At 47.6% G+C, this 143324-nt stretch overlaps 3 protein-coding genes, 2 non-coding genes and 1 pseudogene across 7 annotated transcripts; 4 read left to right on the top strand and 2 right to left on the bottom strand.

Annotated features, from left to right (window-relative positions):
• Positions 1–2041: 2041 nt before the first annotated feature.
• Positions 2042–13748, top strand: ZFYVE21 (zinc finger FYVE-type containing 21). 3 transcript variants are annotated; one of them, XM_036246305.1, is made up of 8 exons: positions 2042–2217; positions 9220–9270; positions 9570–9738; positions 10402–10477; positions 10560–10651; positions 11223–11276; positions 12962–13104; positions 13241–13748. In XM_036246305.1, the coding sequence occupies exons 1-8, from the start codon at positions 2080–2082 to the stop codon at positions 13274–13276; spliced, it is 759 nt and encodes a 252-aa protein (XP_036102198.1). In that variant the 5' UTR covers positions 2042–2079; the 3' UTR covers positions 13277–13748. The 3 variants fall into 3 exon arrangements, with proteins under 3 accessions (XP_036102198.1, XP_036102202.1, XP_036102200.1); XM_036246309.1 differs by lacking the exon at positions 11223–11276; XM_036246307.1 differs by lacking the exons at positions 12962–13104; positions 13241–13748 and adding an exon at positions 12618–12927.
• A 1060-nt stretch (positions 13749–14808) lies between these two features.
• Positions 14809–112269, bottom strand: PPP1R13B (protein phosphatase 1 regulatory subunit 13B). Its single transcript, XM_036276455.1, has 18 exons — positions 112221–112269; positions 69661–69808; positions 52137–52256; positions 46913–46989; positions 35257–35358; positions 32960–33134; positions 31779–31975; positions 29215–29355; positions 25179–25359; positions 23887–23991; positions 21862–22031; positions 20987–21488; positions 18910–19682; positions 18249–18386; positions 18030–18163; positions 16839–17005; positions 15687–15886; positions 14809–15150 (listed from the first exon to the last, which is right to left on the bottom strand). Exons 1-18 carry the CDS (start codon positions 112227–112229, stop codon positions 15109–15111), a joined length of 3381 nt encoding a protein of 1126 aa, XP_036132348.1. The 5' UTR covers positions 112230–112269; the 3' UTR covers positions 14809–15108.
• Positions 53880–54011, top strand: LOC118622603. Its single transcript, XR_004958093.1, has one exon.
• On the bottom strand, positions 60828–61140 carry LOC118641461 (annotated as a pseudogene).
• LOC118621799 lies at positions 63024–63130 on the top strand. Its single transcript, XR_004957792.1, has one exon. It is a non-coding gene; the product is annotated as a U6 spliceosomal RNA (small nuclear RNA).
• Positions 77001–77225, top strand: LOC118639872 (40S ribosomal protein S3a-like). Its single transcript, XM_036276468.1, has one exon. It carries the CDS (start codon positions 77001–77003, stop codon positions 77223–77225), a length of 225 nt encoding a protein of 74 aa, XP_036132361.1.
• Positions 112270–143324: the final 31055 nt, after the last annotated feature.

Genomic DNA, 143324 nt, shown 5'->3' on the forward strand with positions numbered 1-143324 from the left:
GCGCTTCGACTTTCGCAGCTTCACTCTGTCGTGGTTTTTCAAATACGCTAGCATATTTGACAGAACATTTTTCAAATATACTAGCATATAGTATTTGACAAAAACCGCGATAGAGGGAAGCCGCAAAAGTCTAGTGTGAAGTGGCAGGGACGACTGTAATGTGTTTCCCTGGGGAATCTGGAAAGACTGGGAAAAGTGAGTTTGAGATCTTACAGGATGCTGGGAGGGGGAGGGGTGGAACCTCGGTGACCACCAAGCTGTCTCAGCAGAACAATGAAGAGGTGTCTGGCGGGCGTGGCCCTTCCCTGGCCAGCATGTGGGTGGCCTCCTCCCAGCCCTCCAGGGGCCTGGGCACTAAATGTGACATGACAGGAGCCCAGCCCGCTGGTCGGCACTCACTCAGCCCACTGTCACCCAGCAGCTCTCCCGACAACCTCCCAGAACAGCAGGGCAGTGCGGGCGCCAAGGCCAGCAGCCGCTCGGGCCAAAGCCTGCGTCACTGTCCACCAGCAGGCCCAGTGCTCCCGGCGGAGGGGACAGCTACACAGCTTGGAAGGCTACGTTGACTTGGACATTAGCTTGTTTTTGAAGCTTCGGGAACCAGGCCGCACGCTCGCACAGTCCGGTCAGGGAGTCACGGGTCTGGCGCTGGGGAGGGTCGTCACGTCACACCTTAGTCCGTTCCACAGACTGTTCTAAGCCCTTGACACGAATGAACTCCCTCAAACCTCACAACAGCACTATTACAAACTCCGCTTTGCTGACGAGGGAACGGAAGCACAGAGTGCTTGAGTGACAAGCTGAGGTCACACAGCCAGCAAAGCTGCCCTGGCTCAGGTCCAGACTGCACGTCCTAAGCCCTTGACCAGTGTTAGGCTGACCCTGAGCTTACATGGCACCTGCCTGTTACCATTCCAACAGGAACTGTTCTGTCTCTACACTCTGCAAAACCTAGTTACCCAGAGGCCGACCTGTTCGGGGGTGCCCAGCCTCGTTGGGAGCAGCCCACTCTCAAAGTGGGCACCTTTCCTGCTCCCCCTAGCATAAGGGAGCTAGGGGCTCTCCATCCTTGAGCTGTTGGGAGCTTTCACCAGCGACTGTGGGTGGTCCCCGTTCTCCCACGCTTGGACCCCTGAGCCCTCCTCCCTTCTCAGGACCCTCTTCCTCCCCTGGGAACCCTTTTTCCTTTCGGTCCCTGAGCGATCTTGCCCCACAGCTTTGAGCTCTCCCCATTCCCCAGTGACTCCCTTGCCCCCGGTGCCCAGCGTGCGCCCTCCGGATGGACCAGGAGGACCCACCTTTCCACCACACGCCTGTTCTTCCCACGGTGCACTCCAACTCCGTGGCTGTCCACCACCACCCTTGGGTCCCCTGACCCCGCCCTGTCTCCACCTCTAAAGCACCTCGATTTCACACGGTCCGGGTTCACCTCTAACCCCAGGGTCCCGGGGCTGCTGCCATAACACAAACTGGGGCTGCGGCTGGGCTGCCTCCCCCAAACCCTGCGGGGAGACAGCCCCACGCATCAGCCTTTCCCCTCAGCTCATGAACCCGGCTGCACCGGCCCCAGGTCCATTCTCACCGCCAGGACCCCGCTAAGCCCTGTGCCCCAGCCGCCCTCTGCCCTCGCCCAGCCTCCTAGGCCCCGCGCCCCGACCCGAGCCCCACCGACAGCGGTTCCCACCTCAAGCACGCTCCACATTCGCGCCGTCCCGCCCCTCGCAACCTCCTCTTCCAATGAGCGCCAGGCGCCCCGCGCCTGATACGCCAATCAGAGAGAACGCCAATTCACGTCACAGACAAACTGACCAATCCAAAGTCTCAAGCTCCTTGAGAGGGGTGGAGCGTACCTGGGCCGGCCCTCAATACCGATTGGTGACTGACCACAGGGTGGCAGGGGAGGTGCCCTAGCGCCGATTGGAGAGAGAAGCGATGGGGCAGGTCCCGGGCACCGATTGGTCCGAGCTTCGAGCCGAGCGTGCCGATTGGGCGCAGGCGCTGTCAGCTGCATGGGCAGGGCGGGGCTTTTGGAGGGGCTAGGGCCGTGCGAGGGCGGTGGGCGATCGCTGGAGTCGCGTCATGTCCTCCGAGGTGGCCTCCCGCTGCGACGCCAAGAAGTTGGTGCGCTCGCCAAGCGGCCTGCGCATGGTGCCCGAGCACCGCGCCTTCGGCAGCCCGTTCGGCCTGGAGGAGCCGCAGTGGGTCCCGGACAAGGAGGTAGGTCTCGGCCGCCCGCCAGCGCCCCCGTCGGCGCTCCGGACCCACGGCCCCGAAACCCGCGTCCGCGCCCCGGAGACCCCCGCCCGCACCCCGAACCCGCATCGTCACCCCAGAGCCCCACGTCTGCACCCCGGACCCGCGTCCGCACCTTGAACCCGTCCGCTCCCCGGGCCTCCGTCCGCACCCAGGACCCCCGTCCGCACACCCCAAGTGCGCCCCGGACCTGCCTCGCCTCCCGGGCACCCCCTACTCTCTCCGTCCCCTTCCGTCCCCGCGTACTCGCCCCGGGCCCACACCGCCTCCCCGCCTCCCCGACGCCCCTCCCCAGCCCGACCAGCTCCCTGTTCCCCGCTCCCCTCCTCTGGCTCCCGCCCGTCCTCTCACGGCCGCACTCGGGCACCGTGCTCCGCACCCTGGGCAGTCCCCGGCTCCGCTGCCCGCGCTCCACCCTTCCCGGGCCCTTGGGCACTCTGCCTTCTTCCTGGCGCTCTCTCTCGGGGCGCCCGAAGTCCCCCATCCACGCCCCTCCCCGAGCTTCTGTGTCACTTGCACGGACCTCCCGTCCCGAGTGTCCCGGGCTTGGCCCACCTGGAGGTCATCTGTGAAATTCCACGACAACAGTTGAGTTTCTGGGGTGGGGACCATCGAGACCCAGTTGCAGCCCCCAGTCGAGGGGAGCGGAGCCCGATGCTTATTTTTAGTACAACCTTCTCTGCAGGGGGCGCCCCGCTGCGTGGACTGCGTGGGGGGGGGGCGTGGCGGGGCGTTTGCGCGGAGCCTCCTGGTGGAGAGCAGGGGCGCGTCCTGTTTGGGGAGCTGCACCTGCTCCGAGTGACAGGAGCGCCTGAGGCTGCCAGAGGGGAGGGCGCGGCCGGGAGCTGCCCTGGTGGCGGGTGGGCGCCGTACCTGATGGCCCTTTTGTGACACGCCAGGGGTTTGGACTCCGGCCCATCCGCCAGTAATTCTCCGTTACCAAAGCCAGGCGGAAGAGTCGCGTGCATTCCTGTCAATCAGATTTGTCTAAAAAGCATCAAGTGCTGTGACTTTTTTAAAACTAAATGTGTTGGGGTAGCATTGTTTGATAACATTATATCAACTTCAGGGGCAGGACTTTCTAACAGGACATCCACCGAAATCTAGTGTCCCCTTGCTTTACCCTCTTCCCCCTTCGCTCTGGTGACCCCCGGCCGTTGTACCCATGGTTTGCTCCTTTCCGTTTGTCATGGTCATCCACATGACAGTGAGACCATCCAAGTGCTTTGAGGGTGCTTAACTTAGAGCCCCCACGCGGGGACCAACTGCTGTCCCCTCTCCCTGAGAATCTCCCTTACGGTGGCAGGTTTTCTCCAGAGGAATGACATCCCTGTTTTTAAAGCAGTGGGGTAGTGAAGTGGGGGCAGTTGGGGGGCAGGGCTGCAGGAGGAGGACACCTCCCCTTCCCCTCGGAGGCCTGGAGAACTGGCAGTGGGTGGCAGTCACTGTGTTGAGAGAGTTGAGAGAGGCCAGCGCACAGGGAGGGTGGGAGTTGCCCAGGCCACCAGGGCGATGATGGGGAGCATGCCAGGCCACAGGCTCCCCGGTTTCTCGTCGCTCAGTTGCACCCTTTCTTTTCTGCATTTCTGCCCAAGGTGCTGGTCCTGTGGACTCACAGAATGTACCTTCTCTCACACGCTTCCTTGGTCAGTGCTGTTAAAGGGCAGTCAAAGGGGAAAAAGGCAGAGCGGGACTCTCCTTGTGAGTACGTGTCCCAGAGTTCACTGAGCTGTGAGGGAGCAGTGCCATCGTCAAGAAATCAAAATAGCACAAAGTGACGTAAAAGAAGGCCAGTGAGTGGCCTCGCAGATAGAGGCCAGCTGGTCTCTTCCACGGTGTGGCTGGGGCCACAGCCTGGGCCAACGCAGGTGGCCCGCGCCGGGGCTATCCTGGAGGCCTGGCCAGGGGGTGCCAGCTTTTCCCCCTCTTGCCCCCTCAGGAGCCTCTTGAGACGTTTTTGTCTCTGATCCCCATGGAATTTCCACGCGGACATGTGGCCCGTGCGGGCCTGTGTGGCTGTGTGGAGGCTGTGGTCTGGGCAGCCCCCCAGCCCAGGCCCTGCTGACTGCTGTGCTCACCCCCCCCCCCCCCGGGGCTCCCCTCGCTAGAGCCCTTGGTGCCTGTCCCTGCCTTCCTCGCTGGCTGCTGGCTGCGCTGTGGAATTCAGCCGGGGGCAGGAGTGTCTCGGGCCCAGCCCAGGCCCTCTGGAGGACTCTTGCGAAATTCTGATCAAGTTGGGTTGAAATGCTTGAGGCGTGGTGCCTCCCTGACAGGTTTCTTTCCCGTGTTGGAAGGATGGCAGGTGCCCCTCCAGAAAGGAGGGTGTGGCGCACACGCTGGCGCCTGCCTGGTGCCCTGATGCTGGGCAGTGCCCAGCTGCATGCATTCAGCCGTACTCTGCCTGGTCAGCGTTCTGGGGACGCTAGGACCACTGTGTGCAGGGAGATGGCTCCGAGTGGAGACCCATTTGTTTTGTTTTTGTTTTTATCCTCACTCGAGGCCATTTTTGCATTTATCTTCAGACAGAGCGGGAGGGAGAGAGGGGGAAGAGAGAGAGAGACACATCGACTGGTTGCCACCCACACAACCCCAACCGGGGGCTGGGGGCAAACTGCAACCAAGGTACGTGCCCTTAGTGGGAACCGAACCCGGGTCTCTCCGGTCCACGGGCCGACGCTCTAACTGCTGAGCCAAACCTGCCAGGGCGAGACTCACTTACTTGTGAGGAAGGTTTGTTCGTGGTGCCCTGGACCTGGGCGGGGCGGGGGGGGGGGATGGCAAAGGGTTACACAGATTAGTGTCACTTTGGCTCCATCTTCCTTGGTGGTCTGAGGCCAGCCAGGCCACACCCACTGTCCTTACAAGATGCCTGACCCTGGGCCCTCAGGGACATCCCTTATAGTGTTGGAAATTTGGGGGGGGTGGTGCATAAGCCTGTAGCTTTCAGCTTCTGAGGGGTTCCTGCCCCAGAAATAACTGAGGATCGCTTCTCTAGTGTGAACCCGAGGGTTCTGCAGCCTGTGCCCCTAGAAGCTCGTGGGCAGGGAGCTGGGGAAGCCTGAGGATCAGCTCAGGGCTGTGGGACCTGCCATCGAAGCGTCTGATGGCACAGAGCAGCCTCGGCAGCGGGTCCTCTCGGCATGTGCCCTAAGGACTAGTCCCAAGCAGCCAAAGGATTGAGTTTTCTCCTTAAACCCATGCAGTTTTGTACCCCTTTCGTCCTGTCCTCAACACTGGGTATCTCCAGTGAGGACGACAGCGTGGTGCAGAGCTCGGGGCGCGCACCGGTGTGTTAGACGTACCACAGAGGCAGGCGGGGGAGGGCTCATCCCACAGGTCCTGGCAGAGGGCGGGCTTCGCACACTGCCCCAGGAGGGGGTCTCTGAGGTCAGGCAGAAGAGGGCTTTATGGGGGTGGCCAGGCTGGGAGAGAGCAGGCGGAGGTGCAGGGGGAGGGGGACATTCAGGTGCAGTGGTGTGACCCGACAAGACCAGGGTGCGTCGCCCAGGTCAGCCGTGTCAGGCTGAGGAGGTCAGATTCAGGAGCCTGTAGGAAGGAGAGAAGCTTAACTGAAGTGTGATGAGTCGGGGGCGTGGGCACTGATTCCGACTGATGAGTGGGGACACACAGGCCCGCCAGGTGAAGAGTGGAATTTGGGGTCAGCATCCTGGGTGGGGAGCGGCATCTATGAGTCTTCACTGGGTCACATGGGAAGCGGGCTCTTTGCAGAACACTTCCCAGAACACTGAAGGTGAGTTCATCTAGCTGGCACTGCCCAGTCTGGGGAGCGGCCCACGGTGCCCTGCGGCCACGGTGCTCTGCGGCTCTGGGAGAGACCGGCCTGAGGCCACGGCGGGGTTCCTGGTGTCTAGAGGGTCACCAGAGTTGCTAGGATGTGGTCTGTGGTGTCTGCACCTTGTGTTCTCTGAGCTGTGACCACCTGTACGTTGTAGAGACCTGCTGTGTGGTGGACGGGTCTAGGCCCCTCCCGGATTCACCTGGGAGCTGGGTTTCTGACTCTGACTGGGTCCCTCACTGATTAAGTCTTGGACACAGGTTCATTTTTTTATTTGTAGGAGGTGTGTTTTTACTCTTCAAAGAGGATTATCTTTCAACAAAGATACATCAATACATGTATTTTTAAAAACTTAAATGATATATATATATATTTTATTTTTTATCCTCACCTAAGGACACCTTTGTCTTCAGATAACGCGGGAGGGAGAGAGGGAAGAAGAGAGAGAGAGAAACAGCGATGTGAGAGAGACACATCGAGTGGCTGCCACCCACACGACCCCAACCAGGGCTGGGGACAAACTGCAACCGAGGTACGTGCCCTTAGTGGGAACCGAACCCGGACTCTCTGGTCTGCAGGTGACGCTCTAACTGCTGAGCCAAACCAGGGCTATGACACTTATTTTTGAGGACCCTAACAAATGGTCTAGTGAAAGCCTGGGGCCAGGCACCCAGGTGGGAGGGTGTGACTGTCCTCCCGCCTCAAAGGGAAGGTAGGCATGTGTCCTAAACTTTGCTCTTTTTGTAGTAACTTTTTTTGTTTTGTTAAACCTCACCGAGGGTATTTTTCCATTATCTTCAGATAGAGTGGACAGGAGGGAGAGAGAGAGAAAGAATTGATGTGAGAGAGACACATCGATTGGTTGCCTCCTGCAGGACCCCTACTGGGGACGGGGATTGAACCTGCAACTCTTCGACCCTTTGGTTTGCTGCCGATACTCCAACCGCTGAGCCAAACAGGCCAGGGCTTCACATTCCTTTGAACTTTCCAAACTTTGCATTTTTGGACTATGTTACCTTCGAGGGGAGACTCTTTGGGGGCAGGGACTTGACCTTTGGGGGCAGGGACTTGTGAAGAGTTGACCTGGGCACCTGTGGGGGAAGTAGGTCGGCAGAGACCCAGGCCTCTAAACAGCCCAGGGCCCCTTCTATCCTGAAGGCTTTGCCCCAGGTCCGGTACGGGGCCCTTTTTGATTCTCTTCCTGCCCGTGGCTCCATTCACAGACCCTGTCTGGGCCTTGTCCCAAGTCGTCACATGTCTGCTGCTCACTGGGCCAGTGAGGAGCCAGCATCCAGGAGGGTGGTAGGAGGTGGAGCCACAGGGGCTGCCCAGGGGCCACTCCTCCTCACTGGCTTCCTCCCGTGGTACCAGGAGGCTCCTATTGACACTGCTTCCGGGGAATAAGAGGCTTTCAGAGGCCACTGCTAGTCCCACCCTGGCAAGGTGTCCATCTGTCTATGACACGGCCTGAGTCGGCCCAGCTAGGGATCCAGGGGCAGATGGTCTGTATGCACCTGTGCGTCCCTGTGAGCACGCCTCTCCCGCCTCCACCTGCACCTGGCCAAACTCCGCCTTCCTAAGCTTCCTCAAGGCCCTTTGGTGGGCCACCCCGGCAGACCTGGGGCCCCTGTGATTGTGCCTGTGTGGCCATCAGCCCTGCCCTCCGGGGGCAATGAGAGGCTGGCATCACAGACACTTGCTGCACATGGTGGGAGGAGTGGGTCCCAGCCGGTTTCTGGACACGGGTGCATTCTCTCTCCCCAGGTAGCATTTCCCAGAGCCCGGCCACTGTGCCCTGTGCCCTTACCAGGCAGGTGCTAGTTCTGGGGCGGTGGTCTCTCAGATCTTCACCCGCTGCTTTACTTCCTTCTTTAGTTCCCTTTCATGCTACACTGCTCTGCTGAGAATTTCAAAACTGCCTTTCCTCTTACACAGTCAGTGGGGGATCGGCTTGCTTTTTGTTTTTTTTGTTTTTTGTTTTTTGTTTTTATCCTCACCCGAGGACATTTTTCCATTTTTTGTACAGATAGAGTGGGAGGGAGAGAGAGGAAGGGAGAGAGAGAGAGAAACATCGACGTGAAAGGACACATCGAGTGGCTGCCACCCGCACGACCAACCAGGGCCGGGGACAAACTGCAACCGAGGTACGTGCCCTTAGCGGGAACCGAACCCGGGTCTCTCCGGACCGCAGGCCGATGCTCTAACCGCTGAGCCAAACCGGCCAGGGCTTGCTTTTTGTTTTTTATCCTCACCCGAGGACATTTTTTTCCCAGCATTTATCTTCAGATAAAGCAGGAGAGAGGGGGTAAGAGAGAGAAACATCCATGTGAGAGAGACACATCGCCTGGCTGCCACCCACACGACCCAACCGGGGCTGGGGACAAACTGCAATCGAGGTACGTGCCCTTAGCGGGAACCAAACCCAGTCCGCGGGCCGACGCTCTAACTGCTGAGCCAGACCAGCCAGGGCGGTCACTGTGTTTAAAGTCCTGTTTTCTGAAGAACATCACTGGTTGTTTAGAGGAATGAAATCCTTCTATATCACTGGTTTTAAGGGAGCAATTTTAAAATTCTAGATGTGGTCTTCTGTTCAGAGATTGGCTTTAGACTTGCCGGGGCATGTGGGCCTTGCAGTGACTGGAGGCAGTGCCTGGCAGCGGGGTCTGCGGTGACTCGGACCCTGGGAGGATGCGTCCCGGCTGGAGCTGTCACACTTAGTAGGACCGGCCCCTGTGAGCCTGCTGTCATTTAGCCTTGCTGGCTACAGCCCCCTCGGCGCTTCCTCCATGGGTTCTGTGGCTGGAGGGTGTCGGGGTCACGGGAGAGAGTGGCCGGCTCAGAGGCCTGAGCAGACACCCGGAGCCTTTTGGAACTGACAGACCAGCGCCTGTGGCAGGCCTGGGTGCAGCAGCAGCGCAGGGGTCTGCAAGGGCACTGTAGATGGTTCTGGAAGGCCGGGGGTTCGGGGGGCCAGGCCTATATCCACCTCCAGAAAGCACTTAAAAGCAAAGAGGCCCTGGCGGGGGGGCTCAGTTGGTTGGAGTGTGGTCCAGCACATCAAAAGGTTGTGGGTTGGATCCTCAGTCGGGCATGTACGGGAGGCAGCCGATCGGTGTTTCTTACAGGCTGGGTGTCCTCAGAGTTCTGATGGTTGTCCCCTTCTCTCCTAGTGTCCAAGGTGTATGCAGTGTGATGCCAAGTTTGACTTTCTCACCAGAAAGGTGAGCTGAGGCCGTGGGGGGGGGGAGGGCAGGGCCCAGACGGACACCTGCCCTTCCTGGGGCTGCCTAAGAGCACAGGAGCCGGTGACTGAGCCCAGATCCCAGAGCGCTGCTCGCACACCCATGTGACCTGCTGGGCACCACTGGCCACAGCCGGTTCATGCCCTGCGGGGTGTCCTGCTCTGAGCGTGTAATGGGGTGCAGAGCAGAGATGTGGTGTCCGGGCCACTGGCAGGAGGACCTTAGGTCCGTGTGGGGAGGAGCGCATTGTCCCCGCTCACTGTCCCCCTTCTCCCCAGCACCACTGCCGCCGCTGCGGGAAGTGCTTCTGCGACAAGTGCTGCGGCCAGAAGGTGGCGCTGCCGCGCATGTGCTTCGTGGATCCCGTGCGGCAGTGCTCGGCCTGCGCGCTGGTGTCTCGCAAGGAGGCGGAGTTCTTCGACAAGCAGCTCCGGGTGCTGCTGAGCGGTGAGCGGCGGGGCGCGGGGCGCGGGGCGCGGGCTGTGGCCGCCTGTCCGGAGGTCGTCTCACCCTCCATCTCCAGGATTCCTGCGGAAGCAGGTGTGGAGACAGCTCTCTCTTCAGAGGCAGACGTCGCCTACCACGTTGGTCTCACTTTGCTGGGCTTGGGCCCCTAGTTGGGATGCTTTTTGGGTGGGGGCCCTGGGCCTGGCGCAGCGCAGTTCTCACATGGGTGCCGAACTGGCCCCGGGACAGTGGGGCCAGCTGCATGCAAGACTGTCCACCCAGCCATTTCGGGGCGTGGGTGATGCCAGAGGACCAGCCCTCTGCCGACTAAAGGTCCGCCTCCCAGCACCCCTCCTCCCCGCTGTGCCTGCTCTGGCTCCTCTCCTGCAGGCCTGTGGGTCCTGGGGCCTTGATCGAGGGCATTCTCGGCACCCAGGCTGTCCTGGGCTCCTGCAGTGTGCGGGTGGTCAGTGCTCTGGTCTGGGCCTTCTGGAAAGCACGCGGTGAGGGCACTTCGCCAGCAGAGCCTCGGAGGCATCTTCCTGCCCCAGCGAGGGCCCCTGGAGCACAGCTGTGGCTTCTCACTCGTTTTCCTCGCGCCTGGTGGGGAAGGGTGACTGGAAGGAGCTGGCTGTATTCTCATGCTTGTTTTTGTGCCCCAAGGAGCCACCTTCCTTGTAACTTTCGGAAACTCAGAGAAATCGGAAACAATGGTTTGTCGTCTTTCCAACAACCAGAGGTAAGAGGCAGAACCTGCTTGGCACTGACAGCTCTGTCACACGGAGCCCTCAGGTGACGCGTGGGGACACCCTGTTTGACAGATACCTGCTTCTGGATGGGGACAGCCACCACGAGATTGAAGTCGCACACATTTCGACCGTGCAGATTCTCACGGAAGGCTTCCCCGCTGGAGGTAAACGCACTTGCCCTGTTCTGAATGGGGAGCAGGTGCCAGCTGGGGTGACTTTCGGGGGAATGCAGCGGCACTGAGGACGGGTGCTCAGCCTGTTGGTGGGGTCTTGGAGATGCCTGCCCACCCTCTTCTGTGGGCTGGTGTTTGCTCCGTGGCTTTAGGAACTCACCAAGTGAGTGGGGGGTCATAGCAGAGAACATAAGGAGGGCTCGCCTGATCGTGTTGTACCGATGCTCTCCCATAGTGCTTTGTGCACTGCAGCTCCAGCTGAGAGGAGAGGGCCATGTGCCCCTGCATCACCCGGATCCCCAAAGGGGCTGGAATGGGGCGGATTGGGCCCTCCCAGTGCGGTCAGGTGTCTGTACACAGGAAGTTTTTACCTTTCCTTGGCTCCCAGGGCATTTAGCCCAGTTTGGGTCTTTCCTATTAAACTTCTGTGCCTCAGGCTATCTTTCTGCTGGAAAACCAAGTGACTTAATCCTTCCTGTTTTCTGACTAATCCTTCTTGCTTTCTGTTTTCTGACGGGCTCTCAATTGTTCTTCTCTCCTGTCTGCCTACCTTCCTGGTTAGAAAAAGACATTCACACTTACACCAGCCTCCTGGGAAGCCAGCCCACCTGTGAAGGTCAGCCTCACTCTGCCCAGCATGCTGTGGCCCTGCGCCCCATCCTCTGCTCCTGTCTGGGGTCGGGGGTCACGCCAGGGGCCTCTGTGAAATGCTCACTCGCTTCTGTCAGTTTGAAAGAGGGTTGGGTCCAAGAGATGGACATCCAAAGGATGCATGAAAATACTCCGCAGAAGTGGATTTGCTAACCACAGGGGAAGTGCCACCCACTATTTCACAACTTCTTGTTGGGACTGCTGTCCCTGAGCAGGTCGAGTCGGGTGTCCGGGAGCAGGGCATGGGCGGCCCTTCCAGCACCTTCCTGCCCTGTCACACTGGCTCAGTGTGCCTCCCAGGAGCCTCTGCAGCCTTCGGGGCTCTGATTCTGCCCTGGGCACGGCAGAGCCAGGCCAGTGTTTCACCACCTTGGTCTCCTTGGTCCCCCAGTCTGGCAGTTAAATACGCCCTGGGGCAAAGGGCGGGGTCTGGAGAGCCTGAGCCAGGGAGGAGGTCTAGGTCTCTACCCCAGCTGGCCTCCTGAAGCCTCTGGTCTTTGTCCTGGCAGGGCCCCAGGGCACCGCATGCCCCCTTGTGGCAGTTTAGGGAGCACAGTGGGCCCTGCTCTGCCAAGTTTTCCTAGGACTTAAACCCTAACACTGCATCCCCTGGGATGAGTACTGGAACCAGCTCCCTGAGCTGAAGGCCAGCCAGAGGAGTGGCCGCTGGCCTGTCGGGGGCCAGGAAGTAACTGTACTCAGCTTTGCTGGCCACAGGAATTGTTGCAAAGTGTAAAGGCAGCCAGGAGATAGGAATACACACCATGGCCATGTGCCAGTAAAACTCTACTTACAGCAGCAGGTGGTGGGTGAGCTCGGGGGGACGCCTGCAAGGAGCCCAGTCAGACATGAGCCAGACTGACAAGAGCCCAGGAATGAGGCCTCCCAGGCCTGGGGGACAGCACTTCACAGTGGCGATGGCACTCGGTTGGGTAGGCCTCTCTCTGTGGTGCAGAGATGGGCGGATGGAAGGAGCCTTCCCAGGTGGATGACTGCTCCATGGAGCATTCCTCCTGCAGTCACCACGTAACGCTGTCGCGATGTTCGCTGTGGGGCCTGCTCTCCACATGGCTTTCCTGACTGAGGAGCCCTCTGTCCTGAGCGGCTGATTGTCAGAGGAAGTGTTGGAAGTGAGTCACCAGTGGGGCAGCTGATCCTGGCCCAGAGATGGGCAGTGTCCCGGCATGCCCATCTCCCACATGGCACTTGTCTGGGAGCTCGAGTGTCCGGGTTGAGTGCTGGCCCCTTGGGTTGGTGACCAGGGTGGTGGTGCTTCTCTGGTACTGAACCCTGTTTGCATGCTCAGTGCCCTCAGCTGTGACCACCTGGCCAGCCACTGCCTTGTCGGGCTTCCCACGGGCAGGAACCCCCACGACCAGGAGGTTCAGCATTTCTCTCTTGGCTCTCAGTGGTGTGATAGGATTGGTTTCGGGCCTTGGAGGCCTCCAGGACAGGTAACTCCCTTTTCCATCCTGTGAACTTGGGGTCTTCTACCAGAAGGCCCAAGGAGCTCATGTTCACTGAGTGCCTCCCGAGCATAGGTCCTGCCACCAGGCCATCTCCTAGACCAGCATGAGGGGTGGGAGGCACTCTGGACACACCAGGGCTGGTGGCATCTGAGCCTGCTTACCTGTCTCCCTCATCCTCCAGGAGGCAATGCACGGGCGACAGGCATGTCCCTGCAGTACTCAATTCCAGGGTCAGAGGGCATGACCCAGCTGAAGCTGACTGCAGGAGAAGATGCAAATGGCAGCAGGCGGCCGTCCACCGTGTGGCTGGTGGCCATGCACAAGGTACTGGGGCCCAGGGTGGTTGGCACAGGGGCTCTCCTTCCCCAGGGCAAGACCTGCCTCCTGCGCAGCTGGAGGGTGCCTACCCCAGCTCCAACCAGGTGCAGAACCAGCACATTTGTTTCTCGTTACCCTGCAGGCTGCCAAGCTCCTCTGCGAATCTCGGGACCAGTAACTGCACGTGGGCCGGCCTATGTGCTCAGAACAGAGAGCCCGCCGTCTGCGCTCACGCTGACCCCAGTGTGCTAGGAGGGCAGCTGGAGACCTGGGGGGAACAGCGCTCACTTCCCTAGTGCAATACGACACTGCCAGCAGCTTCCCGCTTTAGAGCCTGTTTTCTTGATGATACTTAAGCGGGGTGGGAGAGACCCAGCTACACTACTGCTGAACTGTTTTTAACAATCTATACCATGTTTTTATGAGTCCAGGTTTACTAGAAGGTTCTGGTCCCTCGATACTCATTTTATTAATTCTCTCACAGGGAGGATCGGGGCTGTGGGAACTCGGGCCAGCTTTGCCCTGGAACCTGCCGAGCCCGGTCCAAAGATTCATTTACCACACACTAATAATGAGGGGCTACGCACAAACCTTTCATACTTCACTATGGGGAAGGAGCCAGCTTTGTGTTTCGTACTTTTCACTTACTATTTCACTTTATTAAAGTAATTGTACAACAATTTGTATATAAAGCTTGATTAAACCTATTTTGAAAATATGGTCGGGCCTTGCCTCACTGTGTCCAGATCAATGAGCATTCCTGGGACAGCTCTGTGCTGGCTTCGGAACACATGACGCGCAGCCACAGTGAGAGACAGCGGTTTATTGTGCACATTTACACGGCATCAGTGGTGGCAAGGACGCAGCGTCACTTCCAGCAGGGACTGCCCCACTGGATGTTTGCCTTTTCACCACTGTGTACAGTCAATGCTTAAAGGGACCAACTACAGCAATGGATCTATACACACATTTATACATAAATTATACACAGACTCAGACATGGAAAATAAAGCCTAAGGGCCTGGATTTTAATGAGAGAACATTTCCAGCATCATCCTGGCAGTTTCGAATGTTCTAGTCAAAAAATACTTTTGGTATAAAAGCCTGTGCGTACAGCTGACTTCGGTGAAAGGCCTTCTTTTAGGTCTGGAGCTGGGGCAGAGGTTATTGCATCATGGCTGGCCCAACTGGGGCGGTGGGGCCCCGCCCTCGTGCCCCGTGGCTGTCCCTCCTGAGGTCCATGCCACCTGAAGGACCGACCTCAGGCTCCCTGGCCCGTGGGCTGTGGGGTCTGCCAGCTCCACACAACGTCCATGCTGTGCGGGGATCAGACCCCCACCTGGGTTGTAAGAGGCCGCAGAGAAGGCAGCTGTGAGCAGAGGAGGGGAGTGCTGTGCTGAGGTCCTGACCACGGGCCACCTGGTCTTAAGGGCCCCTGTGCCCGGAGACTTGGAGTCCAGCCCAGCATCACAGGCCAGAACAGGAAGTGGAGCCCCATGTCAGGACCCCCACTGGGCGCGAGTTTTCCTGCAGGGCTCCTTTGGTAGTGAGAGGAAGCAATCTGGGTGCTGAGGGGAGGTGGCGGGTTTCTGAGATATCCAGTAACATGGCAGGACTCTAGTGGGGGACTGCACCTCACAGCAGCTGCAAGTGTTCACCATGGGGTGAGGGTGACATGAAGAGTGAGGGGTGTGGCCTTGGGGCAAGTCAGTGAGATCAGTCTTCATTGGCAACCAACCGAGGGCTAATTCTAGGGCTTCTATTGGCAACAGGGGTGGTTCAGAAAGCTGGGTATTTATTTGGATTTACAGTAATTGGCAAAATTCGGTCCTCTTGGAGGCGACAGTGGAGAATGGCCTCACCTATAACCTGCAGGCTTCACATTGTGGGCGCTGTCTGCTGCAGTGAGCACCATGAAAGACACTTAAGCTTCTGCATCTGTGGGAGCAGCAGGGCGACCTCAGTGGCTCCTTGGCGAGGGCCAGCCCATGCAGTGCTCCAGCAGGCGGCTCAGGCAAGTGTTCGCTGTCGGGGCTTGATCCGCGGATACAGCTGGGGAGCAGTGGAAACAAGTCAGCACAAGGAGAGGACACACGGACAGTCCAGGTGCCAGCTCGCTGCCAGCCTCCCATGAGACCCTCCCTGACGTCCTGAATACCTGCACCCCTCACCCAGCCAGTGACTCTGTTTCTCAGCACTAGGAGCTGCCTACAGCACTTGCCACTCTCTGTACCCCTAGGGCAGGCACCTGGCTGGGCACCATGTTCGTGAAGGTTTGTGGAGTGAAAGCACCCCCCCACCCCCATAAGGAAATTTCTGGCTGCAGAAAGTTCTGATTGGGGTGAGTCTCGGTGTTGGCTGATGTTCCCCACAAGGAAAACACACTGAGCAGCCTGGACCGGGCACACGAGCCTGCCCACAGGGCCGACCCTGCAAACATGCCGGTGGGCAGGGGGTGCTGAAGCATGGGCAAGGGCAGTGCCCTCCTGGGGTCCCCAGCAGGATGTGCCCACGCTGCCTGGTGCACTGTGCTGGCTGTTCGGGTAGTTCCTCAGAGTCAGACCCAGGACAGCAAGCTCAGAACTCACCCCCAGCAGGTTTTTGGGCACGTAGCCCTCCCGGTCCCCGAGGCGAGCCCACCACCACTCGGTCTCGTTTTCATCCTTGCGCCTCAGGATGGTGATGGCGTCTCCTTCGTGGAAGGACAGCTCGTCGCTGTTCTGGGCCTCGTAGCCCCACAGAGCATACACCACCCCCTTGTTCATCACACCCAGCTTCTCCTGAACCCCTGGAATAGGACAGCGAATGGTCAAGTCTCTGCAGAGGTCAGGCTGCCGAGAGCCCTGCTGTGGGAGCCGACCAGACATGCTGCTGCTCTCGGGCGGCCTAGGGATGCGGAGGCTGAGAGAGGTCAGAAGCCAGGCCCAGCAGCTGCCACAGGAGCACTGCCACCGAGGCATGTGTCCAGAGGCAAAGGCAATCTGCTAAAAGGCCTCTTAGGTGAAACCCACAACTCACACCTAGAACTTCCAGAAGTTGGTGACTGAAGAGGTGGGGTGACTGCCTTGGAGGACAGTGAGCTCTCACATGGTGGTGAAAGAGTGAGCTGAAGCCCAGGAGCCGCCTGTGGGGGCACCAACAGAGGCCAGACATGCTGGTGACCTGGTGCCTCCCTATCCCAACGCAGTGGTCATTGTCCCACCACATGGGCCTCTAGGGCTGGCAGCTGCCTCTGTGCAGGGAGGTGCCTATACCAGGTGATCCCTTTTCCCCCAGGGTCTAATGCAGGGCTGGTCCCACAGGTTCTTGTCAGGTGTGGAATGGGTGACCTGCAACTGGTTAACCTCAGACAGAGATGTCCCAGCTCTAGAAAGACTGACCCGGACTGAAGCAGCTTACTTAAGACAGGGCGAGCTCCACTCATCAGTGGTAAGCACCCTGGCCTGTCCCTGGCCCTGCTTCAAGTCCTGGGTGGCGCTGCCTGGTCACCCTGCCCCAGCTCTGCCTAGAGGGACGGCATCCCCACAGACAGAAGGGAACCTGTGTTTTTAGCCATCTGACACAGAATCCTCTGCCAACACGGATTTTTAGACACATCTCAGGAATGAGCTGAAGGGAAAGTGTGCCCTCCCTCTCCTAGACTGACCGGGCTGCCCTGAAGTTAAGCTCGGGTGTCGCCAGCCCAGCAGATCAGTGCATGCCCCGATGGCAGCCCAGGAGAGGACCCCAGCCCCACGTACCGTACAGAAACTGGGAACACTGGATGTAGCCCTCCTCCATCTCTTCACACTTGTCTGCAGCAGTTTCAATATCGCTGATGGTTGAGGCAAAAATGGCAGCGCCGCTCTCCACCAGCTGCTTGCAGAGGTGGACGCTGTTGCAAGAGGCGGCGCAGTGCAGTGGCGTCCTGCAAGGGGCAGGGGGAGGTGCTCGTGGCTCCTGGAGGCAGCGGGGCCCAGGAACACTGAGCCTCAGTGCCCACAGATTTTGTGTTGTCTTTTTAGTGGTGTGATTTCTACTAATGAACTGTTCTGAACCTCGAATAAACTCCTGAAGGGGGGCAGGGCATGGCCTGAGGAACAGCCTCTAAAACAGATGCAGACAGCTGCCTGAAGTTGACAGTAACACCTCCGGGAGGCCGGGGCCTACATAGCAGCACAGGACCCTGCAGTGACACCCAGCCATTGAAAACAGACAAGAGTGAGTCGTGGCTGCAGAACGTTTGGTGGGCCTACCACCTTAACAATCAGGTACATGGCCCTGGACGGTTTGGGTCAGCGGTTAGAGCATCTTCCTGAGGACTGAAGGGTCACAGGTTTGATTCCAGTCAAGGGTGTGTACCTGGGTTGCAGGTTCAATCCCCGGCCCGTGTCAGGAACATGTGGGAGGCAACCAATCAATGTGTCTCATATCGATGTTTCTGTCTCTTTCACTCTCCCTCCCTCAATTCTACTCTCTGTAAAAATCAAGGAAAAAATATCCTCAGGTAAGGATTAACAACAAAAATAAAATCATCCTCTTCCTCCTCCTCATCAGGTGTTATGAGAGAGAACCATAGCCTTGGTCTGTGTGGCTCAGTTGGTTGAGCCTTGTCCCATCCACCGAGAGGTCACTGGTTCAATTCCCGGTCAGGGCACACGCTCAGGTTGCAGGCTCAGTCCCCAGTGAGGGGCATGCAGGAGGTGGCCAATCAATGTTGCTCTCTCATAGATGTTTCTCTTCCTCTCCCTCTCTCTCTAAAAAAAAACAGTAAAAACATTAAAAAAAAAAAAAAAAAGCACAAATCACAGTTGTGCCTTTAGCAGCATCCTCCAGAGAGCACCAGGTGTGCAGAGAAGCACAGGACGGAGGTGGGCACCCGGTCCCCTCTACTCCCACTCCCTTTGTGTCCTAGACCCCTCACGTCCCTCCTGCACCGAGGTGGGGCTCACCAGCCATCACTGTCAGCGGCGTTCACGTTGACACCAAAGTCCAGCAGGAACCTCACAATATGGTGGTGGCCCGCACAGACAGCATTGTGCAAGGGGGTGATCCCTTCGTCATTGGGCTTGCTGGGGTCTTCCACCTGGGACATAGGGTATGTGAGTCTCGCCCCAGATGTGGGGTGGGGGCACAGTGGTCAGAGCTCGGCTCGGCTCAGCTCAGCTCACCTCGTAGATGATCCTCTGCACCAGGTCAAACTCTCCTTCCAGGGAAGCGTCCAGGAGCAGCGCCAGGGGGTTGAAGCGGACACGCAACCCACGGCCTGTGCGCTCTGAGTTAGGCTTCTTCAGGTTGGTTCGTTTGCTCTGCAAAGAGGAAGCAGGCTTTTGATTTAAAGGTGACCCATCACAACCCCAGCCTTGGGGGCAAGGAGGGATGGGACTGACGCCCCCAGTGCCTCTGGAGCAGCCAGGGAGAGGGAGCCAGGTGGGTAACACATCCAGGCTTCTTAACTGCTTCTACCTCTGGAGTGGGCAGCTCCTTCCTACCAGCTGCGAGGGACCCAACCCTGCTCTGTTCCATCAGCACTGACCTCCCACCAGAGGCCTCTGTCTGGAAGGTAACCCTTCCCCTTGCTGCATCCCTCCGGGCTCCAGTGGCAGCTTCCCCGCCTCAGGAAAAACTTCTCAGGCCTCCTGCTGAGCCCTCCAGTAGGAGCCCTGCAGCCCTGCACTGTCCTGCAGAGCCCACCTGTGTGCTGAGCCACTGTCCCCTGGGCCTGACTCTCTAAGGGCAGGGACCAGTGTGCCAAGCCCCACCATCCCAGCACATGGCTAACAGAGGTGGTCCTCCACTGGCACTGGTGGCCCTGCCTAGGGCCACACCCACCGCAGAGGATGCCAGCGGCAGCAGGACCGGGGACAGTGATGGGGAAATGTGCTCTTCCCCTGGAGACGGGGCCTCGGCCCCAGGGCTGGGGACCTGCTCCGTGGACGGGGCTGTGGCCACGTTGTTGTTGTTGTCCTCCGCAGGCTCAGCTGTTTGATGAGTGGTCTGGGGACAGATGAGCCCCTCTGGCTCAGGGGAAGGGAGCTCATTGTCATTGGCGTCCGAGGCGGGGACAGGCTCAGCGGGGAGGGGGACTGTGGGCTGGGCAGGACTGGCCTCCCCCAGGTTCCCGTTGGCGTTGGTGTTCCCATTGTCCACGTCGGCCAGGGTGCCCGTGAGATCCTGCGAGGGGCTGGGCTGATAGAAAGGGGTGCCCTCCATGCCACCAGCCAGGGTGTTGAAACGCTGGTAGAGCAGCTTCTGGATGTTGGGCCCACCGGGGCCCTCGGGCTCAGTGATGGAGCTGCGCTTCTTCAAGGGACGGGGTGCATTGGCCAGCTTCCTGCGCAGGGCCTCCAGGTCGGCGTCGCTCTGGTAGCGCAGTGGGGAATGCACTATGGGTGTGAGTTTGGTGGGGCTGAGCGGCCGAGGCAGGCTCTCCATAGTGCCAGTGGTGCCGTCCCCGGGCGGGGCCGGACTGTCCTGCTCTGGCTCTTTCTCGGCACTTTCCACAGACGGCTGGGGCTGTGAGGTGCTTATGGCCAGCGATCCATGAAGAAACGGCAACGGTGACGGGGATGTCGAACCTGATGGTAAAACAGGCTTCCCGTACACTGTAGGAGACAGAGGACAGGGGAACTTAAGCATCCTGTAGGACCTGGGGCCTCATCACTAAGCATCTCTGGTTACACGACAGACAGGCCTGGCTGGTGAACCCTAATTTTTTTTTAACTTATTTTTTAATCCTCACTCAAGGACATGTTTTTAAATGATGTTAGAGAGTGAGGAAAGGAGAGGGGGAGAGAAAAAAAGCATCGATGTGAGAGAGAAACATTGATCAGCTGCCTCCTGCACACACCCCAACCAGGTATTGAACCTGCAACCTAGGTATGTACCCTGACCAGGAATCAAACCTGTACACAGGACGGACACTCCAACCAACTGAGCCAAACTGGCCAGGGCAGTGAACCTTAATTTAAATCCCAAGCGAGTCCTTTGCTCAAAGAACCTCACCAATCCCTTTTGGAAGGTGGATGATCTAACTGTTCAGTTTTTACTCTGGGGTTCCAGAATTGGGGCTCTTATAATGAAAATCTAAAATGGATATGGACCTGACCTCCTTATTCCAAACAAGCCATCCTTGTTCTCTGGCCAAGGAGAAAGACGTCACCTCTGCACACCTAGGACTAAGTAGAACAGTATGAAGTACAGGCCACACCAGACAGGAAGGTCTGCCTGGTGGCCCAAGAGCTCTTGAGAAGGGTCTGTCTCTCCCAGTCCAAGGTAAGTGCAATGCCCCTGCCTCAGAGGTCCCTGGGCAGGGAGTAGCCAGGCACCCCCAGAATCCCTCAATTCTGAGTCTGGAGCCCATGCCCAAGAATGTCTGAGGAAGCCCCGCCCAACCTTACCATCCAGGTCAGAACTGTCATCCACCTCAGCAGGCGTGGAACTAGGCCCTGCTCTCTGCCCTGCTTCCTTTAATGTCTTGGCCCCTAGGACTAATTTCCCTTCACCCAGATCAGGGCTCTTCTCCACTGTGGGCTCTGGCGGAGGCATCCAGCAGCAGACACCCCCCTTGCACTGCTGCCCCAGGGGTCCAGCTCAGCTACAGTGGAAGGTGGGGATAAGGTCCAGGCAGAGCCTCCTTTGCCAGCTCCCACACAAGTTACCATGAGGCAGAAGAGAAAGAGGAAAGCCCCAATCTTGCCCTTTATGGGCTGGAATTCCTGAGTGAGGCAGGCAAGTGGCAGCTCAGACAGGAAGTCAGCTGTGATCACCACCTGCACTTCATAAGGCCATGAGAGCTGTAAGCACCTAGACAGCATGTGGCCCAAATGTAAGGATATGGGTTGGCATTTTCTTAAATAAAAGTATAACTTCCTGGCCCCAAGAGAAGGTGAGTATAAACCCAATGTACCTGCTTTAACAGACTTATTTAAGGCGCTATGCGCCGCTGGCTGGTAATTCTTAGGTGGTGTGGCTTGCTGGAGGTACATGGAGTATATAGAACTTGAATTCACTGTCTGGGGTCCTTTCCTGGGGGACTGTGGCCTTGACCCTTTATCAGCCAGGAAGGGCCTGATGGCCACAGTCAGTGGGAGTTCGGGTTTGCCATCTCCAGCTGGAAATGCAGGCGGCCCCGTGGGCGGGTATGTGGGACTCGGTGGCACAGAAATCCTCTGCTGGATCTGTTGGGAGGAGCCTGGTTGGTGGGCACTGCCCACGGAGGGCAGTGGGCCGGGTTTCTGCCGACTGGAAAGGCCTGTGCTGGGCCTGGGCAAGCTGCCCTCCTTCCTCCTCTCCAGGGAGTTTGTGGACCCTGGACCCACGGGCGCCGGACTTGGATATGTTCCGTAGCTCGGAGGTAGCTGCTTGCTGACACCAGGGACAGGGGACGGCATTTTACCCATCTCGATGCCCTAAATTTAGATGTTAAGAAAAACAAAATCATCCTTTGAAAAGTTAAGCAGATTTCCATCCACAGTTACATGAGAGTACAAAATAGGACTTGTAATCCTCCCATTCGGCCTGTGGCCAGGCACAAGGCACACTGGGGATCAAACACAGCAGGGCTATCACTTGTCTGCAACAGAACAAGCCTGACTAAAGGCCTTTGTGCTGGTACACTGCTCAGTGCTTAGGGTCCACAGACTCCTTCAGACTGGGTATACTTTGGACACGAATGAGAGTAATTGCCTCCTGGCACCTCCTACCCTTAGATGAAGACTAGGGCTGAACAGTGACGTGGTTAGGAGGGTGTCTGTGTTTCAGGGATCATGCCAAGCGGCCTACCAGTTTCTCCGTGGCTCCCAGAGCTGACAAGGGCACAGGCTGGCTGGAGACAGTCCCTTGCCTGAGAGGCCCCTCCATGCTCGAGTCCTTCCAGTCCACACTGGCCATCTGCACCGGTTTCACTGAAGAGCTCACATTCTGTTTTAACGTTGGCCAGTTTCCATCATTAGCTTGAAAAGAACGTAGACTTTAAGTAAAATTTTTCAGAAAAGAAAAATCACTTTTGGGGACAACACATTTTGATGGAGTGGCCCACCAGGTGCTGGCCACCCCTCCCCACATCAGCTTAAGCACAGCAGGGCCAAGGGTGGCCTCTGCTGGCCCTGCCTCGCCAGCACCCACATGACTCTGTGAAGACTCCAGCGATGACCCAGCCAGCGAGGGGCGGAGGACGGTACAGACACTCTCAACCCTCATTTCAATACAGGTCAAACCCATTGCATCAATAATAATGAACAAAATAAGCACTGGCACTTGCTGTTCCAACACTAGTCACAACTACACACAACAATAAAGACTTTAGACTTCATAACAGGTTTGAGCTGTACTGCTTCTAGTATTAAAAGGAAAATCCAACCTTGAATGTTAGAAACTTCTACTCTCTAAAATGGCCCATGATCCCAGGAGGCCGCCAGGGCCCTCTGATTGGCGTGGCAGGCTACATTCTGCAGCAGTGATCAGAAACCAGTCAAGCCTATGGTTTCAGAAAAACTCCTGAGAAGCTACGTTTTCAGAGTATTTCCAAACTGGAAAAGGGGGGCAAAGCACTGCTGGTGCCCGGCTCACTCACACCGTGGGCCAGGTGCTAGTCCTGACTCAGGCTCGCTTCTCTCTGCTGCAGGCACAGGGGCTGGTCTGAAGTGATCAACATCCCAGCCATCAGCACATGAGTTGAAGAGAAATGCAGGAGACTGTCTGGGCCCTGCCAGGAGCAGTGCACCCTTGTCCCTTGTCCCTTGGGCCAGCATGGCAGGTGGGGTGGCAGGCGGGGCACCTGAGGAGCAGCAGATAATTCACTCTTCCCGCCACAGCAGCATGGAAGCCAAAGCCCAAGACTCATGGACAAGAGACTGGCTCTCACACAGGCTCTGGGCACGACCAGAGAGGCCAGGCATGTGCAGGACGATGAGCAGAGCCTCTGACACCAGGCTGGACCCTACTGGCGGCAGCCACCTACATGTCAGTCCCTGCAGCAGCACTGCGACCACTGCTCTCACCGCCACACTGCTGTTACTGCGCTGCTGAGAACCACCCCAGGCTCCGGGCAGCAGGGCTCCAGACGGTTGTAGCCAAGCTGCAAGGGTCCTGCTGAGGTTGTCCAGGGCCCCAAACGTCACTGTGCTGTGTGTGGCCTGCCAGCCTATTCTAGGTCAGAAGTGCTTTTCTCTCTCGTCTCCTTACATCTGAGACTGGGAGGTATGGGCCAGACACACAGGAAGGCACCGAGGTGAAAACTCATGCCAATGGGGAGAAAGCCCACTGCAGACTCTCCGGCTGCGGGGGTCGGGAGGAGAGACTGCCCATACCCTCCCAGGGTCATAGGGAATGTGGTCATCCAGCAGCTTCTGAAATCCCATGGCAACCAGAGATTTTATGGAAATCAGCCACAGAAGAACTAGGAATTTTCTTTCTTCAGGATGAGGCAGAAGGTATAGAAAGAAGATCATTTATTTTTATTATTAAAGGGACAATTCTCTTCAAGTATGAAGAGAGATTCCTGTACTGAAGATAAAACTAAAAGCCTCACAATGAATTCAGGAAATCATCTTAATTTGTTAAAAAGGAAACAAAAATACTCTTGCTGTGCCAGCCCCCTCAAACCCTCACTGAGGACTACGTGGTGTGTGTGGACCAGCCCACACCCCGCAACTGTCTGCTGAAGGAAGGACAAACTATGTTTATGTGGCATCTCTCAGGTCTAGATATGATCAGCAGACCTTTCTCAGTTTGGAGAAAAGAACGAGTGTGGACTGAGCAGTATTAAAAAGGACCCGAGCTCCCCACCAGGCCTGCCAGCCGACATACGGTTCGTCAGTGGGTCTGCAGAGTGCCGTGCGGAGCCACAGTCAGGCCCAACGTCGAGGTCTGACACTGTCCATGAGCAGGTCACTCTGGGTTTACCATGGCCATCTGTGTGACACGGAACCAGAACAGCCACCACATGGGTTAGAGTCCCCAACAAGATTTCTTTCCCCAGATCCACATCTGGGCTGAGATTCTGCCCCAGTGTGGGGGTGACCAAGTGTATTGCACTGTCACCTTGCAGCACAGTAGAAAGAACAAGGCTAGTGCTGAATTTCCAAAGGACACATTCTTAAGCCCTGCAAGAGTGTCTTCTCCTAGCAACCCTTGAGAGGGGCCCAGCACACACCCGCAGAGAAGAGGGACGTGGGACACATGCCCAGCTCAAGAAGAGTTTACCATGAAGGCAGCAGAGCAGTGCCTGGCTGTGCTAATTATCTGCCATTGGAAACAGACGAATCTGCTCCCACCACAGAGTGGTTCAAACTATAAATAACAGCTTATCAAAGAAGGCTGCAATTAGAGGTTTACACCGACCACAGACACAGCCTGTACTCTTCTGAGACTTGGCCAACATCTGAGGGCTGGTGACACTTCCTCCCACCGGGGTCAGAAGGAGCCCCAAGGCCTGCAGCAGGAGCAGCAGAGGTGTGGCTGCTCAGAGCAGGTGCTGGGCAAGAAAACATGAAGCCAATAAACAAAAGACTGCACAAATCTACCAACAGTCCTGAAAAACACCCCCTACACGACGGCCTGACACAGGCCAGTCCGCAGGACTGTGATCATCAGTGAAAGGACGCTGCAGCGTTTGGACCTGCATTCCAGGACTGTCCACCTCAGTCATAACGCAAACCCTTCTGCAAAGGCGCCCTGGCTCTCTTAGCGCATTGGTTTAAAACCAGCCGCCTTCCTCTGAGGAAGGAAGGCAGAGTCTCCACAGAGAACCCGCCGCCCTTCGCTGGGAAAGAGGGGTGCAGGCAGTCCATCAGGAGAGCTGGGCACCAGCATAGTGCTGGGGCCAAGGCCGGTCACACCACACGCTTTGGTGGACCATGGGCCAAAGTGATGGTCTGTGGACTTTCTGATCGATTAAGGCCACAATGAGTGGGGAAGGAGAAACCACAGTACTCTGTTTATGGGATGGTCACTGTGGTAGTACACAGCTCCCAAAGGTGCCCCAGAAGACATGGTGCCTCAGGGGAGACAGGGTGCACACAGGGGCCCCCTCTGAGGATGCTGCTCCCACAGCTCTCCTTCCGCTCACTCTCCCCCAGGAAGAGGGTCCTGCCACTTACCGGGTTTGGACCTTCCATGGGCAGCCCCTGAAGCAACAGTGAGAGACTGGGGCTTTATGGGGTCCCCTGGGGCTGAGTAGCTGCCAGCGCTGGGCACCTGGATGTAAGGCCCCACTGCAGCAACCCTGCCAGGTGTGCTCAGAGGTGACTGTGGCGATGACGCGCCATTCACACGGTTCAGCTACAAAACGGGAAGAAATGAGAGTTAACTTTCTCTTAAATTTGAACCACTCACCCACTAATTTGTACTGAGGCAGCCCCATCAACCTGGAAGACAGCTGTCTAGGATGGGCGAGACTTTGAGAAGGGTCTTGACCCACAGTCCTATGAGTGATCCTCTCTGGTAACACCTATGATTCAGGAACTACATACACGCCACGTTTGCTGCCCAGGACACCTTCCCCCGTGTAACCCTCTTGCCTGGGGGATGCTCCCCTTCCCCAGAGACCGCAAAGCCTAGGCTCTGAGCCTAGCTGGCTTCAAACCTTTCTCTGCCACATACTTGCTGTGCTGCTTTGGGCAAGTGACTTAACTTCTCTGAACCTCTGTGCCCACGTCCATAAAGTCAGGATAAGGGTTATTGTAAGGCAATTGAGTGAGTGACAGGTCCTGGAACCAGGCAAGGCTCTGACCAGTTCGCTGAAGGCAGCTCTGCTCTTCTCAGCAAGGACGCCAAGCCACAGCCAGCAGCACTAGGCACACCACAATGCCCAACAACAGGAGTCCGTAAGAGAGATATAACTAGAGAATCACTGACTCCTTAGGGCTCCCCGATCGATCCCCATAGGACCCCATGAGAGATCTACAACCCTCCTACAACTGTTTGCAAAATTCTGTATGCATGAGCACATCATTTTGGGGAGAGGGTCCATGACTTTGACAATTGTTGGAAGGTGGGACCTTTGGGTGGAGACACATCTCGGGAGAAGCACCAACTCTTCAAGGAGATCTCTTGAAGAACTGGGTAGAATGCACAAGGTAAAATTTACCTAGCTGTCAGTGATGGTTAATTGTGTGTGTCAACATGGCTAGACATTTGGACAAACACACCTAGATAGGTGTTGCCGTGAGGATACTTTTAGAGGAGATTAACATTTAAATCAATAGACTGTGAGTAAAGCAGATTGCCCTCCATAATGTGGACGGGCCGCATCCAGCCGTATGAAGGCCTTATGAGAGAAGGACTGCGGTCCTCTGAGGAAGAGGGAATTCTGCCTGCAGATGGCTTTCACACTTAAGCTGCAACATCAACAAGTCATTCCCTGGGTCTTCAGGCTGTAGCCTCCACAACTGTGTGATCCAATTCCTTAAAATCAATTCTTTAATCTATGCATATGCGTGTGTTCTGTTTCTCTGGAGGGCCTGACTGAAGAGTATGTTCTGAATACACCAGAACTAAAGATGTCATGTCGTGGAGAGTATACATGCGCCCTCTCATGGTCTCTGTGTTGCTCATTGAGATCAAGAGGAAAACCATTATCTGTGATTACAGTTATTCAGATTAACCAATGACCTTTAAGCTCTCTGGTTAAAAAAAGTATAGATCTGTAAACAAGAGACTTTTCACCTGAGACCACCGATTACAAAAGCCATAGAACTGGCAGATACCTTCTTCCTCTTGTATCCTTCTAACCCATCCCACGTAGGCACAGCCCCGGAAGCCCACACCTCCCCTCCTGAGAGCCACCTTCAGAGCAGCAAGAGCCCACAAGGACACTTGTCAAACTGTGAAAGCACCAATTACTGGTGTGAATAGGAGACTTTGAAAGCCTTGTCCAGCTAGCTCGGCTGCCTGCTCCATTCTCCACTCCCAAGGGCAGGGTGCCAAACAGCTTTGACTCAGGTACCGTCTCCCTCAAACCCCGAGTACCACTAGTGGAGGAAAGGGGAAGTGCCATATCCCCCAAAGACAGTGCACAGCAGCCCCTCATCAACCATGCATAAGCTCTCGCCATGCCTGTGTGCACGGAAGCACGGAGAGCAAGAGCAAGACTGGAGGACACCTGCCCGAAAACAGGGCTGGGCAAAGGGGCCAAAGGCTGGGAATTGGAGTATTATACAGAAATTACAAAAGGAGTGAAGTAATGACCTAGAAAGATACCCATGTTACAGTTTAAATTTTTAAAAATTTTTGAGAGAGAGAGATAGAAACATCGATGTGAGAATCATCCATCAGCTGCCTCCTGCACGCCCCCGACTGGGGGGATCAAGCCTGCAACCTGGGCATGTGCCCTGACTGGGAATCAAACCAGGACCCCTCAGTCCATGGGAGGACACTCAATCCACTGAACCACACCAGCTGGGCTCCATGTTACAGTTTTTTGTTTTTGATTTTTATCCTTACCCAAGGATATTTTTCCATTTTTGGTACAGATAGAGTGGGAGGGAGAGAGAGAAACATTGACGTGAAGGGACACATCGAGTGGCTGCCACCCGCACAACCAACCAGGGCCGGGGACAAACTGCAACCGAAGTACGTGCCCTTAGCGGGAACCGAACTCGGGTCTCTCCGGACCGCAGGCCAACGCTCTAACCGCTGAGCCAAACTGGCCAGGGCTTATGTTACAGTTTTTAAAGAAAGGCTAGGGCTCCAGCCAGTTGGGCTCAGCTGTTAGAGCATCAGCCCGCAGACCAAAGGGCCGCAGGTTTGATTCCAGCCAACGGCATGTACCTCAGTTGCAGTTTGTCCCTGGCCCTGGCTGGGGTCATGTAGGTGGCAACCAATTGATGTGTCTCTCTCACATCGATGTTTCTCTCTCTCTCTTCTTCCTCCCTCTCTCCCTCTCGCTCTATGTAAAGATAAATGTAAAAATAGTCTCAGGTGAGGATAAAAAAGAAAAAAAAAAGAAAGGCTAGGTTCAGAACAGTGTGAATGATATAATTCTAACAATTCCACTTAAATTGAAAATTAGGCCCTGGCCTGTTTGGCTAAGCAATTAGAGCGTCGGCCCTTGGACCAAGGATTACAGGTTCAATTTCCAGTCAAGGGCATGTACCTAGGCTGCAGGTTCGATCCCCCAATTCCTGGCCCATGGTGGGGGTTGTGCAGAAGGCAAACAACAGATGTGTCTCCCTCCCTCCCTTTCACTCTGAGAATCAATGGGAAAAAATCCTCAGGTGAGGATTAACAACAACAAAATTAAGTCCTAGCTGATGTGGTTCAGTTGGATGGAGCATCATCCCCTCACCCAAAGGTCATGGGTTCGATTCCCAACCAGGGCACACACCCAGATTGCGGGTTCAATTACCAGTCAGGATGTATATGTGAGGCAAGCAATTGATGTTTCTCTCTCTCTCTCTTCCTTCCTTTCTCTCTAAAATCCATTTTTAAAAATCCTCAGGTGATTATTAAAAAATAATGATAAGAAAAAATTAAATACCTTCTGTCTGCATTAAGTAAAAGACTGGAACCATTAACAACTACCCTCCCTTGAGAATGAGAACAGGGTGGAAGGGACTTACTTTCACATTTTCCTTTAAATATTTCTGTACTGTTTTAACTTTTTTCAGTGATTACTTACTTTTGAAATTCAATATACCAAATAAAGATTTTTTAAAAGTGCTAACTACTCCTAGAGAACTTTGCTCAAGAGTCTACAAAGCCCTTTCACTTGGGTCCTCTCTAAGAACCTTTATGATGATTCCTGGGACAGGTAAGACACATTAGTTTATTGCAAGGACACAAGGCCACATAAGGTCAAGGAATTTGTCCACGTGGCACCGCTTAAAATTGCAGAGTGGGATCCAGCTCTGTACTTGGACTTCTGAACCAAAGCTCCCCCAGGGAGAAGGGGCGCCCCCACAGCAGATGGAGGGCCCATGGCTTCCACAGGGGTGGTTCTGACCCCATGCACCAGGAAACAGATGCCTCTTTGGGAAAAAGAACTTTATTCTACTGCCACGTTTATGGTCTATGGCCAATTTACGTCTTATCACCCATGCACAGGGGGAAATGCCATCATGGTGAAGATGTGCAATTTTGGGTTGAACCATTTGTAAAAGTTTATCTCACAGAAACACTTTCTCTTTCACTTGCCTGAATTTTCTTCCCATACAGACGTTCACGTAGCTCGCCGATGCGCTTGTCCATCATGGCCACCTCCATGTTGCGCTTATTTAAAAGCTCCTTCTGCTGCTGGAGTTTTGAATTCTGTTCCTGGTTAAGCTGGTTACGAATCTGCAAAATAGAAAACATAACTTCTATGATTTGCATTAATTAAACGGTCAAACTATCATTGCCAGGGAGATTAAAAAAAGAAAAAGAAAAAGTGATTGAGTTCTTATGTGTATTTGCGTATGTGTGTTGTTGCTTGTGCACTAACTATCTATAGGTACAGCACAGGTGAAGCCAGAACAGATTTTTTTATGGAACCAAAAATGAGCAAACCTCTGCAAACACATGTCCTCTTTTTTTTTTTATCCTCACCCGAGGCATTTTTCCATTTTTTTATTCAGATAGAGTGGGAGGGAGGGAGGGAGAGAGAGAGAAAGAGAGAGAGAGAGAGAGAGAAACATCGATATGAAAGGGACACATTGAGTGGCTGCCACCCGCATGATCCAGCCAGGGCTGGGGACAAACTGCAACCAAGGTACGTGCCCTTAGCGGGAACTGAACCCAGGACTCTCCGGTCTATGGGCTGATGCTCTAACCGCTGAGCCTAACCGGCCAGGGTGCAATCAGCACTTTAAAAAAACGACAGAGACTAGAAAATGGCAGTGTACACAGAATGTACATTCTGCCACGTCAACTCTTCAGATGCACTTCTGTATGAGCACACACACAGCACATGTGCACTAGACAGAGAACATGCTTCTTAACCTAGATTGTAGTCAAAGAGTTGAAAATAAATAAATATACTAAATTCGCCCTGGCCACTTTGGCTCAGCAGTTAGAGCATCAGCCTGCAGACCAAGGGGTCTTGGGTTTGATACTCAGTTAAGGGCACAGTACCTGGGTTGCAGGTTGGATCCCAGGTCCTGGTTGGGATCATGCGGGAGGCAACCAATCGATGTGTCTCTGACATCTCTCTCTCTCTCTCTCTCTCTCTCTCTCTCTCTCTCTCTCTTTCTCTGCCCCTTCCAATCTATCTAGAAATCAATGGAAAAATATCCTCGGATGAGGACTAACAACAACAACAACAAATATATGTATATTACACTCATCACACCTCACCAAAAAATTCTTAATAATCCCCCACTTTTAACAACTGCTTAAAATGTTGAAAGTCAAATTCTTGTATTTTATTTCTATGCATTTATGTTAGAGAACTTGACAGCAACAAAAAGTGATTTTACTCTAATTAAATATTTTCATTTCATAAAATTATATAATACTCTTTCTACCAAGTGCTAATAAAATTGTAACCCTTGCCCTGGCTGGTTTGGCTCAGCGGTTAGAGCGCCGGCCTGTGATCCAGAGAGACCTGGGTTCGGTTCCCGCTAAGGGCACGTACCTCGGTTGCAGTTTGTCACCAGCCCTGGTCGGTCGTGCGGGTGGCAGCCACTCGATGTGTTCCTTTCACGTCGATGTTTCTCTCTCTCTCTGTTCCTCTCTCTCCCTCCCACTCTACCTGAACAAAAAATGGAAAAATGTCCTCGGGTGAGGATAAAAAAAAAAATTGTAACCCTTGCTTCTGACTTGAAAAAGCACCTGCTGCATGACAACTTCTGAGAAATGGAAACCTGAGGATTCTTATGGACTGCTGTCTGTGTCCTCCCAAATTTATATGCTGAAGCCCTCATCCTCAATGGTATTTGAAGGTGGGACCTTCAGGAGGTAATTTGGCTTAGATGAGGTCATAAGGATGGGACCTATGATGGTGTGTCCTTATAAGAAGAGGAAGAAAGACCACAGCAAGAAGGTGGCCTTCTACAAGTCAGGAAGCAGACCCCCACCGTGAACGGAATCTGCCAGCAACCTGATCTTGGACTTCAGCCTCCAGAACTGTGAGACATAAGTGTCTGTAGTTAAGCTCCCTAAGCCTATAGTATTTTGTTATAGCAGCTCGTGCTGACTGAGACAAGGATTTAACAGGCATCTAGCTATCTCATCAGAACAGTTTACACAGATACCTTAAAGATTATCTAAAGCTTAATTCATTTCTAGTTCATTATACTGCCAATTAAATTCTGTATTGAATCTCTGTATTGAAATGCTGCGTGGAAGAAGCCAGACACAAAACTACACATTGTGTGAACCTGTACATATGAAATGTCTGGAACAGGCAAATCTACAGAGACAAAAAGAAGACTCTTAATTGCTTATGGTGGGGGATGGGGTTTCTGAGGGGATGGCCAAGAGGTGTGGGGTTTCTTCTGTGGGTGGTGAAGATGTTCTGTAACTGACTGTGGTGGTAGATGCAGAACTCTGCGAGGATACTAAAATTCACCAAACTGTACTTTACATGGGTCAACTGTATGTGATGTGAATTATAGCTCAAAGCTATTTTAAAAATTCCTTTGTACTGAATACAGTTTGGGCCACTATTAAATTGCAATCCGTCGTCTTTTCTCCAGCACCGGAGGTCTCCAGCCCACACGCAGAAGGAAGCCCGGAGACTGAGACGTCTCACTGCGCCCACTCTCAGGGCCCACCATTACCTGCAGCTCTTGGTACAGCCTTTTCAACTCCACAGCTGCCGGGCCCGTCAGCTTGCCATTGTACGGCTGCAGCCCGTTCAGCTTTCCCTTCTTCAGATCTTCCAGCTGCTGGCTGAGCTGATCAACTCTCAGAATTGCAGTCTGCACTTCCTGTTTCTTTTCCTGGAACATGGCACTGAATCTCTCTATCTCAGCAGCTGTAATTTCCCATCAAGAAAATAAACATCACTTAGTTGGTATCTTTTTTTTCACAGTGTTTTGCTATTTTTGTTTGGTGATGTCTTCTTCCTGTCTATACATTTAACTCAACTCCAGCATCAACTAGGGCCAGACCTTGGAAAGAAGACTGTGACACACATAATCCAAAACACATTTCAACAGCCCTTGGAACACATGGTGTGACTGTTCACATGGCAAACAATTATATTTTCACTGATTAGTGAATATTCTTTCATCAGGACAATCAATCCAAAAGTGAACTTGGTCAAGCCACCTGGGACTGTCAATGCACCAACAGACCCAGGCTTTATAAGGGTAGGACCTTCCCGATGTGCTCTGTTATCATTGTAACACAGAGCAGGCACTATCTGGATTAATGAGATAAGAACAAAAAGTGAGCATTTGTGTGGTTTATCTTAGTATACAGATAAAATTTAAGCTATTTAATTACAACACATCCTTAGGATGAGTTGAGCCCCAGCGCAAAGGGCAGCATTACAGATGTAACAAGAGGCTGGGAAACCTTATTTAACCCACCCTGGCTGGTGTGGCTCAGCAGTTAGAGTGTTGGCCAGCCTGCGGACCAAAGGGTCATGGGTTTGATTCCCAGTCAAGGGCATGTACCTAGGTTACAGGTTCAAATGGGGTTGTGTGGGAAGCAACCAATCAACGTGTCTCTCACATCAATGTTTCTCTCTCTCTCTCCCCCTCCCTCCTTTTCACTCTATCTAGAAAATCAATGGGAAAATATCCTGGGGTGAGGATTAACAAAAAAAGTAAAATAAAACCACTTAACCCAACCTAGCGCACCCTTTCCCATGCAGCGAACAGAGCAAAGCTACAGTGCACTTTCCACACCAGATCTGACACTGGGCTGTGAGTGAAAGTGTGTGGAAGCTGGACTCTGACTCTCTTCCTCTGTGCCTGGTGAGCATGGGTGCACGTGGACCGTGGGCACATACACAGATTGCCGTTCATGATTTTGCTGTAGTCCACTTGTCCTCTCATGGCACGGATTTTCTTCAGCTTATTTTCCTGGGCTTCAACTCGTTCTTTCAATTTCTGAAGTTTTTCATTCTCAGAAATAGACTGCTGCTGATGGCGCTCCTGCTGCTTTAGAAAATGTAAACGCTGTTCCTAACAAAAGAGGGAAACAGGTAACTTTGAAAACTGCAATTTATATTTATCTTATACACTAAAAAACTGGAATGGATGCCACAGTATCGCCACTCTGAATAGAAATGTTTGAGGAATCGTGCACACTTCAGACCACACAACACAAATTACTGCGCATGAAGAAATGGGAAGTGGGAAGAATCTGGGGATTTTTATAAGTGGATTTTTCTCTGCACACTGATCTAAACCATTCAACAATGTAAACGCTCCCACAGGAAACCTTCCAGCAGGCGAAGGGCAAGCCTGACTTCACAGGCCCTACACAATCTCATCTTATCCTGTCTGTGAAGCCCGTTTCCTGCTGTCAGACCAGGTTTCCTGCTGCTGCAAAGCTGCTTCTAAGGGCCCCTTATTTAACCTAAAGGAAATGAGCACTGACCAGCAGAGCATTTTCTACTGAAAGGGATAAAGGTGATCAGTGAGGAGATAAGCTTCTCATTTGCTAAGTGACATCTAACAGTCCAGGATATGTTTGTTTGCTTTAGGGTTAGCTTCTTTAAAACGAATGAAGCATTTTATAGTCAAACAAAACCAGGACTATCCTAAAGTAAAAATACATGTACTACTCCTCAGTTTTTTTTCCCCCTACAGATATGAACACATACCTTAAGGACAACGGTCAACATTAATCTTCATAGTCCCATAGGTCTGCATAAACCCACCTGTGTAATGAGGTATTACACACAGCCCTCCAAAGGAAGGACCATGTAAAATCAGTGTGAACTTGTGATTCACGCTGGAAAAACCTAAGGATTTTCTTAACAGTAATACTCTTGAATCAATATTTAAAAAAAAAAAAAGTATAATTAGAAAAATATTATAACTATATAATGCTATATACATTTCATTTTAGAAATCTTATTAATGGAAATACTTTCCATTTCTAATTGTTTTCTGTATTCTTATAAATCTAATAAACTTTGTAAGACAACTTCAAAGAACAAGTCCAACGTGACCTATTATTTACATAAAAGTGGATAGTACAATGAATTAAACATTCATTCAATAAATGAAAAAAGGTAGATTGGATTCTGGTTATTAAGAAAATCTACAGGTTTTATTTATATGTGAAATCTAAAAAACAATAAAGAAACAAACTTGACAGACTCACAGACACAGAATAGGCTGATGGTTGCCAGATGAGGAGGTGCTGGGGGCTGGGTGAGAAAGGTGAAGGGATTGAAAAGTACAAATTGGCAGTTACAGAACAGTCACAGAGATGTACAGCATAGGGAATACAGTTAATACATTGTAATAACTATGGTGCCAGGTGGGTGCTAGATTTTTCGGGGAGATTACTTTATAGGTTATATAAATATCTATCCACTATGCTGAAACTAATATAATACTGTATGCCAACTGTAATAAAAAAATAAATAAGAAACGAAAATCTCTGTACAGAGAAAGCAGTGAGAGTCTAGGCAGCAATATTTACAGGTTCCCTCACAGCAGCTTCAGGACGTTTAAGATCATCACAATGGGCATCATTTCCAGCAGGCATGGATGATAGGTCTGATTTTTCTTTTTTAATCCACAACTAAACCATTATTTAGAAAATTTTTAAATCCTACTGTTACAGAGTCTCAACAACAAATGTAGAACTCGTGTCTATAATGAACGCTCACTATGCCCCTCACTGTAATAAACCAAACAAGGTCCTTGGAGAGTGGCATAAATTAGGGAAGCCTGATGGTAAGTGTCACTGTCTTGGGGTCATGACCAGCATCCCCGTCATGGGTCACCAGCTTCCTCTAGAATACGAATGCTAACTACTCAAGCCGAGAACACACCAGAGGAAAAAGGAGATGACAACAAAACACAGACTTTCCAAATTTTATCTCCATCGGGGTAAGATCAACTACTTCCTGTTGTGTCTGTGTGTGCAGGTCAAGGGTCAGATGCTCCTGCTCAGACACCTTCCCACTTCTGGGAGCTACAACATGTATTTACTATTATGGAGGAGATGAAAGAGCCATGGTCCTACGGACAAGTGTTACCCAGGAGTGTGCTAACCCCAATCCAAAGTAATAGTTGAACAACACACTTTTTGAACATTTTCTCACCTCTGCTTTTATAAACTTACCTTGGCAACCAACATCTGCTGCTGATTTTCGATTTGCTGCTGCTGCCTGGCTGCCATATCTTGGAGCTCTGAGAGGGTCAGTTCCACACGTGGATGCCCAACCTGCAGAGATAAGAACACACTCAGGCTGGGATGTGCGTGTCTGCGTAACCCATTCCCCTGGTGCCAGAAGCAAGCAGCGTTTTAAATAGACTCCCTAGAAGTGAGGAGAATACAAATTAGTCTGTTTTCTCTTAAGAACTTTCCTAATTGAGTGCTTTTATTAAATATAAAATAGTCTTGAGAGACTAAATGTATAAAGGATTATAAAATACAAATACTTCATTAAAAACACATATATATGGCCTACACCAAGGACTGACCCCACCCCTTTTTTTGGATTGACCCATTACTGGAAGAATTATTTATGGAGATGAATACAAGAAGGTAATACCTAGAATGGTAACTAACAAATCTAAGGGCATGTTCCCATTCTTGTTAATGTCAATAATAAAATTAGCATTTTTATAGTGCTTATCTTGTGCTTTGCACTGAACTACTATGTACTTTGCATTATGAACTTATTTAAGCCTCACAATAACACCATCAGGTAGGTACTTTTCTACCCACATTCCATAGATGAGAAAACAAGCACAGAAGCTCAGATAATCAGCCAAGGTCAGAGAGCTCCCACGGCAGAGAGCTCTTGCTCCAGACCGCCATGAATAGTACACGCTTTTTAAAAAATCTTCATCAGAGGATATTTTTACATTTATCGTCAGACAGAGCAGGAGGGAGGAAGAGAGAGAGACACATCGACTGGCTGCCACCTGCCCAACCTCAACCGGGGCCGGGGACGAACCGCAACTGAGGTAACATGCCCTTGGCTGGAATCGAACCCGGGTCTCTTTGGTCCACGGGCCGACGCTCTAACCGCTGAGCCAAACTGGCCAGGGCAGTACACTCTTTACTAAGCATGCCCTGCATGTTTGCTCTACTAGGCATGTCTTTGCACTGTATCACAGTCTTCCTAACTGATCTGTGTGGTGGGAAGGTGAAGCGATGTGCCAAGAGCCTGGAGCTGACCAAAGGAGCAGACTCCCATTATAGCCAGGCCAGCATTCCTCCAACCCTTTTGTGCACTGCCAACCACGCAGGAGCACCGTTCCGCCTCAGATCTCCACTTTCTATTTCGGGCCCCATCAGTGTTCTTACTGTCTACCGCCCTCTTGTATTCTTTTTTCCCATTGAATTTTTTTTTTTTTTTTTTTGATGGAGTGGGAGGGAGGGAGGGAGAGAAACATTGATATGAGAGACACATTGATTGGTTGCCTCCCGCATAACCCCAACCAGGACCAGGGATTGAATCTGCAACTCAGGTATGTGCACTTGACCAGAAATCAAACCTGAGACTCTTTGGTCATGGGCTGATACTCGAACCACTGACACAAACTGGCCAGGGCCCCTCTTGTATTCTTTCTTTCTTTCTTTCTTTTTTATCCTCACCCGAGGACATTTTTCCATTTTTTGTTCAGATAGAGTGGGAGGGAGAGAGAGAGAGAAACATCGACGCAAAAGGGACACATCGAGTGGCTGCCACCCGCTCGACCAACCAGGGCCAGAGACAAACTGCAACCGAGGTACACGCCCTAAGTGGGAACCGAACCCAGGTCTCTCTGGACAACAGGCCGATGCTCCAACCACTGAGCCAAACCGACCAGGGCCCCTCTTGTATTCTTAACAGAGGCTCTTGCCCTGTTCCTCTGATTCCAGTCTCCCCCAAGCCTTAGAGTGTTCAAGCACATTTATGACTTGTGGAAAATGGAATCAGGATTTGTTCAACAGCTGTAACTGGAACCCCCGTTCTGTTTATCTAAGATCCTGAACAAGCAATATGGACCAAGTTCCATTTCAAAACTAGATATTGCAAAACAGCCAAGTTATAGAAACTTCCATTTGAAAAGAACTTTGTAAGCAAAGTTTTTCTACCAAAAAAATGCCTGGCAGAATCATCAAAATTCCCCACATTTGTTTTAATGTTAATAAACAGCTGCTAATTTCCACCTACTGAGATGTCACAATCACAACAAAAGGTATTTTTTGAAACCTTCAGAATCTTTACTACTTAGAAACTATGTCCATTCAATAAGTCAAAAACTCTCTCTTTGATCTCATCTCCTCACCAATGGCTTAGAATAGCAATGTAAAGAGGACAGAAACTCAGCTGCTCAGTATTCTGGTATTTACATCTGTGAACAAGACCTCTAGAGCTCTCTGTATGTGCTGTATCGTCTGTATATTTCTAACTACAAAACTAAGGTATAGCATGTTGTCATAAGTAGTGCAGGTATTATATCTTATGTAATAAAATTTTATTGGAAGTAGATGTGACATACAAAAAACTGCATAAATCATAGTGCACAGCTCAAGGAGTTATTTCAAGTAACACACTTGTGTAATTTTTGTTTTAAGTGGGTTATAAAAACACAAGCCACCATAAATTACTAAGTCAAAAAATATTAAACATTTTACATTTTAGTACATGCTCCCTTAATTGTTAAAACTTAGCAAAAAGAAGCACCTTTTCAGAGTTTAAGAAAACAACCACCTCTGATGCAAATCCAACCCTGTTATGGGCCTATCATTATGCATTCTCTTCAAGTAACCCCCCCCCCATATCAACAATTTAAATTCTCCACATGAACCATTTATTAGAACAAACCTATGATCTAATTCCTAGCTCATTTCTTTTCATCGCGTCTAATAAGAAATAAAACCCTGTTCCCTCAGGGACATGGAGGTCCCTCATTTAAGGAGAGTTACCTGATGAGTTCAAGTCCAGATCACAGACAGGACAAACCACTTTCAAGACCGTAAATTAGTAGACAAGTTCTCTGGGTGACAGCCTTCTACGAACACTGCCCCAGAGAAAAGGAAACACTTCACCAGCCCTCCATGGGCGCCAAAATCCTTCCTGTAGGGCTCAGGGTCCTCTCTCAGGCCAGCTTCTTGAGCTCTGGATCCCTGGAAGAGTACCGATACTCTCCAGCCTAACCGTGATAGCACCCATTTTCCATGACAAACAGCCACTCAACTCCAGGTCTAACTCACTTCACCCCCCCCCAATCACTTATCTGGTCATATCATTCCCTTCCTTCTTCAAAATTCCACAAATCTACTTGTGGAAACACTAAGAGACTTTATTCCTCTAACTAACTTATAATACTTTTACATGCAAAATACTAACCTGACACAAAAATTCTATCAGGGACTCTAGCTAATGAGAGACTTCCAGACTCTCCACAGATCCTAGTTCACTTGGCATCCACAGCATCTGGCCCAGTGCCTGTCACAGCCTCCAATGATCAATGGTCAATGTTTGTTGCATGGATTTACAAGTGACTCAATACTTCCTTATCCTGCCATCATGCCCCAATCACACTCCAACGTGGGTAGCATCTTTTCAAACTCACAGTGCAGTCACCACCCCAGTTGAGATATAGAACATTTCCATCATCCCAGAAACTATCCTACTGTGCTTCCCTTGCCCCAACCACTGATCCCTGGGGGCTGTTGCTGTGCCAGGATGGCCCAGCTCCATTTACTTTGGAATTTCATGTTGAAGAGACCTACAGTGTAGTTCCTTGAGTCTGGCTTCTTTCACGTGCCACAGCATTCTAGAGATTCACCCACGCTGTTCCATGTGCCAGCATTCCTTCCTACAGCTGAGCAGTACTCAGGTGTGTGGATAGATCACATTTTGTTTATCCATTCATCTGCTGAAGGACATTTGGGTTGTTTCCACTTTTTGGCTATGAGGAATAAAGCATCTTGAACACCCATGTACCAGGGTTTATGTGGACAGATGTCTGGTTTCCCTTGGGTGATCCACGTTAAGAAGTGAGGCAGGCGGGTTGTACGGTGGGTGGACAGAAACTGCCAGACCGTCTGCCAAGGTGAAGGTCATTTTACACTCCCACGAGCAACACACGACAGTCCTAGCTTTTCCACATCCTTGCCAACACTTGTTCAAAGTTTAATTATCCTCTTTTTAAGTAAAATGCTAACCTCTTGGCAAAGAAAGGATTCCATATAAATGGTATTTTGATAAGTAATGAAAAAAAGTAAGCATGAAATGTCCATAATTAAGCTATCAACCCCAAATGTACTATGACTAGATTTTCAATAAATAAGCTAAGCCCACGATTTGCCAAAAGTTAGATGTGAAAAGGAGGCTTATTTCCCAGTTAATGTCTCATTTGTACTAATTAATTATGTGTGTGAGTCATGAGTCATAAAGCTAACAAAATAAAATATGCCTGAAAAGGTTATAAGAACTAGATTTTTAAAAAGATATTAAGAAATAACTCACTTGATAACCACGGTTGAAAACTTTAGATCACAAGCGTTGATAATATGGCTTTAATCAAATGTATTTTCGTCTCCCCAGGTAATGTTTTAAATATAATTTTGAAACTGGTATTACAACATTTCAGTTATTAAAAACATATAATAAAGTCTCTCAAAACAACCCACTATAGACAATTATGCAATATACACACTCCCACCCTAAGCCACTAGTGATAGTGTTTGTAAATTTTTACTCTTTTCAAACATTAGTAAGAAGACTTAGTTTTACATCCCATCTAATGTGCTACTAAAACATTCTGCCAGTACACATCAATGTATTTTTCTGACACATGCTAAAAACCAACAAAAACTCAAGTTTATTTGTGAAACACAGACTCGTCACCTTGTCCAGTGTCTGTTCAGCTAATGACTCTTCACTGTCACAGTTCTTGAAAAATTATGCCATTTTTCAGACAATGTTGTTTTTTTTTTTGGTATAAGGAGTTACCAAAAACACACTCAGTAATGTTCTATATGAAGTGATATTTTTGACATTACAGTTTCAGGCAAATAAACAGTCACCAATTCACTCAATGCAAGTGCTTTTCACCGGAGAACAGAATCCAGCACAGCTCTGATGTGTATGCACGTGGTACCTGAACACGTTACCAGGTGAGCATGCTCACCCAGTGACGAAGGGCAGGGGACGTCTTTTGCACCCTTTTGTCTATTTTGAAGTGCTCTCGGTTTAGCTCTTGTCACCCTAAAGAAGCATTCCTGTCCTATAACTATTTGAGTGCAATCTCCCTAAAAGTTGAAAAATTGGTGAATGATGCAAAAGCAAAAATTTACATTTCAAGGTCATCCCAAAAAATGCTTCCATTGCATCCCATTCCCCCACCATACCACCCCTACTGTGAGCCTTCTTTTCCTCCTCTGGCAAAGTAGAATGAACATTCATTATATGACGTGCTGTTTTCCAGCCACGTTTATGTGTTATTACTTGTACCAGAATGTCTTCATTGTTTAATTCATACATTTTATATTTGTGAAAATGATTTGGGAATCAACGGCTCACCTTTATTTATTTCACAGGCCATGGACATGTATTTGTTCTCTATTGCTGAGTAACAGATCATGCTCAAACTCAGTAGCTTAAAACAATAGTAAACATTCATTCTTAGCTCCCTGATCGGTGGGTGAAAGATTCAGGAGCAGCTCAGCTGGGAGGTTCCAGCTTGAGATTTCTCATGGGGATAAGTCCAAGTCGGCCCGGGCTGTGGTCATGAAGTCTTGATGGGGTGGAGGTGGAGGGCCCAATTCCACGATGGCTCACTCACAGGGCCACCAAGCCGGTGCTGGCTGCTGAGGTGTGTGTGTGTGGGGGGGTAAGACCTCGGTTCCTCCCCAGTGGGCCTCTTCACAGTGCTTGCTTGAGCATCCCCATGGCATGGTGGCTGTTTTCACCCGGAGCAAGCAATCCAAGAGAGAGGGCTGGGGGAGCTATCCTTTTTGTGAACTGGCCTCAGAAGTTGCACAGTATCACTTTCTCCTCCTATTTGTTAGGAGCAAGTCAGTAAGCCTGGGAGAAGAGGGAACAGGCTCCACCTTTTGAAGCAAGTTGTGTCAAAGAATTTGTAGACATGTTTAAAAACTACTATATTGCCCTGGCCGGTTTGGCTCAGCAGTTAGAGCACTGGCCCATGGACAAAAGAATCACGAGTTCGATTCTGGTCAAAGGGGCACGTACCTTGGTTGTAGTTCATCCCCAGCCCTGGTCGGGTCGTGCAGGAGGCAACCAGTCAATGTGTTTCTCACATCAATGTTTCTCGCTCTCCCTCCCTCCCATTCTATCTGATGATAAATGTAAAAATATCCTCAGGTGAGGATTAAAAAATAATAATAGCCCTGGCCAGTTTGGCTCAGTGGTTAGAGCGTCGGCCTGCGGTCCTGAGAGACCCGGGTTCGGTTCCCGCTAAGGGCACGTACCTCGGTTGCAGTTTGTCCCCGGCCCTGGTCGGTTGTGTGGGTGGCAACCACTCGATGTGTCCCTTCACGTCGATGTTTCTCTCTCTTTGTTCCTCTCTCTCCCTCCCACTCTACCTGAACAAAAAATGGAAAAATGTCCTCGGGTGAGGATTAAAAAATAATAATAATAATAATAATAATAATAATAAAAACCACTATATTCATTTACTGTAAAATCTCTTAAAGACTCTGTACGCCTCTATCATTCCCACTAAGGGCACGTACCTCAGTTGCAGTTTGTCCCTGGCCCTGGTTGGGTTGTGCAGGTGGGAACTACTCGATGTGTCCCTTTCACATTGATGTTTCTCTCTCTCTCTCTCCCTCCCTCCCACTCTTATCTGAACAAAAAATGAAAAAATGTCCTCGGGTGAGGATAAAAAAAAAAAAAAAAAGATTTCTTTAAAGAAACATCATCCTGTTAGCTAATAATGATTTCTCTTATTTATGTTATCAACTCAAGCGACCGTTCTTTAGAACTGTAGTTTGTAGATAACGAGATGCTTTTTAAGCTTGTATCTCCACAACCCTGAACATTTATTTTCAAAAAAAGTACAGCTCTCTGAGATTCAAGTGCACCCTGTCTCCATTCTCATTCCCACCCCAAGACAGAATCCTCACACATTAGCACCAGAGCAATCTTTCTAGAACACAGCTAATCTTGTCTTTCTCTTGCTTAAAACCCTACAAGGTTAAGTCTGGGCCTTAGCACAGTGGAGATCTGTGTTCCCTACCCCCAATACTTCAGCTCTCCATCCTCCTCAGTATCGCCCCACCTCCCTGTCCCCGACCTTCCACAATACCCTTACCAACATGTTGATAGCTCTGCCACCAGAGTGCGGTGCTTTCTCCGATCTGATCTCCACCTCAGTAAGTTCTCAGATCCTGTCCTGTTATTCTGGTGCCTCCTTCCACTTTCGTCACACCTGTCACAGTGCACTGTGATTGATTGACTGATTAAGTTTTAGAAAGGAAGACTACCTGGGTAGCACCTCATTTAGATGTCTAGAGTCTTGGAAGCTTGACTAACCTACGTTCTCCTACAAATGGACTTTGAGAGCTTATTTTGAGGTTCTAACAGGGGAGTGCAGCCACCCATATACCCTTGACCAAAGACCAGTCCTCTCCTCTGCGGGGAAGGTCGTCCTCTTCACTGAGCTGCAGCTTCTAGAGGGATGCACGTGGATCAGGTCGGTGAAGGAGGAGGGGTACACCCACCTAGCCAGCCAGATCAGCCAAATCAACCCTGGTGATCAATGGGGTGACAGATGTTGCAGCCAGATTGTTCTCAATCCCAGTGCACTGTGATTTAATTGTTTACACACTCATCTTCAATACACCCTTTCTCTCTCTATGGAATTTGAGAGAGACTTCAAGTAGCCAACATCAAACACCTGGCTTTTATAATGCCTTTGGTCTTTCTCAAATCAAAATAAATTGAATAGAATTGCTTTAAACAGAATAGAGAGAGAACTTCTAAGCTGGGTGGTAGTTACCTGAGAGTTTTTTTTAAGTAACTCTCAAAAATGTACATGTTTTACACATTCTTCTGTATTTACATGTCACCAAAAAAGGAATAAAGAAGAATTAGTTCAAACAGCCAGTATCCTATCTTGTAATTTAATCATCACAAGATATTTGTTTAAAGTGCTAACTAGATTCTCAAATCATAATCGGATTAAGTAAAGTGTCATTTAAAAAATGACAAACAGCCCTGGCTGGGTAGCTTAGTTGGTTAGTGTTGTTCTAATAGGCCAAGGTTGAGGGTTTGACCCCTGGTCAGGGCACATACAAGAATCAACCAATGAATGCATAAACAAGTGGAATAACAAATCATTATTTCTCTCTCTCACTCTTCCCTTCCTCTCTAAAATCAATAAATAAATTTAAAAAATTTTAAATGACAAACATCCCTAAAACAAAACACTGACAAAAATAATAGAATAAAATCTATTTATATTCACATAATATTATAGAATATTAAATCACTCCTCTTTTTCCCTATATTTTTACAGTTATTTTGAGGGTTAGCCTGGCCAGTGTTGCTCAGCAAACTGACTAACTGCCTTTATAGCACAAAGTCAAACCAAATCTTCAAACTTCTGTTGGACAAACAAGTTCTGAATGCTTATGACAATGTGTGCATATTACCTGGGGTTCCCAAACCCAGCAGGGAAACAGTCCTGTGGAGAGTTTTCTGGGCCCACCCCAGGGGGTCTGGGCCTTTATCTCTCAGACAACTTGATGTGTTGACCTGCAATTTTCAGAGAGCAGAACACCCCTAGCCTCTTGGCTGAGCAGCTGCTCATGGGCATGAATCACCGCAACGTAGCACACTGTCCTCTTCCCACCCACACGCCCGCCTCCCTCAGCTGCCGCTTGATCTGTCCCTGGCTGCTGTCCACCCACAAGGCTACAAAGTTCCATGTGCCATTACTCTATAGCCAGGGCATACACAAAAACATTCTTGGAGAAAGATGTTTTTAATATCTTATTAACTTTGAAAGTGTACAAAAAAAAAAGTGCTTTGTAGACAATAAAGTGCTTTACAAAGGTAATATATTATTAGGCTTAAAAGGCAGGTGTGTATGCCATAAAATACAGTAACGTCTTTGATGTAATGCTTCCAGCACTAAGTTATACCTCCAGACTAGCTCTCTACCTTCCTTTAATTACAAGTCACATAAGGGCTACAAACATTTAATTTTGGTTTCAGGTTTCAGTTGTGTTGATCTTGAAAAGCAAACATTATCTCCATGTTAATAAGAAACAACCATCGGAAAGAAAAGACCAGAGGCACCTCACATCAAACCTCAGAACTCCCTGTATTACAGTCTTGCACCCTCTCCTTTGGGGCCCCCTCCCTTCATCACACAAGCACATGGCCCACCTCAGCACAAGGCCTTCTCGATGTATTTATTTCATCTTCCCTGGAGTTCAGGGAGATCTCAGAACTCAAAAAGATCTTCAAAATTCTGTTGGACAAGTAAGTTCTGAATTCCTGTGGCACTGTGTGCATGTGGCCCAGGGACCCCAAACTTGGCAGGGCAAGAGAGCTCTATGGAGAGTTTTCCAGGGCCCGCCCCAGACCAACAGAGTCAAAAGTTCTACCAACATGGTCTGGGCCTTTTTATCTCAAGACTTGCTGAAGTAAACACACCCAGAAGAACCCCACAGGGACTCTAGATTTGGAGTGAGGAAAGGATTTGAGGAATGACCTCTAGAAATTGGAAGGAGAATCCATAATCTTGACATTACAACAGTTCTCCCGAGTGGCACAAGGCTTAGGGCACTGTAAGCAAAGAGAAGAAAATATAATCTAGCACACTACTTGGCTCTGCAGGGGACAGACAGCTGCAGAATCGAAAATGATAAACACTATTACATGGTTTCAACTTTATAACCAACCTACAAAGCACAAAGGCTTCATTATAGTTAAATAACAGTATAAACATATTATCAACCTCAGCAACACAGAAGTACAGCTGAAGGAGCTGGAAGGTAGGTGGGCAAGGAAGAGGGGGATGGCTAATATTCTCATCTTATGGTGGGGGGAGGGTGGATCCTGAGATATGATTTAAAGTGGATAGCACAGAGAAATAAAGATTTAAGTATATCATTTAAAGCCACAATGGTACACAATAAAGTAAAATAGCAGTTCAATAAAAGTAAGTTGGAAAGAAGAGAGGCAAAGTAACTTGCTCAAATTTAGCTAGGCAGAAAGTTCTGGAGTCAGTACCTGGCTGTGGCCTCCCCACTGCAGCCCCGTGCTCTCCACCAGTGTCTGCCTGTGCAAAGTGCCATGCTAGGGAAGCCACCTGCCCAAGATCACATACCCAGTTACTGGCAGAGCCAGAAAAATAAACAAATTCTCTAGCTTTAAAACTATTTGGGCCCTGGCCGGTTTTGCTCAGTGGTTAGAGCATAGGCCTGTGGTCCAGAGAGACGCCGGTTCGGTTCCCACTAAGGGTGCATACCTCAGTTGCAGTTTGTCCCCGACCCTGGTTGGTCATGCGGGTGGCAGCCATTACGTGTGTCCCTTTCACATCGATGTTTCTCTCTCTCTCTGTTCCTCTCTCTCCCTCCCACTCTACCTGAACAAAAAATGGAAAAATGTCCTTGGATGAGGATAAAAAAAAAGAAGAAAAAAAAAAAACTATTTGGAAAAGTTATTACTACGCCCTGGCTGGTTTGGCTCAGCAGTTGGAGCATTGGCCTACGGTCCAGAGAGACCCAGGTTTGGTTCCCACTAAGGGCACGTATCTCGGTTGCAATTTGTCCCCGGCCCTGGATCGTGCGGGTGGCAGCCACTCAATGTGTACCTTTCACGTCAATGTTTCTCTCTCTCTCTCTCTCTCTCTCTCTCTCTTCCTCTCTTTCCCTCCCACTCTATCTGAACAAAACATGGAAAAATGTCCTCGGGTGAGGATGAAAAAAAAAAAAAGTTATTACTAAAATTTCCAGGAAAGGCCATGTTGAAAATTTCCCTACCTGCTCCTTCTTTTAACATGCACCAACATCTCTTAAAAAGAACCCCTCGCCCTGGCCAGTTTGGCTCAGCAGTTAGAGCGTCGGCCTGCGGTCCTGAGAGACCCGGGTTCGGTTCCCGCTAAGGGCACGTACCTCGGTTGCAGTTTGTCCCCGGCCCTGGTCGGTTGTGCGGGTGGCAGCCACTCGATGTGTTCTTTTCACATCGATGTTTCTCTCTCTCTCTGTTCCTCTCTCTCCCTCCCACTCTACCTGAACAAAAAATGGAAAAATGTCCTCGGGTGAGGATAAAAAAAAAAAAAAAAAAAAGAACCCCTCCACCAGACACACTTCCCCACCATAAGCAACACTGGGCCTGTTCTCCAACTCTGCGCCAGGTAACAAAGGAAGCTCTTGCTCCCGCAGACAGCTGAGGAAAATGTCAACCCACTAGGCACGCGTCTTTCAAAACCTGACAGAAAGGTCAAGACATCATCACTGAAAATACACAGCAAGCTGCCCGCTCACCTCTTAGCCTAGAGATTGAGCCCAGGGGATGAGCCACTGCTTAGAGGTACAGAGCTGCCACTCCAGGACATGTGTGGAGGGCAATGCTCTGCTTGAGGCCACTCAATATGTGGACCAAGTGTGGACGAGTAAGACCACTCAGTGACTGCCTCTTTATAACTTCATGAAGAGCTGTGAAATATTCAACAGAAATAATTTCTACTAAAAAAAATTCTTCAAAAATAAAATATAACCAAAACTAATTAGTACTCATAAAAAGCATTTAAAAAATTTAAATATAATTCATTGTTAATTCATTGTTGCTTACCCCATTTTCAGTACGTTTTTCTCCTGGTACATTTATTACATTTCTCTGGGTTCTTTGCTCTTGGGTCTGACGGCCACCTACAGAAATGAAAGGACCAAACTTACTAAAAGACATACTAGAAAAACAATGTTCTCCCATTTTTTTTAAACACCAGGATAGCCCTGGTCGGTTTTGCTCAGTGGTTAGAGCATCAGCCCATGGTCCAGAGAGACCCGGGTTTGGTTCCCACTAAGGGCATGTACCTTGGTTGCAGTTTATCCCCGGCCCCAGTTGGGGTCATGTGGGTGGCAGCCAGTCAATGGGTCTCTCTCACATCAGTGTTTCTCTCTCTCTAGTCCTCCCTCTTTCCCTCCCGCTCTATCTGAAGATAAACGCAAACATGTCCTCGGGTCAGGATAAAAAAAATTAAATAAATAAAACATTAAAAACAAAAAACACCAAGATAAACAACTCAAGACTTAGTACAGTTGAAAAATGTTTCATAATTAATCTGCATACATAAAGTTGTTTAAATGAAACATCCTTATCTAACATTCTATTTCAGAATCTTGAAACTCACATCAATAGGTTTCTAATACTTGGTCAAAATGATAAACTTTATGTTCTGTATATTTTACCACATGAAATTTATATTAAAAAATTTAAAGGGCTACTTGAGTATCTATCATGTACATAGTCCTAATTTGTAACAAAATAAATTATAATAAGGTTTAAAAAAATTTAAAGGGCTTTCATGAGTTAGAAGACTCGAACAGCCCTGGCCGCTTTGGCTCAACGGTTAGAGCGTTGGCCTGTGGTCCAGAGAGACCTGGGTTCGGTTCCCGCTAAGGCCATGTACCTGGATTGCAGTTTGTCCCCGGACCTGATTGGGTCGTGCAGGTGGCAGCCACTCGATGTGTCCCTTTCATGTTGATGTTTCTCTCTCTCTCTCTCTCTCCCTCCGCTTTATCTGAACAAAAAATGAAAAAATGTCCTCGGGTGAGGATAAAAAAGAGAAGACTCGAACAGAACTGAACATACAGAACTGATCCTCACTAACAGGGCTGACCCTGAGGTGGGGCGCTGTCTCAGTCTGGGCAGTCTTGGGAATTCTTTGTTCTGTAAAAATTAAAACATTTTTTTAAAAAAGGGCTTCAAATTTGCCCTGGATGGTGTGTCTCAGTGGTTAGAGTGTCGCCCTTGAACCAAAGGTTCTTGGGTTCAATTCCTGGTTTAGGGCATGTACCTGGGTTGCAGGTTTGATCCCTAGTCCCGGTTGTGTCATGTGTGGGAGGCAACCAGTCGATGTGTGTCTCTCTCCCTCCCTCCCTCTCTTTCACTCTCTCTAAAAAAAAAACCAATGGAAAAAAATATCCTCGAGTGAGGATTAACAACCCTAAAATACAAAAATATTTTTTCTATTTCCTTTCTATTTGTTTTTCGTTTGTTTTTGTTAATTCTCACTGAAGATATTTTTCCATTGGTTTTTAGATAGAGTGGGAGGGCGGGGGAGAGAGAGAGAGAGAGAGAAGAGAAAAACATTGATGTGAGAGAGACACACTGATTGGTTGCCTCCTGCACAGCCCTGGTTGGGGTCGGGTATTGAACCCACAACCCAGGTATGTCCCCTTGACCAGAAATTGAACCTGAGGCCCTTGGGTCCACAGGCTGATGTGCTCGCTGCTGAGCCAAACCGTATTTGAAGAAAGATGATATGATGGATGTACTGCTTCTCCTTAAACCCGCATCCTCACCTCCAAGGGCACAGGTTAGTTCTTGGGGGATAAAAAGATATTTTTATGTATAAAGTGAAGACATATAGTACATAAACAGATATATAGTATATGTGATAAGTAAGGTCAAGTAAAAACAGAATGTCCAAAAAAAAAAAAAAAAAGGTCCTTGGGAGGCAGTAATGAAGACAGGCTAAGCAGATGTGGGTGACATGCATGCCACTTAACACAGTCATTTCACAATGTCTAGAATAGTTTTCTGTGGGCAGAAATTACACATATGCCTAAACTATGGCATCTATCAGTTTACGGGGTAAATTAAACTCTTAGTTATTCTTAGTATCTTTAAAGTATTTGGGTTAATTTAATGTTCTGTAATTGCTGCCTCTCCCAAACAACAAAGTAGCAAGAAATTAGAATATTATAAAATACACATTAAAATTATATCAAGTGCCGCCCTGGCCAGTTTGGCTCAGCGGTTAGAGCGTCGGCCTGCGGTCCTGAGAGACCCGGGTTCGGTTCCCGCTAAGGGCACGTACCTCGGTTGCAGTTTGTCCCCGGCCCTGGTTGGTCGTGAGGGTGGCAGCCACTCGATGTGTTCCTTTCACATCGATGTTTCTCTCTCTCTCTCTGTTCCTCTCTCTCCCTCCCACTCTACCTGAACAAAAAATGGAGGGATGTCCTCTGGTGAGGATAAAAATAAAATAAAATAAAATAAAATTATATCAAGTGCCACTTAATATTTTATGGTAAAGCAGAAACTTGATGATATCAAATTCCGAGACAGAAGAGAGTAAGAACTGGCATGTAGTGAGCACTGACCATGCTCCAAGCCCTCTGGGCACTTCACCAGTGCTCCTCTTAGCCCACCATAACCCCACGCCTGCAGACGAGGAAGTGGAGCCACTCGCCAAAAGTCCACACCCAGTAAGCAGCACAGCCAGGGCTGAACCCAGGTGGCTTGTACCCCTTTGCCATCACACCAGCCCCTGGGCTCTAGCATGTGCCCTGCATAGGACCTTCTTCGAATTAGTTTACACGCTGGGCTTCAGTTTCCCCAAGTGTGAAAGGTGAGTAAAGTACATGCCCTGTGTGCTCTCCTCTAGCTACCGAATAGAGAGCTCTCACCCTGCTGGGGAGGGATGTCTTTTACTTACACTCAAATGTACTCCCTTTTCAATACAGTCGATCGGTGACAACTGCCTGTCCCTCATTGAGGGACATGAGTCTTGGATCCTGAATTCTGGCTGCTTAGAGTATAAGCTGGAGAAGCTCAGTGAACAAAATAAAACAGGGAGCAGAGTGCCATAACTGTCCCCTTTCTTTGACCTTGAGAGACAGATAGAATGTGCCTAAGCACAGGCAGAGGAGCAGGGCAGAGGGTACAGCATCACAGCTGGGGGATTGAGATAGGGCTCCAACCAACTGAGCTACCTGGCTTGGGTGTTACCAGTTTCTCAGTATCCTTCCAAAGACACTTCAGACATGCACAAGCCAACATGGACATATGTAGTTCCTTCTTTGTCCCCATTACTCAGGGGCTGCACATGTGCACACTGTTTCCCATGGTGCTTACTCGCCAGTGTGCCCAGGAGATGGGTCTGGGCACAGAGCTTCTTGTTTATGGCTGCAGGACCATCCACTGTCTGGATGTAGCATGACTTTTTAGCCCCACGCCCCCGGTAGGCATGCAGGCTGTTCCTATCAGTGGCTCCATGAGGAACACTATGTGCACGCCATCTTGTACGTGTGTTGGCACAGCTTTAGGGTGAGTTCTCAAAAGTGAGACTGCTGGCCCTGGCCAGTTTGGCTAAGCGGTTAGAGCGTCGGCCTGCGGTACAGAGAGACCCGGGTTTGGTTCCTGCTAAGGACACGTATCTCGGTTGCGGTTTCTCCCTGGCCCTGGTTGGGTCGTGCAGGAGGCAGCCACTCGATATGCCCCTTTCACATCGATGTCTCTCTCTCTCTCTCTCTCTCTCTCCTTCCTATGCTATCTGAACAAAGAATGGAAAAATGTTCTCGGGTGAGGATAAAAAAAAAAGTGAGACTGCTGGGTGAAAGGTTTCATGCTTTTGTAAGCAGAACAGATATGACCAAACTGCTCTCTGCAAGAGCTGTCAACTGACACCCCCATGGCTTTATGGAGAGTGCCTACTTCTCAACCTCCTTGCCAACATGTGTTATTAAATGTTCTCATCTTTGCCAGTGTGACAGGTGGAATAAGTATCAGTGTTTTTATTAGGAGTAAGGTGGGACATCTTTTCATATATCCTAGGGCCACAGATATTTCTTTTTCTGTGAACTACATGTTTACATATGCTGCTCATTTTTTTTTACTGTTTCAATTTTTTTTGTTGTTAATCCTTACCCAAGGATATTATTCCATTGATGCTTAGAGAGAGTAAAAGGGAAAGAGAGAGGAGAGAAACATTATTATTTTTTTTATCCTTACCCGAGGACATTTTTTTGATATTTTGTTCAGATAGAGTGGGAGGGAGAGAGAGAGAGAGAAACATTGACATGAAAGGGACAAATCGAGTGGTTGCCACCCACACAACCCAACCAGGGCTAGGAACAAACTGCAACTAAGGTACGTGCCCTTAGCAGGAACCAAACCCGGGTCTCTCTAGACCGCAGGCCGACGCTCTAACCGCTGAGTCAAACCAGCCAGGGCGAGGAGAGAAACATTAAATGTGAGAGAGACACATTGATTGGTTACCTTCCACATGACCTGGACTGGAGCTGGGGATCGAACCTGCAACCCAGGTATGAGCCCTTGACCAGGAATCAAACCTGAGATCCTTCTGTCCACGGGTTGATGCTCCAACTGCTGAGCCAAATTGGCCAGGGCTTGGTATCAATTTTTATTTTATTAAAAATATTTTTATTGCCCAGCCAGTGTGGCTCAGTGGATTGAGCATTGTCCCAAGGACTGAGAAGTCCCAGTTGGATGCCTTCAGGGCACATACCTGGGTTGCGAGCTTGATCCCCAGCAGGGGGCGTGCAGGAGGTAGCTGATCAATGTTTCTCTCTCACATCGCTGTTTCTCTCTCTCTCTTCTACTCTGTCTAAAAATCAATGGAAAAATATCCTCAGGTGAGGATTAACTAACTAACTAACTAACTAAATAAATAAATAAAATAAAAATATTTCCCAGATTTTTTCTATTTTTTTTTCATGGCTTTATTTATTTTTAAAATCTAGATACTTGATCTATCTGGTATTTATTGAAAGATTCCTTTATACAGCAGGTCCCCTCACATGCTTGAGTGCATTATTGGACTGACCATGGACCTGAAAAGGAAGCAAGGGCTAGGTGCCTAGAGAGTGTGAAATAATAGCAAACTGCAATAACAGATCAAAGAAACGTAAGACACCAACTCTCCCGGCTCACCACTGTGAGTGAAGGGGAAAAAAACGGCTTAAGTAACTTATTGTAATACTTATTCCTACTTTTTAAAATTAACTTTAATGGCAAAAATTAACAAATGGGGGAAAAGCACTTAATCTACCTTGTTCACTGCTCTCAGTTGGAGAATCCTCATGTCGAAGAAAAAATTTCACTTCTTCCCTTCGTGGTCCCCACTTCTGAAGATGCTCATACATCATGTGGTCAAAGGGTATGGGACGCTCTAGGAAAAAACACATCTCATTTGTCTCAGAAACAAGCAAAATAATTCCCACCCAAAGCAAAACATAAAAATAAATTTATATAAATATACACAAATATTAGAATTCAAGAATATGACAAGCACTAAATTTTAACTGTAATGAAATAAAAGCAGGAGTATGAATGGGAAATAATTTAGGTAACTAATAAACATAGGAAGTAAACATAAAATCAATTTTCCAACACGAAATAGGTAACACCAGAAAAAAAAATATCCTTTACAGTATTTATCATGAAGCAGTATGACTCCCACTCGCCAAAGAAACATATCAACAACCCTGGCCAGTTTGGCTCAGCGGTTAAAGCGTCAGCCTGCCGACCAGAGAGTTCTGAGTTTGGTTCCTGCTAAGGGCATGTACCCAAGTTGCAGTTTGTCCCCAGCCCCTGTTGGGGTCGTGTGAGTGGCAACCAGTTGATGTGTCTCTCTCACATCGATGTTTCTCCCTCTCTCTCTTCCTTCCTCTCTCCCTCATGCTCTATCTAAAGATAAATGCAAAAATGTCCTCGGGTGAGGATAAAAAAAAAAGAAACATATCAACAAATTGGCTGAACCTTATTATCCATTAAAACACTACACATGGTGCCCTGGCTGGTTTGGCTCAGTGGTTAGAGTGTCAGCCCATAGACCAGAGAGTTTTGGGTTTGATTCCGGTCAAGGTCATGTACCTTGGTTGCAGTTTTGTTCCTGGCCCTGGTCAGGGTCGTGTGGGAAGCAATGAATTGATGTGTCTCTCTCACATTGACGTTTCTCTCTCTCTCACACACTCTATCTGAAGATAAATGGAGACGTATCCTTGAGTGAGGATTAAAAATAAAAAAGCTACATGTGGTAAACGGATGTACAAAGGAGGAACAGCACACTTCCTGGCAATCCAGCAAGCCCTTCCAAACACATGTACATGAACGTTCATGTAGCATTATTCACAGTAGCCAAAAAGTGGAAGCAACCCAAAGGTCCATTAACTGAAGAATAGATGAATAAGATGTGGCATATCAAATAATGGTTATCATTCAGCCAAAAACTAGCATGTTAAGTACTAATACATGCTTCCAACATGGAGGAGCTTTGAAAACATTATTCTAACTGAGTGAAAGAAGCCAGGCAACAGAAGCCACATAACTGAACAATCCCGTTTATATGAGGGGCCTGGAGTATCAAATACACAGAGCCAGAAAGTAACACGGTGGTTACCTGGCTCTGGGGGAGGCAGAAATGGGGAGGTACAGAGTTTGGTGATGGTTGCACAATACTGTGAATGCCCTAAAAACCACTCAACTTTAAAATGGTGATTTTTATGCTATGTAAATTTTATCTCAATTAAAAGGTGAAAAAAGGAAATCCTAAAGCATTCCCTATACTGCTGGTGCTTGAACATGAAGAAGGATATCAGCAAGTCCCGAGGCTTGTAGAGAACAGTCTGGGGAGTGGCAGGACAAAACTAAACAATACTTTTCCTCCCTTTCTGCTCAGTTTGAGAACTTGACTTTCAGTCAAGAGAAAGAACTTGGCAAGCTGCAGTCCTATCGTACACTCAAGATGCGATTCACGATGACCTAAATAAATTCTAGATTTCCATAAAAAAGAAAATCCTACCTTCTCTGCTCCCCTGTGCTCAGTTATAACAGGGGAGTCTGGCAGGACATTCAACTGTCTCCCTTCAGTTTAGGAGGGCCGTTCTGAGTATAGGGCTGGCTCTTAAAGGCATGAGAGGACAATAAAAAAAAAGAAAATCCTACCATTCACAGAAATGTGACCACACCTTGCTACTGCCCTTTCCCCTTCCTGCATGTGTAGGCAAGCTTCGCTTCACTCAACAAACTTGAGGGCAAGGACAGAAATGGTCTTGTCTCAGTTGAAAGTGAAATCTGTGTGCTTAGCTCAAGTTCAACTTGGAATGAGTATTACAGCAAAACACAAGCACAAATTAAACATTAAAGAAATAAACATTATTCCATATATATATATTTTTTAATCCTCACCTGAGGATATTTTTCCATTTTTGTTCACACAGAGTGGGAGGGAGAAAGAGGAAGAGAGAGAGAGAGAAACATCGAGGTGAGAAGGACACATTGACTGGTTGCCTCCCATACGACTCCAATCAGGGCCGGGGACAAATCGCAACCAAGGTATGTGCCCTTGATTGAAATCAAACCCGTGACTCTTTGGTCTGCAGGCCAACACTCCAACTGCTGAGTCAAACCGGCCAGGGCTCATTCCATATTTTTATTTATTTATTTTTTATCTTTACCCGAGAACATTTTTGCATTTATCTTCAGATAAAATGGGAGGGAGAGGAGAAAGAGAGAGAGAGAGAAACATCAATGTGAGAGAGACATATCGACTGGCTGCCACCCACATGACCCCAACAGGGGCTGGGGATGAATTGAAACTGAGGTATGTGCTCTTAGCAGGAACCGAACCCAGGATTCTCTGGCCAATGCTCTAACCGCTGATCCAAACTGGTCAGGGCCATATTTTTAGTTTTAAAAGTAACACTTATGACCCTGACCAGTGTGGCTCATTGGTTAGAGCATTGGTTCCCTGGGTTTCGGTACACGCAGAAAGCAACCGATCTATGAGTGTGCGTCTCTCTCTCCCCTTCCCTCCCTTCCTTCCATTCTCTCTAAAAATCAATGGAAAAACAAAGGGCACGTACCTCAGTTGCAGTTTGTCCCCGGCCCTGGTTGGGGTCATGTGGGTGGCAACCACTCGGTGTTCCTCTCTCTCTCTCTTCCTCCCTCCCACTCTATCTGAATGCAAAGGTGTCCTTGGGTGAGGATAAAAAAAACAAAAAACGAATTCACAACCTTTACCTAAAGTCTACCAAGTCTAGGCATAACTTTATAAAAATTAAGTCTAATCTGGTCTTAAGCCAGTTATTTAATAGAAATCTTTTTTCCTTTATGAATTAAAAAAATTTAAAGATTAATTTTAAGAAAAGTAAACTAAGCTTCACTACCTTTACTTAAATAAGAAAGGTTAAGCAGTTTTGTTTGAAAGTGGAAACAAACTACCCAATAGAGGTCATGTAATATATACTACACCTCATCAGTTAAGAGTTTCAGGTATTCTTGGATAAGGCAGAGAGAAAATCCAGTAGGAAATTCACAAAAGAACCAAAGGGTCTACTTACACTACTGATTTGCTTCAGAGTTGACACCCTGTTTCAGGGAGGAGCCACAGAAAGAACAGGGTAACAAACCAGCCAAATTAACAGACTGTCATGGGCTGAGCTACATTCATATGTTGAAGTCCTAACCCCTCGTACCTCAGAACATGAGGTATCTCCTTATCTGGAGATACTATCTTCAAAGAGGTAGTAAGTTAAAATGAGGCTACTAGGGTAGGCCCTAATCCAATAGACTGGTGTCCTTATAAGAGGAAATCAAGACACAGACACACAGAAGGACGACCACAAGGAGAAGATGGCCACCTACAAGCTAAGGAGAGAGGCCTCAGAAGAAACCAAGCTGCTGACTTCTTGACCTTAGATTTCTGGCCTCCAAAATTGTGAGAAAATAAGTTTCTGTTGGTTAAGCTACCCAGTCCGTGGTACCGTGTTATGGCAGCTCTGGCAAACTAATACACAGGTCTATAGAGAAATCATCTCTCTCAAAAACACCAACAATTACACTGGATTATATTTATGATGTAAGACCACACTAACATGCCATGGGTTACAGATGCAATAATTTTTATGCAGGGGCTCTCTGAAGCCCAAGAATTACTTTAATGTTTCCTCTAGGGTAAAGAGATTGAGAAACACTGCTATAGAGCTTTTTCCCTTCCTTTGAATCTCATCTACACAAACATATTTCTTCAAGATCCAGCTCTGCTGCTCCATTTTACTGAATAATTTTTAAAAATTATTATTTTTTAAATCCTCACCCAAGGATATTTTTACATTTTATCTTCAGACAGAGTGGGAGGGAGAGAGAGAGAGAGAGAAACATCAATGTGAGAGAGACACACTGATTGGTTGCCACCCGCACCACCCCAACTGGGGCCACCCGCACCACCCCAACTGGGGCTGGGGACAAACTGCAACCAAGATACATGCTCTTGACCGGAACTGAACCCGTGACTCCTTAGTCCACAGGTCAACGCTCTAACTGCTGAGCCAAACTGGCCAGGGCTTACTCAGTGATTTAAGTATTTACTAAGGGCCTGTTGTGAGCACTAGCGATATCATGGTGAATAGACAACTTCCTACCTTCAGGAATTTTAGTCCAATGAGAGCTATGAAAGCTACTTCATCACATTTTAATAAATACTATGGCAGTATTGGAGCACAAGAAGGGACACTTCATCCTCCCCTCCCCCCCCTCCAATTCAAGGAAGGGATGCGAGGCAAAGAACAGGAGTCAGACAAGCAAAGTGGGGTGGATGCTAGAGGTTTTTCTAGACAATGGGAAAAGCATGTACTATAACCATGGGAAATATAGCATGTTGTGACCCTCTGCTGCTAGGTGACTGTCCTCATTATTGATGAGATAAAATCATGGGTTATAATTTAAAATGGACGTAAAGACAAGGCAATTCCCTAAAAAAACTCAGATGCAAAAATCCTCAACAAAATATCAGCAATCCAAATTCAACAATACATTAAAAATGTTACACATCATGATCAAGTGGGACTTATTCCAGGGATGCAAGGTTGGTTCAAATCCACAAGTCAATCAATGTGATACACCACATTAACAAAATGAAGGATAAAAATCATATGATCACATAAATAGATGCAAAAAAAAGCATTTGCCAAAATCTAACATCCATTTATAATAAAAACTCTCAGCAAAATGGAGGTAGAGGGAACATACTTCAACATAATAAAAGTCATATATGACAAATCCACAGATAATACACTCAATGGTGAAAATCTCAAAGCTTTTTCTCTAAGATCTGAATAAGACAAAGATGCCCAATCTCCTAGCCACAGCATTCAGACAAGAAATAAAAGGCATCCAAATTGGAAAGGAAGAAGTAAAACTATCATTATTTGCAGAAGACATGATACTATACATAATACTCTAAATATTCCACCAAAAAAGTATTAGGACTAATAAATGAATTTAGTAAAGCTTCAGGATACAAAATTAATATTCAGAAATTGGTTGCATTTTCATACACTAATAACAAACTATCTGGAAAAAAAAAGTTTTAAAATCCCATTTGCAATTGCATCAAAAGAATAAAATACCTAGGAATACTAAGGAGGTAAAATACCTATACTCTGAAAACTACAAGATATTAAACTGAAGAAGACACAATAAGTGCAAGGATATATGTTCATGGATTGAAAGAATTAATATCATTAAAATGTCCATATTAGCCAAGGCAATCTACAGATTCAATGTAATTCCTATAAAAATGCAAATAGCATTTTTCATAGAATTAGAACAAATAATTCTAACATTTACATAGAATCACAAAAGACCCCAAATAGCCAAAGCAATATTGAAAAAGAACAAAATTGGAGGTATAAAGCTACTTGATATCAAACTATACTACAAGGTTATAATAATCAAAACAGCATGGTACTGACACATAGATCAATGTAACAAAAAGCAGCTCAGAAATAGACCTGTATTTATAAGATCAATTAATTTACAACAAAGGAGGCACTAGAGTAAAGACAGTTTCATCATTAAATGGTGTTGGGAAAACTGGACATATACATATACAAAAAATAAACTCCAATTGAATTACAGACTTAAATGTAAGACTTGAAACAATAAAACTCCTAGAAGAAACAATAGGCAATAAATTCTTTGACATCCTGCTTAGCAATATCTTTTTGGATATGTCTCTTAGAGCAAAGACAACAAAAGCAAAAATAAACAACCTGGACGACATCAAACTTTAAAAGCTTTTGCACCACAAAGAAAACCATCAACAAAACAAAAAGGCAACTGCCCTGGCCAATTTGGCTCAGCGGTTAGAGCATCGGCCTGCGGTCCAGTGAGACCCAGGTTAGGTTCCCACTAAGGGCATGTACCTTGGTTGCAGTTTCTCCCCGGCCCTGGTTGGTCATGCGGGTGGCAGCCACTCGATGTGTCCCTTTCATATAGATGTTTCTCTCTCTCCTCTCTCTCCCTCCTATTCTATCTGAACAAAAAATGGAAAAATGTCCTCGGGTGAGGATAAAAAACAAAACAAAACAAAAAAATCAAACAAAAAGGCAACCAACTAAATGGGAGAAGACATTTACAAATAATACATCTGATAAGGAGTTAATATCTAAAATATATAAAGAAGTCATAAAACTCAATATCATAAAAGCAAACAGTACAATAAAAAAATGGGCATGATCTGCATAGACATGTCTCCAAATAGGTCATACAGATGGCCAGACATATTAAAAGATGTTCAACATCTCTCACTAATCATCATGGAAATGCAAATCAAAACCATAATAAGCTATTACCTTATTACCTCACCCCTGTCAGAATGGCTATCATCACAAAGACAACAAAAAAGTATTGATGAGGATGCGAGGAAAAGGGAACCTTCGTGTACTGTTGGTAGGAATATAAACTGTTGTGATCACTACAGAAAACAATATGGAGGTTCCTCCAAAAATTAAAAATAGAACTACTATATGACCCGGTATTTACCTGAAGAAATTGAAAACACTAATTTGAAAAGATACATACACTCCTATGTTCACTGCAGCATTATTTACAACAGTCAAGACAGGGAAGCAACCTAGGTGTCCATAGACAGATAAATGGATAAATATGTAGTATGTGTACACAAAAGAATATTATTCAGCAATAAAAATAGAAAGAAAATCACCAATTTGCAACAACATGGACGTAGAGAATATTATGCTAATTGAAATAAGTTAGAAAGAGAAAGACAAGTACCATATAATTTCACTTATACGTGGAATCTAAAAAACAAAATAGCCCAGCCAGCGTGGCTCAGCGTATTGAGCATCGTCCCATGGACTGAGAAGTCCTGGTTTGATTCCTGGTTAAGGCACATGCCCAGGTTGTGGGCTCGATCCCCAGTAGGGGGCATGCAGGAGGCAGCCAATCAATGTTTCTTTGTCACATAGATGTTTCTCTCTCTCTCCTTTCCTCTCTCTCTAAAAAAATAAAATAAATTGATAAAAAACATATTTAAAAATAAATAAAAAATATAAATGAACAAACAAAACAGAAACAAACTCATAAATACAGAGAATAAACTGATGGTTGCCTGATGGGGGGCTGGGTGGAAAAGTGAAGAGGCTTAAAACTACAAATTGACAGTTATAAAATTAGTCACAGGGATGCAAAGTACAGCAGAAGGAATATGGTATAGTCAACAATATTGTAATAACTATGTATGGTGCCAGGTGAGTACTAGACTTATCATGGTGATCACTTCATAAGGTATATAAGTGTCTAATAGCTATGTGATACAGTTGTCCCCTGCCACTTTGCGCTTAGACTTTCGTGGCTTCACTCTATCACAGTTTTTTCAAATATATTCATTAAAAAGTTGATCGAGACAGTGAAAATGATACAGCATGCACTTGGTTGTTTGAGTCAATTATACACCCCTGTATTACAATTACAATTACTGTACATATGGACTGTAGGCCTATGTATTCAAGCACCCCGCAAATCCTTCAATGCCAGGTGCAACCGATCGATCATTCCTTGTGTGTGGGCAATAACTTTTTTTCAAAAAATCGGGTGTGGTGAAACCAAGCCAATCAGAGCATGCTGTTCACTGACTGGCCCAGCCTTATGCAAGTTTGCTTCTCTCATACACATTTCTACATCGCTACACATCAGAAGCATCTTTGCTCTTGTGTTTGCAATTTCTGAGAACTTTTATCTAAGCCCCACAATGGCTCCTAAATGTGCTGCTTCTTCTAAGCCTTCTGACGATGAAACTAAGCACCACAGGAAGATGCTTACCATCTAGGAGAAGGTGAAACTCTTGGATATGATCAAAGATGGCAAGAAAATCGTGGAGATTGCCCACCATTACGACTTGAATGAGTCTACCGTTCGCTCCATCCATAAAGATGAAAAGAACATCTGTGCAATGGCTACTGTCTCTTTCAACAAGGAAACAAAGTGCATCGTGACAAGTCGTAATAAGTTCATAGTGAAAACAGAGTCTGCCCTAGCCATTTGGATCAGCATCAACCGCAAGAAAAACATTCCGTTGGATTCCCTGGTCATCCAGGAGAAGGCGAGGCAGCTCTATCAGAGTTTACGGTGGACGAACCTCAACCAGGACCCTCTTCTGCAATGTTCATGGATTTCACAGCAAGCAATGGTTGGTTTGAGAAGTTCCAGAAGAAGTATCATCTGAAGAGTGTCGTTCTCCACAGAGAAGCTGCCTCTGCTGACCAGCCTGCAGCAGAGGACTACTTGAACAACACGTTCCAGAAGATCCTTGAAGAGGGCGAGTATCATCCAGAACAGGTGTTCAATATGGATGAAACAGGACTGTTCTGGAAAAGAATGCCTTCCCGGACATTCATTTTCTTTTTTTCTGCACAGATTTTATTACACGTGATGGGGCTCAGTTCTTGGCTGCTGCCTTCCTCATGGCTGCAAGGACATTGCTCAGCTCCTCTCTCTTCCTCTTGGCATGGATGTTTGTCCCACCCTTTTCTTGATGAGTTTCAGGGCCCTCTTGTCCTAGAGACCTTGAGCAGCTTCATGACATACTGCTCATAGGGGGCAAAGCCACACACCTCTCGGATCATGTCCCATACAAACTTGGTGTGTTTGGTGAGGTGCGCGCAGCGGCGGCTGTGTCTTGGCTTGCTCACGTTCTTCATCATCTTGTGGCCCTTGTTGAGGCCCATGGCCATCGGGTAATGCAGAGCCATGGCTGTTGTTCGTTCCTCAATGGCTGCGGCTGGACATTCATTTTCAAGGATGAGGCCAAAATCCATGGCTTCGAGACATATAAGGATCGTGTGACTATCGTTATGTGTGGAAATGCTGAGGGATTTTTGCTCAAGCCTGCCCTTATCTATAAGGCCAAGAACCTAGGGCCCTGAAGAATAAAAATAAAAACCTGCTGTCAGTGCATTGAATGCACAACGACAAGGGCTGGATCACGAAGCAACTGTCATCGGACTAGTTCCATGAGTGCTTCATCCCCCAAGTCAAGCTGTATCTCGCAGAGAAGGGACTTGGGTTTAATGTCCTTCTCATGGACAATGCTGGAGGTCATGTGCAAGACCTATCCTATGACGATGTGCGGATCGAGTTCCTTCCTCCCAACACCACTTTGCTGATCCAGCCCATGGATCAAGGTGTTATTTGCGCATTCAAGGCCCTCTACAGGCGAAACACCCTGCAGCACCTCGCTGAAGGCATGGACCTTGAGGAGAACTTCTTGCTGATACTGGCGGCAGTATACCATCGCGACCTGTCTAAAGAACATCCAGGCCGCATTGAAGGACATAAACATGGAGACCGTGAAGGCCAGCTGGAAGATGTTGTGGCCTGAAATTGTCCATGACTATAGAGGATTCACCCCAGAGGATATAAGCAACTCGGCAGTGGATAAGGCAGTTAGGCTAGCCCTGATGCTGGGAGGAGAAAGTTTTGCGGATATGACCCGCGATGACGTGGATGAGCTGCTTGAGACACATTCGGATCCCTTAACTGACAAGGATCTGGGAGATGACTAAGTCTGAGAGTGAGGAGGAGGAAGAGCAGCCAGAAGTTCCTGGAGGTCAGGAGGAGGAAGTTGGCCTTACATTTGAGTGTGTCTCGCAAGTTGTAAGAACTATTAAGGTTCTTGATTGATGAATGGGACCCACAAACGATGCATGCATTGTGGTTCTGGAATGCACTTGATGAAGCTATAGACCCTACAAAGCCTCCTCACGTATATGAAAAGACAGCGCCAACAACTGCCTATCACGATGTTCTTCAGCCGCTCACCCAGACACCCACTGCCTACTCCTAGGGCTCCTTCAGGGAAGAAGACGACGATGCACCTGCTGAAGATACTGCACCACCTGAAGACTCTCCTACTGAGGTCGTGCCTTCAGAGGAACAGTAACCTTGCTCTTCTTTGCTGTGCAGTACATCTCTTCATCTTCATCACTTCATCATCGAACAAGTTGCACTATTTTCATAGGTTAGTGGTTGTGTGTAAGAACTGTGTGTGTAATTAAATGTACAATAATAATATTATATTTGTAACATCTGATATGTCTTATTTTCTCTAATATATTGGGTAATACAAGTGTAATGGTAACTAAAGGGTGTTATTTCATGTCTAGAGGGCTCTAATAATGTTCTTTGTTTTTTATCCTTACCCGAGGACATTTTTCCATTTTTTGTTCAGATAGTGTGAGGGAGAGAGAGAGAGAGAAACATCGACGTGAAAGGGACACATCGAGTGGTTGCCACCCGCACGACCCAACCGGGGCCAGGGACAAACTGCAACCAAGGTACATGCCCCCAGTGGGAACCAAACCCGGGTCTCTCTGGACTGCACGCTGACGCTCCAACTGCTGAGCCAAACCGGCCAGGGCTAATAATGTTAAAAAACATTTAGAAGGTCATAAACAGGTTTTCTCTGCTCTAACTGCGAAAATATTCTATTTATAAATAAAGAATCCTACTTCGCAGAAATTCATTTATCGCAGTCGAGTCTGGAACTGATTAACCGTGATAAATGAGAGCCGACTGTATGCTTAAAACTAATAAAATATTGTATGTTAACTATGATTAAAATAAATTATAAAGAGCACTTACTTCTGTAGCACATGTACTAAAACTGGAGCAGTATGAAGAAGATTAGCATGGTCCCTGTGCAAAAATAACATGCTAATTCATGAAGTGTTCCATATTTTTTATTGCGTATTTGAAAGTTGCTAAGAGAGTAGATCTTAAAAGTTCTCATTACACACACAAAAATTCTGTAACTGTGTATGGTGATGGATGTTAACTAGATTTATGGTTTCATTTCACAATATATACAAATATCAAATCATATTGTACACCTGAAACTAATATAAGGTTTTCAACTAGACCTCAATTTAAAAACTGTAAAAAAAAGAAAAAAAAAAGGTAAGATTTCACTGATTATCCCTGAGTACCCTTTAAACACTTCCATTTGGATACTCATCTCATTATCACCTCAAACTCAAAACATTCCAGTTGATCACTCTCCTAGTTTCCAACACAGACCCATCCAGACCACAGGGTCACCTCTGGCTGCAGGCTGAATAAAGGCTGCCCCTCTGCCAAGGCTACAGGCATTGCATGAGCTAGTCTCCTCTCTACCCTGCTGCCTATCTTCTCTCAATAGTCTCAGGAACACATACATTTTTCTCTTGTCCATCCTTCACATTGCTCCCCTTGCTTAGTAAATCCTATTCTATCTAAATTCAACCCCTCCTTTACAAGTCCAAATTATTTGGCAGAATTTTCTGTATTCAGCAATTATATTACTGACACTGCCTAGCTAGCTGACAAAGTTCTTAAATGTAATACCAGTATTTACTCTTCTCACTTTAATAACCAAATATTTGCCCAACCAGTATGGCTCAGTGGTTGAGCATCGACTCATGCACCAAGAGGTTACCAGTTCAATTCCCGGCTAGGGCACATGCCCAGGTTGTGGGCCCAATCCCCAGTGGGGGGTGTGCAGGGGGGTGTGCAGGAGGAAGCCAGTAGATGTTCTCTCTCATCGATGTTTCTCTCTCTCTCTTCCTCTCCCTTCCTCTCTCTCTAAAATCAATAAAGGAAAATAAATAAATAAATAAATATTTATGAAGGGCCTACTATTTTTTTATTTATTTGTTTTTGTTACAGATGTTTCTCACTTTTCCCCCATTGACATTCTCCTCCCTTTCCCCCCCCACCCCATCCCTAGCTTTGTTGTCTATGTTCATTATACATGCATGTAGGTTCTGTGGTTTATCTCTTCCCCCACAACTCCCCTGCCCCTGAGGCTTCTCAGCCTGTACCCCACCTCCATGTCTCTGGGTTTTGTTCAGCAGTTTGTTTAGTTCATTATATTCCACAAATAAGTGAGATCATGTGATATTTATCTTCCTCTGCTTGGTTTGTTTCGCTTAGCATAATACTCTCCAGGTCCTTCCATGCCATCTCAAAGGATAAGAGATCTTTCTTTCTTACAGCTGCATAGTATTCTATTGTGTACATGTACCACAGCTTTTTAATCCACTCATCTACTGATTGACACTTGGGTTGTTTCCAGATCTTAGCTATTGTAAACAGTGCTGCTATGAACATAGGGGTACATATATTCTTTCTGATTGGTGTTTCAGGTTTCTTAGGGTATATTCCTAGAAGTGGGATCACTGGGTCAAATGGCAATTCAATTTTTAACTTTTTGAGGTAACACCATAGTGTTTTCCACAGTGGCTGCACCAATCTGCATTCCCACCCACAGTGTACTAGAGTCCCCTTTTCTCCACACCCTCACCAACATTTGTTGTTTGATGATTTGTTGATGGCAGCCATTCTGACAGGTGTGAGGTGATACCTCATAGTTGTTTTAATTTGCATCTCTCTGATGATTAGTGATGTTGAGCATTTCTTCATATGTTTCTTGGCCATTTGTATGTCTTTTTTGGAGAGGTGTCTATTTAGGTCCTCTGCCCATTTTTTAATTGGGTTGTCTTCCTTTTGTTGAGTTGTATAAGCACTCTATATATTTGAAAATTAAACCCTTATCTGATACATCATTGGTGATTATGGTCTTTCATACAGTGGGATCCCTTTCCGTTTTGATGGTTGGTTGTTTTGCTGTGCAGAAGCTTTTTAGTTTGATGTAATCCCATGTGTTCATTTTTTCCTTTGTTTCTGTTGCGTTAGGTGTTGTATCAGTGAAAATTCTGCTGCATATGATGTCTGAGATTTTGTTGCCTACATTTTCTTCTAAGATTTTTATGGATTCACAAGTTACATTTAAGTCTTTTATTCATTTTGAGTTTATTCTCGTGTATGGTGTAAGCTGGTGGTCTAGCTTCATTTTTTTTTTTGCAGGTAGCTGTCCAATTTTCCCAACACCATTTATTGAAGAGACTTTTTTTTTTTTATCCTCACCCGAGGACATTTTTCCATTTTTTGTTCAGATAGAGTGGGAGGGAGAGAGAGGAAGAGAGAGAGAGAGAGAAACATTGACGCAAAAGAAACACATCGAGTGGCTGCCACTCGCACACTGACCAGAGCCGGGGACAAACTGCAACCGAGGCACATGCCCTTAGCGGGAACCGAACCTGGGTCTCTCAGGACCACAGGCCAACGCTCCAACCGCTGAGCCAAACCGGCCAGGGCTGCTGTTGATTTCTTGACATTAATTTTGTATCCTGCTACTTTGCCAAATTCATTTAAGTCTAGTAGATTTTTGATGGAGTCTTTAGGGTTTTCTATGTACAATATCATGTCATCTGCAAATAATGACAGTTTCACTTCCTCCCTTCCAATTTGGATCCCCTTTATTTTTTCTTCATGTCTAATTGCTGTGGCTAAGACTTCCAGTACTATGTTAAATAAGAGTGGCAAAAGTGGGCATCCCTGTCTTGTTCCCATTCTTAGGGGAAATGCTTTTAGTTTTTGCCCATTGAGTAAGATGTTGGCTGTAGGTTTTTCATATATGGCCTTTATTATGTTGAGATATGATCCCTCTATTCCCACATTGCTGAGCATTTTTATCAGAAATGGGTGCTGGATTTTGTTGAATGCTTTTTTAGCATCTATTGATATGATCATATGGTTTTTATCTTTCCTTTTGTTTATGTGGGGTATCACATTTATTGATTTGTGAATATTGTACCATCCTTGCATGCCTGGGATGAAACCCACTTGGTCATGATGAATAATGTTTTTGATGGATTGCTGGATCCGATTTGCTAATATTTTGTTAAGGATTTTGGCATCTGTGTTCATCAGGGATATTGGCCTGTAGTTTTCTTTCTTTGTAGTGTCTTTATCCGGTTTTGGAATTAGGATTATGCTGGCCTCATAAAATGAGTTTGGAAGTGTTCTGTCTTCTTGGATTTTTTGGAAGTTTGAGGAGAATGGGTATTAGATCTCTGAATGTATGGTAAAACTCCCCCATGAAGCCATCTGGGCCTGGGCTTTTGTTTGCTGGGAGTTTCTTGATTACATCTTCAATTTCCTTTGTTGTTATTGGTCTGTTCAAGTTTTCTATCTCTTTCTGGTTCAGTTTTGAGAGGCTGTGTGTTTCCAGAAATTTGTCCATTTCTCCTAGATTGTCCAATTTGTTGGCGTATAAGTGTTCATAGTATGTTTTGATGATCCTTTGTATTTCTGTGGTGTCAGTTGTTACTTCTCCTCTTTCATTTCTGATTTTGTTTATTTAGTTTTTCTCTTTTTGTTTCTTGGTGAGTCTGGCTAAAGGTCCATCAATCTTATTTATCTTTTCAAAGAACCAGCTTTTTGTTTCATTGATCTTTTGAATTGTTTTTTTAGTCTCTATGTAATTTATTTCTGGACTGACCTTTACTATTTCCTTCCTCCTACTAGCTCTGGGTTTTTCTTTTTGTTTACTATCTAGTTTCTTTAAGTTGTAGGATTAGAAAGTCAGTTAGAAATTTTTCTTGTTTCTTGAGGTAGGCCTGTAGTGCTATGAACTTCCCTCTCGGGACTGCTTTCTCTGTGTCCCATAGATTTTGTATTGTGTGTTTGTTTCCATTGGTTTCCAGGAAGTTTTTAATTTCTTCCTTGATCTCATTAGTGACCCATTCATTGCTTAATAACATGCTATTTAGCCTCCAAGTATTTGAATGTTTGGGGGTTTTTATTGTAATTGAGTTCTGGTTTCATGCCACTGTGATCTGAGAAGATGCTTGATATGATTTCAATTTTCTTGAATTTGTAGAGACTTCCTTTGTGTCCTAACATGTGGTCTATCTTTGAGAATAACCCATGTGCACTTGAGAAGAATGTATATTCTTCAGCTTTGGGGTGAAATGTTCTGTAAATATCAATTAAGTCCAACTGATTTAGTTTGTCTTGTAAGGACTCTATGTCCTTGTTACTTTTTTGTCTAGAAGATCTATCCAGTGGTGTCAGTGTGTGTTAAAGTCACCCACTATGATCATGTTGCTATTGATCTCGCCTTTGAAATCCTCCAGAAGTTTTTTTTAACATATTTTGTGTTCCTGTACTTGGTGCATATATGTTTATCAGGGTTATATCCTCCTGTTGGATTGCTCCTTTTAATATTATGTAGTGACCTTCTCTGTCTCTTATTATGGCCCTTGTTTTGAAGTCTATCTTGTCAGATGTGAGTATTGCTACAACAGCTTTTTTTTTTTTTTTTTTTCATTTCCATTTGCTTAGAAAATTTTTGTCCATCCCTTCACTTTCATCCTGCGTGAGTCTTTTGTTGTGAGGTGGGTCTCTTGTAGACAGCGTATATATTGGTCATGTTTTCTTATCCAATCAGCTACCCTATGTCTTTTGATTGGAGCATTTAAGCCATTTATATTTAAGGTAATTATTGATAGATAGTTATTAGTTGCCATTTTAATTTTATGTCTGTGCTCCTCTCTCCCCTTCCCCTTCCCCTTCCCCTTCCCCTTCTCCTTCCCCTTCCCCTTCTTTCTTCTTACAACAGTCCCTTCAGCATTTCTTGCAGTGCTGGTTTGGTGGTAGTAAATTCCTTTAGCTTTTTTTTTTAATCCGTGAAGCTCTTTGTTTCTCCTTCAAGTCTGAATGCTAGCCTTGCTGGATAGAGTAGTCTTGGATTCAGACCCTTGCCTTGCATTGCTTTGTACACTTCATGCCACTCCCTTCTGGCCTGCATCATTTCTATTGAGAAATCAGCTGACAGTCTAATGGGAGCTCCCTTGTAGGTAACTTTCTGTCTCTCTCTTTCTTCCTTTAAGATTCTTTGTCTTTAATGTTTGCCATTTTTATTTTGATGTGTCTAGTTTTGGGTCTTCTGGGGTTCATCTTGCTTGGGACTCTCTGTGTTTCCTGGATTTGTGTGACTTTTTCCTTCACCAGTTTAGGGAAGTTTTCTGTCATTATTTATTCAAACAGGTTCTCTATTCCTTTTCCTTCTGGTATCCCTATAATGTCAATGTTGTTACGTTTTGTATTGTCCCACAGCTCCCTTAAACTTTCCTCCTGCTTTTTAAATTTTTTTTTCCATTTGCTGCTCTATTTGAGTGTTTTTCTCTACCTTGTCTTCTAAGTTGCTGATTTGGTCTTCAGCTTCTTCTAATCTACTATTACACCCTTCTGAGGTATTTTTCGTAACAGCTAAGTCATTCTTTGTTTCCTCTTGATTTTTATGCATAGCTTCTACCTCTTTATGTGTAGCTTCTACCTCTTTTTTTAAGCTGAAGTAGTTCCCAGTGAGTTCTTCATAATTCTTATTAAGTTGCTTGTAGTTCTCACCAAATTGTTTGAGCACCCTTAAAATCACTGCTTTGAATTCTTTATCTGACAAGTTGCTGTCTTCCATTTCCTGTAGTTCCTTTTCTGGTGAATTCCTCTTTTTCTTTCCTTTGGGTGTTGTTTCTGTCTCCCCATTTTAGCCATCCGGTAGCTCTATACCCGCTAAGGGATGTTTGGATGTGTATGCAGCTCAATGTATATCAAATAAGGCTACTGTGCCTCCCAGACTGTTTTGTTGCGTGTTGCCTCTCGCCTGCTGTGGATCCTGGAGGATTGAATGAATACTGGGGGCTGCTATTGGTGTGTCCTGGTAGGTGCTGCTGCTGGATCATGTGGTCCCCTCTGGAGCTGTGTTTCTAGCTGGTAGCTGGTGCTACCTGTAGCTGTATAGCTCAGGTCCTGTTTGAGCTGCATTTCCTGCCCATACCGTGGGCAGCTGGATTGGACAGTACCTTTGGAGACCCGGCTCTTTACCTATCTTGTGGTTATCTGGGTCGCATAGGCCTCTCTGCTGCCTCAGCACCCTGCAGGTCCCGCGGGTAACTGGACTGCACAGTGGAGGGCCTACTATTTAAAGGGTTTTGTACACAGAGAAACACAATAATGTTTCTGCCTTCATGAAGTTATCATCAGTAAAAGAAAAGTAGATGAGCAACTGGACATGTAACAAACCAAACACTGTGAGATCTCAGTGGACAGAACTCACATGTGGTCAGCAGTGCTATCAGGAAAGACTTCATGCACAGCTGGATCCACCTGCAGCAGTGCTTATTTCAAGTGGCTACAGTAAGGGCAAAATCACATCACAGACTTTTTTTATGAAAAGCATTTGTAAAATTCTATCCCCTTGTGATATAATACTAGTTTTTATTTTAACCAGTCAATTCCTTATTATCACAGATAAAAACTAGAAACAATACTGTGCATTTGGTGAACATTACATTCTATGTCCTTAGCAATCTCCAGAGCCTCATACATACCATTTCCCCTCCACACTTCAGCTAAATGGCAACTGCCTTCTCCAGGTTCTTTGCAAAATTCCACAACATCTCGACATGTTGTTTCTGGTGTTATAGGAACTTCTGTCAAAATCTGTTCATTGTTGCTCAAGAACACGGTTAATATCATCTGTAAGAGAAAAAGATTAAATTAAAGCTATAACTTAGAGTTATTATCATAAAGAAATTAATATGTAAATTGAAAGCAATCCCCCACATCCTCACCACCACTCTACCCACCACCACCCAGTCCACCTCTATCTAAATGCCTACAGGATCAGTTTTTGGAAATATATAAACTGATTCTGAAGTTCATGTAAAAAAATTAAAATGTACAAAGGTCAGGAAAGTTCCAAAAGAGAAAAGTAGTCTGGCGGGTGTGCCTCAGTGGATTAAGCATCATCCCATGGACTGAGAGGTTGCAGTTCGATTCCTGGTCAAGGCACATGCCTGGGTTGTAGGCTCAATCCCCAGTAGGGGGCATGCAGGTGGCAGCCGATAGGTGTTTCTCTCTCACATCGATGTTCCTATCTCTCCCTTCCTTCCCCTCTAAAAAAAAAATCAATAAAAACATATTTAAACATTTTTTATTGATTGATTTTAGAGAGAGAAGAAGGGAGAGAGCGAGAGATAGAAACATCGATGAGTGAGAATATCGATTGGCTGCCTCCCGCATGCCCCCCACTGGGGATCAGGCCCACAACCTGGGCATGTGCCCAGACTGGGAATGGAGCCAGCGACCTCCTGGTGCATGGGTCGACGCTCAACCAGTGAGCCACACTGGCTGGGCAATAAAAACATATTAAGAAAGAAAGAAAGCAAAAGAGAAGAGTGTTAGAAGGAAACCAGCCCTACCAGATATTATAAAGCCTCAAAACTACAAGGCACTAACTAGCACATAAAGAGATCAATGGGACAAATTATGAAGTCTAAAAACAGAAAATGGTAGAGGAGGAAGGAGGCGTCTCAACATCAAGGAGGGAAAGATGACACAACAGATGGCGTCCGAGCTATGAAAACACCACTGGGAACAAAGGGACTCACTACTGCACATCATACACTAGCACTAGTTCCTCATTGATCAAATATTTAAATATACATCACAGAATTATGAAAGTCTTAGAATAAAACTGGGTAAGTTCCTTTTTAAAACCTTGGAGTGCAGCTCTGGCTGGTTTGGCTCAGCAGTTAGAGCGTTGGCCTGCCGTCTGGAGAGACCCGGGTTCGGTTCCCGCTAAGGGCACGTACCTCGGTTGCAGTTTGTCCCCAGCCCTGATTGGGTCGTGTGGGTAGCGACCACTGGATGTGTCCCTTTCACGTCGATGTTTCTCTCTCTCTCTCCCTCCCTCCCACTCTATCTGAATAAAATATCAAAAAATGTCCTCGAGTGAGGATAAAAAAAAACCAAAAAACAACAAAAAACAAACAATCCTTGGAGTACAGAAGTCCTTTCTAACCATGACTCAAAAACTAGTCACCATTTAAAAAAAGATATATTCAAGTAACTAAATATGAGAATCCTTTACAAAGCAAAACAAGACGAACTGAGAAAAAATATTTGCAACTTATAAATAAAAGGCTAATCTCTTCCATATATAAAAGGCTCCTAAAATTGTATCAAAAAGAGCCCTGGCCCCGTTTGACTCAGCGGTTAGAGCGTCGGCCTGCAGTCCAGAGAGACCCGGGTTCGGTTCCCGCTAAGGGGATGTACCTCGGTTGCGGTTTGTCCCCAGCCCTGGTTGGGTCAGGGCCGTGCGGGAAGCAGCCACTCGATGTGTCCCTTTCATGTCGATGTTTCCTCTCTCTCTCCCTTCCTTCCTCTCTCTTTCTCCCACTCTATCTGAACAAAAAATGGAAAAAATGTTCTAGTATGAGGATAAAAAAAAAACTGTTACAAAAAGACAAAAAAATCTAATTTATTTTTAAAAATTGGCTGAGAAAAATAATGTATTCCAGTAAAAGAAGTGTACATGGCCCTTAAATATAAAAATACATTACACTGTATTTGAGAAAATATAAAATTTCTAGCACATTTTAATCTTTAAAAAATCCTACCACTTTGATCTAAGATCTCAAGAGAGCATGTTGGAAAGGAATGAAAAAAAATTACAAGTACAATTTAAACCAGATTTTTTCTATCAGACAGCATTATAAACCATTTGTTTAATCTTTGATCAGAATCAGCAATAAAATCTGCATTTATCCCCAAATTCTCATCTTAAAATGCTTTTTTCTTAGAAGAACCCTAAATTTCTAAGTTTTGAGAGTAAACATCTTTATATCGATGGTCAGATTTTATTTAACCAAAATTGTAATAGTTATGAACTGGTCTTCTTGTCACCAATCTCCCAACACCAGCCTCCCCCCATTAGCAGTACCAGCTCATTCTCTAAATGTAAATCAAGTGAAGTCACTCCCTTGTTGAAAATGGTCAGGAGCTCTGCACTGCCCAACTGCAGCCCCTTCCCAAGACTTTTTTTTTCTTTCTGGAATATAAACATAAAACAGGTGTCTCTACCGAGCATGTAAGACTCTAAGTCTGTACTGTTCACAGAAGCTCTTTTTTCTCCAGAGACTCTCAGAGGGCTTAGATTTCCATAGAAAGCCAAGCCACACGATAAACTACAAACTCCCTTCCTCACAACCCTCTTAGCCTTCCAGTCCTAAAGCCTTCCACACCAACCTTGACCTTGCTCCCTCAACTCTAATCACATTCTCTCCGGCTGCAGTCCCTCTCTGCCCCAGCACCCTTCCTGTTCACCTATAAACTCCTATTCACCCTTCAATACTCAGCTCGTATGCTACTACCTTTGGAAAACCTCCCTTCACTGCCTCCTCTCACCAGGGAGGATACATATTCCTTCCTTTGTGATTCCGGAACTCTTCACAGGTATCTTTATTACATCACAGCATTAACTCCTCTCGGTCTTCTCACTTGGCTCTAGGTTCCTCCAAGCAATTCACTTTTGAATCTCTCATTTACCATTGCCTCTTCAGTACCTAACTTGTGGTAGGCACATTAAAATTGGTCGTCTGTGCCCTGGCCGGTTTGGCTCAGCGGTTAGAGCATCGGCCTGTGGTCCTGAGAGACCCAGGTTCGGTTCCCGCTAAGGGCGCGTACCTCGGTTGCAGTTTGTCCCCGGCCCTGGTCGGTTGTGCGGGTGGCAGCCACTCGATGTGTTCCTTTCACATCGATGTTTCTCTCTCTCTCTCTGTTCCTCTCTCTCCCTCCCACTCTACCTGAACAAAAAATGGAAAAATGTCCTCGGGTGAGGATAAAAAAAAAAAAATGGTCGTCTGCCCAGCTGTTGTGGCTCAGTAGTTGGGCATCGACCCATGCATCAGGAGGTCACCAGTTTGGGTCCCAGACAGGGCATATGCCCAGGTTATAGGCCGAATCCCCGGTGGGGGGTGTGCAGGAAGCAACTGATCGATGTTCTCTCTCATCGATGTTTCTCCCTCTCTTTCCCTCTCCCTTTCTCTCTCTCTAAAATCGATAGAAAAAAAATGTAAAATCTAGTCATCTCCATGAATGACACAAAAATATAAAATCTCCACCATACCACAGAACTGAGGAAATACTGCAATAATCAAAGTGAGACACATCCAGTCTGTTCAATAAAAAAGTATTTTTCCTTCTGTTCTTGGGTATTATAAGTACATTTCTATTTTATAAGAAATTTAAGTTATTTCTGCTCACTAATCCATAAGAGAAACTTACATATTAAACACACACACACACACATGCCTGGGGGGCTTTTGAATATTGAAATAAATGGCCTGGAATCTATAAAATTGGGAATAAGATAGGTAATTTCTGGGTACAGTGCAAACAAGTCCAGGCTGAAAGGGCCTTAATGTTCTAAGTTTTCACCAGAACAACTGGAATATATTTTTATTCTTGTTTACACACATTTATTTTACGCTTCTAATGTTAAAGATATCATAGGCTAATTCTCCAAGATCTAATAATAAATTTTCCCAAACCATGTTTTATGTATCAAAATTTCAAGTTAGTAAAAAAAAAAAAATTTTTTAATCCTCACCCGAGGATATTTTTCTGTTTATCTTCAGAGTGGGAAGGAGGGAGAGAGAAAGAGAAACATGGGCGTGAGAGGGACACACTGACTGGCTGCCTCTGCATGACCCGACCAGGGCCAGGTACAAACCACAACAGGGGTACGTGCCCTTGACTGGAATTGAACCTGCAACTCATTGTTTCCACGGGCCAATGTTCTAACCACTGAGCAAAAACCGGGTAGGGCAGTAAAAATATTTTTAACACTCCCATTAAGTGCTATTAGTACCGCACTCTAATAACCAGCAGAGTGCCCTTTTCCCTTTTCCTCAGCTCTGTGGTCTTTGCTGTTCCTCACCCCCACCCCATGGGCCTGCCACAGTATCCCATGGTCTGTTCTCCATACTGTAAGCTAGTGACTGTTACACAGTCATTTGCTTCTGGAAGATCAGGTTCTGGCCAAACCAAGGTCTCGCATGCTCCCTTCCCACCCCGGGCACACAGCAGCCCCTTTCTAACACTCAGAAAAGCTCGGTTTGTGCTTCCTTGCTCTGAAAAGCAGAGTTCTTTATGAACCTACTGTCAGAATAAATAATGGCATGACACTATTTTGGGGCACTTTTTGAATTATCAACACTTCTCAGCTTATGAATGAGTTCAACATGATGGGCAAGGGGGGAAAGAGGCAGAATGGCAGAATTGTGAGGCTGAATATTGATTTTTAAAAGCTAAGAACACCAGCCCTGGCCGGTTTGGCTCAGAGGTTAGAGTGTTAGTCTGAGGTCCAGAGAGACTCGGGTTCGGTTCCTGCTAAGGGCATGTACCTCGGTTGCAGTTTGTGCCCAGCCCTGGTTGGGTCGTGGGGGTGGCAGCCACTTGATGGGTCTCTTTCACGTCGATATTTCTCTCTCTCTCTCTCCTTCCCACTCTATCTGAATAATGTCCTCAGGTGAGGATAAAAAAAAAAAAAAGCTCAGAACACCAGAAAATTTATGCAAAGGTCACTAAAACATTACTTTTTAATTCTATTTTGTAGTCTTTAGTAAACCCTATCTTTCCTAATCTTAGCAAAATTCATTCCCCCAATCTCTATTATTTAACCAAAGCTAATTTAATTATAATCATGATAGATTTAAAAGCTTTCAAGATACATTAAGCTGGCATTGACCTGGATGGCACCTACTTCCCTAAAGCATCACCTAAAACAAAGCTGAAAAGGCATGTGACTGCTACTATTATTCTAGCAAGATTTCCTTAGCTTAAAACATACCTGAAGAATCTCCAACACAAATATCATATAGTATTGATTCTAGAAGCACTTTGCTTTGTTTATATTGTAACATCTTTGAAGTCACAATATATCTTATAATTGACAGCATACCACAATGTAATGAGTAGTGTTTTTTCCCTTAATAGTACATATAAAATAGAGAAGAAACCCAATAGGGTAAAGGATTAAGTGAACTAAAGAAAACAACTAAAAGGAAAAAGGAATTTAATGTTTAACCTTCCTAAAAGATATGATGAAAATAGAAAATGTGGTCAACTGCAGTTAGAAAAACACAGATTTATACGATGGGCTGTGTGACAAGTACATGACAACAAGGTGCCCTATTTAGGTCTTTCTTCAAATTATCCCCTCTGTCTCACCCCCGCTCCTCCTCCTTCATCACTTCCAACGTCCACCTCCTTTCAGAAGTGTTTGCTGACCCTACTGTCTACCCAGTCTGAGACAGGCTCCTCTTCTGCTCTCCTATACCAGACGGTGGCTATTTTTAGAACATCATTCTTACACTAAATTATCAGTGGTTTTCATGATTACACCCTCTACTGAACAGTGTTTGTAGCTCACGGGAGTGAGTTGTGACCTGGTCTTGAAATCAACAAAGTGTGTTGATAGCTGCACATATTTCTTAAAACAAAACAAAAAAAACCCCCGAAAAACCCAGAATGACCATAAGGCCACTGAGGCAGGACATGTGTTCTCAGCGCTTGAATAAAATGCTGGACACATATGTGTTACTCAGAAAATGAGGGACAGAGGCAGGCTAGCTGGCAGGCAATTGCATAACTATCTCAAGTAGCTTAAGAGGTCACCTTATCCTTACTTTCAAGAATGTTTGAGCTATGAAAGAAAATCAATTGGAATCAATCACTCATTTAAATAATCTACCTAGAATTTTTCAAATGTTTACAAACTTGATTATTTAAAGGATATTCTCGGTCCATGGAAATCAAAACAAAGCACAAATTAGGGATGTAGAAACCATTAAAAAAGAGATACTATCGCCCTGGTCGGTTTGTTTCAACAGTTAGAGCATCAGCCCGTGGACCAATGAGTCACTGCTTCGATTCCAGTCAAGGGCACATACCTTGGTTGCGGTTCGTCCCCGGTTGGGGTCGTGTGGGAGACAATCAGTCGATGTGTCTTTCTCATGTTGATGTTTCTCTTTTTTCTCTCTCTCTCCCTTCCACTCTATCTGAAGACAAATGGATGTGTGTGTGGAGGGGGATTATCTGTAATACATACATGCTAACAAATCATCACACTGTACAGAACATTACACAATGCTGCATGTCAATTACACAACGACACACTATTACATGTCAATTATATCTCAATAAAGCTGAGGGAAAACCACCCAGAACAAAGAAGAGAAAGGAACTATCCTATTAATAAAAAAGACAGTAACAAGTATTGATGAGGATGTGGAGAAACACATTCTTGTACATTGGTGGTAGAAACATTCTGAAAAACCATTCAGCAGTTTCTTAAAAGGTTAAACACAGATTTACCATTTAACCCAGCAATTCCATTCCTAACTACCTACCCAAGAGAGTAAAATTATATGCCATAAAAGTCTCACATGCAAATGTTCACAGCAGCATTATTCATAGTAGGCAAAAACTGGAAACAACCAAACTGTCCATCAACTGATGCAATGAATAAAATGTGGTATATCATACAATGGAAGAGTATTCAGTCATAAAAGGAACAAAGCACTAACACAGACTACAACATGAACGAACTTTGAAAACATTATGCTAGGTGAAAGAGGCCAGACACAAAAGATCATATATTATACAATTCTACTTACATGAAATGTCTGTGTTAGGCAAATCCACAGAGAGAAATTAGATGAAATGGGGAGTGGCTGCAAACAGGCACAAAATCTTTTTTGGGGGACAAAGATGTAAAATTAGATTGTGGCAATGATTACACAACTCTGTAAATTTACTAAAGATTACTGCATGGTTCACTTAAAATGGGTCAATTTGCCCTTTTGGCTGTCTGAGCAGCACCATGGCGGTGGGCGAGAACAAGCGCCTTACGAAAGGCAGCAAAAAGGGAACCAAGAAGAAAGTGGTTGATCCATTTTCTAAGAAAGATTGGTATAATGTGAAAGCACCAGCTATGTTCAATATAAGAAATATTGGAAAAACACTAGTCACGAGAACTCAAGGAACCAAAATCGCATCTGATGGGTTTAAGGGTTGTATTTTTGAAGTGAACCTAGCTGATCTGTAGAATGATGAAGCTGCATTTAGAAAGTCCAAGCTAATTACTGAGCATATTCAGGGCTAAACTGCCTAATTTCTATGGCATGGATCTTACCCGTGACAAGATGTGCTCCATGGTCAAAAAATGGCAGACTATGAGTGAAGATCATGTTGATGTCAAGACTACCAATGGTTATTTGCTTCGTCTGTTCTATATTGGTTTTACTAAAACAGCAACAATCAGATTTGGAAGACCTCTTACACTCAGCATCAGCGGGTCCACCAAATCCAGAAGATAATGGAAATCATGGCCCAAGAGGTGCAGACAAATGACTTAAAGTGGTCAATAAATTGATTCCAGATATTGGAAAAGACATAGAAAAAGGCTTGCCAATCTATTAATTCACTCAATGATGTCTTTGTTAGAAAAGTCAAAATGCTGAAGAAGCCCAAGAGTGAATTGGGAAAACTCATGGAGCTTCATGATGAAGGTAGCAATTCTGGGAAAGCTACTAGGGATGAGACAAGCGCTTAAGTTGAATGAATGAGCTGAAGGATATGAGCCCCCAGTCCAATAATCTGTTTAAAATGTAAACATTTTGTTTGTTTTTCCCAGTGTTTTATTTTATTTTATTTTTAAATTAATTTTTGTTACAGATGTTTTTCCTTTTTCCCCCACTGATTCCCCCCTTCCCCCTCCCTCCCCACCCTGTCCTCAGCTTTGTTGTCCATGTCCATTGTTCATGCATACAAGTTCTGTGGTTTATCTCTCCCCTATCACCCCCTCTTCTGGGGATTGTCAGTCTATACCCCACTTCCACGTCTCTGGGACCACCCATCCCTCAGACTGTTATGTTCATTATATTCCACAAATAAGTGAGATCATATGATACTTGTCTTTCTCTGTTTGGCTTGTTTCGCTTAGGATAATACTTTCCAGGTCCCTCCATGTCGTCTCAAAGGATAAGAGATCTTTCTTACAGCTGCATAGTACTCCATTTGTGTATATGTACCACTGCTTTTTTATCCATTCGTCTACTGATGGACATTTGGGCTGTTTCCAGATCTTAGCTATTGTAAATAGTGCTGCTACGAACACGGGAATACATATATTTTTTCTGATTGGTGTTTCAGGCTTCTTAGGGTATATTCATTCCTAGAAGTGGGATCACTGGATCAAATGGCAGTTCAATTTTTAATTTTTTGAGGTAACACCATATTGTTTTCCATAGTGGCTGCACCAGTCTGCATTCCCACCAGCAGTGTACTAGAGTCCCCTTTTCTCCACACCCTCACCAACACTTCATCAAAATGGAAAGGCAACCTACTCTATGGGAGAGCATAATTGCCAATGATATATCAGATAAAGGGTTAATTTCCAATATATATAGAGTGCTCATACAACTCAACAAAAGGAAGACAAAGAACCCAATTAAAAAATGGACAGAGGAACAGACACCTCTCCAAATAAGACATACAAATGGCTAAGAAACATATGAAAAAATGCTCAACATCACTAATCATCAGAGAGATGCAAATTAAAACAACAATGAGGTATCACCTCACACCTGTCAGAATGGCCGCCATCAACAAATCATCAAACAACAAGTGTTGGCGAGAGTGTGGAGAAAAGGGGACTCTAAAATGCAGACATTTAATGGAGCAAATATTTAAAAATCTTACTTGTGAAAAAATAAAAATGGGTAAATTTTATGGTACATAATCACACCTCAATAAAACTGTTTTTATAAAGTAAACTTCCAGAAAAGGAAATAAAAAACTACTGAAGTGGCACAAAGAAGCCTGAAATAAGAAACCCAATGAACACAATACAATATACAGAGTATATCATAGAAATGTACACTCGAAACCTATATAATTGTATTAACCAATGTCACCTCAATAAATTCTATGAATATATATATATTTTTTAAAATTTTTCTTGCCCTGGCCGGTTTTGCTCAGTGGTTGGAGCGTTGGTTGGCCTGTGGACCAGAGAGTTCCGGGTTTGGTTCCTGCTAGGGGCGTACCAAAAAATCCCACACAAATCAGCGGGGGCTTATAAAGTTTGAAACTGAAACCCAAAACTATGTTGTATATTTGAAAGGTGCTAAGAGAGATCTTAAAAATTCTTATCACGACTTCCGGTCAAGATGGCGGAGTAGGTAAACGCGGTATCACGTCCTCCCACAACCACATCAAAGTTACAACTAAACTAAAGAAAAACTATCATTCAAAACCGCCTGGCCCTGGCCGGTTTGGCTCAGCGGTTAGAGCATCGGCCTGCGGTCCGGAGGGACCCGGGTTCGGTTCCCGCTGAGGGCATGTACCTCGGTTGCAGTTTGTCCCTGGCCCTGGTTGGCTGTGCGGGTGGCGACCACTCGATGTGTCCCTTTCACATCGATGTTTCTCTCTCTCTCTCTTCCTCTCTTTCCCTCCCGCTCTATCTGAACAAAAAATGGAAAAATGTCCTCGGGTGAGGATGATTAAAAAAAAAAAAACAAAACCGCCTGAAATCGCGCCAAATGAAAATCCTACAACTACAGAATTAAAGAGGAATTAAAGCAGCACCCACGTCGAGACTGTCGAGACTGGTAGGAGGGGCAGAGGCAGACGGTCTGGTCCCACACCCACGTGTGGCGCATAAAAATCGGGACGACACCTCAGCTGGGAAGGTCCTCTCTGAGGACTGAGGGGTCCCCATTCCACACCAGGCGCCCAGCTCAGGGTTCCAGTGCCAGAAAGAGAAGTCCCCATAACTTCTGGCTGGAAAAACCAGCAGGAACTGAGGCTCAAGGAGGTTGAGGCACTGGAGCCCCAGGCAGCTCCTTAAAGGGCCCACACACGGATTTATCACACTCACTCCCTCTAAGCTTGGAGGGGAGGCAGCTCGAGGGGCACCAGAGACATACAGGGAAGAACTGAGCTGTTTGGCACTGGAGCAAGGGCTGGAGAGGGGGCTTTCTCTGGACAAATGTGCTGAGAGAGGCCTTTGTTCCTTTGGCGAACCCTTCCCTGGGACAGCAGACAGCTGCCATTATCTGGGACTCCAGCAACCTGGCTCACACTGTTTGCCCCACCCTGGTAATTCCCTGAGGCCCCGCCCCACCCAACTTTCAGGCCCACCCACGCTGTTGCCAGTTGCTTTACCATAGGATTGGCCTGTCTTGGATCCTGCTTCAGGTTTTCCTAAATTCTTTCAAACAAGCAGCATCTCGTCTCAGCCCCATATTTCTCATTAAGTAATACATAGAAACAAACACAGGGAGGCAGCCGTAACGAGGTAAAGAAACAGGTTCCAAATGAAAGAACAGAACAAATCTCCAGGAAAAGAACTAAGCGAAATGGAGATAAGCAACCTAACAGATGCTGAGTTCAAAATACTGCTTATAAGGATGCTCAGTGAACTTAGTGAGGGCATCAAGAGCTTAAAAAAGGACCAGTCAGAAATGAAGGAAGCATAGTCAGAAATGAAGGAGACACTAACTGAAATAAAGAATAATTTACACAGATTCAATAGTAGAGAATGTAAAACCAAGAAGCAAACCATCGATTTGGAATATAAGGATGCAAAAAACACCCAATCAGAACAGCAAAATGGGAAAAGAATCCAAAAAAATGAGGATAGTGTAAGGAGCCTCTGGGACAACTTCAAGCGTGCCAACATTCGCATCTTGGGGGTGCCAGAAGGAGAAGAGAGAGAACAAGAAATTGAAAACCTCTTTGAAACAAAAATGGCAGAAAATTCCCTAACTTGGTGAAGGAAACAGACATACAAGTCCAGGAAGCACAGATAGTCCCAAACAAGATGAACCCCAAGAGGCCCACACCAAGACACATCATCATCAAAATGCAAAAGGTTCAAGACAAAGAGAGAATCTTAAAAGTAGCAAGAGAAAAGCAGATAATTACCTACAAGGGAGTTCCCATAAGGCTGTCAGCTGATTTCTCAAAAGAAACTTTGCAGGCCAGAAGGGAGTGGCAAGAAATATTCAGAATGATGAAAAGCGAGAACCGACAACCAAGATTACTCTATCCTGCAAAGCTGTCATTTAGAATCGATGGCCATATAAAGACTTTCCCAGACAAGACAAAGCTAAAGGAGTTCATCACCACCAAACCGTTATTATATGAAATGTTGAAGGGTCCTTTTGAAGAAAAAGATAAAATATATAAACAAACAAAATGGCAATGAATACATATCTATCGACAATTGAATCTACAAACAAAATGAACATGCAGAACAGAAACAATCTCAAAAATACAGAGAACATTTTGTTGGCTGCCAGATGGGAGGGGGGTTGGGGAGAATGGGTGAAAAATATGAAGGGATTAAGAAGAACAAATTGGGCCCTGGCCGGTTTGGCTCAGCGGTTAGAGCATCGACCTGCGGTCCTGAGAGACCCGGGTTCGGTTCCCGCTAAGGGCATGTACCTCAGTTGCAGTTTGTCCCCGGCCCTGGTCAGTCGTGTGGGTGGCAGCCACTCGATGTGTTCCTTTCACATCGATGTTTCTCTCTCTCTCTGTTCCTCTCTCTCCCTCCCACTCTACCTGAACAAAAAAATGGGAAAATGTCCTCGGGTGAGTAAAAAAAAAAAAAAGAAGAACAAATTGGTTGCTAGACTGACAAACCTCAAAGAGAAGGGGGTTGGGGGGGTGGGAGGAAATAAACCAAAGAACTTATATGCATAACCAATGAACACAAACAACAGTGGGAAAAGGCAGGAGGGGGGCGGGAGTGGGGAGGAGGGGGTCAATGGGGGGAAATGAGGAACATCTGTAATACATTCAACAATAAAGATAGATAAATAAATAAATAAATTCTTATCACAAGAAAAAAAATGTGTAACTGTGTGAGGTGACAGATAACCAGAATTAATGTGGTGATCATTTAAAAAAAAAATTTTTTTTTTTTATTTTTAGAGAGAGAGGAAAGGAGAGGGAGAGAGAGATAGGAATATTGATGAGAGAGAACATCGATTGGCCACTTCCTGCATGTCCCCCACTGGGGATCAGGCCCACAACATGGCCATGTGAACCAGCGACTTCTTGGTGCATGGATTGACGCTCAACCACTGAGCCACACCAGCTGGGCAAATTCTATGAACATTAAAAAAAAAGAAACAAGTTCTATCCTCATCTCTGCTACTGCCTTTTCTGTGACTGCCTAGTCCACCTCTGTGTCTTACCTTCTTCTTGCCAAGAGCTCAGTAAGTAATAGGGATGGGACATCCTTTAAGACACCTCTCTGACCCACTTAGGTAAAGCATTAGACCCCTCAGTGCACCAATCCCCACCTGCTTCCACTTTCTAATGGAAAAGGAACTTGGATAAAAAAATAATTGAGGAGAAATAAGATAATAAAAGCTACAGCAGCCCTGGCTGGTTTGGCTCAGCGTTTAGAGCGTCTGCCTGCAGTCCCGAGAGACCCGGGTTTGGTTCCCGCTAAGGGCATGTACCTCGGTTGCAGTTTGTCCCCTGCCCTGGTTGGGTCGTGTGGGTGGCAGCCACTCGATGTGTCCCTTCCACATTGATGTTTCTCTCTCTCCCTCCCATTGTATCTGAACAAAAAATAGAAAAATGTCCTTGAGTGAGGATTAAAAAAAAAGCTACAGCAAGTTTCAGTAACTTGTAAAACTTACTTGGTAGCTTATGAGTAAAGATCACAAAATCCATAGAAAGGATCAGTTGGGGTGGGAATAGGAGGACATTAGAAGACCTTTTCAGCTTTCCAGGGGGCAACCTGCCCTGATATGAGAAAACACCAAGCACCCTTCCGGCTCTAACATGTTGCAACACTGTTCACAGCTTTAGAATCTCAACATTAGGATCGTAAGGAAAACTAGGTCTAAGACACTGCCTTGAATGCCTCCTCCCACTTCCTGAACTGCCTCTCTCAAAGACTGAAAAGCACACATTCACACAGAGCAAGGAGTACAATCTGACAGATTGGGAGGTCCTCTGGACTCCCTTCTCCTCATACTCCACAACATATTAGCAATACCATCAACCCTAATTTCAAAGTATACACAATCTGACAGCGTGTTTCCACTGCTACTTCCCTGGCACCTCTCAGACTGGGTGTCTGCAATAGCAACCTATGTTTCCACACTTTTTTTTTTTTTAATCCTCACCAAGGACATTTTTCCATTTTTTGTTCAGATAGAGTGGGAGGGAGAGAGAGGAAGAAAGAGACAGAGAGAGAAACATCGACGTGAAAGGGACACATCGAGTGGCTGCCTTCCGCATGACCCAACCAGGGCCGGGGACAAACTGCAACTGAGGTACATGCCCCCAGCAAGAACCAAACCTGGGTCTCTCTGGACTGCAGGCCAACAATCTAACCACTGAGCCAAACCAGCCAGGGCTGTTTCCACTCTTGTCCTTCAGATATATCACGTCACTCAAAATACTCCCGTGGTGTCCTAACTCTCTAAAAATAAATTCCAAAGTCCTAAGTCATGTCTCCAAGGTCCTACATGACCTGCATCACAGATACACACCTCTGATCACACTCTTAGTGTGCCTCCTTCCATTCCCTTGCTCCGCTCACACTGGCATTTTCACTGTTCTTCCAACACAGCAAGCCAACTCCTGCCTCAGGGCCTTTGCACTTGCTGTTCTCTACCTAGACCACTCTTCCCTCAGCTACTAACATGCCTATATCACTCTTACTTCAGGCCTCTGCTCAAATGTCACTTTATTGGGGAAGCTTTCCCAAACAGCAGTTTTCTGTCACTCTCTACCCTCTCACCCTACTTTATTTTCTTCTTCTTAGCATTTACTACCACCTTATCTAGGTTATAAGTCTATTTGTTTAGCCTCTGCCTCCTCCCACTAGAAAACATGCTCGCTAAGAGCAGAACTTTGGTTAGTTCACTGCTGTATCACTAGTGCCTGGCCTGGTGTCTGGCATACAACAGGCACTCAATAAACTCCCCCAGTTATATACAGTTTCTTTTTACAATAGGTTGAGACATGAAAGGTAGACGCCTGTCTTCTCATCTTTAAGGCTAATATTTTACCCTCTTATCACTGAGTTTGTCCACATCAGAGAGAACAAAAACATCTTTTAAAAATGTTAGTGTGAACATCAGGCGCCAAATATCACACCTTTGTGATATTTGGTAGAATTCACTCAAAGCCAGGCATCATGGACAAAGACTCCCCTCTTTCCACAAGGTGGCGCTGCAGGGTATTGGGTTGAGGTCCATTCCCCCCCCTCCCCCCCTGTAAATTTTGGGGGGGAATAATTAACTGAAGAAAATAAAGGAATAGGTCAGTGTAATCATGTTAAGTTTAATTTCCGTAATTGGAATCTGTATTATTTTGGCAAAGAAACAGAATTAGCCTTTGGAGAGCAATACATTTTTTTCTAAATAAACAAGAAGTATAAGACTGCAGGAGTACATATTTAACAATGTCTAGTCTTGTGAGAACATACGTTTAAATATTTGAGTAGCATCTATTCAAAGTTAAATGTCTATTAAATTAGATTCTTGCCCTGGTTGGTTTTGCTCAGTGGTTAGAGTACCAGACTGCACACTGAAGGGGCTCAGGTTCAATTCCTGGTCAAGGTCATGTACCTGGATTGCAGGTTTGATCCCCATCCCGGGCTGGGGTCATGCAGGAGGCAACCATTGATGTGTCTCTCTCACATCGAAGTTTCTCTCTCTCTCTCTCTCTCTCTCCCCCCCCCCCCTTCCCTCCCTCCCAGTCTATCTAAAAATCAATGGAAAAATATCCTCGGGTGAGGGTTAACAACAAAAATCTACTCCTAGGTACCCAAGAGAATTAAAACATGTCTAGACAAAAACTTGAACACAAATGTTTATAGAGGCATTATTCATGACAACCAAAAAGTGGTAAAGGCACAAACTGATAAATGGATAAACACAATGCAGTACATCTATCTATACATTGAAATATAACTTGCTCATTAAAAGGAATGAAGTAGCCCTGGCCGGTTTGGATCAGCGGTTGGAGCATTGGCCCGCGGACCAGAGAGTCCCGGGTTCAGTTCCCGCTAGGGGCATGTACCTTGGTTGCAGTTTGTCCCTGGCCCCGGTTGGGGTTGTGTGGGTGATGAGCAGTTGATGTGTCTCTTTCACATCGATGTTTCTCTCTCTCTTCCTCCCTTTCTCTCTCCCACTCTATCTGAAGATAAACGCAAAAAAATGTCCTCGGGTGAGAATTAAAAAAAAAAAAAAAAAGGGAGAAAGCCTGCAAGAATTAAAAAAAAGACCAAAGAATCAACCAATGTCCTGGCCGGTTTGGCTCAGTGGTTAGAATATCAGCTCTTGCACTGAAGGGTCTCGGGTGCGATTCCAGGCAAGGGCACAGACCTGGGTTGCAGGTTCAATACCTGGCCCAGATAGGAGTATGAGAGGCAACCAATCGATGTGTCTCTCTCACATCAATGTTTGTTTCTCTTTCTTTCCCCCTCCCTCTCTTTCACTCTATCTGAAATCAATGGAAAAATATCCTTGGGTGAGGATTAACAACAACAACAAAAGAATCAACCAATGAATGCATAAATAAGGGGAACAAAAAAACTGATGCCTGACCCCCTCCACTCTCTCTGAAAAAAAAAAAAAAAATCAGAATGCAATCTACAAAAAAAAGTATATCTAATAGCACTCCTATCTTTTTACAAGTGACTCTGTCCATTTTCTTTTTCATATCTGAGCCAGCTCTTGAAAACCAGGATGCTACTTTGAGTCTGCTTACAATGCTGAGTTACCATTCTTAAAATGTCTTTCATCTTTAGAAAACTAAGCAAAACTGAAGTGTGGAAAACAAAAGTCCCAGTGCCTGGAGATTACCTATGCTATTTACAAAGGAAAAATACTTAAATAGATGTCCCTTAGGCCTTGTGGAATCTAAATTCAGGCACTAATGACATGAACCATGATAAGACATACTAATGAAACAAGACAGACCACGATTGTTACAGCAGAGACACAGGGTGGATAAGGTTTCACCTAATTAGGTGAGTTCCATGGAAGAAAATGTTCAGTGTTAGCATTGTCCAATAACAACTGTAATCAAGATCTAAAACTCATTATGAAAAAGAAAACTAAACATTAATTTACTAATCTCCATATAGAACCTAGTATAAAAAAAGACTTGTTTAAGCTCTGTTAGCAACTTTAAAAAGTAAAACCTCGTCCTGGCCAGTTTGGCTCAGCAGTTAGAGTGTTGGCCCATGGACCAATGAGTTGTGGGTTCGATTCAACGGCACATACCTCGGTTGTGGTTTGTACCCAGCCCTGGTCGGGGTTGTGCGGGAGGCAACCAGTCGATGTGTCCCTCTCATGTCAATGTTTCTCTCTCTCTCCCTCCCTCCCACTCTAACTGAAGATAAATAGAAAAATATCCTCGGGTGAGGATTAAGGAAAAAAAAAAAAAAGTAAAACCTCAAAACTTTTAAATAAGTTTTCAAAATAAACAGCTTGCTCATATTTTATGCTTCGAAAAATTGCTTGTTGGAGGTAAGGTATGTACAGAGCTACAAATTTTTCTTTTTTTCACAGTCTGCAACTACTGACATATTTCAAATGTCTAAAATCGGAATGAAGTTTGTAACGAGATACTTAATAGGACTTTTATAATTTATTCATTATAAAAACAGCTAGTATTTCAGTGCTGTGTTGTTGGACAGGCCCTCTGTATACTTATATTGTATCAATGAACTCTCCCAGCAGGCCTATAGAGTGAAGTACTAGGATGATCCTGTCACTGAAGACAGACCAAAGGACAGCCCATATGACTAAGAAGTGCCAGAGTGTCTGACCCAAAAGTGTCTGACTCCAAAGCTTAAATTTCTACTCCAGTAGCTCAAGAACAAAACAGTACTTAAATTCATGATCACTTAAAAAAACAAACAAAAAAACCACACAGCTATTCAAGTTCTTCAACCTTATATATGAAACAATCTTTATCCAAAAGTTCCAAATAGAAATCTAAAGTCAAACTATTTTTTATAATGGAGGAATCCACTTTATACAAATAATGTATATGTACTTTTGAAAAGTAAAGCATTATAAGTATGAATATAAAAGAGTAAATTAGTAGAGTCATAATAAAATCCAAAGATGAATGTACTTAACAGCCGAGACAGACTCCAAGCAAAAAAAAAATTCCTACTAAAGAAAAGCTAGAATGAAAACTGATGCTTTCCCACTCTTATGAATTTACCTCTTTTCTGAGCTGGCCTGGGTCCAGAGGTTTGGGTCTGTTCAGATAAAAACCTGTGTACAACCCTGGCCGGTGTGGGTCAGTGGTTAGAGCAACTGTTGGCCCATGCACCGGAGGGTCTCGGGTTTGATCCCTGGCCCAGGTGGAGGTGGGGGGGGGGCAACCACTCCATGTATCTCTCTTATATCTATGTTTCTCTCTCTCCCCATCCCTCCTTCCCTCCTTTCTACTCTCTAAAAAATCAATGGAGAAAATATCCTCAGGTGAGGATTAACAAAAATAAAAAACATGTAGTTTGCAAAACTTCAACACCATTCCTTCTGAAAAGAGAAATATATATTCCATTACTTATTAAAACATCAGCTGCAGATGAGTTTTCTTTTTATTATATGACCATATTTTTTTACCTTTCCAAACAATAACCTCTATTACAGAGAAGGACTGAATTTCTGAGTGCTAATACTGTCAAGAAGTTATGTGGCCCAGCCAGTGTGGCTCAAGTGGTTGAGCACCGACCCATGCACCAAGAGGTCGCCAGTTCGATTTCCGGTCAGGGCACATGCCCAGGTTGTGGGCCAAATCCCCAGTGGGGGGCATGCAGGAGGCGGCCAATCACTGTTCTCTCTCATTGATGCTTCTGTCTCTCTCTTCCTCTCCCTCCCTCTCTCTCTAAAATCAATAAAGGAAAAAAAGAAGTTATGTGTTTCTGAAAGGGAGAAGAATGAACATGTTCTCAGCATCCACCAGACAATCATACAATTGATTTGGTCTTTACAGCAACCTCAGAGACCCCAACTGGGGTGGCTTTCAGATGACAGTTCTCTCCCCTCCTCTGGGACTCATACTTGGGCAAGTTCCCAGGGGATATGCGTATTTTACATTCCCATCCCTTTTATCATTGCTGACTCAACTCAGGGAGACACTTGACAAAATGTTCTTCATTCCACAAGTATTTGTTGAGTGCCTACCCTGTGCCAGGTACTGGAGAGGCAGCACTAACAAAGCAGACAGGGTCCTCGCCTTATGCAGTTTTGTTTCGATTCTAGTCTGGGGAAGAGATAGAGTAGGTAGGTAGAAAACAAAGTGTTATGGGTGATGGTGTATATTATGGAGAAAAACAAAGCAGGCAAAGGACACTGGGGGCAGGACACGTTTAATTTTAAATGAGGCGGTTAGAAACAGGCCTCATTGAAGGAGGTGACAGTGAGCCAGCAGACAGCTTGAAGGAAGAACACCGAGGCAGAGGGACAGGTGCAAAGGCCCCGAGGCAGAATGAACGCACGATAAGATTCAAAATCCATCAGCAGTCAGCTTGGCTGGAGCAGAGAAATCAAGGGGCCAAGAACAGGAGATAAGAGGTAAACTACTCATTGGGCTTCTGCTCAGAAAAAGACTGAAAACCCTTGGTGGGTTCTAAGCTAAGAAGTGGCATGTTTTAGCATAAAGATTTATGGGCTCACTCTGGCTGCTTTGTGAACAGAATGAGGGGGAAGTACAAAAAACCGAAAGATCCCTCAGGAGGCTACCACAGTGTAAGAGTCCAGGAGATCGTGAGAATCCTGGAAATCATGCAAAACAGAAACTGGGTAGATTGTGAGGGAGGCTCTGAAGAGATCTGCTGATGGGATGCACATGGACTGTAAGAGAAAGAGGCTGTGCCACAGAGAGGTCTGCCACCCCTGCTGCTAGGTCCCCAGAGCTGTCCCAGCTCCTGCTCTACCCGGAGATTCAGTTGTTCAGCTTTTCCTCCGGTGTTCTTCCAATAAATCCTCTCTTTTCTAAGATGTTAGAAAATAAGAGTTGGTTTCTGCCACTTGCAACCAAAATGAACTCAACTATTAAAATAATTATCATTTTACAAATGAGAAACCTGAGGTGTAACAGGTCCAGGTCTCATCACGGCACCACAGTCACTGGGTGGCTAATTTCAGACGTGAACACAGTCCTCCTGGCTCCCAAGCTGTGTCTCCTCCATCATACCACACTGCCCCCCAGGCCTTGACTAGTCCTCTACCTGCACACCGTAGACAGTTTAAAATTAAAACAGCTTGGCCAGTTTGGCTCAGCGGTTACAGCACTGGCCCAAAGCATCTTGGGTTCAATTCCAGTCAAGGGCATGTATCTGGGTTGCAGGTTCGATCCCAGTCCGGGCTGGGGTTGAACTGTTGGGGTCATGCAAAAGGCAACCAGTCAATGTGCCTCACATCTCTTTCTCTCTCTCCCTCCCTCTCTCTCTCTAAAAATCAATGGAAAAATAGCTTACAGTGAGGATTAACAAAAATAAAATAGTAAAATTAAACTAAATTAAATTAAAACAAACCCAAAAGGCAGTGGGGGTAGGAAGTAAAGAACACCTGCTTCGGTCCCAGCAATTCCACAGGAGGCATGAGAAGCAGGAGTTGTCCCGTTGTGGACACCCCTCTTTCTTTCCCTCCACATAGTCAAGAAACTCAGCAAACACAAGGCAGTCCCAGTCTGTACCAAGCTGAGAGGTCTGGCTGTTTCCACCCAGAAGAGGAGAGAAAATGGGGCTCAGATTGGAAGGTCATCTTTCCCTTTGGCCTTCTTGTCTTGCTACAGTGCCAGAAAGTTTTCTATCCCTGCTGGTTTCAAAAATACTTAACATATTATTGTTGGCTTGGCACTCAGGAAGTTCTCACAATGATGCATAATTTAACACAAAAATAAATATATTGTGTTCCTTATAGTAACATTTATACTAGTCCTATTTAAATCACCAAATTTGAGAGTACAGCATATAGGTGTCTCAATTCTCCCTCTAAATAGTCACGAAAGTTGTTTGGGAGAAAAGAGAAAAAATTTTTTGTTTTGTAATTTGAGTTATTTTAGAGTGAATTTATGTTTCTTAAATCTTAGAGTAGATTAAGCTTCTTAATATTTTGCAAACATTCAATTCAATTAAAAGAGATATATATGTTGAGAGTTGCACATTAAGGCTATCTTAAAGGTCAGTCATCAAATCTTAGCACCAGAGGGAACCTAATCTAACCACTACTCTTTCCCCATTTTACAGATAAGGAAGCAGAAGGCCAGAGAAGGAAATAATCTGTCAAGGTTAATAAATCTTATTAGTAACAAAACCAAGACTGAAATCAGGTCTCTTGATTCTCAGCCTGGCAGGCTGCCTCCCTCTCAGTAGTTTATTTAGTTACATTGTTTACTTAATATTAAATGAGAAGGTCTGTAAAATGTCTAGTAAAAAGTCTGACATAAAACATGCTCTCAAATCTAATTTCCTTTCCTCTCTTATTTACTTAAATACCTGACAACAATTTTGGGCACTGAAAAGGTTGGGGAGGGGGCAGGCCTTTTTTTTGTATTTTTATCCTCACCTGAGGATATCCTTGCATTCATCTTCAGACAGAGTGAGAGGGAGAGAGGAGGGAAGAGAGAGAGAGACACACAGGGTGGCTGCCACCCACAGGACCCCAACCGGGGCTGGGGACAAACTGCAACTGAGGCATGTGCCCCCAGTGGGAATGGAACATGGGACAGTCTGGTTCATGGGCTGACGCTCTAACTGCTGAGCCAAACTGGCCAGGGCGAAACAGTACTTTTAATATAGAAATGGCCCAACCAATGTGGCTCAGTGGTTGAGCATCGACCAAGAGGTCGCCAGTTCGATTCCTGGTCAGGGCACATGTCCAATCCCCAGTGGGGAGCATGTAGGAGGCTGCCAACTGATGTTCTCTCTCACAGATGTTTTTACCTCTCTCTCCTTCTCCCTTCCTCTCTCTCTAAAGATCAATAAAGAAAATTATTAATATAGAAATGAAATAAAATTAAGTCACAAAAGAGAACCATGAAACAAAATTGACACAAGAACACGTAAATTATAAATAGTCGCTGGTCATAAGACAGATCTATAGTATGCTTTGAACAAACATAGCCACTTTGAGGGAAAAGGGAGCTGACAGACTGCCAGGACAACAGACAAAATCAAGAGGTCCCTTGCACACCTGCATGTCTGGGTACCCAATATAAATCATGCCTACAAAAAACTACATTGTCTCACCTACAAGAAAACTCTCCAGAGATGAGTACCACAAAGCAACAAATATTTTAAAAATCAGGTTTAAAGAGAAAACAAAAACCCAAAGAATAGATTTCTTTTTTGTTTTTATTAAGATTATTCCAATTATCTACTTCACCAAAGATGAAAGACAAGCCTTATAAGATGACCCATTGATGCAACCTCAAAAAAATTATTTTTCGATCCTTTATCCAACAGAAATGAGGAAAAGAACCAGTTATGACACGCAAGTGAATGAGGAAGGAGCACCATCCCCATTTTATAAATGAAGAAGCAGGGTCAAAGTCCAAATCTAAACCCAGGAATGCTTCTAAAAGCCTAATACACCATACTGCCCAGGAGAGTCCCAGGGCTCTTTTAGGACAGGCATCACAACTTGGCAGGCCACCTCTCTCCCTCCCTTCAAAGTGAGGTGGACATTGGTTTCATTCTCAAAAGAGAATGACAAGAGGAGACAGAGATGTGTTCAAACCTTACACAAACCTGACCCATTTGTAGGTCTTGTCTTTTTCACTCAAGGCCAGCAAAAGTCCACGGAATATTAGACTAAGATCCTCAGATCTGGGCCCTACCATACAACCAAGATCCTACATGCAAGGAATCAATTGACCTTGGAAATTCAAACTACAGCACTCGACTTCACCCATTAAGGTTTTGCAGTCTTCTTCTGGCTCAGCCACCATGCCCAGCAGTAAGAGTAATGGTGTCCCTGTACTGTGTGCCAGGCCTCATGCTGGGCATTCTCCATGTATCATACTGTTCAATCCTGGGCAGAGGGATTTTTGCTTTATTTATTTATTTGGTTAATCCTCACCTGAGGATAGTTTTTCCATTGATCTTCTAGAGACTGTGGAAGGGAGAAAGGGTAGGGAAAAAGAGAAGCAATGTGAGAGAGACACAAGGATTGGTTGCCTTGACTGGGGCTGGGGATCAAACCTGCAACCCAGAACATGCCCTTGACTGGGAATGGAACCCAAGACCCTTCAGTTCATTAGCCGACATATTAACCACTGAGCCATACCAGCTAGAGCAGGGTTTTTGCTTTTTAAAACTATTATGTTGCCCTGGCCAGTTTTCCCAGTGGTTAGACCATCGGCCTGCAGTCCAGAGAGACCCGGGTTCAGTTCCCATTAAGGGCGTGTACCTCGGTTGCAGTTTGTCCCCGGCCCTGGTTGGGCTGTGCGGATGGCAGCCACTCGATATGTCCCTTTCACATCGATGTTTCTCTCTTCCTCTCTCTCCCTCCCACTCTATCTGAACAAAAAATGGAAAAATGTCCTCAGATGAGGATAAAAAAAAAACTATTACGTTTATTGTTTTTGGGGTGGCAAATTAACATACATATTTTTTTTCAAAAGAGTCTAAGCCCTGGCCGGATAGCTCAATTGGTTAGAGCATCATCCTGGTACACCAAGGTTTCAGGTTCTATCTTTAGTCAGGGCACATACAAGACTCAACCAATGAATACATAATTAAGTGGAACAACAAATCAGTGTTTCTATCTCTCTCCCCCTTGCTGTCTAAAATCAATACACAAAAAAACCAGAAAAGAGTCTAACAATAGAGGAAATTAAAAAGCAGTCCCCTAATGACCCACACTTCAAATAGCTGGTATACACCTCTCAGATCTTTTTCTGCACCACAACCTCTTAATGTGAGACCACATTAAGTAGGATGCTTTTTTCAGCCAACACTATATTTTGGGCATTTTCCCATGAAAACACAGTTTTACTTCATTCTTTAAGTCTATATATTAATTTCCTATATGGCCACACCATAATTCGTTTAGAGACAGGCATTGTCTTTCTTTTTACAGGTGAGGAGATAAGCCCAACAGGGTTATGTAACTTGTCTAAGGTCACATAGCTAATAAGTGAAAGGGCTAGGGCTGGAACCAGGCCTATCTGAATCTGCGATCTCAAACATACCTTGTTGGCATGTTTCCATCAACTAGACTATGAACTCTTTGAAGATAGTAAATTAGTGTCTTTAAGTCTCCAGTGCCTAGCACTGTGTTGGCACATTATAAAAGTTAAGTATTTGTTGTGTAAATACCTCTGAATGTCACCTTTTATGTACTACATTTATCTTCCCCACTATGCCATTCATATTTTTCATAATGTATATAGTGTGGGGTACAAACATTATCTGTTGTAACTATAGATCCAACATCCTGCATAGAACTGTCTCCCATGCTAAGCCTGGGTCACTTGGATTCTCACAATTTCAAAATTCATGTGCAATGCAAGCTGGAAGCCCACCTGCTTCTCCAGTAGTTTCCCTAACAGAGGGCCTTGGCATGGAGGCCCCTCTATTCAGCTCTGACACACCAGCCTAAGAAGGTAGCACTAGAAAGGATCTTTTGTTGTTGTTGTTAATCCTCACTTGAGGATATTTTTTCCATTGATTTTTAGAGAGGTGGGGGGAGAGAGGGAGAGATAGGGGTGGGGTGGAAATAGGGATCCATGTGAGAGAGACAGGTCGATTGGTTGCCTCCTGCACGACCCCGACCAGGGCCAGGGATGGGCCTGCAACCGAGGTATGTGCCCTTGACTGGAATCTAACCCCTGACTCTTCAGTCCGTGGGTTGACACTCTAACCACTGAACAGACTGGCCAGGGCAAAGCTGTTTTAATTTTAAACTGTCTACTGTGTGCAGGCAGAGGACTAGTCAAGGCCTGGGGGGCAGTGTGGTGTGATGGAGGAGACACAGCTTGGGAGCCAGGAGGACTGTGTTCACGTCTGAAATTAGCCACCCAGTGACTGTGGTGCCGTGATGAGACCTGGACCTGTTACACCTCAGGTTTCTCATTTGTAAAATGATAATTATTTTAATAGTTGAGTTCATTTTGGTTGCAAGTGGCAGAAACCAACTCTTATTTTCTAACATCTTAGAAAAGAGAGGATTTATTGGAAGAACACCGGAGGAAAAGCTGAACAACTGAATCTCCGGGTAGAGCAGGAGCTGGGACAGCTCTGGGGACCTAGCAGCAGGGGTGGCAGACCTCTCTGTGGCGCAGCCTCTTTCTCTTACAGTCCATGTGCATCCCATCAGATCTCTTCAGAGCCTCCCTCACAATCTACCCAATTTCTGTTTTGCACGATTTCCAGGATTCTTACTGTTAATTGGTTGCCTCTCGCAAGTATCCCAACTGAGGCTGGGGATGGAACCTGCAACCCAGGTATATGCCCTTGACTGGAAATCGACCCCATGACCCTTTGGTGCTCGGGCCAAGGCTCTATCCACACTGGCCAGGGCAGCAAAAGATCTTAATTATTTGTCTAGCCCCCTCCTCACTTTGTAGTAATAGAGTCTGTAAACCATGGTTTTGACAAACTAGGCTTCAACCTACAAGAAATGGAAAATTTCAAAACAAAAGTATAAAGCAATTAAATGTAAATTATGCTAGGTACTATTTGGACAGACAAGTGTGATATAAAGGTAGTGAGACTTTGCAAAGATCTAAATGTCTATTTCAGCCTCCAAAGAACTGAGAACCCCATTTGTAGTCTTGTTCAGTCTGACTCCATGGTAGTACAGAATTTTCACCTCAGTAATCTCTAGCACCAGAATTCTCTTCTGAGTATTAGCCATACCTGCTAGAAACAGGTTCTTCTGTTGTATCATTAGCTTCAGATGAAGAAACTTTAATTAAATTCCAGCCAGTGCGGCTCAGTGGTTGCCATTGACCCATGTACCACGAGGAGGCTGGTTCAATTTCTGGTCATAGGCATGTACCTGGGTTGCAGGTTCAATCCCCAGCCCTGGTAGTGGCCATGTGACAAGGAAACTAATTGATGTCTCTCTCACACATCAATGTTTCTCTCTCCCCCTCCCTCCCTTCCACTCTATGTAAAAATCAGTGGAGCCCTGGCCAGTTTGGCTCAGCAGTTAGAGCACTGGCCTGTAGGCCTAGGGGTTGTGGGCTTGATTCTCGGTCAAGGACACGTACCTAGATTGCAGATTCCATCCCAGGCCCTGGTCAGGGCTGTTCAAGAGGCAACCAATTGACATGTCTCTTTCACATTGATGTTTTTCATTCTTTCTCTCTCGCTCTCTTCCCTCCCAGCCTCCCTCCTTCTTTCTCTCTCCCTCCCTCCCTTCCACTCTATCTAAAAATCAATGGGAAGCCTGGCCAGTGTGGTTCAGTGGTTGAGCATTGACCCATGCACCAAGAGGTCACCAGTTCAATTCCCGGTCAGGGGCACATGCCCAGGTTGTGGGCCCAATCCCCAGTGGGGGGCATGCAGGAGGCGGCCAATCGATGTTCTTTCTCATAGATGTTTTTATCTCTCTCTCTCCCTCTCTCTTCCTCTCTCTAAAGATCAAAAAAATAAAATATATATATATATTAAATAAATGGGAAAATATCCTCAGGTAAGGATTACCCCCCCCCAAAAGGACTCCTATCAGAAACTGATTGGACCACAAAGTTTCTCTGTTAATAATGATATTTGAGGGTTTGCTCTATTCTAGAGACAAATAACCACATAAGATTATAAAGTGGGTTCTTGGTTTTGTTTTAGGGCAAGACACTGCAGTATAACAGGCACAAGAAGCCAAAATCCATAGTGTAAAGTGAAGTTTCACCTTGTACATAACATAAATCAGACACATTTACAAAATCACTCACTCATTCATTCATTCATTCATTCAGGAAATTTTTCTGAGCCCAACCTGGCCCTGGGCCAGGCTTGGCACACACACAGCCAACAAGACAGGCCCCATTCAGCCTTCTCTGAACCTAGAGCTGAGACAGAGAGGAGACAGCAGGGAACTGCAGTGGGAAACTACACAACGCCACAAGACCCCACTGAAGGCTGTCTGACCCAGATGCAGTGTCAGGAAAGACTTCCCAGAGGACCCAACACACAGGCCGAGACTAAAGGAGTCCGCCACAGAGGTAGTGGAAATTGTGAATGAGAGCCAGGGGTGGGCAGATTATGTTCTAGGTAGATAGAATCCATTTAACTGTCCTAGACTGGGTAGCAGGGTGGGGTTGCCAATGCATGACAGATGAAAACAGTCCTGATTAAATACTCCCAGCCACAATTAGGCAATGCTTTCTTTTGTGCCCCAAACTGTACATTTAAATAACCATAACACAATTTGGTTGTTTCCAGCCACGCTTCATTCTAGAAGGTGATAAAGGACCTCCTTTAAATGTCTTCCACTTGCTAAACAATTTCTTTTTTATATCTTGGTTTTATTGTTGATACTTTTCTACACTGTATACAAAGAATATTAGAAAGTGAAACTCTCAAAATAACCCAGTGTTTTAAAATATACCAATGGAAAAAAAGTCAGACTAGGTGGTTTCCCTCAACATAGTAGGACTGATAAAATATTTCAGAGAGAGTCATTTAATTATAACAGCACTAGTAATTAAGTGTTGATAAAATCATTCTTTCAAATTTTTCCTAATTTTAATTATAATCCTAAATCCTTTAATTATTAATTACATGATTTCTGTGGTGGTGAAGCAGCCTCAATGTTGCAGAAAACAAGAAAATTAATTACCCAAAGACACCAATTAGAAAGTATCCTCACAAAATTACAATTTAACATTTTTTTCTTTACCTGTGAAAACTTGTTCAATTTCTATCTGAAATGAAGCAGTCTCTAAAGCAAGAATGTCTTCACAATGTAGTACTGACATAAAATCATCTAGCATTTTGGAATAAATGTGTGTGGGATAAGAGTACACATCTATAGTGCTTGATTACTAAATGCCAGAAACTTTTTTTTTAAATCCTCACCTGAAGATATTTTTCCATTTATCTTCAGATAGAGTGAAGGAGAAAATGAAACATCAATGTGAGAGAGACACATCGACTGAATGCCTCCCACACAACCATGAGCAGGGCCCAGGACTGAACCACAACCGAGGTAACATGCCCTTGACCAGACTCAAACCTGAGACTCTTTGGTCTGGGGGCCAACACTCTAACCGCTGAGCCAAACTGGCCAGGGCAATGCCAGGGACTTTTTTTTCTTTATTGATTTTACAGAGAGAGGATGGGAGAGGGAGAGATAAACACCAATGAGAGAGAACACTGATTGGCTGCCTCCTGCATGCCCCCCACTGGGGATTGGGCCCACAACCTGGGTATGTGCCCTAACCAGGAATCAAACTGGCAACCTCTTGGTGCACGGGTCCACACTCACCACTGAACCAGGAACTTTTATAGGTTCTTCATACATACGATGTGGCCACTAGCCACACACAATTGAGAACCTGAAGTGTGGCTAGTTCACAGTGAAGTGTTCTATAGATGTAAAATAAGTTCTGGAATTTAAAAGACTTAATATGAAAAAAATGTTAAAATATCTCACTAATAATATTTTAGATATGAGTTACATAAAATATATTATTAAAATGAGCCCCAGCTGGTGTTACTCAGTGATTAGAGCATCAGCTCGCCCACTGAAGGGTCTCAGGGTTTGATTCCTGGTCAAGGGTGCGTACCTGGGTTGCAGGTTCAATCCTTGTGCAGGAAGCAACCAGTTGATGTGTCTCTCTCTCATCAATGTTTCTCTCTCCCTCCCTCCCTTCTACTCTCTCTAAAAATTAGTGTAGAAAATGTCTTGGGTGGATTAATAATAATAAGTAAAAAATAAAACTAATTTCACTTGTTTATTTTTTTCTACTTTTTATGTGTCTACTAGAAATTTTATTTTATTTATTTTTAATCCTCACCAGAGGATATTTTTCTATTTATCTTTAGAGTGGAAGGGAGAGAGACAGAAACATTGACCTGAGAGGGACACATTGACTGGTTGCTTCCTGTGCGACCCCGACCAGGGACAGGGACAATCCACAACTGAGGTAGGTGTGTGCCCTTGGGCGGAACCGAACCCGCAACTCATTGGTCTGCGGGCTGACACTCTACTGCTGAGCCAAACCAGCCAGGGCATAAAATTTTTTTTTTTTTAATAATTTTTCTTTATTGATTTTATTTTGTTTTATTTTATTTTATTTTTTAATCCTCATCCGAGGACATTTTTCCATGTTTTGTACAGACAGGGTGGGAGTGAGAGAGAGGAAGAGAGAGAGAGGGAAACATCGATGTGAAAGGGACACATCGAGTGGCTGCCACCCGCACGACCAACCAGGGCCGGGGACAAACCGCAACCGAGGTACATGCCCTTAGCGGGAACCGAACCCGGGTCTCTCCGGACCGCAGGCGGACGCTCTAACCACTGAGCCAAACCGGCCAGGGCTCTTTATTGATTTTAAAGAGAGAGGAAAGGAGAGGGAGAGAGATAGAGACATCGATGATGGAGAACATTGACTGGCAGCCTCCTGCATCCCCCACCCGCCCCGGGGATTGGGTTTACACCCCGGGCATTTGCCCTGACTGGGAATCTAACCAGCAACCTCTTGATGCATGGGTCAACACTCAACCACTGAGTTACACCAGCCAGGTGTGGCTACTAGAAATTTTAAAATTACATGTGTGACAGAGCTCATCTAAAATATATCCAGCTGCTGTCTACATTATTGATTTTACTCTTTTTTTTTTGTGACTCAGTCATCATGAGGAACTTCAACTACCACCTTGTGTATAATCTGTAATTGTGACATCTTTGGTGTTGACTGAGGTCAGGCTGCCCACTCTCAGACCGCAGACCACAACCTCAGGTTGTGTTTAAAGCTGTGTCTTTCTATGGTTTCTATCAATCTGTCTGCCCACAGCTACACCTCTCTAGCAACCTCAGATGCAGTGACTAACGATGTAGAAACTAGGTAAATTAGAATTGTGCAACATGTAAAAATAAAGGTTAAGTGAGGGCTAAAGAGGTTCTCCTAACAAACTGCCTTCAATGCCAGATTCTTTGATAACATTTGGACTGCTCAGAGACCCTTTTCTGCCTCGACTATCCTAACAGATTCCTCTCATCGACTCCAGACACTTAGCATCAACTTTAACCCAGACTGGAGCATTTCGCAATTCAGCTTAAAATCCTTCAATAGTTGTTTGTTTGAGAAGATGAGAAGTTTTAGAAATGGATGGTGGTGATGGTTGCTGAGCAATGTGAATGTACTTAATGCTCCAGAACTGTACATTTAAAAATATTTAAAATGGCCTGGCCAGTGTGGCTCAGTGGATTGAGCATCATCCTGTGGACTGAGAGGTCCCGGTTCAATTCCAGGTCAGGGCACAGGCCTGGGTTGCAGGCTCGCAGTCGATCGATGTTTCTCTCACATCGATGTTTCTATCTCTCTCTCTAAAATATCGATAGAAATATACTTTTAAAAAATAGTTAACTAGAGGAGAAAGGAGAAAAATCTATAACAAAAATAAATTAATAAAAATTGAAAATAGTAAGATGGTAAATTTTATGTTACTTATATTTTACAATTTAAAAAACAACCTTCAACATTTCATATCTCAGTATCAAAGTCAAACTCTTTTTTTTTTTTTTTTTTTAATCCTCACCCGAGGACATTTTTCCATTTTTTGTTCAGGTAGAGTGGGAGGGAGAGAGAGGAACAGAGAGAGAGAGAGAAACATCGACGTGAAAGGAACACATCGAGTGGCTGCCACCCGCACAACCAACCAGGGCCGGGGACAAACTGCAACCGAGGTACGCGCCCTTAGCGGGAACCGAACCCGGGTCTCTCAGGACCACAGGCCGACGCTCTAACCGCTGAGCCAAACCGGCCAGGGCCAAAGTCAAACTCTTACACAGGTCATATATGGCCCTCAGAATCTGACTTCTACCTTCCTTTCTAGCCTACCCCTTGCCTCATCTGGCCTTATGATCCAATCAGTTTCCCTCAGCACACCATGGGGAATCATATCTCAATGCCCTGCGCATGTTAAACCCTCTACCTAAAAGCTCTTCCCTACCACCTCCTTGTCCTCTTACTTGTAAACTCCAGTCCAATGTCACCTCCTCAGGGAAAATTCCCGACATCTCAGAAAGACTCCTATCACCACTGCACCTTGTTTATACTCTGTTACCCTTGCAGTTCTTACCTTTCGGAATGGCATTTTTTGTTCATGTGACTGTGTCCCACTGTGAGCTCACTGAGAGCAGGAACGGTGCCCAGCCCTAGCACAGACAGGGCATTTAAGGGATGTGCCCTAAATGCTCATTGAGGCCATTCAGTAAACAGGTACTTACTTGTACTGGGGACACTGCAGTAGAAAAAGAGAAGTAAGCCCTGCTTCCAGGATCTTCCACAAATAAATGCCAGGGGAACCTAAGTACTGTAAAGAGAAATAAAGCCCAGCAAGGGGAGGGGCATGTTGTACAAGGTGGTCTGGAAGGTGGCATCTAGGTAGAGACCAGAAAGAAGGGGTGAGCTTTTTAGCTCACGGATACTGAGTGATTCTATGAATGATAAACCACTTCTTCTGGTTCTGAGCTGTGGTCTGCGTAATAGAAGGTACTAGAAAGAGACAGCAAACCTTAATTTCTTTTTTTAAATCCTCACCCGAGGACATTTTTGCATTTATCTTCAGATAGAGGAGGAGGGAGAGAGGGGGGACGAGAGAGAAAGAAACATTGATGTGAGAGAGACACATCGACTGGCTGCCACCCACATGACCCCAACCGGGGCAGGAAAAAACTGCAACTGAGATACATGCCCCTAGTGAGAACCGAACCCGGGACTCCCTGGTCTGCAGGCCGACACTCTGACTGCTGAGCCAAACCGGCCAGGGCAAACCTTAATTTCTAAGAAAAGCAAATAATTCCCTTGCTGTCCTATCAACTTGACGGATGTGCAATTACCGGGCTCTCAGCATGAAGGATATTAGCACGACCTCCATGGGTGAGGTGCACTTATGATCTTTTCCAACTGAATCCCCGCCCACCACGAAGCCATGAAGTTGCTGGACAAAACTCAGGAAGAGCAAACATTCAATGAGAGCTTGTTTTGTATCTTAACAGAAAGCTGTAAGCATTTGATCCTCACAACAACCTTTAGAAATGTACTATTATTAAACCCTTTTTAACGAGAAAAATAAGGCACAAAGAAGTTAAATAACTTGTCCAAAGGTCACAGGGCTAGTAAGTGGCAAAGCTAGAATTTGAACTCAGGCAGTTTGGCTCCAGATCTGAGCTGATAACCACTATGCCATACCATTTCATATTTTTATTTCTTATCATAAAATACTCCTTGTTACTATTGTCGGCTTTGTTTGTTTTTTCAGTTAAACCTGAAGTCGTCAAATTTTATTTAACCTTTCCTCACATGTTGATCAAACTTCACTTCTGATTTCCAGTTCTATCACAAAAATCTTTCTATACTTCAATTACTTGTGAGGTTAACTATTATTTACTGATACGACTTTCAAGACAGCCATTCGAGAGAAACAGAAACATGCAATAGAGTAAAAAGCAGAACACAAACTATCAGTGCAGAGACACAGATCACACTGCTATAAAAAGTATGCATGCATCTAAACTGTGCCAGGTGCTGGGAGCACAAAGCGGGGGAGGCCCAGGTCAGCCCCTGCGGAGGAAGCCTGGTCTAGTGGGCACTCAGGATGGGGCTGATGAGCAAACTGACAAGTGCAAAAGATGACATGTGCAGTGTGTACAGATGCCCAGGCAGCAATCTAAAATGCCAAAAACATGTTAGAAACTACTTAATACATGGCAGATTTTTTTTTTTAACTTACTCTCTATATTTAAGTAAAGATTTAAGATTAAGATTCAAGAATAATGTCTTTCTGGATCTCGTAGGCATCTCAAACTCAGTACAACCCATTCTTCCCCACAGAGCCCTGCGTCTACTTCTTCTCAAGTGTACTCCGTCTTAGTTAAAGGAAAACAAGCCTGGCTGCTGAAGCAATAAACTCGTTATCCTCAACTCCAGCCGCTGCACTTCCTTCCTCTCTCTCTCAATCACAAACACATTTACACGTGGGTACACACACGAACACGTACGCACACATGCAAGCAATCAACTTACTTGCACGCACTCTCACTCACACACTCTCACACTCACTCCATCAGATCTATTTTATCTTCTTTTGACTGGATCTTTCTCTTCTCCTTAGGTCAAGTCAGGACTGTACCAACTGGTCTCCTAACTGCTTGTCCTATTTCTTTAAAAAAATTTTTTTTGTGCCCTGGCCAGTTTAGCTCAGCGGTTGGAGCGTTGGCCTGCAGACCAGAGAGTCCCGGGTTTGGTTCCCGCTAGGGGTATGTACCAAAAAAAAAATTTTTGTAGTTAATCCTCACCCAAGGATATTTTTCCCACTGATTTTTAGAGAGCGTGGAGGGGGCAGGGAAGAGGAGAGCGGGGAGGAGGAGAGAGAGGGAGAGAGAGAAAAAGAGAGAAACTTTGACGTGAGAGAGATACATTGACTGGTTACCTTGAACCTGCAACCCAGGTACGTGCCCTTGACTGGGAATCGAACCCAAGACCCTTCAGTCTGTGGGCTGACGCTCTAACCATTGAGCAACCCCAGCCAGGCATTCTGTTTCTTTTTAATCTCCCTTACTCCACAGTCAATTCTCCTCTGGTGCCAGAATTCTCTATCATACAAATCTGTCTGTATCACTCCACTTTTAAAAATGTTTGGTGGTTTCTGATCACCCACAGGATCAAATGAGAACCCTGTTACAGTGCACATACGCGAGCACACGCACACACACACACATACCCCTCTTTATAACTGGGTCCAACACTAATTTCCGCATCATATTTTCTTTCATTCATTAAATCATCACTGAACACCAACTATGCAGCCAGTCATTGGTATAGGCACTGGTGGTAAATAGCAAATAACAAGACACAGCTCCTGCCCTCATAAAATTAATAGTCAGGACGAGAAACAGATATTAATCAAACAGTTACACAAACCAATGTTTAAGACTGCAAATATGCCAAATACTGCAACAACACACTAGGCAAAATATTCTGAAATTAGATAGTGGTGATGGTGTACAACCTTATAAATGCACTGAAAACCACTGAATTATACACATTAAAAGGTGACTTTTATAGTATGTGAATTATATTTTTTAAAAAAAGGACACACTAGGTTGAATGTCTCTCTTGCTGGATTTGGTCAAAGGAAAGATCGGGAAAGCTTTCCAGAGGAATTAAATTGATTACAAATAACTAACGCTTAGTGAGCATTTACTACACAACTAGCACATTTTCCCATAATAATCCACTGATCATCCTAACACTACAAGGTCACCACTATTCTCCTCAGCTTAGAGCAGCGGTTCTCAACCTGTGGGTTGTGACCCCTTTGGGGGTCGAACGATCCTTTTTTTTTTTTATCCTCACCTGAAAACATTTTTTTTTTTTTTTAATCCTCATCTGAGGACATTTTCCCATTTTTTGTACAGACAGAGTGGGAGGGAGAGAGAGGGAAACATCGATGTGAAAGGGACACATCGAGTGGCTGCCACCCGCACGACCAACCAGGGCCAGGGACAAACTGCAACCAAGGTACATGCCCTTAGCGGGAACCGAACCCGGGCCTCTCCGGACCGCAGGCGGACGCTCTAACCGCTGAGCCAAACCGGCCAGGGCTGAAAAATTTTTTTTTTTTGCATTTATCTTTAGATAGAGTGGGAGGGAAAGAGGGGGAAGAGAGAGAGAGAAACATCAAGTGGTTGCCACCCATATGACCCCAACTGGGGTCGGGGACAAGCTACAACCAAGGTACATGCCCCTAGCAGGAACCGAACCTGGGACTCTCTGGTCCACAGGCCAACGCTCTAACTTTTGAGCCAAACCGGCCAGGGCGAACGACCCTTTCTTAGGGGTCGCCTAAGACCATTGGAAAACACATTATTTCCAATGGCGATTCATAACAGTAGCAAAATTACAGTTATGAAGTAACAACGAAAATAATTTTATGGTTGGGGGGTCACTACAACAGGAGGAACTGTATTAAAGGGTCACAGCATTAGGAAAGCTGAGAACCACTGGCTTAGAGACAAGGAACTTAGGGGTCAAGTAACTTTATCCATGGTTAGGGAGCCAATAAGTGGCGATGCCAGAATTCACACTTAAGCCAAGTGATTCTTACTCGCTACAGTGAAGTAGCCTAGGCAATGCCTGCTACTCAGCATACTTACAATATAATAAGCAAGCTGCCGTGTTACAATAAGCAAACTGCTGTGTTTCATTTCTTCCAGGACAAATTTCTCTCCCTGTACTATGTCTTCACCATAGCCTATAAGGCCCTGCAAGATTCTACACCATCCCCACAATACCATCCCTTTTCTGACTGCATCTCCTCTATTTTCCCCCTCACTTACTCTGTCTGCTCCAGCCACACAGGCCTCCTTGTTTCTCCAGTAAGCTGGGCATGCTCCTACCACAGGGCCTTTGCATTTGCTTGAGCTATGATTACAATCACGTTATAAAACATGATCTGCCCAAACTTCAGTTAAGCTGCTCTAGCTACACTAACAATATACGTACACCTTACTATTTCCAATGTCATTTATTAATTTTAATCAAAACTACCTCATTTTTCAGTCTTTTATTGTTCTGTATGATGTCACATGCAAAGGTTTTTCTGTTTTTTATCCTCACTCGAGGACATTTTTCCATTTTTTTCAGATAGAGTGGGAGGGAGGGAGGGAGGGGGGAGAGAGAGAGAAAGAGAGAGAGAGAGAGAGAGAGAGAGAGAGAGAGAGAGAAACATAGACATGAAAGGGACACATTGAGTGGCTGCCTACTGCACAACCCCAACTGGGGCCGGGGACAAACTGCAACCGAGGTACGTGCCCTTAGCAGGAACTGAACCCGGGTCTCTCTGGACCGCGGGCCGACGCTCTAACCACTGAGCCAAACCAACCAGGGCACAAAGGTGTTTTTTTGTTTTTTGGGTTGTTTTTTTTTTTTACAAAATCCAGTAACAGCAGATTTTGCTTTCCAATTAGTATGAACAACAGTCATACAGCTTTCTTTTTTTTTTTTTTTTAATCCTCACCTGAGGACATTCCTTCCATATTTTGTTCAGATAGAGTTGGGGGGGAGGGGGAGAGAGAGAAACATCGGTGTGAAAGGGACACATCGAGTGGCTGCCACCCGCACAACCCAACCAGGGTCTGGGACAAACCGCAACCGAGGTACATGCCCTTAACGGAAACCGAACCCGGGTCTCTCTGGACCGCAGGCCAATGCTCTAACCGCTGAGCCAAACCAGCCAGGGCCATACAGCTTTCTTTGCAGCAAAATAAAACAAAGCAATCAAGCAAGAAAGTGTTCCAATAGAACTTATCACCACCATTCCTCCCTTCAGCTAGAATCATAGCTTGTGAAATAACTATGGCAACAGCACTTCAAGGCACCAATCCCACCGAACTTTTACTGAAAAACTATTGCCCATCTGTGCAAAAAAAAAAAAAAGCATGCTGACAACCAGTTATATAACTTCAATACAATAACCTGGTGATATTTTTAGTTCCTGCCCTGCTAAAAATCCTAAGTAACTCTTAAGCATGTCTACTGTTACAGTCTGTTCAAAGAGGATGCTGAGAAAGAAAAGGTACATTTAACACATTTACATTTAAAATAGAGTTGCTTCTGCCCACCTGGAGTGGCTCAGTGGTTGAGCATGGACTTACGCACCAAAAGGTCACCAGTTAGATTCCATGTCAGGGCAAATGCCCTGGCTGTGGGCCAAATCCCCAAGGGGGGGCATGCAGGAGGCAGCCAACTGATGTTCTGTCTCATGGATGTTTCTCTCTCTCCCCCTCTCCCTTCCTCTCTCTCTAAAATCAATAAATAAAATAGAGTTGCTCCTCAAGAGGGTGAAAATGATCTCTTTTTATGAAAACTCTCACCTTGGGATTCTTTTCAGTAGTAAGCTTCATTTGGACTGAGCATAAGAGGAAAAATTTAGCTAACCTCAAATTACTAGCACCTCTAGAAAAATGCCTTGACCACAGCGAACTCCCTTAAGTGACTGGCACAAGGGCTAGGAACAAAGGCTTAGAGATAGTTTGTTTTCAAACCTTGTTTTGCCACTGACTAGCCAGGGGGACCTTAACCAAGTTTCCTCAGCTCTTGAGCCTTAGTTCTCCATACAAATGGAGACACCACCACAAACCCTATGACACAGTGCCTTAGCACATAGTGACAAATACCACTCACTGAGTGCTCACTATTACTAAATTGCATTGTAGGAAGTTAAATAGCTGCAAAACTTTACAGCTGTACTTAATACTGTAGCCTTTAGAAGAGTTATCCATACAGACTATTCTTAAGTTCAATAAAACTAATAGTAAAAGCTTTTATATACACATCTTTGCATGATCAAGGCTTTGCTTTTCCTTTTATGAATTTTTGGGCAGTCCAAAGGCTAGAAATAGTTTTATTATTTTAAATGGTAATATTATGTTTCTCATTTTTGTTTAACCAAGAAAACTTCTCCAGTCTTTGTTTTGTTTACTGAATTAGGCTATAAATTCAAGCCTATCAAGTGAGTTAATTATTAATTAACAATAATAGTTAACATCTACTGAGCTCTTCCTATCTGCTCTATCATACAAAGATACTTGGGCAGCTTACTAAAAGGCTGCCCAAACAAAGTGTGTCAGTTTGCTCAACCTTTGATATAGACAGTATGAATATTATTGACCTTCATTAAAGTATCTGCTATATATCAAGTTTGGGACCAACCATAACCACTTGGTAATCACCAGGACAAACTCATTTTACAGATGAGAAACTGAGACCCAAAGAGTGTAAGTCCAAAGGTCACACAGTTACTAAAAAGAGAGGACTAGAAGCTAATCTCCCTACTGCCAATTCCTTGTTTTATCAATTACATGACAGCTGATGATTTAAAAAGAGAAAAACTGCCCTGGCCGGTTTGGCTCAGCAGTTAGAGCGTCAGCCTATGGACCAAAGAGTCACAGATTCGATTCCAGTCAAGGGCACGTGCCTCGGTTGCAATTCCTCCCCAGCCCTGGTCAGGGTCATTTGGAAGGCAACCACTCGATGTGTCCCTCTCATGTCAATGTTTCTCTCTCTCCCTCCTACTCTATCTGGGGATAAATGGAAAAATATCCTTGGGTGAGGATTTAAATAAATAAATAAATAATAAAAAGAGAAAAACCCATTCCAATACTTCCAAATGTTTCAACATAGTTGGGAAGACAGTGAATACCTAAAAATAAGCAAATGTTTGTTTAATGAGAGTTATATATTAAGCACAAAATAATGTAGCCTATAGTACATATGGTGAAAGGGTTCCTGGGACAGAAATGAGTGGAATCAGCTAGCCCCACTGCATGGTGTCTACCAGAGGTTAGGAGGCCCACTACTAACATAACCAGAACACTACCATCAGAGTGCCTTTCTTACAAATAAGACACTTTAGAGCCATGCAATTTCCTTTACTCAAGTTAACATTCCTTTGGAAAAGGAAAAAGTATCCTTAGCACCCACCATTCCCCAGATAATAATTTTCCTATGCACAAAAAGTTTTACCAGATGCAAATGTTCACTCTTTTTATTTATTATTGTTAATCCTCACCTGAGGATATTTTTCCATCGATTTTGAAATAGAGTAGAAGGGAGGGAGGGGAAGAGGAGAGGGAGGGAAAAGGGGAAGGGAGGAAGGGGGGAGAAAGGGGAAAAAAGGGAGGGAGGGAGGGAGGGAAGGAAGGAGAGAGAGAAACACTGATGTGAGATACATCGACTGGCTCCCTCCCTCCCTGGTTTCAAACCAGGGACCCTTCCTGTGTCACTGCAACCTCTGAGCCACACTAGCCAGGGCATGTTCACTTTTTTAAAAAAGAATGATGCTGACTAATGATCTAGACAGTTTTCATCCTTTTATGCTCTGAATTAGGCTATTTTTTTTACCCTCACCTGAGGACATTTTTTTTTTTTTTGCATTTATCTTCAGATAGAGTGGGAGGGAGAGGGGGAGGGGAAGAGAGAGAGAAACATCGATGTGAAAGACACATCAAGTGGCTGCCACCCACATGATCCCAACTGGGGCTGGAGACAAACTGCAACCGAGGTACATGCCCTTGGTGGGAACTGAACCCAGGACTCTCTGGTCCACAGGCTGATGCTCTAACCGCTGAGCCAAACCGGCCAGGGCTGAATCAGGCTATTTTTTTAAAATCTTTTTTTTCTTATCCTCACCGGAGGACATTTTTCCATTTTTTATTCAGATAGAGTGGGAGGGAGAGAGAGGAAGAGAGAGAGAAAGAAACATCGATGTGAAAGGGACACATCAAGTGGCTGCCACCCGCATGACCCAACCTGGGCCAGGGACAAACTGCAACCAAAGTACATGCCCTTAGCGGGAAGTGAACCCGGGTCTCTCTGGACCGCAGGCCGACGCTCTAACCGCTGAGTCAAACTGGCCAGGGCTGAATCAGGCTATTTGTATTAAAATTCTTATTTCTATCAAAGTTCTTTAGGTACAGCCTAAATGCTTTCAGAGCCTAAATGCTTTCAGGTCCAGATCTTAGGGCAAGTCAACAAATAATCTTTAAAATATAGCCCATTTGTTTCTTGGGGAAACACTTTTTAAATGTCATCCACTGAGCCCTGGCCGGTTTGGCTCAGCGGTTAGAGCATTGGCCTGCGAACCAATGAACTGCGGGTTCGATTCCGGTCAAGGGCACGTACCTCAATTGCAGTTCATCCCTAGCCCTGGTCGGGGTCATGTGGGAGGCAGCCAGTCCATGTGTCTCTTTAACAAAGACGTTTCTAACAAGTATGTTTCTCTCTCTCTCCCTCCCTCCCTCCCATTCTATCTGAGATAAATGGAAAAATATCCTCGGGTGAGGATTAAAAAAAAATTGTCCACTGACAAAAAAGGTGACTGACTACAGATAACAGCACACAAAACTATTTTGATAAGGGAAAATTCCAAAATATAACATTGTTTAGAAGTAGACAATCATAGAACTCTATGTAATGAGCAAACTGAAGACCTCTACAAAGACGTAAATGTCAGGTGACCGCATAGCCAGATCTTACCCCATTTATTCCAACAGCTGGGAGACTGACTAGGTGCTGCAGTAAACCACCTGACCAATTCAAAGTCACCACAGACACTACACATTACTTGCCAATTCTCAAATTAATTAAAATATACTCTAAACCTGTATTGCTCGATGTGGTAGCCGCTAAATACATGTGGCTACTGAGCAACTGCAATGTGCTGGTCTGAACTGAGATGAGCTATAAGTGTAAAATTTCATCAATGCACTGGATTCACACCGGATTTTCAACGACAGTACCAAAAAAAGTAAAATATCACATTAATAAATGTTTCATATTGATTATATATTGAAATGACAGTATTTTTGACATGAGTTAATAAAATAAATCATTAAAAGATTTTTTCTCTATTAATTTTTAGAGAGAGAGGGAGGGAGGGAGAGGGATAGGGAGAGAGAGAGAAACATCATTGAGAGAGAACATCAACTCACAGCCTCCCGCATGCCCCACACTGGGGATCTGGCCCACAACCTGGGCATGTGCCCTGACCGGAATCGAACTGGCAACCTTTTACTTCATGGGTCGATGATCAACCACTGATAGCCACACCGACTGGGCCAAGATATCATTTTTAAAATACCACCATTTTAAATATAGTCACTAGAAAATTTAAAATTGCATTTGTGTAGCTCACATTACATTCCCACTGGAAGTGCTACTCTCTACAAATGCAAAATATGATCCAATCTTGCTTCGATGATTCATCGTGATGATGAACACCAAATACACAATAAAGGAAGAAAATTGTATTTATATCTTGGATATGTAGTTTCAGATAGTATCAAATAAGAATTGTATGTTATTAAAACTTCTCTTACATTTAAAATCATCCCCAACTGTGTTAATAGAGGAAGGACTCAATCCTACAAGTAGTATTTTTAGGGATCAAGAAGGAAATACAAAGTTAAAGGCCACAAAGAGGGACTAAGAGAAATACCATCTGTTTCTAGAAGGCATTTTAAAACAAAAGCAGTGTGTTTTAAATAGTGAATAGACCTATCTGTTTTTTAAAGGCTGTATTTGATTATTTTGAGTATCATGAATAAATTTCCCAAATGCCAGCTAAGCAAACTTCTTTAAAAAGGAAACCTGGTAAGGCAGAGACCAAAAACCAACCATGTGGAATAGAGGTAAAATGTCTGAATGCACCTGTGAAAAATATAAACCAAGTTTGTTTGTTTTTTAACAAGGTACTCAGAATTAAACATTATGCAAAGATAAAAATCAGTCAAAAATCCTGTCGATGTTCTTCAATATTATCATAGTATAATACATCAGTGCACTCTCACAGGCTTGACGAAAACTGCTATCAAAATTCCAAAACACCCTAATGCCTTTTCCAAATCCAGCCGGTGAGAATTAGGGAGAGAACAGTTTCCAAATATCTTATCTTGCAGGGGATAAAATTAGAAATTGACCATTCAGTGCCACAGTAACAATAATAAATACTGTGTGCGTGGCATTCTATGTGAGAGGCACTTTTGAACACATCCTTCTTTTTGACTGTAGGGGCGACCCACGGACACTAGTAAGTTTTCAGCCCCACCAAATTCCTGGCTGGGAGGCCTTGACTTGTTCAAGGTCACACAGCTGAAAAGTAGCAGAACCAGTACTCGACTCTGCACCTTCTGATGCTCATCCAACTGCCCTTCCAGGACGTGACAGTCGTTCACGGGGAACCCAGTGTTTGGAAACGCGGCCCGCTCTGATGCCAAAGAAGGATCCTGGGATCGACCAGGTCACACCTCCAGAGGCTGCCAACAGGATGTGCTGGAGTCCGTTCAAAACCGGGGGAAGAGGTTATCCGAAGAGGAAATGACTTGAAAGATCAGGGGGAATCTCATCGAGACGTCCTTGGGTGCAGCCCGGCGGAAAAAGAGGGTCCCAGGAGAAAACGCGTGCGGTTTTCACGGCGCAAACGGTAGCGTGCAAGCAGGATTGTGTCGTTACTTGACTATAAACGTGTTTGAGCATTTTACTTAACACACAGGGCCTCAGAAAACCGATCCACCCCTCTGGGGACCCCCAGCCCTACCTTTCCCCCCCGTGTCATGACATTTAGTTCACAAAGAGCCGGGCCAGAGGCTCAGGATTCAGCACCCCTGGCGGTTTGGGGGAAGGGGAGGGAAGAGGCCGGGCCGGAGGTGGGGGTGCAATGGCCAGTGTCTCCTGCCCGGGAGGATGCACCCCCGGGGGGCAGGACAAAGGCGGCGCCAGCACGGAGGAGCCCCGCTCCAGCGCGGCGCGGTGACAGCGGCCGCGGAGGTACGCGGCCGGCACCCGGGCCGGGGCCGGGCTCCAACGGCTCCGCAAACCCACGCCCTCGGTGAACTCCGCACACGCCGGCGCCCGGGCCAGGCAGCGCGGGAGGCGTGGGCTCGCGGCGCGAGAGCTCCCGGGGCCCACGCCGCCCGCCCGCGGCAGGCGAGCCCAGCACCCTGCAGGCGGCTCACAGGCGCCGCAGCCCCGGGGCTGGGCGAGCGCCACGCGACCCCGGCCTCGCGTCCGCACCCGCCGGGGCGGGCGGGAGATGCCGGGCTCCGGTTTCACCGCCGGCCTCGGCTCCCGGCCGGGGTCCCCGCAGCGCAGGGGGCCCGCCCGCCCCCGCCCGGCCCACGCTGACAGCCCGGCGCGCCCCCACCTGCCCGCCCGGGGGTCGCGGGGCCGGGCGCGCCCGCCAGGCCACTTCCTTCCCCGCCCGCCCGGCCGGCCTCGCGCGGGGCCCCGGGTGGGGAGCGCGGGAGGAAGGAGCCTTGGCCGGCGGCCCGCAGAGGAAACCGCCGCCGCCCGCACCCACCGGCATCATCGCGACGCGGGTCCGCGACGCCCTCCGCCGCCTGACAGGACGATCGGCGCCGCGCCCGCCGCGCCCGCCGCTCCGGCCGCCCTCACAGGCCGCGCGCCGCCGCCGCGCTCTCGGGTCCTCAGCGGCGAGGCGGCGGCTGCGGCGGGCTGCGGAGCCTGGCCAGCCTGTCGCGGCCGCCGGCGCGCTGCGTCGCTGTCCCGGGACCCACCGCGGCCACCGCCGCCGCCGCCACCGCCGCCGCCGCCGCCGCCTCCGCCCGAGCGCCTCGCGCTGCCCGCCCGCGGGCTCTCTCCTCAGCCCTGCAGGCCACGCCCCCAGCGCGTCGCCCCCGCACGGGGCCAGCCGCCCCCTCCGATTGGCCCGACCGAGGCGGGGGCGGAGCCGGGGCTGGGCTTCTCGGCCCCGCCCACCCAACCTCGCTCTCGGAGGCAGCCAGGTGCGAGCGCGCCTGTGCGCGTCCGCGCTCCCGCGGGGAGGGGGGGCGCGCTGCGGACGCCGGGCCGCTGCCCCGCCCCGCCTCGCGTGTGGGCCTGTGGGCTCCGGGCCGCTCGGGTCCGAGAGTCGGCAGTTTCGGAGACCTCGAGCATGGGAAAACGGAGGCCCGCAGAGGGAAGGGCCCGGCCGGGACCTCGCAGCGAGTCCCACCAAGGCCAGGACTCGAACCGCGCGCTCCGGAGGCCGACGGGGGCGAGGTGCGCCCGCGTCTGACCGCGGCCTGACCCCTGTTCTCCGCGTCCCCGTGGGGCTGCAGGCGAGGGGCCTGGCGCTTGGCGCGTGGGTGCGCCGGGAACCATCCACGTGATCCGGCTCCGCATTGCTCCGGGTGAACCCACGAACGTGCCTGGGCTCCGGCCCCAAGACAGCTGATCGCCCCCCACCCCGCGTCTTCTTGCGGCTTGCGGTGCCCTGCTCCTCAGGCCCGCGGGCCTTCCAGGACATGTCTGTGCTGTCCAGCCGTGACCCTTCACCGGCGGTACCCCCCGGCCCAGAACGCCTGTGTCCACCTGTGCAAGCATCCTTCGTGGTTTGAACGTCCCAGGGCAAGGTCCAGTCCTCATCTCTAGGCTCCAGGTCTCCTTACAGCCTTGTCTCCCGTGACACCCTTTCCTCTGGACTGAGTGCCTGAGTTACAGAGACCTGGGCCGCACCACCCTTGTGTCCAGAGTCCAGTGCAGGGCATGGAGCAGACCCTAGGAAAGGCTGACCAGCAGGCAGGCATCCTTTCTGTGCCCTCCACAGTGTGCCAGGCACTTGAACCCTAACCGAGATGAGTCTGTGAGTGATGTACTCCCCTGGAACGTCCACGAGCACCCAGAACGTGAAGGTCTGTTCATGGCCCTAAACCACCTTGGGAAGGGCCCAGGTCCTTGGAGAAGGCAGGTGGTCAGGGTCTGCCTGTAACCCGTGTGCTCCCCTAAGAGGTTAAGGCTGCTGGGAGGGGCTGGGAAGCAAAGAGGGAGGAGGCTAAGGAGAAACCACTGTCCTCTTTCCTGGGGAGTCACCCTATTCAGAGGTCATGGTGCCTGTGTGTGTATTAGTGGTTGAGAGTGTAGACTTTTCAATTAGATAGACATTGCCTCTGCTACTGTATGACCTTAGACAAGCTACATCTCCTGTCAATTTGCCCATCTCTATAATGGGAGGTTACAGAAATAATAGTGCCTGCCTCATGGGATTTGGGGAGGTCCAGACATAATGCATGAAAAGATTCTAGTACAGCTTGTGGAACATGGTAGTCGCTCCATAAATAGCACTTTCCTGTAGTTATGCTGTCATGAGCAAGCTGGCTTAGTTACAATTGTCCCTGGTAGAAGGATCACCCAGGGATTCTTGAATTTATACAAACTGGGCATCAGTGGCTAATGATATCTCTTCTGGCAGCAGGGTTTGGACAGAAGAGGAAGCTCTAGGTAATGGAGATCCTAGGCAGGAACTCATAGAGACCCAGGTTCTTATTCCAGCTCTGCTTCTGACTCCCCATGTGGCCCTAGGGACCTGCACCCCTTCTCTGGGTCTCCGTTTCTCCATGTGTAACCAGCGAGGGGTTAGATTCCATGATCCCTCCAAGGGCCTTCCAGCTCTGATTCATAAGTCTTGAAGGGGCACACTAAGTTATGAAGGGGCCCCTGTCCCTTGCTGGCCCACTACGCCAGACAAAGGAGGTACTGCAGAGAAGTGTCACCTGGGGTGAGGTGATCAAAATGAGCCCATTCTTCCAAGAAGTGGAGCCTTAGCCATTGGGGTCCCACTCTTACCTTCAGGACCTGTGGGCACAGACAGTGGCAGCTGCCCCACTCTCACATCAGGGTCCCCTCTGTCCTCCAGGCAGGCATCCATTTGAGACCAGGCTGGTCAGTGGCTCTCCACAGAGGCTCTCCAGCTGGTCCTCCTCCTACTCTCTGTGCTGCTACAAACACCAAGCATCAGGCCTATCACCTGGCATCTAGACCAAGGGCGTTCGTAATTGGCCTGCCTCCCTGCTCTAACCTCCTTCACGCCCAAACCATCCCACACACAGACATAATTAGGTCATGCATACACACTCCTGCCCTGCAAAGCTTGTCTGTGTCTCCCTATCACCCAGACTAAAGTTCACAAGGGGCCCTTCGGGAGTCACCGTTGATGGTGGAATGCGAACTTAGGGTGATGGAAGACGTCCAGATTGTTCGGAGATGCACACTCGCATATGTAAGGGGTCTGGAATTTGCTATAAAACAGCTCAGCAAAAGGGAGAGCTCGAGGCAGGGAGGGCTAGCTGAAGCATACGCACACATTCTTCAGTTGTTGAATATGGGTGATGGGGGTACGAGGTGCGTCGCATTTTCTATTATGTATGTTTGAATCGCATTTTCTCTCTACTGTGTATGTTTGAACTATTTATATTAAAATGATTAATTGCTCTTTAAAGGAAATTTTAAAAGGGAGAAAACTTGGGGAGAAAACTGAGTATAGACTCACATTTGCATAAAGGAATTCTATTTTTTAAATTTTATTTTGAGAGTATGTTTATTAAAGCTGGGCACAGTGAAACAAGGAAGGGCCTAGGATAGAAGAAGCAACAGGAGAGAGACTAGGCAGGGCTGCTCTGGCTCTAGAAACATCATTGGAAAGAAATGAGCCAAGGCTGGGTGGGCTGCCTTCAGCTCGCCGGAGAGTCAGAGAAAAGGGGGCCTTAGAGACGGGTTCAGGGGGTGAGCCCAGGATGAGCTGCAGCTGCCCATTGCTCCCCTGGTTGCAAGTCTTCTGGGGACCCTTAAGAGTTTAGGAGGAAAAAAATTCACTTGAAAAGGAGATTCAAGTGGGCGTGCCCCAAGGAGGGTGTTCCCATAAAGGAATTTTTGAAGGATCCATTAATGAATACTAATGAAGCAATGACCTGAAGGGAGAATGGGAACTGGGTACATAAGGGACAGAAGTCTGAGTACTACGTTTCACTATTACTTTTTTTTAAAATGTGTTTTTATTGATTTTTTTAGAGAGAGAGGAAGGGAAAGAGAGAGAGAAGCATCTCCCTACTGAGGATCAAGCCTGCAACCGGGGCATGTGCCCTGACTGGGACTCAAACCAAGACCTCTGGGTCCATGGGACATCGCTCAATCCACTGAGCCACACTGGCCAGGCTCCACTATTATATTTTAAAAATAAATTTTATTTAAAAATTTTTTTTTCTTTATTGATTTTATTATTTTTATTTTTTTTATCCTCACACGAGGACATTTTTCCATTTTCTGTTCAGGTAGAGTGGGAGGGAGAGAGAGGAACAGAGAGAGAGAGAGAAACATTGATGTGAAAGGGACACATCGAGTGGCTGCCACCTGCACGACCAACCAGGGCCAGGGACAAACTGCAACCAAGGTACATGCCCTTAGCGGGAACCGAACCCAGGTCTCTCTGGACCGCAGGCCGACGCTCTAACCACTGAGAAAACCGGCCAGGGCTCTTTATTGATTTTAGAGAGAGAGGGAGAGAGAGATGGAAACATCGATGAAAGAGAACACTGACTGGCCGCCTCCTGCATGCCCCCACTGGGGATTTAGCCCACAACCTGGGCATGTGCCCTGACCAGAAATTGAACCAGCGACCTCTTGGTGCATGGGTCGACACTCAACCACTGAGCCACACCAGCCGGGCTAAACTTTATTTTTTAGAACCATTTTAGATTTACAGAAAAATTGCAAAGATGACAGATAGCGTTTCAATATTACTTCCCTCACCTTATTTCCTATTATTTACAAATTATATAAATATGGTACACGCATTACAACTAATGAGCTAATGTTGAATCATCGTTCCAAAGTCCACAGTTTATTCAGATTTCCATAGTTTTACCCAATGTCCTTTGTTCCAGGATTCCATCTAGGATATCACATTACATTTAGTTGTCATGTCTCCTTTGGCTCCTCTGGGCTGTGACAGTTTCCATTGTTTTCTTTGTTTTTATGACCCGGACAGTTTTGAGAAGGGCCGATTAGGTGTTTTGTACAATGTTCCTCACTTGAAATTTTTCTGATATTTTTCTCATGATTAGACTGAAGTGATGGATTTTTTTAGGTATTTTTTTCTTTTTTCTTTTGAGAATGGCAAAAGAAAGAAAATGAGAGATAAAATGCTATTTTCATCACCTCATATGAAGGGCACACACTATCAACTTGATGTATCACTGTTGATGTTGACCTTAATCACCTTGTATTCTTACCTTCTATGTTTGACTTTGAACTAGATGAATATATTACTATTTAAAATTAAAAATTAAAAAACTTAAGACCTATATTAGTTTTCTAGGGCTGCCATAAGAAAAAAGATGAAAGACAGCTTAAACAGAATTTTTTTTTTTATCCTCACCCGAGGACATTTTTTTATTTTTGTTCAGATAGAGTGGGAGGGAGAGAGAGGAAGAGAGAGACAGAGAGAGAGAGAGAAACATTGATGTGAAAGGGACACATCGAGTGGCTGCCACCCGCACGACCAACCAGGGCCGGGGACAAACGGCAACCAAGGTACGTGCCCTTAGTGGGAACCGAACCCAGGTCTCTCTGGACCGCAGACCGACGCTCCAACCACTGAGCCAAACTGGCCAGGGCAACAACAGAATTTATTTTCTCATAGCCCTGGAGGCTGGAAGGCCCAGGGCGTGCTGGGTTCTTCGGAGGCTTCTCTCCTCGGCTGATGGATGGTCATCCTCTTGCTGGCTCTTCACATGCTCTTTCCTCTGTGTGCACACATCCCTGTGTGTCTCCTTTCATAAGACACCAGTCATTTTGGATTAAGGCACACCCATATGACCTGTTTAACTTAATTACCTCTTTAGAGGCCCTATTTTGAATACACTTTCAGAGGTACAGCAGGTGTTAGGACCTCAACATATGAATCTTGGGGGGACACAATTCAGTCCATAATAAGACCCCTCATAGCATGGCCCCAATCTTCCTTTTCAAGTTCATCTCCCATGCGCCCAGCATCCCACACCTAGATCTTATATCCAGCTATCCCAAACCCTGGCCATCCCTCTTCCAAGTCCTGTCATCCACCTCCCTATGCCTGCAAGAGCTCTCTGTCAGTTTTCTCAAGAAGAGCTCAGCTCTTGTCACGAGTCAAATCCTTCCTCATCTTCAAGAATTTCCCAGATCCCCAGCACAACTCCTCTCTATTGCCTCCTCCCAGACTGCTGAGTCGTGGGTCCCCGGTCACAACCTGCCACCTTGGCCCTGCAACACACCTCTCTCTGCCAGGGGCCAGGAAGCCTGCTCCATTAAGTATCGACTGGGTTTCTCCTGTGTTCCCGCCACTGGTCTAGGCCCAGGCCACACGACCTCAAACAAGACAGACAAGGTCCCTGTCCTCACGGAGCTTATATTCCAGTCAGGGGAAAAGATGAAAAACAAAACACAAAGAAAATAACTTCCAACAGTGGTAAGTGTATTTTAAAAAATAAAGCCATATAATGTGACAGAGACAGCTTTCTTTGCCAGGAGGTGACATTTGAGTTGGGACAAGAACACCAAGCAGCTGGGGGTGGGGGAAGGCATGGGGAGGGGGCTGCTCATGGGAGGAGCAGGGGGAGAGTGGAGGGAAGTGAGGTCAGGTTTGGGTGTGTGGGCCATGATGCATCTGGATTTTATATTAGTGGCTTTCCAGGGGAGTAGAGAGAGCTGATTTATATTTTCCGATGCCCAATGGCCACCATGGATAGGCTGGCTGGCATATGGCAAGGGCAGAGAAGGAGTGGAGGTGGTGAATGTGGGGAAGGGGTCCCATTAGGATGTGCTTTGAAGAGTGGGGCTTGGGGAGAAGAGAACAGAAAAATCCAGAATGGTCCCCAGGATTCTGCCCAGTGCTGGGATACTGGGATGCGGCCCAGGCTGCATGGTACCCACAGAGTCCCCTGCATGCCTAGTGAGCCAGGGCCAGTAGATCCAGTGTTAATTCCTTGCTTTACCTGGCCTGCCTGGGGAGGGCCACATTTCAGGACCTCTGTCCATTCTGGGCCAGTGCCCCATCCTGCCATCGATCCAGCACTCTGGCCAGACATTGGGCATGCCCAGGGCCTCTCTGCCCACCCCACCCCCCAACTGCCTTTAAAACATTTTTTTACTTATTAGCCCTGGCCGGTTTGGCTCAGTGGTAGAGCTTCAGACCAATGAGTTGAGGGTTCAGTTCCAACCAAGGGCACATACCTTGGTTGCTGTTAGTCCCCAGCCCTGGTCAGGGTCGTGCAGGAGGCAACCTGTCAGTGTGTCCCTCTCAGGGTGATGTTTCCCTCTCTCTCCCTTTCTGTCCCTTTCTCCCTCCTACTCTGTCTAAAGATAAATTAAAAAAATATCCTCAGGTGAGGATTAAAAAAAAAAAACTTAAATTTTTTTTTACTTAATGATTTTAGAGAGACAGAAACATCAATTTGTTGTTCCATTTACTTATGCATTCATTGGTTGATTCTTGTTTGTGCCCTGACCGCGGATTGAACCCACACCTTCCCTGCATCAGGAGGACTTTCTAACCAACTGACCTACCTATGGGGCCAGGGCTACCTGGAGCTGCTTTTGCTCCTGTCCTATCCCAACCAGAGTCACCCTGCCGCATCAATTTAGCCTGCCTAGAAACTGAAGGATGTTTCTAAAGCACAAATCAGACCCGCCAGGTCCTAGTGAGACCCCTCAGTAGCTCCTCACAGCTCTCAGGGGCAGGGGGTAGTTAGACCCAGGGGGCTTGGGCCTCCTGCTCCCCGGCCTCAGGCCCCCCATCCCTGCCAGACAGTCCCCAAACCTCCACTAGCCCCAGGCCAGGCAGCCCTCACTCCACAACTCCGGTGCCGCATCTCCCCGCAGCGCGGGGGCGGGGACAGTGGAGACGGAGGCTCCAGTTCCTCCCCCACAGTTCCCGGGAAACCTGTTTCCACAGTGCTGGCTGCCAACCAGCTGCGGTTCCATTAGCTGCTCTGGGGCAATCATTTTTGTTGTCGGGTGGGAAAAGAAGAACTTGGGAATGAACTCGGCCGGCGATCCGTCTGCTCTTCGTGTTCTGCTCGGCTGTGCGGCCCGGGTCCCGCGCCCCGCACGCAGTCTGCGCACAATGACGCTCGTGTCCCGAAAGGTCCCTGCACCGCCGCCTACGAGGAAATGCAGCCGAACCCAGCGGCCGGCCCTGTGCGCGGTCACACTACAGGAGTGGGGACCTCAGAGCGGGCTCCCCAGAGCCTACCGGCCGGTTCTCACTTCCACGCAGGCCGGTGGCACCGCGGGTGCCGAAGGCGGGGTCACAGTCCTGGGGGTGCGGCCTAGGAGGGAGGGTCAGCGGGCCCAGGACACAGCTAGTGCTCCGCTCAAACCGGCCGGGACTCCTGAGACAGGTGTTTTCTGAAGCCCAGAGAGGTCTCGCCACTTGCCCAGGCCCCTGCTCAGTGGTCAGAACTCGAACCAAGGCCGAGCAGGTGCCCGCCCACAGCCGCGGTGCCAGGCGCTCTTCCCTGTCCCATCCGCCGCGATGGGCGGGTTGTCGCGTGTGTGGGCGGGACTTCTTTGCCTTGGGAGGTCTGCGGGACCCACAGCCCTGGTCCTGGTCTGCGGCCTAAACCATTCTTGCCTCTTCCTAGGATTCACCTGGGGGCCGATGGGAAGGAGACCGGCCTCTGCTGGGTCAGGACGCTCATTAATTCATTCGTTTCTGGCCTGTACTGTGACCTCAGTGCCCGACTTGGAGGTCGCAGTCCCTGCCAGCATGGAGCTTGTTGGAGGTCGTGCCATAATTCGATTTAGCCCTGGGTTTTTTTGTTCTTCCCACGCATCATACCCCAGGCATCCCTTCCTGCACTCCGCCGTGGTGGGTTTTCCCTGAACATCCTGTTCACTGGCTGCACCACGTCCCACCAAGCCGCTGTGCAGGGTCCCTAATCGGCCCTCCCTCCCGAGTTCTCTGACACTTCAGGTGCTTCCAGTTTCCGCTGTTGTTCATGATGCTGTCACATCACTCAGGTCCTGTGGGAAAACAGATGGCTTCCGCAAATTAGGGAAATTCCAGGAGGGTTATTTTCAAAGCAGGACTGCTTACAGAAGGGGTGGGAGGATAGGGGAACCACAGAGAGAGCACAGGGCTCCAGGACTGGCACAAGTGGGACAGTGACCACCCCCTGAGCTGGGGGGGAGGTGAGAGGGAGGTCACCCACAAATAACAGGAGTCATTCAAGAGGAGGCCTGACCCTGAGAGCAATGCCATTTGGTCAAATGACACAGCCTGTCCAAAGCCACCCCACAGGGAGAAGCCAGATCTATTTTCTTCTGGGAGCTACTGTGCAAACCCCACTGAGTTTGGAGGACCAAGAACCTGTGGATGCATTCCATGGAGAGGGCCTCCCCAGGCAGAGCTCAGACTCAAACTCGGATCTTCTGACTCTAAATCCTGAGAGTTATGGCCTCCACGTTGCCATAACTAATTGGATATTTTGTAACAAGAAGTTAAGGAAGTGTGCTTTCACATAGTACCTAGCACCTTGGACTGTGGAGCTAGACTACATGCTACTTAGATCTGCCTGGGTAATTCTGGGCAAGTTACCCAAACTTTCTGTGCCTCAATTTGCTCATCTGTATAATGGGGGATATTTATAGCACCTGTCTCAAGGATTTTTGTCTGGATTGTATAAAATGATGGATTTGGCTCAGCGGTTAGAGCATCGGGCCTGTGGTCCAGAGAGACCCGGGTTCGGTTTCTGCTGAGGGCATGTACCTCGGTTGCAGTTTGTCTCCAGCTCTGGTTGGGTCGTGTGGGTGGCAACCACTATCGAGTGTCCCTTTCACGTTGATGTTTCTCTCTCTCCCTCCCTCCCTCCCTCCCACTCTATCTGAACAAAAATTGGAAAAATGTCCTCGGGTGAGGATAAAAAAATAAATAAATAAAATGATGGGTGTGGCACACAGTGAATGCCACACAGCCACTGGCTGTTACCCTGCTCTGGGTGAGACACTGCCACCAGGCCAGGAGGGTCCCAGGTCTCTGGAGTCACTGTGCTCATCTAATAATCTTCAGCCTTGGGTGCCCACGTATGCCAGTCTGACCTTGCAACTCCCCCACCAGCTGAAGAGCAGCGTCTTCTCTCACTAGCTCACCCTCCCCAGCCTCCTCCACACAAACGCACAGACATGAGCACAGGCTGGAGCAGGGTGGTCGGTCCTTTTTGCCAAAACCAACTAAGGCAGCTGGCAGTGGGGTTGGCCCTCTTGGTACTTGGAGATAGTGTGACTGCTCCAATTTGTACTGGGGTGCCTGAGATTATTCTGGACAAATTCAGCAAACTACTCCCAAACAAATGAGGAGGACACCGGAAATCATCGACCCCTGAGCTTGCCTTGCGGAGCAGGGAGGGTGTCTCAGCTGAATGAGGTGTGAAGAACATGGCAAGGCCCTCCGGGGCCTGCTGGAAAATGTCTTTTTTTTTTTGAAAAAAATAAAATAAATAATTGAATTTAGAGAGAGAGAGGAAGGGAGAAAGAAATATGGATTTATCGTCCCACTTATTCATGCATTCATTGGTTGCTTCTTGTATGTGCCCTGACCAGGGATCAAACCTGCAATCTTGGCATATCAGGAAGATGCTCTAACCAACTGAGCTGCCCAGCCAGGGCTGGAAAACATTGGTCTTGGAAGATGGATCTGAAAGGGAAAATTTACATGCGCACACACACGCGCACACACACACGCAGAACTAGATGATAGTATAGCGCTGCTTCTTGTCACCTTGCACCTGGCTTCTAATGCTCTCCACATGTACGTGGTGATTGGAGTCAGAAGGACCTGATTCAAATTCCATTTCAAAACACAAACACGCACAAATAGTTCTGTATAGACTGAGTACCTAACTTTATTCAAGTTTAAAATTAATTCTTATTTTTATCAAAATAACCCATTGACTTGATTTTTATCCAAGTAGCATGCAAAGTCTTCTGAGGAAAACCAGCAGGCCCAGGCCCATCTCTGAGTCACATGCTCCAGGGCCAACCTCTTTCCCTTTCAGTTTTTATTTGTGCATGTGCATGTGTTACCGTCATATTTGTAAATAGTATACTTATACTGTTACATCTTGATTTTTCAGTTCTGGGTATCATTGACTGACTGCTATGGCCAATGAGACTTTAGCAGTCTTACCCACCTTCTCCCAGTGCATTTTTTCCCTTTCCACATACAGTTATATCTACTTTGGTTGAAACAGTATCTAGGATTCCATTATTGTGCCCATGTGAATACTGTTCACTGCTGACCCAAATTGTGCACTGACTGTTTTGCTACAACAGGTGTTCTGCTAGTGCAAATTAGCTCACAGGTGACTGGTAGGCAGGGTGTGATGCTAATACAACCCTGGAGTCAAGTTATGCCTGCGCGACTTTCCCCAGCATGTTAATGTTTAGAAGCCATTGTTGCCAGCATTCCAACAGTTAACAAGAAGGCCTTAACAATATATGAAGGCCTTGAAAAAGTAAGTCAGCTCAAAACCACAGAAAGGCTTTCCTCAGAGCAAGGTCAGCATGGTGTAGGACCACTCCACACCCCCCAATTCAATCTGTCTGGGGAAGCTGAGCGTGCAACGATGTTCCCTCGGATTACAACATTTTATTTGTTTTTGATTGACAAAGAAGGCTTCCTCTATATTGCACTTTTATTGTTGATGAAACTGGTCTCTTTTAGAGCTGAATGTCTTCAGGGTCAACATCTCCAAAGAGGAACCAGGAGCCTGAAGGCTAAGGCTGCAAAGGAAGGACAAGCTGTGATTTAGGTGCTAATGCCAGAGGAGAAATGCCTGTTAGCACCTTTATTAGTATCGTTGTTGTTTTATTAGAGCTTTGGTTACAAAGTTCCAAGATGCAAAACATAGTCTAATAAAGGACTCGTATGCAGAATATATGAAGAACTCTTATAACGTAATAATAAAACAAGCAACCCAATAAAAATGAGCAAAAGATTTGAAGAAACATTTCAGCAGAGATACGGATGACATATAAGCCCATGAAAGGATAATCATTAGTCAATGTCAGTGAGACACCATCACACATCTGCTTAAAGGCTAAAAAGAAGACTGAAGGTATCACGTGTTGGCAAGGAGGTGGACCTGCTACTCTCACACCCTGCTGGTGGAAATGCAAACTGGCTCAACTCCTTTGGAATACAATTTGGTATTTTCTTTTAAAATTGTGTGTGTGTGGCCCTGGCCCGTTCGGCTCAGCAGTTGGAGCGTCGGCCCGCGGACCAGAGAGTCCTGGATTTGGTTCCTGCTAAGGGCACATATCTCAGTTGCAGTTTGTCCCCGGCCCCGGTTGGGATCATGTGGGTGGCAACCACTTGATGTGTCTACCTCACATTGATGTTTCCCTCTCTCTCTCTTCCTCCATCTCTCCCTCCTGCTCTATCTGAAGATAAATGCAAAATAAATAAATAAATTTGTGTGTGTGTGCGTGCAAAATGAGAAACAGTTCTTCCAGTCATTTACCCTTGAGACATGCAAATATAAGCTCACACAAAGACCTGTAATGTGAAGTTCATAGCACTTCTAGTCATAATAAGCCCAACCTGGAAATATCCCAATCTCCATTCAAATCACCATGTGGTACCTCTGTACAATGAAATTCTACTTCAGCAACGAAGGATACAAACTGATACACAGCAAAATGGACACATCTGAAAATAGCGCTGTGTTGCCCTGGCAGGTTTGATTCACAGGTACTGCGGACCAATGAGTCGTGAGTTCGATTCCAGCCAAGGGCACGTACCTCAGTTGTGGTTCATCACCAGCCCTGGTTGGGGTTGTGCGGGAGGTAACCAGTCTATGTGTCCCTCTCACGTCATTGTTTCTCTCTCTCTTTCTCTCTTTCTCTCTTACTCTCTCCCTCCCACTCTGTTTGAAGATAAATGGAAAAATATCCTTGGGTGAGGATTAAAAATAAATAAAAATAGAAATAGCACTGTGTTAAGTGAAAGGAGTTGAACACAAAAGACTATAAACTTTATTATTCCATTCATATGACATTAAGGAATGCATTAGGGGCAGAACTTAGATCAGTAGTTGCTGGAAGATGAGGGGAACTGGTTGCAATGGAGGGAACTTTTTTGGGTGATGGAAATGTTCTATATCTTGGGGGGTGAAAGTAGTAGGAAGTGGGTCAATGGGGGAAAAGGGGGACATCTGTAATACTTTCAACAATAAAATTTTTTTAAATTCTGTCTTAAAAAGAAATTAATTAATTTGAAAAAAAGAAATGTTCTATATCTTGATGGTGGTGGTGGTTACATGGCTGTTTACACATTTCAAAACACATCAAATCATACACATCAAAAGGAAAAAAATTTACTGTATACAAATTATACCACAATAAACCCAGATTCTTAAAAATGTTCCCTAGGTTTTGAATAGTCTATGTTTAACCCTCCTTTCTGTGTAAGCCCTGTTATTTTTAGTGAATGAGTTTACAGAAGGAAACATTTTAAAGGAACATATATATTTAATAACAGCAGAAATATCTATTATGGTTATATTTTCTTTATAATTTTTTTGTTTTTCTAGGAGTTAATACATCTCAGTCTGGATGGGTGGCTTTCTAGTCTGCTGCACGACTATTGTCTTGGGAAGTCTCCTTACACCACCACTTGCATGGGACAGGTATTTTCTGGATCCTTTATCTTCTGTTTTCTTGAGTTTGCCTCTCATTCATAACAAAGCACATCTTCCAGTAGTTTCTTGAGATAGATACATGAGAGGTAAATTTTTTAAGATCTTGCATTCTGAAAGTGTCTTTATACTGCTCTCACAATTGACTGATAGTTTGGCTGGGTATAGAACTCTGGGTTGGAGAGCATTATATTGGATTTGTTGTTGTTAATCCTCACCTGAGGACATTTTTTCCATTGATTTTTAGAGAGAGGGGAAGGGACAGAGGGATGGAGGGGAAGAGAGAAACATCAATGTGGGAGAGACACATCTATTAGTTGCCCCCCACATGTGACCAACTGGAGCAAAGGATTGAACCTGCAGACTAGGTACATGCCCTTGACTGGGAATCAAACCCTCGACCCTTCAGTCCTCAGGCTGACACTCTAACCACTGAGCAACACCAGCCAGGACCATCATATTGGAATTTTAAAGGCACTTATGCCATCATATTCTTGCTTCCAGTATTGCTGTGGAAGCTATCCTGCTGCCTCATCCTCTGAAGATGACCTGCCTTTTTCTCTGTGGAAGCTTTTCATATATATATATGAAAAAAATATATATATGAAAAAATACATATATGAAATATATACAATGAAATATATATATATATATATATATATATATATATATATATATATATATTAGAGAGAGAGGAAGGAAGAGGGAGAGAGCAAGAGAAACATCAATACATTCTTCCTACTAGCGATCAAGCCTGCAACCTAGGCATGTGCCCTGACTGGGAACTGAACCATCAACTTTTTGGTGCACGGGATGATGCCCAACCAACTTAACCACACCAGCCAGAGCTCTCTGTGGAAGCTTTGAGTCTTTTCTTTATCCCTGTTGATTTCAAATTTCAAAATAAAATATAGTGGTACGGATATTTATTAATTGTGCTGGTAACTTGGTGGAATTTCTTTTGATCAGGATATATCTATAACCTTTAGTTCTTGTAGTTTTTCTTAAATTTTTCTTGATAACTTCATTTCTTCAGTTTGTTTGTTTTTTGTGTGCAGTTTTTGACATGCAGATGTCCCAGTTTAGTCTTTTCATCTTCTTTTCTTTCCTTGTTTCTCTGTCTTGTGGAAGGTTTCTTCAACTTGATGAAATGATCACAAGAGGATCTTACTCAGTTTCACAGCTTTAAATGCTATTAACACACTCAGGAGTCCCAGCGTCACATTTCTAGCCTGAACTTCTCCCCTGAACTCCATAGTCCTTTATCTCACTGACTTCTCAGTATGTCTCCTTACATATCTCACAGGGTCTTGGCTTAATATGTCTAAAACCAAACCCCCGATTTCTAACTCCCAGTGGTAGGATGAAGAACAGCCCCTCAAAAGACAGCCACATCCTAATCCGCAGAACCTGTGGATGTTACCTTATATGGCAAAAAAGGTTGCCAGTGTGATTCGGTTAAGGGTCTTGTGATGGGAAGATACTCCTGGATTATCCAGGCGGGTTTACATGCAATCACAAGAGTCCTTAGAAAAGGGAGGCAAGAAGTTCAGAGGCGGAGGTGAAAGATATGACAACAGACACTTGTGGTTGGAGTGATGCAGGGAAGGGGGCATGAGCTGAAGAATGCAGGTGGAGACCTCCAGACGCTAGAAAAGACAAGGGCACACATCCTCCTGAAGGAACCAGCCACGCTGACTCTTTGGCTTTAGGCCCGTGAGACTGATCTCAAACTTCTGACGTCCAGAACTGTAAGAGAATAAATGTGGATTTTTAAAACCACCAAGTTTGGCCCATCTGGTGTGGCTCAGTGGATTGATCATCGTCACATGGACTGAGAGGTCAAGGTTCAATTCCTGGTCAGGGCACATGCCCAGGTTTCAGGCTTGATCTCCAGTAGAAGGTGTGCAGGAGGCAGCCGACTGATGTTTCTATCTCTCTCTCCCTCTCCCTTTCTCTCTAAAAAATCAATAAAAACATGTTTTAAAAAAAGTTTGTAGTCACTTGTTATAGCAGCAATCAGAAACTGGTACACTTCTCACCCTCCTGTCTCCCATAGTCTTCTTGAGTCCTCTTTACCTAGTACCCATATCAGTCTACCAGGAAATTCCTTTAGCTCTATCTTTCACAACTTCTTGCGAATCTCACCAGGCCTCACCCCCTCCACTGCTACCACCCCAGACCAAGGTGGCATCATCCCTTAGTTGGATAGCTACAAAAGCCTCCACGCTGGTCCCCCTGCTTCTGCTTTGCTGCCCACCGCTTCCCAACCACCACCTACCCTGAGTCCATTCTCAACCTAGCACCCAGAATGACCCTTTTAAAATAAATAATAAAATAAATTGCCCTGGCAGTTTGGCTCAGCAGTTAGAGCGTTGGCCTGAGGACTGGAGGGTCACAGGTTCTATTCCCAGGTGAAGGTATGTACTTGGGTTGCAGGCTCAATCCCCAGACCCCATGGGGTCATGCAGGAGGCAACCAATCAATCGATGTGTCTCTCTCACATTGATGTTTCTCTCTCTCTCTCTCTCTCTCTCTCTCTCTCTCTCTCTCTCTATCTCTCTCCCTCCCTCCCTCCCTCCCTCCTTCCCTCCCTTCCACTCTATCTGAAAATCAATGGGAAAATATGCTTGGGTGAGGATTAACAAAAATAAATAATTTCACTGTCCTATGAAAACTCTCACTGGTTCCCCATCTCACTCAGCAAAAGTCAAGTTCCCTCCACAGCCAACTGGACCACATAATTGCTCCCTCCCACCCCTTCTCTCACCTCAGCCCAGCAACTCTCCACCTTGCTTATGTGGATGACAAAAAGGGGTTCACAGAAAGTGACCTCACAGGGTGATCTGATCATATAGGCCCCAGCTATAACTTCTTTTTCTGGGGAACGTGCCCCTAGCAGGAACCGAACCCAGGACTCTCTGGTCCTCAGGCCGACACTCCAACTGCTGAGCCAAACTGGCCAGGGCAAAGCTATACCTTCTTTAGTGAAAGGTTTTAAGCCAGCCCTGCACATGGTTCTTGTGAATCTAGGTTAGCACGTAAGCATGACCACCCTCAAGAGAGCAAACCTGGTTAACTATCCTGGAATACCACCCCCGCCTCGCTTCCTCCCACCTCCCCGTCGTAATCTTCCTCACCTTCCCTCCTTCCTTCCAAATACATAAAGGAAGCTGCAGACTGTTGTTCTCAGAGCATTTGAGACCTTGCTCCCTGTCATATGTCATTGGTGAGGCCCCTCCCCACACCTGGCACGCCCTTTGCCCTCTGCCAGCTTTAACGGTCTCCCTCCGGAGCACTCCAGATGGCATTGTGGTCATTGCTGAAAGTCTGCCTCTCGTCTCTGGATCAGATGCTCCACAAGGGAGAAATGTCCCCAGTGACCAGCACATATAATAGGTGCTTAATAAACATACTAAATGAACAAATAAATGAGTGAGTGGGCGACTAAGCGTGTGAACGACTGGCATCCCTCGAAGCTTCCTCAGACCTGCTAACCCACCCTCCTGCTGCGTCTCACCTGGACTCCCCTGGGCTGCTTGCTGCCCTGTTGGCTTGCTGCCAGCCCTTATTGAAGTGGCAGCCGTGACCCGCTGGCCAGTGTAACCAGCCCCTTCCGTTTCTTAGCCCATTCCTCCCCGCAAAGCCAGCTGTTCCTCCCTCCCAGCCAGGCTCCTTTCCAGGCACTTACTGACTTGGTAAATCTGTGACCCTCGGACAAAGGTGGTACAATAGTTACTCCTACTTTTTAGGTGAATGAACAGCTAGAGAACAGAATGAGCAACTTGCCTGAGGACACACAGCTGCTAAGTGTCTGGGCAAGGACTTGAACCTGAGTTACGTGGCTCTACCAGTTCACATGCCCGTGGCTGGGTGGTGGTCCAGATCCCATATGGCAGGTGGGGAGCTGGGCCCTGGGAAGCCGCCTGCTGGGCTCCGCCCCGCCCACGTTGTTCCTGTGATTAGGCCTAGGGCGTGGCTGAGCTATAAGCCAAGTGCTTTGGGGGCTGTCACCAGAACTTGCTGTTCTTTCCTGGGGCTTCCAGTGCCTTGGCCTCAAGCTGGGCAGAGGCTGCAGAGGTCTCACCAGGCACCTGGGCAAGTGGCATGGGCCTTGGGATAGGGATGGTGCTGGTGACCTTCCTCCCTGAGAGGGACAGGCTCCAGCCATTCAGGTTCCAATGGCCAGATTCACAGGCGGGGCTCACAGGAGGGTCCCTGCAGGAGACCGGAGGAGAGATAAGGGCTCCGATGCTCAGGGCACTGGGAGGAGATGAAGACGGCCAAGTTCCAGAACCCTGCTTGTTGAAAGCCTTCCTGGCACTTCCTGGTTGGGCGGACTTGTCAGGTAACATGAAACGCAGCGCTGCAGCCTGTGCTGTGGGGAACCCCAGGGCCCTCTTACACACAGGAGCTTAACCTCAGCCCAGCCGTGCTAGTGAGCACAGCTATCGTCCCGTTTGCTGGATGAGGAAACCGAGGCCCAGAGACGACAGAGAGCCTCACCAGGCTGGACAGGGCCTGGTGCCCTTGTAGCCTCGGGTTCAGACCAGGTGCCCCGCCCCCCAGCAGCAGTCAAAGCTTTCAGCCCCTGGAGCGCCAGGTGGGAGGCAGGGCTGCGGATGGCGGTCACGCCTGGGCCTGTTGGCCTGGAACACAATCCATCTGGTTAGTTGTCAGACTCAGATTTCTTATCTCAGAGGACATGCGTCTCCTCCACTGGCCAGCTGGGAGGAGGAGGATGGAGCCCACTCCTCTGAGACCCATCCTGGAGCAGGGCCCCTGGTCCCCAACCTCTGACTTCCTAGCCAGAGGCCACTGACCAAACTTGGGCCCAGCTGGGCAGCAATGCTGTGCCAGGAGGCTGGCCTTGTGGACAAACAAACTTGGAGCCTCCCTGGTGCTCCCTCAGAAGTGCCCTGTCGGTGACCTGAGGGGTCCCATGTGCTAAAGGGGCCCAGTGTCCCTGCTCCCTACCGCCTCTGGCTCCTGATCCCCTGGGTCCTCCATTCTAGCTCCTCAAGGCTGACCCACCCCTCAGACTTCCCCCTTGTCGCTCCCTTGCCCACTTCCCTACCCCAAACCTTTGCTTCTGATGTCACCTGACCCCCGAGGGGTTGAGGGCTTGCTTTCATCTTTTCTGGTTAGAATCCAACTGGCTTTCAAGGCTCAGTTCAGATATTCCCTCCTCTGTACTTGTCCCGGGTCCATCCACCGACTCATTTTGCCTGCCTTGGGCTATACACACTTCTCAGGCTTTATCTCCTGGAATCCATAGCAACCAGACACAGCCTCCCACCTCCACTTCCTGCTCCAAAACTCAGGACAGGACGAGGGAAGGGTGTGGGCTAAGCCCTGGATCCTCTTCTGGGAGGCCACCCTGGGTTTCACTCCAAGGCTCCCCTGGACTGGCTGCCCTGGCTGCAGGGAGGGGTCCTCAGTACCCTGCGCATTCTGAATCCCCAAGGCTGCACCCCCACCCCACCTAGGCTCAGGACCACTGCATGGCTACTCACGGACAGTGAGCGACTTGACCACTCTGACCCTCAGTCTCCTCATCTGTGAGATTTCCTTAAGGCCTAGGTGTTGCAATGAGTCAGGCCTTTGTAGCTCAGTAGGCTGGTAGGTAGTTACTGGTAGCCAGCTACTAATGAGAACTCATCTGTTCATCAATCAGGTCTGTGGGCAAGAGCAGTTGCTGGTGCTGGGGGAGAGGTAGGTGATGCAACCCCAGGCTCTGCTTCCCCTCGGCTATCAAGGGCTAACTCTGATGTCACCACCCTGACCTCCTCCCCTTGCCTCTTTCCTGTCGCATTGTTTCATACACCACCGTCCCAGTACACGGCTGTCCCTTCACTGTAACTGCATCCCTCTGCGACCCCATCACTCTGCAAGTGCCTGGCACTCAGACACGCACAGGGTGGAGAAGAGGGTGGGGAAGGATCTCGGAAATCTTCCACCTCCTCTTCTTTTACAGATGGGAAAGCTGAGGCCCAGGGAGGTCAGGAGCTGGCCCAAGGACACAGTGAAGTGGGGCAGCGCTGGGAGGCCGCAAGCCAAGTGAGGGACCTTAAACCAGGTCTTTGGTTTGATCTCAGGTGGGGATCTGGGTTCCGGAAGGCTCCAAGAGCTGCAGTTACAGGCCAGTTTTCAGGCCAGCATGCAGGGCCTCCTGGGGACACGGCTGCACGCTGGCCTGCACTTGCCCCGACGGCAGCTCGGGTGTCTGGGCATCCACAGCACCCTGGGCAGCTGGGTGGAGAGTGCAGTGAGCCCCACTCCATAAAGGGCTTTTGGGAAGCTGAGAAGCACCCGTTCTGCTGGGTCGCCAGGGAAAGGGACAGGGCCTCAAAGACCCATAGGGGCATGAGCCATCCCCAGGCATCCTGGGGTGAACATCAGAGGCCTTGGCTCCCCCAGCTCCCCTGCTTCAGCCCCTCAGTCCCTGCCCAGCCCGGGCCCCCACTGCCCCTCTCCACAGACTGCAGTGCCACTCACTGGGCTACCTGTCCCCACTGCCCTGTTCCTGGGCTTTCACACCGCAGCCCCCTGAAACCCAGATCTGACCCCTCTGGCTTGCAGTTGCCTGCAGGACAGTCTGACACCTGTTCATAAGGTTCAGGGCCCTCCATTTCTGCCTCCAGCGTCTGAGCTGCCCCTAGGAGGTGGCGGTGCTAAGGCTTGTCCAGATGTGTGTTGGCTGCACCGAGCTGCCGGCCAAGCATGGCTTTCCCGGCCCGGGGTGTGCGTGTGAGGGCACCCGTGGGTGCGGGGGCGTGTGAGCTGCTGTGTCCAGTGAGGGTGTTGGGCTGCTGTGGGATATTCCCAAGAGCTCTTGCTGCTGGGGCCACATCTGAGACCAGCTTTCCCTCCACTGTCTCTTAGCAAATATAGCTCAGAATGGTACGTGGGCAGGGAACCGGACTTCTGACCCGGCAGACAGGGTCTGGCCTAACTCCCTGCCCCAAGATGGCTGGATTCCCCGCGCCCTGCCCCCACCCCACCTCCAGGACAGCCCCAGGGGCCAAGCCAGAGTTGAGGCTGAAGGGGCTTGACCAGGTCAATCCCTGCTGTGTAGCTCTTACAGCCCATTCAACCTAAGGGTCCCCCTCCTCTGACACTGTCCTTGTGCTTTGGCCCTTGTCCAACAGACCCTGTGTGGGTCCCTCAGGGCTACAGCCTTGTTCTCAGTCACACGCCCTGGTCACCCTCTGCCAGCTAGACGAAGGACACCCTCCCATGCCTGTTTCTGGCTCTGACCCCTTGCTAGGTGGGCCCCGGCACCATCCTCCCTGGGCACAGTCTCTAGACACTGGCTGCTCAGGTGGAATCATCCATTGATGGCGCAATGGCCCCCAGGTGTGTGAAGGTCACAGGTGTGGCCACTCTGATGACTGTTCTTCTCCCATGTCTGGGAACCGCACTTTCTGTTCCCAGGAGGGGGCCCAGGTGAAGGGCCCTGAGCAGCCCATCTGCCCAGGTGGAGCCAGCTGCCCTAATGGAGGACCCTGCCAGGCACAGCCTCCGCCCGGGTGAAGGTGCCTCGCTGGAGGGGCAGGGTGGCCGAGCCCTCTTCATTCCTGGACCCTCTGTTGTTCTGACGGTCACACCCTGGCCCCAGGCTCAGACAAGGTCCGGCCTGCAGGCCCTCCCTGAGGTCTGTGACTGTCCCAGGCAGGAGAGGGTGTAGTGAGGCAGCAGCAGCTGGGTGCCAGCTGTCCCTGCGCAGGACCGCGTGAGAGCAGAAGCGCACACCCGACAGGGGTAGCAAGGCACCCGCCCGCCCCTGGGACACGTTCCGGTTCCGGTATCCCTGGCTGGCGCTGCCTGGGGTCCGGGAGCACAACCATAGGCCTGGTCTCACGTGGGTCGTAACCTCGACAGCGGGGGCAGGGCCTGTCTTCCTGGCGGGCTGCCGGGGGAGGGGTGGCCCCCGCCACACTTCCTTCCTGTTTGGGGGCTTCTGTCTCGCCAGGCGGGGTCCTGCGGGGGCTGTCCCCACCCGCAGCCCTCCCCTACTCCTCTGAGCCAGTGTCCTGGACATGGTGACAATGACAACATGAACAATAAGGGGCGCTTTGGCTCTCCCTGCGGCATCTTCCGCCTTTCCCAGGCCTCCGCCCTGGGAGGGTCCTCAACAGACGTCCCGCCTGTCTCCAGGCTTCTGCCTCCATCCAGAACCTGGTACCAGCTGCTCACCCCTGGCTCAGCCTGCCTCGCCTGTCTGCCCCCCAGCCCCACCTCAAAACTTCCCTTCCCCAGGGGACCCAGTGTAACGCCTCCGTCCGCAAAGGCGCGCTCTGCCACCCACTCCCAGACATAGCCCGGGACCTCGGAGCAGGGTCTGTCATCGAGGCCAGGAGGCCACTAGGCAGAGGTGCCATCGCTGAGGGACATACCTAGATCATTTCCACCATGGCCACCAGCAATGTGGTCAACCGGACCACAAGGATATTTTCCTACAAGACCCAGTACAGCCTCTTCCCAAAGACACAGGCCTGTGACTTGTCCCTGAGGGGTAAGGAAGCTGAGAAGGGGGCCTTTCTCCCAGAGCAGGGTGGGGCCTACAGGAGGAAGGGCCAGGTCTCGTTGATGTCTGTCCCTCTCCCCACACCACACCTGGGAGGTCCTGATTTTTTTTTAAACCTCACCCGAGGACATTTTTCCATTTTTCTTCAGATAGAATGGGAGGGAGGGAGGGAGAGAGAGAGAGAGAGAGAGAGAGAGAGAGAAACATCGATGTGAAAGAGACACATCAAGTGGCCCCCTCCCGCATGACCACAACCTGGGCCAGGGACAAACTACAACCGAGGTACGTGCCCTTAGCAGGAACTGAACCCAGGTCTCTCTGGACCACAGGCTGATGCTCTAACTGCTGAGCCAAACTGGCCAGGGCCTGATTTTTTTTTTGAAGGGGAAAAGGAGGTTTCTGGAACCACAGGCAGACCAGCGCAATGTCTCTGCCAGGCAGAACCCACAAGCACTTTCCTCACAGTGGGCTTGGGGTCCCCCCATGAGAGAAAGATGAAGCTGGAGGGGCTCACAGCCCCCCAGTCCCGTGCGCAGTGGGCGCGCCTTGTGCATCTGTGTTGAGCTTTCAGACAGTAACCAGTCAGACACTAGCCCCTCTGTGTGCTGTGAGCTGTCCGCACTCAAATCCACGGGCCCTGGGCTCTGGCCCACAGCTGTACCCCCAGGGCCTGGAACTGTAGCTTACTCCTTCCAGGTGCTCCGTGAACTCTTGTTAACAAACCCTCAGGAGCATTTCACACTCTTATAAGAATTTCCCCACTTATACGATGGGCAATGGAGGCTCATACAGTCACTGCCCAAGGCTGACCCCCTGCTGGAGAAGCAGCAACACCCAGGGTGGAGGGTTGCAGAGCGCCAGCTCCTCGCTGCATGTGTGATCCTGGAGTCCAGGGGTACCTGCCAGAGTCCCTGAAAACAGAGCGTCCCCTGATGGGGTCTGGGGATGCTGTAGAATCATCACTGCTGGTGGCACCGTTGCACCCATTCTGAGCCGACCCCTGAGTTGGTCGGATTTCTCCCTGTGGACCACCCCCGTTTCTCCAGCTCTCTGCTGCCTTGGCTCTCAGGCTGTTTCCTTGAGTGTTTTTCTCGCTGTCTCCCCCAAGCAGAAAGTCTTCCTTGATGCTGGCCGCTTTGACTCAGCTGTTAGCATGTCCACCCGAGGACCACAGAGTCGCGGGTTTGATTCCAGTCAAGGGCACCTACCTCAGTTGTGGTTCGGTCTCCAGCCCTCATCAGGGTCTTATGGGAGGCAAATCAGTCAATGTGTCTCTCTCACATCGATGTTTCTCTCTCTCTCTTTCCCTCCCACTCTTATCTGAAGATAAATAGAAAAACATCCTCGGGTGAAGATTAAAAAAAAAAAAAAGAAGTACTGATACATGCTACTCCAACACATGATGGTAAGCGAAAGAAGCCAGAAACACGAACATCACATTTTCTGTGTCTCCATTTATATGAAATGTCCGAAACAGGCAAATCCATAGACACAGAAAGTAGATGAGTGGTCACCAGGGACCAGAGGAGGGAGGAATGGGAAGGGACTGCTGATGGGTCTAGAGCTTCTTTTTGGGGTGATGAAAATGATGGAATTAGATAGTGGTGATGATTGTACAACCTTTTGAATATACTAAACCCACCAAACTGTATACTTTAAAAGGGAACATTTTGCCCTGGCCGGTTTGGCTCAGTGGTTAGAGCGTTGGCCTGCGGTCCAGAGAGACCTGGGTTTGGCTCCTGCTAAGGGCACGTACCTCGGTTGCAGTTTGTCCCTGGCCCCGGTTGGGGTCTTGCGGGAGGTGGTTACTTGATGTGTCCCCCTCTCTCTCTCTCTCTTCCTCTTCCTCCCATTCTATCTGAACGAAAATCGAAAATGTCCTCGGATGAGCATAAAACATAAATAAATAAATTAATTAATAAATAAATTAATAAATTAATTAATGGTAGGTGAATTCTATATCAATAAAACTGTTATATATTATAAATATATGAATATACTCTTTACAAACATTTTTTTTTTTGCCCGGGCCAGTGTGGCTTGTTTGGTTGGGCGTCATCCTGTGCACCAAAAGGTTGGTGGTTCAGTTCCTGGTCAGGGCACGTGCCGGGGTTGCAGGCAGCCAATAGATATTTTGTTCTCACATCGATGTTTCTCTCTCTCTCTCTCGTCCTCCCTCTCTCTCTCTCCAAAAATCAATTAAATGTATATTTTTTAATTAAAAAAATAAAATGTTTTTATTTAGTGATTTGAGAGAGGAAGGAAGAAAGAGAAACATCGATATTTTGTTCCAGTTACTTATGAATTCATTGGTTCATTCTTGTATGTGCCCTGACTGGGGACCGAACCTGCAAACTTGGCATATCGAAACAACACTCTAACCAACTGAGCTACTCGGCCAGGGCCATAAATATACTTTCACGTTGACTCCTGATTGCTCCCAGAAGACAAGGTTCCTGGTGCTCTCCCTTCCACCTCCCCACCCCCCCTCAGCCAGCCCCAGTCGGTGAACCTGAACACTGCCCAACATCAGCCCGCAGACACACACCAACGGAGAGCAGGAGGTGGAGATCAGAGCATCCTGCAAAGGAACAGAATTCTGTTGTGATCATAATTGTGATAAAAATAAAAGCTGCAGCCTTGGCCGGTTTGGCTCAGTGGTTAGAGCATCAGCCCACGGACCAGAGAGTCTCGGGTTCAATTCGAGTCAAGGGCATGTACCTTGGTTGCAGTTTGGTCCCCAGCCCTGGTCAGGGTTGTGTGGAAAGTGACTGGCCAATGTATCCCTCTCTCTCTCCCTCCCTCCCTGCCTCCCACTCTATCTGAAGATAAAGGGAAGAATATCCTCAGGTAAGGATAAAAAAAACCCCAGAGCCCGGCAGTTGTGGCTCAGGGTGACCCATGCACTGAGAGCTCCCCTGCACGATTCCCGGTCAGGGCACATGCCCAGGTTGTGGGCCAGGTTCCCAGTAGGGGGCTGCAGGAGGCAGCCGGTCGATGTTTCTCTCTCATTAATGTTTCTTTTTATTTTATCCTCACCCGAGGATGTTTTTTCATTCTTTGTTCAGATAGAGTTGGAGGGAGAGAGGGGAAGAGAGAGAGAGAGAGAGAAACATCGACATGAAAGGGACACATTGAGTGGCTGCCTCCTGCATGACCCAACCAGGGCCGGGGACAAACTGCAACAGAGGTGCGTGCCCTTAGCGGGAACCGAACCCAGGTCTCTCTGGACCGCAGGCTGATGCTCTAACCACTGAGCAAAACCGGCCAGGGCTCTTATCGATGTTTCTCTCTCTCTCTGAAATCAATAAAGATTTTTAAAAAATTTATAAAAGAAAATAAAGCCTGCAGCCCTGGCCAGTTTGGCTCAGCAGTTGGAGCATCGGCCAGTGGACCAGAGAGTCTCGGATTTGATTCCGGTCAAAGACATGTACCTCGGTTGTGGTATTTGATAATAAAATAAAATAAAGGCTGCATATTGAATACACCCTGTGCTGAGGCGACGGTGCTACATGTCTTACATGTCTTATCTCATTAAGCCTCAGGGTCATCTTGAGGTCAGGTACCACAACCCCATTTTACAGATGAGTAAACTGAGGCCTAGAGACATCATGTGACAGCTAGAAAGCGGCAGAGCTGGGATTGGAGCTGAGGCCTCTCGGAATGTAAATCCAAAACTAACCACCACCTCAGAGAATGGCCCATATTTGCTTTCTGTGGCCAAATATGGGTTTTCTTAATCGGTGCCCACTTGCACCCATTCCTTTCATGTGGGTTAAGCTCTTTGTGCAATGCAAGACCGTTTCTGAGAACTGTCCCTTGGTGCCAAGGAGGGCACTAGAGGCAGGGACCTGCCCAGCCCCCTGCCCGGTGCCAGGAGGCTCCACCCTCCCTGGGGCTCCATCCTGATCTCAGGTGTGTGTAACTTGCACCGTGACCTTGACCTGCTTTGAGACAGACAATGGGAGGTCTGTTTACCGACCAGGTGCCCAGATTAGACAATATTGAGCTTTCCCTGGGAGGAGAAGCGTTTCCCTGCCCCCACTGGGCACACACTGGTTCCACTGGGCAGGCCAGTCAGTGGGCTCCCACCAGGGCCTTCTCCCTGCGGGCTAACCCTCCACGAGGCTGAGTTCAGAGGTTTAATCATTAACCGGCACAGTTGGCCTCAGGTTGCAGGTTGGAATTTGGGAGCTGTGCCCAGGAGCAATTATCTCTGACACATTATTTTGTGTAAAATCACTTTTAGCTGCCATTAGCTGATAAAGCTAGAATAAAGAGGGGTCCATTAACCGGGACTGGCCTCTTGGCATCTGGGGCTCCCTGGGAGGTAACTCAGGGACCTGTCTTTTGGGGGCTGGGAAACAGTTTCTACAGAATTTACCTTAAAATGCAGTCTGGCAGGGTGGGTGCATGGTGTGCCCTTAGACCCTCCATGCGTCGCCCCTCATGTTGTCCTGGGGATTGGGCAGATCCACCAGAGGCTGGGGGAAGTTGTTCTAGGGTCCCCACGAGACATTGCTGAGATAAGTGGCCCCCCATCCTCCCAGCCCAGGAAGGGAGGGTGGAGTTGTCCAGGCAGCATTGTCCACCTCTCACCCCCTGGGAGGGGGACGCTCCGCGGGAAGGAGCAGGCGCTTTGAATGCATACGGGAGTGAGCGCCCTACCCGTGGGTATTTCAACTCGGGGTGCCCAGTCAGAGGTGTCCTCAGCCAGGCTGACTGGAAGTCACCTCCTTCTCCTGACCCCTGAGCCAGCTGGTCTGGTGTCCACCCCTTCCCATCCTCATGCTCTCTGGCATTTTGGGGGCAGCTGGCTAGAAGGGCTGGTTGATTTAGAGAGGCCTACTGGGGCCCGGCCAGTGTTGCTCAGTGGCCGAGCATTGACCCATGCACCAAGAGGTCGCCAGTTCGATTCCAGGTCAGTGCACATGCCCAGGCTGTGGGCCCAATCCCCAGTGGAGGGCATGCAGAAGGCAGCCAATCGATGTTCTCTCTCATCAATGTTTCTCTCTCTCTCTCTCTTTCCCTTCCTCTCTCTCTAAAATAAATAAAGAAAAAGAAAAAAGATTATTTCAATTAAAAAAAAAATAGTCCTGCTGGGGAGGTAGGGTGGTGGCTGTCCCAGTCTCCTGCACAGGACCCCCGCCCCCTACCCTGGGCTTCATCCCCAGGGTTCCCAGGGTTTCTGCTCCTCACCCTCACTGCCCTGTCACCTCTCTGTGTAGACACAGCCCACCCTCCAGTTGAAGTGCTGACTGCTTGAGGGTCACTGTCACCAGGTCCCACCCTGCGGCCCCTCCCCAGGCACCGGAGCCTGACCCTCAGCCCCTGCCCCTGCTACAGTCTCCTTGGCCCGCTGCAAGCAGAGTGATATGTCTCGCCTCAGCCCAGTGCCTGTGTCAGTGGGACTGGCCATCTGGTCTTGCTCCAGGTGACCCACGCTCAGCACAGCCTCGGCCACACCTCCTGGTCAGCTGAAGGGCCTGGGAGGCTGGTCAGTCAAAGGCTCCCACACTGGGAAGGGCCATAGGTGTGGGTGCACCCTGGGTGAGGGCTAGAGTCTGGGTTCGGCCACAGCCACTGTCTGTTTTTTCCCCCAAATAACCCTGCCACGCCACGTGTCTCTGCTCCACGACCCTGGTCCCTGGATTCATCTCCACACTGTTCTGGAGGCTCTGGGTCTTCCTGCCTGCCCACCCCAGCTCCCAATGGCCAGACACTCCCAGAGGCTCCACAGCTGGCCAGCTGTGCGTGGGGCTTGCCCGGCACTGGATGGCTGAAGGGTAGGGGGTGGGGGCTATAGGGTGGGCCTTTGGGGCGTGTCCACTGCCTCCCCAGGAGCCTTCCTGGAATCCAGGAAGTAAAAGAGGACTCGGGCAGCAGCCCCCAGGGGCCTGCACCCCCAGACCAGGCTGCCAAGAACAGGGGTCACAGAGAAGACGAGCAGGTTCTCCCGAGGCCGGCCCTCAAGCCCTTCCGCCTGTCCCCACTTTGCACCCCCACTGTCTCTGAGCCACCAGGCTGGCTCCCTGCTTCATGTTTGCTGTGACCCTGTCCACTCTCCCCCTGCTCCCCGGGTGAGAGTCTTTTATTTAGTCTCTGTTGTCTTCAGGATCCGATCTTAAAGCACTTGGCCCACAAAGCAGCTGCACAGATCAGCGGAGAAAGGATGGGCTATTCTGTCCCCGGGCTTGCAGGAAGCAGGTTGTTACTTAGTAGCTTTGCTTCACAAAAATGCCTCCCAGACCATGAATATCAACAACTCAAAAACCTTTGAAAGTGTCCTGGTTCGGGCCTTGGAGGAAGGGCGAGGGGCGTGCTCACCCAGGGTGGGGCATGGCTGCCTGCTCCCAGGCCTGGCATCCTGCGAAAACAGCTCCGTGACAAGACCACCGCCTGTGCCTGTCCCTCCTGCCAGGGCTCCACGTGGGCGGAAGGTGCACCTTCCCAAACAAACAGGCTGTTATCTCCGGGCGGCACAGGCGGGGAGCCGGGCTCCAGATGTTTGGGGAGCTGCCTTCCGTTCCTGCCCTGCCCTGCCCTGCCCCGCCCCGCGCTCTTGCTCAGTGCTCTGTGTCCGGGCCAAATCACAGCGCCAGGGCCCCGGGGCAGCAGGCCCAGCAGGGAGGCCCAGGCCTGCAGTGTGGACCTGTGAGGACCAGCGCTGGGGGTGCTGGCCTGGCCTCAGCTGCTCCCCGCTGGGCTTGGGGACAGGCCGGCCACAGCCCACTCTGGCCGAGTGCCAAGTGGGACAGGCTGGGCGGGGAGGCAGCCTGTGAGCCGGAGGCCTGGCAGGGGGACCGGTCAGCCCTTCCCAGTGTACCTGACACTTCCTGGCTGCAGCCCCAGAGCTTTTGTCTCCAGAGACCAGCCCGGAAGCCACTGTTTAGAAGCTGCTGTGATAGGGGTGCTGCGTCATCAGAGGTGACACACACTGATTTGCCAGCCACTCGATTTCTGAGACTCAGTCTCCTGTCAAACGGGACGAGGGTCACGACACTGTCTCAGCGTGGTCCTGAGGGGAGACGGCACAGTAGGCAGCTGGCTCGAAGGAGGGCCCCGACAATGCCCTGGTGTGGAGAAGAGGGGTGAGGGGCGAGGGGCTTCCCAGCCTGTGTCAGCTCTGGATGAGCTGGGCTGACCATGGGGACAAGGGCACCCTGGCGAGGGCATGTGACGTCTAGAAACTTTGAGGCCCAAGAACGCCTGTGTGCTCAGGGGCTGGGGCAGGAGGTTGAGCATGGAGGGCTGGCCAGAGGGCCTGGAGAGCTTGGCTGGAGGGTCAGAGAGGTAGCCTGCCCCTCAAGTCTGTTGGGGCCTCAGGACAGTGCAGACCAGCCAGCCAGGGGTTTGGGGGTGCTGGGCTACATTTCCATTCAGGATGCCCAAGTTGCCCTGGAAGACTTGGCATGTGCCAACAGTGAGGGTTCAGAAAATGTTACTTTGAGAATTTCTCCAAGTCTCTTGAGATTCTCCCCACCTATCTCCTGTCCACATGCCCAGCAATGCTACGAGGTTGGTCGTTACTGTTTCTTTTTTTTCTCTCAAAGACATGATTTTTTAAAAAATTTGATTTTAGAGAGAGGACGAGAGAGAGAAACATTGATTTGTTGTTCCACTTATTTATGTACTCACTGCTTGATTCTTGTGGGGATCAAACCCACAACCTGGTGTAGGGAACAACGCTCTAACCGACGGAGCCGCCCGGCCAGGCTCCTTGCTGTTTCTCGGCAGAGGAGGAAACCGAGGCTCAGGAGGAAAGTACTCCCCTAGAGGCCCGCCCTTGCCCAAGCCTGTTTTACCACCAGGAACTTGAGGGGACCAAAGAAGGCCATCCATGGCTGGCAAGGAGGGCCCCACCCTGTACTGCATCCCAAATTCCTTTGGCTGAGAGTCTCCGCCCAGCCCAGCTCAGCTACGGTGGGGGGGGGGGTTTGTGGGAGGCCTCACTGGGGGTCCCTCCTGCAAACTGCAGGGTGCTCGGGAAGGGTGCTCGGGAGTGGCCAAGGTCAGGGCTGGTAAGGCTGATCTCAGAAATGGTCACGGTCACAGTGGTCTCTGCTCTCAGGGCAGCAGGTCCAAAGCTGGTGGGGGAGGCCCCCCCGTCCCAGCCCCGGTCTCCTGTGTGGGAGGCTGCTGTCAGTGTCCACCTGTGATGCCCACCTTTGAGGGGACGGAGAATGAGCGCAGGCCAGTGCTCAGCGCTGCAGTGGGAGGGTCTAGCAGAGCCCCTGTAGGCATAAACCCCTTCTGTGGGGGCTCCTAGCCACTCCCTGTTATTCCCTTACATGGGAGGCCAAGGCCTTGTCACCTGCCCACTGGCCTCAGTTGTGGGTCCTGATGTGGGCTCCCGACTCAAGCTGACCAATCAGAATCTCCCTCCTAGAAATCTGACTCTGTATTGGCCCATAGGGAAGCCTCCTCCATAAGAGTATTAAAAATTACATTTCACAACTGCGTTGGTTGGCATAATAGGAACATACTCCTATCACACGCTGAGATGGTGTCTTCTTTCCGACTTTAGAAGACATGAAAACCGTGGGCGGGGCCCTGGCACTGAGCCTGCGGCGGGCACCCCGGCCATGGCAGCCTGCTGGAGAAGGCCCCAGTCTCAGCTCCAGGCTTCTGGGTCAAGCTCCTCAGCCGCCTGGAGGCCTCTCACTCCTCCAGAACGGGTTTCTTAGCACTGCTGGTGGAAGGACTAAGGGCCTTCCCACCATGGCCGCGACCCCGCTGGAGGCTGAGGTCACACTGCTGCAGCCTGTGTCGCAGGTGAGGTCCCTGAGACCTGCAGAGCTGGCCGCCCGGCCCAGTGCCCAGGCCCGGGCTCCAGAGATAGATGGGCAACTTCCTCCCCAGCTTCTCCTGCCCTTGCCTTCCTGCCTCCTCAGTGTCCCTACATTTGCTCTTAGGCTGGGTCACGGCAGCAAGGACCTGGAGAACGAGTCTGGGGGTAAGAGGAGGGCAGTGGGCAGGACGCACCCAGCAAGTGGACAGTGGCTCCGCCCGACCCGCTCAGTGCCACCCTTCCGGGCATGAGGTCAGCTCCTCCAGTATCCCTGGACCCTGCGTGTCTCTGGTAAAGAGGCACCCCAGGCCACCGGGCAGGAGGAGGGTCCCTTTGGGAGCCGCAGAGTACACAGTTTGTCCAGACAGCAGGCTGAGGGCCCTGCCAACTCAGGGCTGCCTCCGGCTCCTCCGAGGAGTCCCAGGCCCCAGGTTGCTGCACCAGCCTCTCCTAGGACAGGAAACGCAGCGGGAAGTGTGTATGTAAAAATAGACGTTCCAGCCAGTCCGGGCAGGCCTAGAGCCGGCTGGCCTCACGTCTCGGGTCTTCCGAAGGCTGGGCTCAGGCATGCCCAGCACCCGCTAGATGCCTGCTGGGCCTCCCTCCCTCAGGCTTCCTGGGTACCTCCTGGGC

Source organism: Molossus molossus, unplaced genomic scaffold, assembly GCF_014108415.1.
Source record: "Molossus molossus isolate mMolMol1 unplaced genomic scaffold, mMolMol1.p scaffold_m16_p_1, whole genome shotgun sequence".
Taxonomy (NCBI): domain Eukaryota; kingdom Metazoa; phylum Chordata; class Mammalia; order Chiroptera; family Molossidae; genus Molossus; species Molossus molossus.

What these genes read in the sequence shown, in the direction of transcription:
- ZFYVE21 (XM_036246305.1), top strand. Translation starts at nt 2,080, where the DNA reads ATGTCCTCCGAGGTGGCCTCCCGCTGCGACGCCAAGAAGTTGGTGCGC. An exon ending in AGTGGGTCCCGGACAAGGAG is followed by an intron (nt 2,218 to 9,219) that starts GTAGGTCTCGGC and finishes CTTCTCTCCTAG; the next exon opens with TGTCCAAGGTGTATGCAGTG. An exon ending in AAGCCAGCCCACCTGTGAAG is followed by an intron (nt 11,277 to 12,961) that starts GTCAGCCTCACT and finishes CTCATCCTCCAG; the next exon opens with GAGGCAATGCACGGGCGACA.
- LOC118639872 (XM_036276468.1), top strand. Translation starts at nt 77,001, where the DNA reads ATGGCGGTGGGCGAGAACAAGCGCCTTACGAAAGGCAGCAAAAAGGGA.
- PPP1R13B (XM_036276455.1), bottom strand. An exon ending in AAAAACGTACTGAAAATGGG is followed by an intron (nt 35,359 to 46,912) that starts GTAAGCAACAAT and finishes TTATCTCTGCAG; the next exon opens with GTTGGGCATCCACGTGTGGA. An exon ending in GCCGCTGACAGTGATGGCTG is followed by an intron (nt 17,006 to 18,029) that starts GTGAGCCCCACC and finishes TGCCCCTTGCAG; the next exon opens with GACGCCACTGCACTGCGCCG.